The sequence below is a fragment of the Scomber scombrus genome, chromosome 21 (assembly GCF_963691925.1).
Source record: "Scomber scombrus chromosome 21, fScoSco1.1, whole genome shotgun sequence".
NCBI classification, from domain to species: domain Eukaryota; kingdom Metazoa; phylum Chordata; class Actinopteri; order Scombriformes; family Scombridae; genus Scomber; species Scomber scombrus.
The window spans coordinates 16559681-16680950 of NC_084990.1; the positions used below are offsets into that span (position 1 = coordinate 16559681).

Sequence of the window (121270 nt, forward strand, 5' to 3'; positions counted from 1 at the left end):
GCTGTTTGGAAGATTATAATCAATGATGCAACACGACCTACCACGCTGATGATAGACTATCATTACAGATTGTTCTCTATGAGTAATGGGACTGAGGCAAAAACAGATAATGTGATTCAATAATATATTTACTGAATTTGTAAGGAGAAAAAAAGGGAAGATCTGGGAGTATCTTAGAGGCCTTAATTAGAACTTGCCAGAAAGACTAGGGTGTCACAGGATGACAACAGTGCCAGCAGCTCTAAGCAGGTCTTTGTCTACTGTACGTCTAGTTCTGTCATATCTGAAACAGAGGTGGCTCTCAGCCCCCTGATGTTTGTAGACTCACATTAAGATAGATGATTTGTTTATTAGATTTCCAATCAGAATATAATGGCCTTGAAGCATTAGCTGCTGCAAGGTAGATGTGGCTGAGCATGTCTGCCGAGGAGGCCCCCTCCCTCCTTATTTCTCAGCTCTTCTTCTGTAAACAGACCAGAAAGAGAATTAAAAGAGATCATGTCGTTGTGTGCTATGTGCAATTCCCGAGAGATAAACATTAAGCAAAAGGCAGAATGGCTGTGTTTTCTTTTCTTGGAGTCATAAAAGACCCCACCCTCTGAGATTGTTATTAGCCACGATCCCATGGAATGTCATATTAACAATGAATGTCTGGTAGAGAGGGAGATTGTCCTAAGTATGAGCCTGGCAGGGAGCTCTCTTTAACTCTAATTCACATCGGAATCAGATCGCCCTGCTAAGATCTCATCAGCTTTATTACTCCTGTGCCCAGCCACCTCTTTCTCCACTGTCCATGTGTGTCCTACTGAGCAAGGCAGGCCTCCGCCATCACATTCTGTCATTATCACGGCCTTTTTTCATTTTATATGGCCTAAGCTAATGTTAATCAGTTTGGGGGTAGGGAGTGGCATAAAATAACATTGTTTTTTTCCCCATTCCTCTACTTTACACAGATAAAACACAAGAAGTGGTTAATTTCAAGGCATTCTTTTTTTTTTTTTAAGTCTCATATTTGTTGTTAACAGCCGATGTGCAGGTCCAGCTAGGATGTGATGTCTTTTCTGTTTCCAGTGGTTTGTTTGGAATAAATAGCAGCCCAAGTGGGTAGTTAGCATGGGGAGTGATATCCACCATGGCAAGAAAAAGAAAAGAGCACCACTTATACAGAATTAAACTGCATGAAACAACCATAGAAGAAGACATGACAGTACTGAACAGCAATAGCAATAGCACCAAACTCTGAACTCAGCTAACGAGCACTGAAGAAGTGCTCTGCTAAACGTGCATCATTCTCTGAATAGGTTATTTAAATAACCAAAAATGTACAGATTTTTTTAAATTCACAACTGTATCTAAGTCTGCTCAAAATACAGATAGATAATTATGCTGACAGTCTGATGGTGCACATGAATTTTGTGAATATTAAGACTATAAATGAGAGGAGTGTATAAAATCTACAGAGTCATGTTGCTGTAGCGCCACCTGTAGGCACAGTGACATAAAGATGGGAAAAAAAAATTCAGATTTGGATGTGGAGCTAATGACAACTGCTTGATCAACAATTGAAAAAAAAGATTAGCTAATTCCAGCTTCATATATATTAGGATTTGCTGGTTTTCTTATGGTGAACTGAATATCTGTGAGGTTCATGCATCACCTTGGACCATTATAATGAGAAAATTATGAGCAAATTAACCAATTATGAAAATAATGGTTAGTTGCAGCCCTAGAGCTAATTAAAGGTAGTTATAGGAAAAAATGAATCTTGCAGAAAACAACTTTAATACAACATGTCTCTGTGGGGTTGCACGTAATGCATCATGGTATTCAAATGTGTTGATGTCAGGATTGTTCAATGTAGCACGTAACACTGAAATAAGTAGTCGCCTGCTAAATGGAAGGAAAATCTTACTCCAACTTCCATCTTTAAACCAATTTACAGTTTACAGCAATTCCATGCAAAGCAGCTATATTTTTTTGCTGGAGACCATATGGAGAGGCTTCAGTGTAGAAACCAGGAGAACTCTTTTTGAGTCTAATGTGTTTGGTATTGGCTGAGAGACTGTGGGGGTCGAAGACTTCACTTGTTTTACTCAGATGAATTGGACAGGCTACTAGAAGCACCAAGGCTTCAGCATCTTGATAGCAAACGTGATAGAGCAGTGGGCCGTGGTGGCACTGAACATAGGCTTACATCGATAAAATGCAGCGTACTGTGTATACAGTATATATCCAACGAGATGTGTATTCAGTTGAAACCATTAAAATGCTGAGGGAACCCTATAGCATAAATGAAATTGTTGTACATACTCACTGGGCCCTGACCGACAAAATGGAGTGCAAATGTTAAGTACTGCAAGATGTAAAGTACAAACACATTATGGGCAGGTATTAGCGTATAAAACACCACAAACCAGAGAATGTGAACAATCCTTCCATCGCTGTAGCTTATCCCATTAAAACAAAAAAGGTCTATTATTGTTCCATGTAAAAAAAAAGAAAATGTTGATATCATGTGATGACATTTAAAAGTGGGCTTAGAGCTATGCGTCATACATTTTATTTTTTGTTATTTTTCAGCTTAAACATTGTTGAATATTTGAAGCCCCCAAGGACAGATATGGTTAAAATAGTTCAGGTTTCAGGAATATGTTAAAACATAATCTGCATGTTAAGTAAGAAATGTGTAACATATGTACATTATTGATATATATATATCCTATAATATAATCAATATTCATATATTTGAGCATATTCCAAAATGCTGAAGACCATACTTTTCACAGTTATTGCTAGTTGGTCAATCATTTGTCAGTGTTTAAAGAAATATAATCTCAGATTTCCTCATCCTTTGCATTTTATATAGTTTGTCATTCAGGCATGTATGATGACTGTTCATAACATTTACGGTATGTTTTTGGTCCGTTTGACACCCTCGATGGCATTAAAACTGAGCCACATGATGGCATTTAAAAATGTACCTCAAACTTTGCCATACTTTTTAGTCTGTAGTCTTGAAGGGGAAATGCTCACTGATTTGTTACCACTCAGCAGTACTTTTCTTCTTAATGAATTTTTAATATCCTTAATGACAGCAGAAGAATGATGTCATTAGGAGTGGATGTTTGGAAAACGCTGACTTGAACTCTTTTGGACGACCATTTTTATAATGATTTAATATAGATTAACGCCCCATAGTAATGAGCAGTTTGGCTATGAGGGGGGCAACTATTTAAAGAAAGACCCCACCATTCATTCAGTGGTGCACTTCAGAGTTTTTATGATCAATAAGTCATTCACTCAAGTTTTTTGTTCAATGACAGTGAAACGTCCTTTTGGTTAGACATCAGTCTTGTCTAAGAGTAAACAAAAGACAACAGATTACGATTAACACAAATTGTGACACATGCATTACATTTTGTGAAATAATTCCCCCTCTAAGAGATGTAGTCAGACACATTCTCAGGCTATCCAAGCCTCTTCCTACAACTATTTTACCTCTAGTTACGTTGTGATCAGCTCCGGACAGAGCAGTAATGCCATGGAGGCAGAGAATTAAGATTGTGTCCTCCTGGTAATTTACCTACTGGACCTTGTGCGCTGGTGAAGTGTGAATCAATTTGTAAAGGATAGTTAAATTTCTATAACAACCTCCCCCTTCTTCACACTTGACTATCCCACATCAGCTATTAAAAATGAAAAGAAAAAAAATCACGTGGCGTCTTGTGAAGATGATCAAGGGGAAGGCCACTCGCTGGGAATGATAAAACGACTGGCTGCACTTTCACCCCTTTTTTTTTTTTTGCTGAATGGACCGACCTCTCCGTCTGTGTACTGTATGTGTGTATGACAAGCACATGCATTAGGCCAAGAGATAAATAAACAAGGCTGGAATATAAAATGAATAAAACAAGAAAGAGGAAGCAGTGCTGGCTAGGACACTTTGCTCCTTTGGCAAAATGTTTTATCATATTCAGCAAAGGAAGAGCCTTTATTTTATTGATTTAAAAAAAAATCCCAGAGGCAATAAAAGGAACAGGCAATGATTAATGTCCCTCTCAGAAAAAGAAATTATATGGAATAAATTAAACTACTGCGGCAGCAAATTGAAAAATAAGGATGTAAATGAGGTTTGAATACTTAATATCTTATAAAGAAAAATAGTCAATGAGGCCCAAAAATGATGAGGGATTGCCAAAGAAACATAATATTAACTCTAATGACTGAGGCTAGATTTTCCTCTACTGTCAGAATTTACCTGTCACATTTGATTTTCTGGCACGGACATGAAAAATGAGGGACAGAATTTGATGCAATTGAAGGAAGTCACCCTGCTCACAATGTGAGAAATAAGAACAGAAACAGATGAAAGTGGCATTAAGGATGTAAAATGTCTTTAGCTTTAGTACTTGCTTGTGTTACATTATAGATACAGCTGAAGCTTGAAAGACTTTGAACAGAGCCTGAAAGCTACATCTGTTGTAATGCCAGCAAATGCTTCATTGTAATCACACGTCAGCCCATTACTATAGCATGCAGGTTAGTATGTGCATCATTGGAGTGCATTATGTTCATATAAGGAGCTCATGTTTATCACAGACTTCATCTCCAAGCGCCATCAAACCTAAGCACACGTCTTTATGTTAATGAAAATGATCTGCGCTTGATTTATCCAGCATTATGACGTTTATTTTTCTTTCACTATCACTGGAAAAGGTCAAGCTGCTGAAAGACAGCTCTTGCGATATTTGTCATTTGGACTCTTTTATCTCCCTCATCATATTCACGTGCTCTCAATTAAGTTGCGGCACAATCTGGAATCAGTCATTCCTCCGGCTATCGTTCACATTGTAATACTGGCTGCACAATGCCGGCTAAATGAGAAAAAAGCCAAAAGCGAGAAAGAGATCTGTGGTGTGCTATCAGTCGAAGTCGTTGTAGAGTTGGCCCCCGGTCCTCCCCATCCATCAGAGGTGGGGTAAAGATGAGAGAGTGAAACGGGGCCTGGGGAGTGGCAGTCGGGTGCTTGCATTGCACCCCATTACTTCAGATGGATAGCAGAGGGGTGCTCCACATTAAACACTGTTCCCTCAGTCGGAACCTTTAATTATAACTCCTCAGTATCACTTACAGCAGCCCAGCGCAGATGTTAAAAACCTTTCGCGGCTTGGTTACCCCACCTTACTTAATCTCAAGGAGGGGTGAAGATACAGATGGCATATCAAGAGTCTGAGGATATGCTTGATCTCTGACAACAGAAGTGGTTTTCCTGTTGGGGAGGGCGAAGGTTGCGTTGTGTGTGTGGTAAACATTTTTTGGCATATTTTGCAGCCAAGTCGCATTGTGTCAGAAGTTGCAAAGTTACCATAAAAATTGGTGAGGGGTAAAATGCACCAGGGCTCATACTGTCACTAAAGCGGCGCAACCAATTCAGCAGGGAGCAAGACTTGTGCTCTTAGGTAGGGAGGGAGCACTGTAAATCAGCGTGCCTATGAGCAGCTTTGTTTACATATTACATTCTTTACTCTAGTCTGAAGAGTTCAGCAAGCGCTTACATCCCCCTGCCTCTATATATGGCTCATAAAACTAAAGAAGGAATATAACGCTGGTGCGGTTTGCTGGTTCAACAGTGTGTTGTGGCACCATTGTCAGAGCTGTACACATGGAAACATCTTAGGACGTGTTGAATTATATTTCAGAGCACCATTCAGGAAAAAGAAGCAAAGTCAACAAGCAAAAATTGTAATTTTGAAAACAGATTGAGGAGAGTGTGCTGCTGCAGCAGATATGTAGTTTTTTCAATAGAAAGTTGTTGCTCCTCTTTAAGAAGAAATTTTACCCTGAGACACCTGAAGAAACAAGATCCACCACTTCACATTTTATTTAGAGAGGTTAATATACACTATTCCTTTTTATTGAACTTTGGTGCGTGCTGTTGTACACCAACACACTCATTAAAAAAGATCCTACAAGAATTACTTTTCACAGTCACCTGTATTAAACCAAGCAGGTAAACTCACAGGCAGAGAGCAGCAGTACATTCTACCTTTGCACTCAGATCACTGTGTTTGAATTACATTATACCACAGAGCACCACTGCATCTCAATGGGTAACCATTAAAACGCTGTTACTGGGGTGCAATTTAAAGCAGCGCCTTGGCAAATTACTACACTCAGTTGTGAAATGATGCTGCATAAAAATACAAATCAGGCTTTGTTTGTTGCTTACTACTTCACCCACTCATCAAGAGGTCGCTGCACACCTGCTTCTTGCATTTACGATCGCTTCCTTATTTCAAAATGCTGTAAATTACATCTGTGTAATTTTGTAAAATATTACTTATTGCTGTCACCTTCAAGTTTGCAATCACAAAAACTTTCCAGTGTATTCCCACTCCTTTACAACCCAAGCCAAACACTTTAAAGGTTTTACTTAATTGCACATTCATGCTTAATTGTATTTACACTACCAATGTGCAGTTATATTGGATAAGTATCAAGGTCATAAAACTTGGTTGTTAACTTAGATTTCCAGACATGTTGCTCACGGCTCTCTCATCCAGCTGATTTTATTACACAGGATCTAATTAATTGACCTCTCTTATGCTCTTTTGTTGTCACGGGTCGTCTGTAAAACACTGTCTGTTGAGGTGATTTTATATGGGCCAGAGAGTATTTGTGTCAATGTCAAGTCAGGCCTGGATACAAGGTGCCACACACTAAAGTGTGATATCCTGACATGGAATCCATTTGCCTGAATCTATAAGCCTTGCCTGAGTGACTATGTATTGTGTGAACAGATAACTCCCTCTCTCCCCCCTCTCTCTCTCTTTCCTCTATACAAACATTCATTGCTGATGGTGCATGCATGGTACCTGAGCAAACACACCAACAATGTGTTACAACAACTACATTTCAGTTTTGCCACGTTGCCGCTGTGATGCAGATGAACTGTCAAAATGTTGCACAATTTGTTCTTTTACATTAAAGAATTGCGTTATCACTCATGTAAACCCATACGGGCCTTTTGTGTTAAACTACCGGGGATTTCTGATTTGACTTTGTGCTTCAACACACACAAAATACTGTACATATATAAAATGATAATAAAGCCGTGGTGAATAGTGATCACAACTAACAAGGGAGTTGAGGAAGGGTCCCATTACGCTACCTCAATGAAGGACCAATGCAATAAAGATTTGAGCCCTCTCTTGTAGGGTGAAGGTCTGCATAAGAGTAACCTTACTCTAAAGATATCTACAATTGTAATAAAAAGGATCAATTGAAAATCATGCAGTCAATTTTTTACTTTGTAAAAGTAGTATCAGCAAAATGCAAAAGTATCAAATGTTAAGTGTTCATTGTGAGGGTTACATTCATCACATATACTGTATGTTTTATTAAAACTATTTTCACTGGCGCATTGTTATGTAAGCAACATTTTAATGTTGTCAACATGTACATTATATACAGTGAATGAATTATAAACTGTTAAAACATGTTTTACTATTAAATGTAATTAGTTACTGTAGCTGTGAAATAAATTTAATACAGTAAAAAGTAGAATATTTGTGTCTGAAATATAGTGAACTAGAAGAATAAAGTAGCATAAAATTAATATACTCAAGTAATCTAAATTTTACTTACTAAGAACATTGTTTGAGTAAAGGTACTTTGTTACTATCCACCACTGCATAATATATAGTGTAGTGTAGTGTCTTTAGGATACCGCTTTTTCAATGCAGTGGCTGTTTCCAAGTTGCCAACTAATGGGAATCCAAAAAAACAATAACCAAACGTCAGTAAAGGATACCATGAATCTCTCAGTATACAGTAATATATGGTATACAGTAGTCTATATCTACAACTAACAATGAACACTTTGACAATTCATCATTTCATCATTTCCTTTGTAGGATGTCAGAAAGAAGTAATAAAAAAAAAAAAAAAAAAAAAAAAAAAGCTTATCACAAGTTCCCAGAGCTCAAAGTGTATTTTCCAAATTACTTGTGTCAGACCAATAGTCCAAAACCTTGTGATCTGGCTGGCTTACAATTGTCTACAGTTAAAAAAAACAAAGAGAAGCAGGAAATCTAGAGGCTAGAAACAACAATTCATCTGACTTTTTGTTTTTTTGCTTGAAAAGTTGCATCTCTATTATAGTCAAAAATTGTAATCTACGTCATACTGTAACATAATAATGGTTTTGAACATTAAACCAAGTACTTTATCTTTGAATACAGTGAAGCGAATATGCATTGTTACATGAAAAACTAAAATAAATAACACAGCTTTGAATTATTTTACTATATATTGTAACTCTAGATAACATAAAACAACTACATCCTTATTATTCTCATATTCCAGTTTAAGGTCTATGTTGTGAATCCTCCATCAACTCAGATCATCCCAGTAATCTGTATCATCTGGTGGATATTTACAACAAAAAACACTAATTGCAGATATTGACTTATGTATTTGTAGTTGTGTCACTGATAGTATTGTACACTATAGAGGTGACTCCACTGCACAGCTGTGGAATAGAAAACTTAACTTAACAGACCTATGCATTAAACATATTGTAGAATACAGTGTAACATTCATCACTGTCAAGGAGAGAGTTTGTATAAATTTAAATGCACTGAAGCGTTCAGAGCATTTTTTTTTCTCCTCTTCCTTTGTCTATGTGTGGGAGTGTATCACTATCAAGCTACCTTATTTTTTGTAACACCATTAAATATGAAACTCCAATAACATGATCTTGTTGTATTTAGCATGGGTCAAATTTGAATTATTTAAAATAAGCTTAACTATTAGGACAGGAATACTTTGTTTTAATGTGTTGTGAAGTCAATTCAATAAAAAACCTAAGCAAAAAGAATTGCATTGAGATTTGTGGGAATAGCTTGTTCAAAGATGTAGCCTACTTTAAAACCAATCATGGCCCCAAGTGCAGAATATATTGGGAACCAAGACATGGCTGTGTAAGTGCCTGACAGTTTTAACATTAAAATAAATTGCCTAACCTTTCCAACATCCAGTGACAAAAACAGGAAAAATGAAAGATAATGGGTTATTATTCACTGAGGGATCCTATACATAATAATGATATCATCAATAATGGTACACATGGGCTCGTACACCAGGACTCCTGTGGCTTAAAACATCTTTTTTTAATGAAATTACTTATTTCGAATGATCAGTACTAGTCCGGTCTTTACTTATTTGAATGAACAAGGGAGAAATTAGTGTATAAAAAGAGAGATGGAAAATATTTGTTGGAATGGGGAAAAAAAGGAAAAGTGTGAAACAGAGACGGCGAGGGACAAAGAGCTGGAGAATGTAACACGTTAAAATTCTTTGAGGTCTGTTTCCAGGCTTCAGCCATGAGTCAATTTGCCAAATAACACAAGCAGAACCACACAAAAGAGGCACATCAGTACCGGCTTAAAGTACATGGCAGTAAGTGGGCAATAGACTTACAAAGTATTGCAGCGCTCGCCTGACAAATGCAATAAACAGCATTATCCTTCAGAGGCAATGCTGGTGGTGGCGGCTGTGCTCCACGGCCCTGTGCCCACCTCCTCCACACTGTGGAGGCCAGGGACAACACACAACACTTGGGAGAGTCTAGGAGCAGCAGGGGTAGCGGCGCGTGGGGTGGAAGTGAGGGAGGGAGGAAGGGGAGATCTTATGGGTGGGGGGAGAAATAGGAGTTACTGGTAGACCGAGACTGGCACCGACATGTGGGGAGGTGTGTGTGAGGCAATCTACAGAACAAATGAGGGCACTATCGCCTGTCATATTTCACATTTTCTTCGTTCTAAATAAGACAAAGACCATGTGAGTCGGGTGAGCAGAAAGCTCTTAGGAGGCATAAACAGCTGGAGAATGCTGCACCTCCACTGCACTGTGACCCACGCTGCAATAAATCTGTATAAAAGTGATTATGATGAGGCAAAGTGATCAAGCAAATGAAATATCTGGGCTTTAGCATATAACTCAGTGAGGTGAGATGAGCTTTATAGCCCCTGCTCTAGGAGAGCCATACCTTGCATGTCCTGGGCAATTTCATTTTGCGATTGCATGTTCTGCCTTTACTCTGAGTGGGTTTGGCAATGTGAGCATTTCATGTTTGATAGCTTGCTTATGTTGTTGTTTGAGTACTTGAAGAAACAAAAAATTTAGTTTAGATTCATGTGTTTATCAGTGCTGGTTACATTTTTAACTTCAATATAAAATGTTTCGTCTGTATACCTCTGCATATTTTCACAGTGGCGAGTGTGCCAACTACACAGCTCTAATTTGCTGTTTCTTTTCCTGGATCAGGGCTGGCCCGAGTTGTAAGCAAACTAAGCTTCGGCACATTAGCCACCAGTGGTTCCCCAAAACAAATTCAAAATGCAAATTCCCTGTGGTTTCCTCCATTAAGTTTTTTGGTTGTATTATATGTACTTAAAAGATATATTCTCTTATTTAGCTACAGTACCTTTAAAAACAGAATCTTGAAATGAACAATACCATCATTTTTTGGGGTCTATACAACATTTTGGGGATGCAAAAATTAATTTAGAAATTATGACAAATGTATGTCTTAATAATACATATTGTAGGTGCTAGAACAGATTTTGGATGGGGTCTATTTGAATTATTGATTTTTGGTGGAAATTTCGGGATGCAAAGAAGCATCACATTTTTGGTGAATACTACATAACATTTTTGAATTTGGGATGATATTTTACGATAAGATATATCAAATGTTGGGATTTGGGGGTTTTTATGCCAAATTTTTCAGTTGATGCCAAATTTGATCAAATAGTAGTTTTCTCCTGCTGTGCACAGTTACATGTTAGAGGATGAGGATGGGGGCTCTTTAAAAGTCTAGGACTGGCCCCAGTCTTGATGCTCCTGTTTGTCCAGAACGCAGCACAGCATCCTGGCTTTTTCCTCCATGCAGTCACTCAGTCAGTCATTGTCCCAGCTCTCTGTGCTGAGTCTATATAGTGATGATCTAGCAATGATAACTGGATCAATACCTCCAGCCATGTGGACAGCCGGCTGGGAGCTGCATCAGTACTCTCGCAGGCGACCAAGTTGCAAACACCTCAGCCCCACACCAACCTCACCCCCGCCTCCTCCCTTCACAACTCCTCTGACACACTTCATCTTATAATTTGATCAAGAAAATTGTCACATTAAGCAGATCTTAGGGTCATAAATGAGAAATATGTGGATTTTATGAACTGTAAATGAGTGCCCCTTCATGGGTGGCTATTTTAGTATCAAAATATATTAAATACATAGGAAGGAAAGGCTGTACCTGTTCATTGATTCTATAAAGTCAGCACTGCACTCTAGTTGGTTGTTCGTCATGTTACAGTTTAATTCTATATCTTTTGACATTATATTTTAGAGTGACGAGCTAAAAAATAAGCAAACATACAGTATATGAAAATTATTTTTAACAAAATTCATAAAAATATGATCCTATATGTGTGTGCTGGGAATAAGTGTGAGCCAGCAGCGTAGGTAAAACCAATGAGATGTTACTTGTAGAGGAATGAAATTGGTTAATACAAAGGCATGTCGGTAATAACAATGTCCTTTCTCCGGTGACAAAGACAAAGTGCCTGCTTTTGGAGCGTACAAGCGCAAGAGACAAGTGATGGCTGAAGGTAGACTTTGGGAGAGCATTTGAATTTCATGTCCAAGAAGAGGCAGCCCATCATTAAAAAACCCTAATTTCTGTGTCAGGTAGAGTTACAGGTAATCGATCATCTTGTCACACCGATTTATTTTTTTCTGCCCGTTCAAAGTGAATTCTACTTCTTTCCAATTAAACTTGTTGCTGAAAAAAGAAAATGTCTCTGGCTATTAAAGGCACATTTTGCCATGTTAGGTCTTTTTCCACCAAAGGTAATTTCTGAACATTTGGAAGAAAGGAACCCAAGGGAGACTGTGGCTTCCAGGCAATTCTTCATGTAGAGCTGATCTGAACAAAGCAAACCTCTTGAGGTTAGCGTTGGACGTCTATTAATGTATGTGCATAGTCTTAAATAATTTGTTTAGATCTACTTAACTTGCACTTGAACATCAGAATACCACGATTGGTTTATCATTTCCTTTGGTAGTTGCACTGATGTCACTTTCATGTCACTTTCTAGATGTCATGTTTGTAGTTATGTGGAAATACAAATACAGCATTTCATTAATTATTATTAATTATTAGTTATTAACTTAAACCCCCCCCCCCCCCCCCTTGTTAAATGATGCAGCTGCTATAAGTGCATTAAATACAAAGTGTGTATGTATATTTTATACAATTCCAGTTGATAAGTGTACACTGGATAGGGCAACATCAGGTTTTCACCAAAGGACTGATAGATACTTTCGGTCTTTTTTTGGGGAGGGTTTCCCCTCTCTGATAGCTTCACTCAACCTGACACTCCTGAACAGCAGCTGTCGGTCTGACAGTGTGTGCCACCAAGGCATTGGGATATGTTTGCATAAAAGCCATTTATTGGTACATTTCTAAATGTAAACGGTTGTCAGCTTCAATGTCTTTAAAGACCCTCAGCTCACCTGGGGGATGAAATGCGTATGTGGTTCTAGGGGAGTACTCCTCTGTTCCTGACAGGCGATGACAAAAATGCTGCTGCTTGTGGCCTCCGCCACTAGCAGTGAGGTTTCACATGGGAGCGAGTGCTCCTTTGTCCCTGGGTCTAATTTATTTATGTGGCTAATCTTCAAGGGGTGGAGCGGCCGTGCTCAGAGGTGTGTCATTTTACAGGGGGGACCCACTGGAAGGATCAGTGACCTTGCCGAGACATTGCCATAAACGTGTGATTCATTTCAATTAGCACGTATGATCTGCAACAGCAACTCGAAAAACTTCATGTTGTACTATCAACCACTTAATTCAGCTACTACCCATCATTTACTGTTTTACTCAGGAGATTCTCGGCAGAGAAGTTAATCAAAATAAGAGGGGTTATTAAACAGTTCTAAAGTTCACTCCTTCTTTGAAAGTTGTAGTCTGGTTTAACATGGCTTGAGAGCTGCATCGCAGAGCTCGCATAAGATTCAGTGTCAGAGCCGAGACTGCATTCATCCTTACCCAACAGCATTTATTTGGACAGAGGTGCTATGGCAGCAGAAAAAGAGTGGAGGAGATGGAGCCTTGATTAGCAGCAGCCTTCCCAGCATGCTCTACTATGACAAATGACTGACTTCGAACAATATCTAAGGCGATCAGGATAAAGTACCAACCATTTCAAGGCTCAGCAAAATTCTAATTCTAATTAGACTTTGCACCACACACCAAATAAAAATTGTTCCCATGGCATTTTGGCCTATCAACTGTTTCTCCGATCGCTGAAACAAAACGAATAAAGAAAATGATTAAAGTGATAACAAAGGCATAAAATTTAAATTATTGAGGCACCACATCTGGGATCTGTATGTCACTGCGCTGCCATTTTTACCCTCTCATTCAGCACTCCATTCTTTCTGCATGAGAGAAACTGCAAAACAGAGGGAAGCAAGGAAAAGGAGGGAAAGAGCAGGGAGAAATTGTAACATTAAAAGGTAGAAAGCGAGAACGCAAATAGGCCTTCAGTTTTAGCGTTATTAATGACTCTTCAAAAATCTCCGACTTTTCCAATCTCTCAGAGAAGCGCATGAAGGAGTCTGCAGATGAAGCTGACCTTCAAAATGTTCTTTGGTCTTTAGTTAAGAAATTCACTCGCCATTATGGCATCATTAAGGAAACAAGGATAAAATTACTCCATGGTTAATGGCCTATAGGATCCCCCACCAAAATTTGTTTCAGATCTAATAAAACTGTGCTTAACACACTCGAATGAATTATGAGGACTGTTATGCAGGGTATTAAAATGTGGAAAATAGATTTTCGAGAGCTTGGAGGACTGGACCTTTGAAATCAGATAGTAGAATGGGATTTTCTGGGCAATAAATTCCACCATGTCTCAATTTAATTTCTTTCAGCTCTTAAGTCTGAAGGTATGATTTATTGTATGGTTTTGATCATCTTTAAAATACACTGTTCTTCAGAGTAGCCAACTCTTCTTCCCCCAAGATGAACAAACACAACTCAGATACGTGACGTTCTCCACATACATGAACACATATAACAGCTTGCTTTTACACATTGTTTTGCTTACATTAGGAAAAAGTGTGTGTAATTAACAAGATGTGCTATTTGAGGTAATAACTTAATATTAAGACCTTTATTAAATTTAGGTTTGCTTTTACATGTGCTTAACATGCTGTTCAGAGAATGGATGCCTAGTTGGTTATTAGCATATCGCATCAGAGGGTATAGAGAAAGCAGGCAGGGAGCTGTTATGGAGAAAAATGAAGCTGCAGGCTATTGAGGCTCTTCATTGTCTCATATACAACCGCATCGCAAACCAGCAGAACTGTCTCATTTCCACCACTTATTACCTGCTATTGTAATCCAGACCTCGATGCCATCCAGAAATACAGACTTATTATAAAGAGGGGGAAAAGTTAGCCCAAGATGGTGCCACAGAGAGGTGGTTTGTGTGGTAATGGCATTTGCTCTCTTTAAACTTTAATCTTTCCTATTAATTCCCTGCAACTGGAGAATGTACGAGAGTTAATGTTCCATGAACGTGTTTCTCACTCCGCAATCTCTTCAAGCTAATTACCTTCAGGTGCTAAATGGTGGGAAATTGCCATCCATTTGGATGAGAAAAATTTCACCTCCTGCTCCCTAGTGAAACATTTTTTTGCTGGGCACATTAAGGAAAAAAGGGGAAAAGAGGCTGGCCTCCACCAAGGTAAACAGTGGTCATAAAAGTACCTCTTCCTGTTTTTTTTCTGCCCTCCTGCATGAAACAGGAAACCATACTCCCTCTCTCCCATCACATTGCTTACCGGCGGAGGTCAGGTAGAGGTCAACAGGTGCTCCTCTTGACAAGGGGAATGCAGAACAGATGTTTGATTGGCATGAATCATCTAAACTGCCCATTAGAAACTTATGATGTGAAAGGATAGGACTCTGGGTGCTAGGAAACTCTTTAATTATACATCCAAACAGAGAGGAGATCTTGAAGTTGCAGCATATTCGATTAGACTCCGATGGTGAGATGTCCATCGCTACAGCCATTGTGCAACTTCACAACGCAAGTCAAATCTCTAAGACGACAGCATGTTTTTATGTAACATTCCCACACATTTATAGGCAATTTCCTTGGCCTTAATTTACAAAGTTTCCATGTCATTCACATCTTTTATTATTCCATTTTACTGTATTGAACAGCTTAATTATTAAGATGTGGGTACATAGTAACATCGACTTAACTAAGCGGAGAGGGTAACCTCACAAGTACTTTAACATGTTACTGATCTCAAAGCCACTCATTTGAAAGTCAAAACAAGGTGACTGCACCTTAAATGTGTGTCAAACAGTAATAGTCTGTTGCATTTTAAACCTTTGTGCAACTATTAGTGCTAACTACATTAAGTCAAAGTGTAACACAGAAGTAAGTGAACAATTAAGCTGACATTTAAAGCACAAAGTTTGGATAATAATTTTAGCATTGTAACTTGGCTTATACTTTAAAGTATATAAGTACGTTTTTTATACAATATAATTAAATTTGGTACGATATCATGTGTGTAGTTACCCTATGCACACTAGTGTAGCGATGGGTGTATTGTTGCAGTAATGTTTCCGTCACCCAAGAAAAAAGTTGGTTAGCGCCAATATAAGTAGTAGCTAAAACTATGACAGTAGTTTGTAGGTGGTTAAAAAGATGTTTCTCTTTACTTTAAACTATTCAATTTCGTTTTGCTTTGTTTAATAGTTCTAGTTAATTGTTTCCATGCTGCTAATTATGAATCCAACCACTTTGGGAGCTTTAAACAGTGAGTCCGTCCAACTGTATTCAGCCCCCTGTGAACTCCATATGAAACCCTCACAGTGCAGTTCAGCGGGTTCTCAGAAAGAGTCAGGAAGATGCATCATATGAGGGGAGTAAAAAGGCCAGCTGGGATGGGTGGGCCACATTGTGATCACTCACCTTCATCCCTGATTTGTAGTCATTATCCCTACCAGCGTTTGAAGATCAAAAACAAGGACAGGGAGAGTGATGGGGGACAGAGAGAGGCAGCCGGAGAAAGAGAATGGGGGAAATGAGTGAAGGAGGGAGGGACAAAGAGACGGTTGGATGTGTGTGTGTGTGCGTCTGTCCCAGTGACTGCCATTTGCCCCTGTTTGGTGGATATTGCAGTGTAGATGGCAGCGATGTTGGGGGGGGAATGGGTGGGGTTAGGAGGAGGGTGGATAAGGGTGATAGCACCTTAAAACCAACCAAGCTGCAAAAGCAATGAATATTAAATTCACGCCTAAATAGCTGGGTCTATGTGAAGCATTACTGTATTATAATTTTAGATTTGTCACCGATGGGATGCAGGTTTGAGTTGGAACAACAAGGCACGTCAGAGCAATCTTTACTCCTCTGATAACAGCAGAGCTGCAAATTGATAATCTTATCATAAATTATTATGAATTTGGCTTTTGGTGGTTGTGCAGTAACACACATGCAAATAAAAACGTGTTGTAGTTGTGCTGGGAAGTGTGATAAGGTAAAACAGTAAAAATAGGAACATATAACAATTAGAGGGACGTATAATACTCTCTTTACCCATCCATGTCTCAGGCAGTGTGTAAATGTTGAAGGACTCCCATCAGGCCATTGTATAAATTAGCCAAACCCTTACTGTGCTGAAATCTATCCCCAACTGTTTGAGTGAGAAAGCAGAGATTTTTCCCTCCTTTTTTAGATTTAATTATCTTTTGTTGTTCTTTTTATCTACCTTCAAGGATTGTCCTCAGTGGGGGGTTAAAAGAATGGGAAGTGAAAAAGACGAGGGGGGTGTCTGATAGCGAGTGCTGGGTATGTAGGGCTAGTTTGTCCTCTGTTTGATCTGATTCCTTACAATGACACAGCAGGAAATTAAATATGAAACTGAATTTAAACCACTGCTTAATGAACAACGGGGAAACTAAGTTGACTACATTCCAAATTAAGTGAAAGTCTTTAACTTCTACGTTATCTCTTTAGCTCAGCTTAGTCTGAAGTAATTTTTGCTCCATTTAGACACCACATTTAGGGAAGTGTTTGATGATTTGTAATAAAATCCTAATTTCAAACCACTTATCTTCCAAATATAAACCGAATCAGTGCACAGAACATAAAATCTACTCTGACTTTTGTAGGTTTGATGTATAAATTCCAGCAGTTTAATTACTCATTTCATTTTATTTTTTTTGGGGTGTGATGTATTGGAGGTGAGTTATCCACAGTGGCAAGCCTTCCCACATATTGATTTAATAGACTTTCTAAAAGAGCTTAGTTTTTCTCCTCTGAGAGAAACAACACATGTAGAACATTAGCTGAATTGACGTTAAATAATTTAGTGTCAACCTATACTGTATGTGCAGTCATTCAAGTGAAGGCTGAGGTACAGTACAGAAGTAAAGCATTGTTATGGGCTGTTTCATTTGTTTCTTTTCTCTGGTTTGTTCTTCTGTTCTTCTGAATATTGTAACCATCCAAAATATTTAGATATACTATACGATGTATTTAATAGCTTTTTTACGTTATTAAACATTTACAAAAAATATATGAGAAAGACATTAGGAGTATGCAAGAGTTAAATACCATGAAAGGACAAGGCAAAATATAACAAAACCTAATCATATGAACAGTAAAATACTGTAAAGTTACATACGTCATTTTTCTTTTCCTTTCTATCAGTAACAACGTCATTCTACCTGTAAACAAATCAGCAGATTGTTTTGCCTCTGACAGGTGGAAATAAGGGGAATAATTTCAAACTGAAAGAATACTGAACGCAACAAAAACACTGCGGAGTGATGCCTTTGGCAGGTGGAACTGCTCCCCTGCCAAACTGTCACCATTTAGGCCCCGATAACGCAGGTAATTGCATTTCCAGAAGAGCAGGAGCAGATGAAACATGCTGTGGACAGATACTGCTGGCACACTGGCCCCTTCTGTTGGAAAATTTCATTTTTCCACAAGGAAGCCATGAATGCTAAGGCTGAATCCAAATCCGTTTTTCCGCACTTTATCAGTGTGTGGCCCACCAAGTGGGGAGATGGAGGTAATTCATTCAGCTGAGACTCACCACCCTAATCCAATTTCCAGCCTCCCCCAGCAAGAGATAATTACAAGTATTAAAGCTGTTAGGACAGGGGGGAAAGGGCCCTCTCTCTGAAACTCTGCTGCAGGCCCTGGAAATATCGACTGAGCGGGGGGATTTCTGCTGGGAGAACTCAAGCTAAGGTATTGTTCAAAACTAAGAAAGTGTGTTAACTAATGAGGCAAAGGGAATCTCAAGGTATAAAAGGACACCCATAGCCACATGTCATAACAGACCCCAGGACTTTTTTCCCTCTTTTTTCCTCATGCATCACTTAAGCCTGCACGAACAATTGGTCATTTCATGTGTAAAGACAAGTAGGGGTTCCTGCACAATCAGTATGCATATAATAGTCCTTGGAATGTCCCATCGCTTTTAACTCCATATGAACTTCAGGATCAGATGTACAGCACTTCAGTATCACTGTTCTTATGAAATACTCAAACATGTGACACCTAACTGGTCATTTATATCCCAACAATACTTCTCAAACTACCAATATACTCTGCATACTCTGTAGTTAATCATAATATCTTCTTCTTTGGGGAGAAAAAAATCGCACTTTACACTGTTTATCCTTGTGTCAGCCACTCCAACATTGCCGCCGCCTACACCCCAACCAGTGGTAAAGTATACCTTTTCATGTCTTTGAAGCCACAATGGAGGACTGACGTTGGAGCAGCAGCACAGAAGTTTTTTTTTTTCCACTGCTTAAACTCTGACTCCTCAAGGAGCGGAAGCGGCAAAAAGCTCTAATTAACGGAAGCAGAGACGCTCCTGCGATCTCCTATTCAGCGCTCCACAATAGACAAACCTATGAAGCAGAACCAGGAATGGAATATTGAAGGAATGAATGGGAATGCACCCAAATAAGAGACCCAACATCACCCCTGTCCACTCTCAGTCCCTGCTCTTTATTGTGCATCTTTGTTGAAGAGGGTCTGCCACAGGAGTCCCATTCTCTATCAATTATTGAAGATCAAAGAGGCATAGAGAAGTGGCATACTGATGTAAAGCAATGCATTATTTTAGAGGTTTTACATGTAATCAGAGACTACCTCTCTATGAAAATGTTTATTCACAAACAAATAATACTACCCAATTCCACCTAGAGCTTTTTAAAAAGTGATCAATAAAACCCAATGCTGTCGAAGAAAGCACTCCACGACCAAAACTGCACAATCCTCAAAATGTGTTATTTTGCTATTAGAAAGTGTTTAGAGATTTTTTATTATGCATCTTGATCCAAATCTGCATCAAAATACACATAGTGATGAAAAGCAATAAGCTTCGTCTGCAACATTTTATTTAATCAATTAGGTGCAGTAGAACACAAGAAAATAGCCAAAATGTTCAAAATGTTGCATTTCATGGTCTTGCAAAATACTTTAATCACTGCCTAGATCTGTACTGAAATCAAATCATTTCTCTTTTGGCTTTTTGCCATAACCTTCATCAGTGAAATCTTTCAGAAAGTTTTTAAGATATCCCAGTAACTGACAAAAAACCCAAACAAACAAAGACGGACAAGAAAACATACAGTAATGTCGTTGGTGATGTTAAGATGTTAAAATGTATATCCATATAACCGAAACTTACTTGATCATTTGACTGTACAATATTGCTCCGTATAGTGACAATGTAATTGATTCCAATTACTTTAGGTCAAAATATTCAACTATTCTGTAACTCACATTTTAGAGACTTCCCACAGCTCCATGCATATTCATAGCAGCCATTTCAGAGAAGTGCTAATCCACTTAATGAGACTCAAACTGCTCCTTTGCCATTACTATTTAGGTATGTTGAGGCTCCAAGATTAGTCCATTATCTCTGATTGACTGTTGTAGTAATTCAAGGAAAGAAGATCAAAGTGTTTCTGCAACAGGTACCATCAACATTTGTGAAAGGAAATAAATGTTTCTTCCAAAACGGTCTAATTCTGTTCTGGCCCGTTTTTTTAATCGAAGAAAAATCACCTTCCTCTGCAATCCAGAGTTTTAAGTCACCCCCCCCCGCCCCCCAAGAATAAACAATAAATACTTGACAGTCATTGACAAATGTTGATTCAAGAAGTTAATAACAAGTGAGTCAGAGACTGCAATAAACTGCATGTGGGATAAATGGTTGCATATTACATTCAGGTGTAATTCAGTTGAAGAATGATCTTACAGTAAACAGTACTTTCCATTTGAATAAATTGCATATTGCTAATTAGCCCTATTTATTTAAAGTAAACCTGAGGAAGGTCTAAATATGGCAAATGTATGTTGTCGCCTAAATAGCCACACTGCACATATTATTTAAAATACTGACATTCCTATTCTTTACCAAGACTGTTTACTATACTATTGTTTGCAGGCTTTATTTCCTTGAAATATTACATATCCTTGGAGCAGGGGAAAACTGCACAGAGTCTTGTGTGAAGTTTTTAATATGTCACAGGCATAGTGCTGTTTGGAAATGCAGTGTATTTTACTCAGCCCCCAATAATCTATTCTGTTCAGCCAGGCGCATACATTGACAAATGTTTCCAGCATTAGGTATTTACCTAGTGGAATGTAATGGATGTAAAGAGTTTGAAAATGCCTGGCGCACTAACAGCATGGGCAGTAGCAAGACTATCTAGACTGAGGAGGAAATACACTATTCAAAACAGAATCAATGGTTCTGAAGGATGGTACATTTGGTGTGTGTGTTTGTGTGTGTGGGTGTGGATGGTCATGAGCTTGTGTGTGTGTGTGTGTGTGTGTGTGTGTGTGTGTGTGTGTGTGTGTGTGTGTGTGTGTGTGTGTGTGTGTGTGTGTGTGTTTGTGTTTAGCTCTGTCTGTATGTTTGTGTGTGTATATCTGTTTGTGCTCTAAAGCGCTGACTGCAAACTTACCATAAGTCACTCTAGACACAGTAATAGTTTCAGCAAAATCCATGCAGTGGAAATGTAAATATTTTTCCTTATGCAAAGACAATATAGAGGCATAAAGTGTCACAAAGCGTTCTGTCTGAAAGAATAAATGTGTACCGCCACCCAGGAGTTTAATGGTGAGAAGTATAGGAAAGAATAATCTGCAGGGTGGAAGACATGTTTTTTTTTAGAGATACTGAGGTGAGACAAGAACCCACACTTTTAATCAATTTAAACATACAGGTTAGACATATTTAGAATATATTTAAGAAAAAGAATACAATCTTTGACCCCAAATAAAACCTATTGTCCCTAACTTTAATAATTTGGAGAAACAAATCCTACCTACTGGGCTTATGAAATTATTTTAAAATGCACTATATTTCTCAAAAATGTATTGTCTTTAAGCTGTATTTCATAAGCTCCAAGGCTTTCATTCAACAATGTGCAACCTTAGATTGTGAAAATTTGCAAGTAAAAATACTGCAGACATTCATTTATTATGCTAAAGACTGAATTCTTCAATACCAGAGGCACCAAATGAAACACTTCCAATACTAAAACGATATGTTTTTTAAAAAATGTTTTAATTAGAACAATTGTAAATGAGAAATGTCAGATGAAAGAATATGTAAACATGACTAAAAGTCTTACAGTGTGATGTCAACTTTTGTTACATGGTAGCTTTCAATTCACAGTGCTGAAGACACATTTGAGTCAGTGCTCAAAAAGGATTTATGTTTAATACCCAGTCTTTATCCTCTCTGTTGGAGAGATGAGAGTTTCTGCTAGGACAGAAGTCTGTTTCGGGACAATTTGAAGGGGCCGATCCCCAGTTCAGCTTGGATTCTCTTCTCCTCATTTGTTGGCTGATCTTTTTCTCCCTCTTTACTTTTCAGCCCTATAGAGGCCTACAGCAGCCATCTCATTCATTACATGCACCATGCGTCCTGTCAGACGTACAGGCGGGCAGGACACTTTCACACAAAAAAGGGGGTAAGCTAATTTAAAGTACAAACATTTTCTGTGTCTACTACAAGAAATACTAACACTGTACTTATCCAAATAGAAATAATGTACTTTGCTTTGAATGGAACAATGTGTCATTATTGTACATATAAAGGACTTTTCAGTGACTTTAGGCCAGTCTATAAAGTTGACTTTTAAATTGTTTTGGGATATAATGAGATTGCAAATGGAAAAATAAATAAATCACATGAAGAAACACCTCAACTCCATCAAATTTATGTTGGTGCTGGTAGCCTTGGAACTTTTAACTAGTTGAAAGAGGAGGACAGCACAAGTCAGTGTGCGGTCCCTCAACTAATGAAAAAAAAAATCAAACGTGGTTAGGTTAAAGAAAAGGCCGGTCTGACACGTCAAAAGTCCCATATATCTTTTAGAAATGGGATTTATAATCCAGCCTACAACAGGAGGGCTTCTGTGATGTGCAGTCAATATATGGGTGGCACTCCCCATAAAGGCCTTGGCCTTCTTTCTGTGTTTGATTTATTGTCACAGCAGTTCAGCAGACGGCCTCATGAAACCTTTGTCAGTCCACTAATGACACTGTTTTGTTATTTGAATCATCATTTTTTTTCTCTTTTGCTTATATACCTTTCTTCTTTTAACTCTTTTGCTCTATATTCCTGTACCAACAAAGTCATTATTTCTACTTCAAGACACAGCAATATAATGTTTTTTAAACTAAAGACTACAAGGCTAAGCGTTTTATTCAGTGTGCAAATTGTATATTTTATGATGATTTAAATCAAAAATTGAGTTGTTCTGTTGTAGGAGGTCTTGGCTGTCTGACTAGAAATGAATTGCCATGGAAATAATAATTAGTGGTTTTTGATGCCATTAAGCAATAGCCTCTATGAAACTGTAAATTAAGTTTAGTGTACAGGATTAAATTGTTGGTTTGACATGCTGCCGGTTATAATTTTGCCCAGAATCTTGAGGAAAATAGACAGTAATATTTCCACTCAACAATTATACAACTATTGTACTGTAGCTGGTGCATGTCTAATGTTGTGGTTTACTTTATGTGCATTCTTATTTTACGTAGATAAATCCTTCATGCTATCTTAAACGTCCTTTCTTTCTGCTTTTTAATATTTGTTTCATTACTGTACAATAAGCCTGTCAGAATAATGGGTGAAAGTTTTTTTTGCATATGTTAATGGAATTACATTACAGTGTTAGCATTTATTTAGTGACTTTTCACTATTTGTGTATTTCTTTATTTTTAAGGGACATAATTGGCCGCTATATGAAACTGACCTTTTCCAAAATCCCCTTGTAATTTGAGCACAATGTTGCTCCAGACGAATTAAGTGCAAGTTAATGATTAAGCTATGAATCTTTCAGACACTCGGTATGGGAAAGTTTTAGGGAGGAACAGCTTGTCCCGGCTCAACAATCATTAAAACGTGCTGACAGCGATGGGAGAGCAAGTTCCCACTTTGATCTGATGACAGACCTGAGCTCAGCCTAACGTCATCCTCCTGCTCTCCCTCCGCTCTTTCACCTTTATTAACTCTGTGGTTCAGCAAACAACAGCCTTCACTCAAAATCTGGTCAAAACACACTTATGATACTAATATGAAAGGTATTATGTCACATAAGGACCATAATCCACCAAGAGAGCACTTAAGAGCTGGTTCTTTGGTTTTGATTCACACTAATAGCTAAACTAGCAAAATAGAAAGTAAAAATGCTCATATATGATTTTTGCTCTCTATATATCTTAATTTTTAACAGTATCCATTTAAGATGTTTTATTTAGTGTTTGTGTTTGAAATCTAACAATCATGCTTATTAATGTCTTTATGTGCAATGAATGCCAAAAGGTCGATATTCTTTGCTATCTCACAGTGATCTCTTCTTTAGTTCTTATTATCTAATATATCAAGTGTTAACATTTGAATTAATATTCAAACTACATTTGATTAATTATTGTTATTTTGATTATAAAGGGAATATGTGAATCAAACAAGCTCTTATCAGTATTAAAACTACATTTGTAGCTCTCAAGTCTGACAGAGACAGAAAAAGAAAGAAAGAAGTTTCTTTTTTATATATGTGTTTCTTTCTTTGTAAGAGCAAACTTTATTTGTTTCTTTTGGAGGGGTTTATCAGCAGTGTGATTCTTATCTTGACTTGAGCCTCAATAGTAGTTGTCGGTGGTCTAAGTTAGCCATAAGCAGCTGCACTGGACTAGAAATGAAGGTCTTCTGCTGCCCCCCAGGGGTTTATGGAGGAGATCACAGACAGCTCCCTGCTTCATGCAAGATTCATATGAGCTGATAGCAGCTTGAATACATGTATACAGTCACACTTATGGAACAGATCTCAGGACAGTATGGTGTAAATTGTGAGCTTTTATACGATTATCATGTTCAAAACAACGTAAAAGTAATTGCCAACACTGTGCTACATTTTTTTCTTACATTATCTGTTAAAATACATGATCACTCCACTGTAGGTGTCATGTCTGCACAGTTGGTATGCAAATGTTATGTGTACATTTTTACTAATATATATTTGATGAATTATACTGATTATTACAATGTAAATATTGCACATAATGCAACAGTATCTGAGGCTGCCTTGAAACTGATTTTCAGAGGAGAGGTGTTTAAATCACAATTAGAACCTCAGTGTAATACCATAAAAACGATTATGGCCTCTATTAGTGCGTAAATATTTACTCCAGCAGCAGAAAACGAGGCCTTTACAGCAAATCATTTGTAAAGACGTCTTATGGTATGGAGCTTCAATTCATTGGAAAAAGACGAAACGCTAGAGTGCATTAGGACACGCAAATGCTCACAACATCTGTTTCCTTTGTGTTACAGAGGATATCGCTTTGTTGCAAGCAATATGTGCCATCAGTGACTGGTGGAATAATATTTGTGTTCACCCCTCAAACAGACACACTGTCACAGAAGCACTTGTCTACATTTTGTAGTTGCTCGAGGAAAATAATTGCCTTATCTGCAACTGTCAAAATGATGAATGCCCTGGAGAGCACAGAGAATTGACTGATGGAATTGGGGGAAAATCTAATCCCTGATCTGAACACTTTGTATAATACATTAACCCCTCTGGTACAATAGGCTGCACAGAAACAGATTTGTATAGACTTGTAGAAATAAATTCAACAGAGGCTGAAGGATCGATAAACATCAGGAGTTATGGCCTCGTCTGTTCTGAGTCAAACAGAGCGGCATGAAAACATTTATTGAGATGTATGCAGGAGTCGCCAGGAGTTAAGTGAAAGAATAGATGAAAAAAAAAAATGATATAATGCAAAAATACTATATATGCATTATCTGCTATATATACACCTATAATTGATATTAATAGAGAAATATAGCAATGTATTAATCCCTAAGGGAAATTGTAATGTTGGGTCACATAAATTACTAAAACGAATGAGGTAAACAGGAAAAATACAACTGAAAAGCTGAGTAACACACAATGAATAAAAAATAATAAAATGCAACGAATAAAAAGTTGAGAAAACAGAGGCGCATGAATTGACAAAATGTTTCCAGCATTAGGTATTTACGTAGTTGAATATAATGAATGTAATCAGTTTGAAATTGCCTGGTGCACTAACACTATGAGCAATGGCAAGACTATCTAGACCAGTGGTCTCCAACCCTGCTCCTGGAGAGCTACTGCCCTGCATGTTTTAGGTATCTCCTCACTCTAACTCGTTATCAAGCAGCTGAGGCTCGTCAAAGGGCTTGATAACGAGTTGATTATTAGAATCAGGTGTGTTAGAGTGAGGAGATACCTAAAACATGCAGGGCAGTAGCTCTCCAGGAGCAGGGTTGGAGACCACTGATCTAGACTGAGGAGAAAACACACTGTTCAAAACCATTTTAAGCAACCAGGTCACAGACGTTATGAAAACAAGTGAGGTATTCAGCAAAATAACTAAAAAGTCAAATAATATACACAAACTAAAATGAAATAAAATGGAACAAATAAATAGTAGTTGTTGAGAAAACTGAGAAATAATTGAAATTTCTTTGCTATCGACACTTATATATACACCAGTAATACATGTAGGGCTCTGCAATATGGTTCAAATGAATATTCCACTACAGTATTTTTTCAATATCATATATCTACCTTGGTTTAATATGCAATGCAAGTTATTGTGTTTATTACATCTTATGAAGCTCTTATTATTATTTTATCTATATGAAACAAAACGTCAATAATTCAATTTTTAAATTTTTAAGTACAGTTTGCCTGGAATAATAAATATCATGCTACAATTCTCGTCAAAATCTTGCAAAAATTAAAACCCTGGCACAAATATTTGTACATCAGAAATGATTGAACTGTCACTAATAAGCAACAAAAACGTGATATTTTACCCCACAATGCAGAACTACAGATCTTTGTTCTTTCTTACTAATATGCTTGAATGCAATCTTCTCTTCAGGAGAACATTTGACTGACAATGACAATGAAATGATGGTTAAGCTGAGAATTCACAGCTATAAATGAACAAACTGTGATATGCACAGGAGCACAGGAAATGATCTTTCCCTCTTCCTCAATCCGTCCACAAGCAGCAGGGTGGAAACCTCACCCAGATATGAAGGGATATCTCTACTAATTACAAACGATATTAACTTTTCATAACCTAATATTCGAAAATGAAGTTTTCTAAAATGAATCGCCGGCAACTACCTGTGAATGAGTTCTCCCTCTTTTTTGTCACACTTGGGTGGAATACATTATCCCCAATATTAGGAGAGAACATACCTGTAACAGGTTAATGACCTCACACTTTCCACACCATTTCACTTAGCGGGCCATAGCTAGGAGAAGCTAAATGCGTCACTCCCAGTTCACTAAATTATGAATTAGCCAAAAGGTGAGGAGATTAAAGATTCAACAATTTTTGGTTCGACCAATAGACGGTCTCGTTGCTGAGCTCGGGTTGGATATGTCCGACCATTAGCTTAAAACTGTCTTGATATCCATTACAGAGAGCATAAATATTGGAAGAGGGAACCAAATAATCCAGAAATTACCAATCAAAGTGTTTGCAACTTCAGAGAGGAATTACTATATGTAGTATAAGTAAGATTGAGAACACCATTTTCATCTGTATACATTAATGAATAAATAACATACTGGAAAACATTGAATCATGGGGCTGTTAAATTATTTGTCATGACATTGTGATTTCTATCACATTACCTGAGCCTGATTTCAATGTTACTTTCAAACCCCAAATTTAAATGGAGCCTAAGGAATATTCTTCAAACAGCCTTATTTTGACATTTTATTTTAAATTTCCAAACTGTCCAAATGGCAGCAGTGGCCTTGGCGTGTCAGACCTCTTTAGCCTTATCCGTTCTGTAATGAGCGCTGACAGGTCACATGGCACAAACTGTGATGTCTGAATAATTTGAACAAATGCTAAATCATTGCAAAGCAGCCAGAGAGATCAGCGACGTGAAAGTGAAGTGTTTGCGCTTCCCCAAGGCTCAGTGGCATCTGTTCTACATGTGTGCAGCAATAACATCCATGTTTCATTATATTAATCCCAATTAATTGTGCTTGTATTAGAGTAAATATTTGACTTTGAGGCGCTAAAACATTAATTGGGACCCTTTCTATAAAGAAATCTATACGCACAATATTCCGCAGCAAATTGGGGATTATTTAACAGGAAATCCTTTTCATGATCTGCAAACAGTTTCTAGTTAATGTCATTGATTTTGAATGTGGAGCCACAGTCTACATTTCAGAACTTGCACACTTTCCTTTTTGCCCACCCCCACCTCTGTGTCTTTTTTTCTTTTATTCTTTTTCTTTGTTGTTTTGTAAAAAAGTGTTTGTCTTGAGCACAAATCAGCAGAGTAAGACAGTCTGATGTCTCTCCTTAATTCTGCAAATTGGAAGGTTGTGAGTCAAATTACGGTCTGCTGGTTCAGCCTGAGGCCACCAGGGAGAGCTGTGCCTGTTTTTCTCAGAGTCACTGACATAAACCACTCCAGCAGCTTCAGCCCTTCCGAAAGAAAAGCTATCACTAATTACTGCCCTCTGTTTTATTGGCATTGTTGACATAGAGGTGCAGTACAAGAAGTAGTTTTTAACAATGATCCTGTCTTGGTAAGATGCTGTTTTCAAAATATCTTTTTATTTCCACAAAGGTTCCACCTATCGCTGCACTTTTGGCCATGAATTTTGTAGAATTTAATCACTAGATAAAGAGATAAAGATAAATATATTGGTCCTTATTTAGTTTTCTTCCAGCAATCATTATTACTAATGTATTTTCACAAATTGGGACTTTTTAACCTGGCAAAGGAATTATGTACACGAAACCTCTGCAGGATGTGAAGTTGTTGGGGTCTGTTGCTTCTACTGGCCATTAACTAGGGATTAGTGCTGGTGGGGCACACATCCCTTTGAAGAGGTAATTCCTCACACTTCCTTGTTATAGAAAATCAGGAAGCAATCATAGAAGAAACCATGCAGATGGTCCAGACAGGGAAGCCCGTGACCATTTATTCCTTCTCTCACAATTAAGACTTGGAGTAACTGCTGCCATTGTGCAAACTTAGCACATCAGAAAATTAAAAGGGACATCAGAATTTGCAGGAAATGCTTCGGCCTCGTCACGCAATCATGCTGAAAACTCGAGGGAAAGGGTAACAGTGTGATCAAATGTCTCTTCTTAACAAAAAAAAAAGGTAAACAGTGTTTACAAGCTCGTGGAGTCACTGTAACTCAGCACAGTCACTTCACAGCTTCTCATATATCTGTCAGCACAGCACATCCGAGCATGTGCAAGGCTGTAAATTAGACTATAAAAGTTGTTGGAGGGGAGATCATCATGATGTCACAGTGCTTTTTAACGCTGCATGGAGATGCTCAGAGAATTTAAGAATATATGTTAGTGAGATTGATGACTTGGCATGAATTATTGTGCTGCTGCTGGTAGAAAAAAAAGAGAAGAGAGCTATTAGTGCTCTATGTTGGAGCACACTGACCTCTACAGGGACAGAAGGTTAATGGACAGATTTCTCCTAGTGGAGCCTAGGTTTCTGATCTGTATAGTATATTTCAACATCCATCACAAACACAGTTAAAACACTTTTTAAAACAGTATCTGTGAAATTTACACTTTGCATTGTATTTTTAACAGAGTTTTCTCTTTGGTTTCCTCTGGTGGTCTATCTGTTAAACTGTTAGCTTGTCATTTACAGTGTTGTATATAGCACTGAGTGTTTGTTCACTTTTTCAGGTCTGTATCTGTATTTTTGTACCTAAATCACTGACTTTGTAAAACCAGGGACCACTTGGTTTTTACTTTCAATGCCAAATTGAAGGTTGGGGATTGTACTTGTATTTAAAGTTAGCACATAAACTTAGAGTTTTGAGGCTGTTTTAAGGGCTGCAGATGTGCTGTTGGGTTCACAGTGGGTGTTTACTCATTTTAGTTTGACGTGCAAAACACAAACATATGAATTATCTCTTTTATGAGGTGCAATTCTGCCTTTACAGAGTAAGCTTTGGTTTCTCCCAGTAAGGAGTCATTAAAGACGGTCACTTGCCCCATATTATTCGTTTTATGTTTGTTCTGATAATCCCATTAAAAAAAATCAAATTAAATAACCTGTAAAACGGTCTCATCAGTCTTTCTGTTTTCTGTTTCTCAGCACTGTGATACCTCAAAGTTAAAACTAAATCTTAAAACTTAACTATAAAACAGATGTAACCAAGACAACAAAATAACCAAACAGACATGAGAAAGAATGTAAAAATGTTTATAAATCAAACAAACTTCTCAGACATTTATGTATTTTCTTCTCCTCTCCTCTTTGCTTTGGCAGCAGATACAGTCTTCAATTATTTTAAACTTTTTTATGTGCACATTTTCATAATAGTTTGTTCATGATCAGACAAAAAAGCCAGAAATACTCACTATATTCTAAACTATAGATAACAATTCCCATACTTACCTTACTTTTAATATTTGGAAAATATTTCTAGTATTTTTACAACTTCTGATTATATTGTAGTTATGTGATTATATTATATACACTTCACCTCTTGAATATCACTTTTTGCTGTTGCTGTAATTTTCGGGTGGATATCACAGTTTCATTCTCATTTCTCATAGCTGCATAGGAAAACCCAGAATGAACTGATCCGGTTGATCAGACAATACCAGTTATTCAGGATCACCAGTATTAGGCTCAGTGAAGACCAAACAGATCCAGACTAAATTGAATTCTCCTCCTGGTACCGGCCCCTGTTCTCCATATACACCTAGTTATACCAAGTTTGTATATGTGAACAATTGTAAAAATTGAAAACCAAGATAACTCTCTATTACACTATTGATCTAACACTTGATTACCACATTAATTAGAGTGCATAAAACATCTGTGGCTTTGCAGATGTGTAACCATAACCACAGTCTTGGGTTAGTAAATAATTGACCTAGGGTTTGCATAGAAAACTAACAAACATTGCTTGCATCAATCCAATCACATGTGATTGTATATTGTCTCTCTTTTAGCCAAACATCAGCTATGTGATCCAGCATGAGGGCCTCAGCCACGCCCACAGCTCCCTCTGCTTCAGGCTGCTGCCAGATTATCGGCCGCAGAGGTTACACGTCAGTCCACCAGAAATTTGATTAGCAGCATCTGTGAAAGAAAGCATGGGAGCATGGGAACTGGCTTATCTGCCTGTGAGGAGCTGGTCATTTACAAGCTATGTGAGGGGCCCATGTGACTGTGGATACTGATGCTGGCACTTGAATTCTGTACTGTTTCATTTCACCACAAATTTCCCAGTCTCTGTATGAATTACATGTATTAATGTCACAGCAAATTTAATTGAAATTTTAGAGGGATATAATATTAACTGATGAAAAAGGAGTTGATAAATCGGACATGCTATGATGCTACAGTGCATTTCAAATTAATCTTGATTGTAAAACCTGCATAAAGGTGATGCTAAATAAATGCTTTTTACCTTCACTGATCAACAAATTCCCAAATACTTAATATAAGAAAGTGTTTGTATCATCTTCAAAGCTCAGTTCCTGCCCATGGAAAAGTAAAGAGAGGTGTGACTGCTCCCTTAGAGGGGCCTCTTTCCTGTGCAAACTAACAAAGTACCAAGGTGGTTGAAAGAGGGTAAAAAAGGGGGGGTGAAAGGGCTCTCAAACTTTTTCTGGCCAAGGACCAAAGATAAGAACATAGGGGCAACTGTAGCTCAGGTGTTAGAGTGGGTTAGCCATTAATTGGGTTTGTGTTTTTATCCCTGGTTCTTTCAGTCCATGTCCAAACTCAAATTGCTTCTGATTAGTACCTGAGTGGTAACAGGGAGATGTAATTAGAAATGATTTTTATTATTCTTGTTTATGAGAAAATGACCCTGGAATCTCATGAAATCAAAATGCATGTATGTATCCTTAACTGTAGCACAAAACCATACATTGTTAGTCAAGAGAAGTGAAGCATTTTCAGTCCACTCAGCTGGTGCTCATCTGTCATCAGGCATTAATGAAGGGTCTTGGCCTCGCCACCTGTTCTGTACATTCTGATGCCACACAGATGTTTGTGTAGCTGGAGGGGACATCGCTCTGCAGCCAGCGGTGATTGTCCTGTATGGTATGTGCGGCACCCGTCCAATTTGCCCTGCCTCAATATAAGTCTTCTCTGTTCTTTGTTTGAAGGTATGCACACCCGAATCTGTCCTCACCAGGATGCATGCAGGTGCTTGGTGACAAAAAACAGCTTTTTACTGTAGTAGAATTACAACAGTAATTTTGGTTGCTTTGCAATGTGAGGAATGCTAAGACGGCATCGTAATCTCTTATTTTATTTATTGTCTCTAATTGTGTAAGTATTATTACTGTAAACCAGCTTAATTTACACATAGTGAAAGACAAGGCTGTTGGGGTAGGAACAATGTTGGTACATATTAAAGGTGCCCTTTTTGGTGAGGACCTCGTTTTTCTGATAAGAATCTTGCAATGAGAGAAGGTAAATGTTAGCTTATTTGAGGCTTTGGCCTCTTTCTATACTATGTTTTTCTCCAGGGGGAATTTTACCCATACTTTTATCTGCACCCAGCAACCATATAAGACCACAGCCTTGTTCACTAGAAATAAAGCAGCTTTGTGCATGTGAAATGACCGGGGCAAAGGTATGAAAATGTTCCTTTCCTGTTGCCCCAATCAGGGACTGAGTGCCCAGTGTGGAAAGGGCTGACTTGCTTCCTGACGTGTTAACTCCTCTCTTTTGATAGATTCTTTGTCAGGCCTGAATTTGATCGGATACACGTTATACACCCCCCCAGCCCCCAAACAAAAAAAAATGGCCATCCTTATAAATGACATGCTGGCCTTCTGTGGCAGGGCACACAGGACAGGGGTGTGTTCAGTTATTTTAGCACTGTGGGTTGTGGTCAAATGTGGACATAAGCATATAATTAATACAGCACTTAGCTCTATTTTTGCTACAGGTCCGTATTGCAATTATCACAGTATAATAAATATAAGAAAATCTATTTAATGTTTGCTATGACAACTCCAAATTCGGAATCCCACAGCAGGGTGCCACAGTCTTTAATTATTGTTCGACTTATACTCAAAATAATCTGCCCCCATTCCTCAGTCAGCGATGATCTTTATGCTATAAGTATGTTTGTTTCTGTAGCGTCTCCTTTAAGAAGAAAAGACAAACATCTATGTGAAGAGAAAGGTGGGAAGGAAAGCCCACAGTTTAGATATTTGGAATGGCTGCGGTTCAGTTTCTCCACCAGCATTTTCGCCAGGTGAAAATGTACACTTAGTGTCAGCTTCTGTTGGTCATTCTGGTCCACTGTACAAACAGTTTTCAGCATCTTTATTGAATCTTTCTATCTGTAGTAACCATGCAGTTGTATCACATGGTTGGTGCTCACATGGTTGCTGTTCTCTCCAAAAGGAAAAGGCCTGTCATTTTCCTCTGTTGTGGCTGGAGAGTAATCTATAATTGGTAAATGCATCAGCGCCAAATCTTATGGGAAATAATGAGAGTCCCTGTTGATGCTTAATGCTTCTCATCAGCCACCCCTGCTCCTTCTGCTCCTTTTAGTCCTAAACTGTAATGGCTGTTTTATTGTGACTAGTGGTGGCAGTAGAAAGGCACTTGCTCTGTATTTGGAGCAGAGCCAGCAGAGTGGGACAAATGGACCGATCCATTCAGTAGATCTAAATTTTTTTTAAAGACATCCTCACTCTAGCTCGGTGCTGGCACAAAGGGAGGTATTTATGTGAGGAAAGAGAGAAGCTTTGTGTTATACTCTCCAGAACTGGCTGAAGAAACAGTTCTTTCACAAACCTTAATTCAAAATGCAAATGGTGGCACATCTTGTACTCAAGAAATCTACAGTAGGTCTTTTTTAATTTAAACTATGCAGTTCTTAAGGAACATAGTATACTGTATGTGATAACAATTTAGGCTAAGTTTGGAGTACAAAAATACACATTTTAGATATTGTTCTTCTTTTTCTTAAAGTTGTTTTTATTCTGGTTATTTCAGCAGTTTACTTTACAATATGCAGTAATGTAAATGCTTCTACACACTTCCTGAGTAAAACAGAAGTATATTGTTCGGGACCCTGATCTAGTTCTGTCGTGATGTTGGTTTAAACACAAAAACAGAGAAACAAGCACCAAAAAAGGAACTAAAACACATGAATGTAGAAAATGGTTAACATCCTGTGTTTTTATGGTATGTCAGAAATTACTTTTATGGCTTTTAAATCTGTCACAAAGGAATGTAAGTCTGGGTTTGACATATATGCATGATGACTGTATTTCCACAGAGAAAAAACAACAGTAAATAAGGGGATGACACCTATTCACTGAGAATCAGAGCAGTGCTTTGTCATCTTGTTTTCTTTGTACCACCTGCTGACCTAACCCCAAGTATTTATTTTAACTCTCCCCTCATCGACAAAGCCATTGTTTGTTTTAAAGGGGCTGACCCAAACTAAATGCCATGCTAGTTTGCGAAACCCAGGAAGCATCCATGTTATTTCAAACTAGAATAGCTATGCTTCATGTTTTCTTTAGGGACTGGGCACAGGGGTTGGCAGTAATGTGCCACTGAGCTCATAATCAAAACGATAGAGGGTGTTCCAGTTAAACATGCCAACCAAAAGAGAACCAAGTAGGGAAGTGTAAGATTTTACTGTATTTTCTAGAGAATCCCTGGTATTCTTCACATTACATGCCCCCTAGCACTCTAAAAGACCTTTTTCTGGATGAGGGTTCATTCAACAATTCGGAATCAAAATTTAAATACTTGCAAATTATCGAAACATTGACATTTTTCTTATGAAGTATGGGTTCAGATTATTTTTAATAGTTATTTTATTCAAACACCTCTGTTTGATTGCCTATACTTTATTGTGAAGGTGAAAACTAGTTACAGTTTCTTTTTCTTTTTTTTGGTAAATGACCACAGTCATCACAATTATTGTTATTTTGGTTTTTTATACATTTTGGTGGCTGTAATGGTCAGACAGTTTGAGCCTCTACCCACATCCCCTAGGCACTTTTCACATGTTTTGCTGAACCTAAATTCAAAGAAAATGGGCATCCATTTCCGTTCTGTCAAAGGCTGTTATGTTGTGGTCAGCCACAAGGCAGTGCTCAAAGAAAGGTTGAGTTATGTGTCATTTCACAATGAAATGTTACTCAATAATTAAATGAATTGTAATGTAAGTATATTGATATCATCAGTACAGAGTTTCCCAATTGCAATTTCAAAAGTGTACAGTGACACAGCATGACACAGTGGCTAACTTCTTCTGTGAAGGAGAAAAACTGGAGTTCACACTTATTTCTACGCTACTTTGAGAAACTATGTTGACAGTAGACACATTAGTGCAGCTGTGGCAGTGAAACCAAATAACATCAGATCTTTGATGTCTGTCTATGGTTTTATGTGAAGAAAAAAAAAAACAGCACCCATAAATCCCCAGGTTACCATTTCCTGTTTCAGCGCAAAATTAGAAAAATGTCTGGCTTTAATAATAGCGAGACAGGTCATTTGCCATTTGATCCAGTGTCAATAAATGCCAACGAAAAACAGGTTTTATTGCCAGCTTTTTATTTGAAGCATGAAGCAGCATGATGTTGGCCAAGAAGTGCTTCCTATGCAAAGTTTGCTACTGTTCTTAATGCAACTTCAAAAATCATGTCTGCTGATACACTGGAAAACTGCCCATATGGATTTTATGTAGAGTGTAGTTATGAAAATGAGTGAAAACTCAATAATACCGACATTTCTAATATGTCAATGTTATTGGACAGATGAAAACTGCTGCATTTGTCTCCTCATCATTCATCGTTTGCACACAGCAATTTTTGTGGATTGAGATTCTGTTCAACTCCTCACACATAGTCATTATCACATGCAACAACCTGAGTTTTATGAATTGCATTCCTCTGTACGAGATCATTTACAGTGTATTTAGATTTATGTCTCCCCCTCAACAGTCATTATCGCCTGCAACAGCACAAGTTTTATGTGTAGCTCAGAGACACGTCTGAATTACCTCAAATTCATGTCTGTTTAACACAGATCTTACAGCACAGTACCAGTCTGATCCAACACTCAGGCTGTTTTGCATATTTCTAACCCCTCATGGTTGATGTGGCAGGGCACCATATAACAGAGCAGGAGGGTGGGGCTACCTAAATACCCTCATTTTACTGCAGAGGGGGGTGAGAAGGCTTTAATTCAGTGGAAAGTGGTTATTCTATATTTGCTTCAACCATACAGTGACTCCACCCTCCACACGTCCCATATAAAGCCACTCTAATAGAAGAGTTTATGAATGCCGAACTTCTCTTCATTAGGTTTAGACTTAGACTCTACAGACCTGGCAACACTTTTTACTTAAATAGAACAACCAGCCCAAACTAACCAGATAATGATCTGTTGGTATGAGTGAACATACTTAAAGTGCACTGAAGTGGTTTAGTTTAGCAGTGTGAGAGAATGGATGGGTGAAATTATAAAAGTTTAAACAAAAAAAAAGTCACTTTTAGTGTAAAACAGAATTACCATAGCAGAAAGAAAGAGACAGTGCAAACAACAGCTGTCCTGTCTTGCTGTAAGCGGGTGGGGTCAGGTGGCCAAAAATGACTTGGACCACATTATATGTAAAGTTTGGTAATTACTAGGTTTTGAGACTTAAATAGCCGGGCCCACAGTGGTAAACATACTGGAAGTCATGGCAGCTGCCTCCACAGTATCCTGCTTCTTGCCTCCTCAGAGACAAACCAGTCAGTGAGCAAAGACAACACGAAAGCATTTGGCCTGTATAGGACAGAAAAAGGACAGAGACACTTCTGTTAACCACACAGAAGGTAAAGAGGCTTTGAAATCAACAATGATGAAATGAACCACAATTTTTTTTTACATTTTCTTGGCTTTTTTAAACTTTTGTTTTATCTATATTTTTAATGTAATAAAATATTTGTTGTTATCGGACATTCAGATCTTAAGATTTAAGTCTTCCAGTTGGAATAGCCGGAATATATTCATATTCAGAATATTCATATGGAAACTTCAGTGCATTTAATTTTATTGACCTCTATGTATATGACCATTTGATAGTGTCCTCCAGAGTGAGTAAATTAATCAATCATGGATGGTGCATTCTTGCATCTTAATGAAGACATCCCATCAAAAAACATTTGTGGCTTTTGGTAAAATATTTCAACAACTATTGGATGGCTTGCTAAGAAATTTGGTACAGACATTCATGTCCCCCTCTAGATTTAGCTTTCTGTTTAGTGCCATCATCAGGTCAAAATTTACATTTTTCCAGTAGTTTTATGACCAAATACTTACTCACTAACTACATTTCCATCAGTCACAGCTGTACTGTGCAGTGTTAATTAGCAAATGCTAGTATGCTAGCCTGCTAAACTAAGATGGTCCACATGATAAACATTATACCAATAACCATGTTAGTATTGTCACTGTGAGCATGTTAGCATGCTGACATTATCATTTTGCTCCAAGCACAGCCTCACAGAGCCACTGTAGACTCTTAATCTTGTTTAAAACTATATACAGTCAATGTTTGAAACAGTGTGGAGGCACTGATTCATTTTAGGTAATCTTTGAGGATGTACTTGATGAAGGGTCTGTCAGTGTTGGTGAGTATACTATGTTGCTCTTTGCTAATGTCTATGTAACTGCGTTGGCAAAGACAGACTAGTTATAAGCAGACCTCCACTTACACCAAGATAACTGGAATATTCCTCTTGAAGCTTTACAAAGGTACTAATTACTGCAGGGGAACTTTTACTGTGCATTGTATTTAAAGGTGTTTCTGTTTTTTCTGTGTTTCTGGTGTGTGTGTGTGTGTGTGTGTGTGTGTGTGTGTGTGTGTGTGTGTGTGTGTGTGTGTGTGTGTGTGTGTGTGTGTGTGTGTGTGTGTGTGTGTGTGTCATTGCTAAATAGGCTGGATGATGAAAAAAGATAACTGACAAAGATGACAAAATGGAGAAGTTGTGCTTATGTCCTTTAAATGTAAAATACTTTCACACAAGTAAGGACAATGACAGCGCTTAACTGCTTGCTACAGTTACAATATTTGCGAAAAAATGATTTCCTTGCTAGAATGTGATGTTTTACAGTCAATGTAAAAGCAGGTTTATTGTAACAAGCAAATTGCAAAAGAAACAGCTTAGAATGTCAGCAACCAGCCTGGCAGAACAGAGTATCAGGGCCTCTTTTTATCACTAGCCAAGAGACTTGTGTCAACAGACAGAGACCTGCTGACAAACCTCACACAATCCTGCAAACCAGCTGCAGTTGGAATGTTTGCATACAGTAATAATGTAAACATCTGTTTTTACAAAATAGGTCCTTACAGTCCTGGAGATGACTTCAAACAGCCATTGGCCAATTACAAACATGCATGTACAGCAACCTACAGAATACAGTACGTGTGCAAGGAAGGTACCCCTGCAGGGAAGGAAAGAACTAGTGGAGCACATTCAGAGCTGGAGTTATGAGGACCTTTTTAGCAAAGTATAAATAAATTAGCATGGAACATTACTTCTTAATCTCTTGCGTAGAAATAACTTGGCAAAACATTGGTATTTCCTCTTCCTGCCATGAGCATTTATATACAAAGCAATTCATTTTTTTTGGACTTTACATTTCAAGTTTCTTTGGTCTAAAAGCAGCTTATTGTGCTAACTTAGCAGTGGCAGGATGAAAATAACTAATGGAGGTTCTTGAAAGTGTTTGAAATTGCTCATTATTATACCTCATTCACCCTATTTACTAAGGAACTACAGCAAATGATACAGTTTGGGTTGTAAAGAGAAAATAGTTAGGAGTGCAATAACAAAGATAGTTTCCTATTTTCCCCATGTCATACCCACAAGTAAGGTTTCAACATTGTTTCCATCATCCTTCCTACAATGGTTAAAAGCTTTATATGTATTTTGTGCTCAACAATACATTTTCTTCATCAAACTATCTTAAATAGTAAAAAACTTTAAATAGCATGCTATCAGAAAATATATAGTTCTCTGTATCAGGATAAAAGACCCTAATAAATATCAGTCATTTCAGAGTTTTCCGAAGGATGTTTTTCATGCATCAGGGTTCAGAGTTTGTGTCCATCAAAGTCTATAAAAAGTTGAACACTTTATCTTCTATCAAACTAATTGACTTGTCTGTTAGCATTTCTTCACTGCTTACAAATTTGTATCCAAAAAGCTTAAGTGTCGGGCCGCACACTTTTTGTACAACCTGGGCTATTTTGAATGGTATATTGAACCTCCATTTCTCTACTTGTTCTGAGGAGTTTTTCTGTGTAGAGAAAACACCACTGGTCTCTTTGGAGGCCTGCGTATTCTTCAGGATCCAGGATTTCACTTGTGGAGTGAATGGGATTCCAGTAAACTTGTACATCTCGGTTGCCTTCCTCATTGGGAACCTGGCGATGTCCTCGTACCGCACCAACATGTATCGTCTGCGCAGCCATGGTGGCTGTCTGAGGCCGACCTCTGCAGACATCCTTATGTTGTCGCAGTTTCCCTTCAGCTTCCTCACCTCATCATCATCAATAGGCACATCCCCATCCATGGCCCACTGCTTCCAGTTTTTGTATTTGGCAGCAAAGGCCACCATGCGTGAGGCTAATACAGCCCGAGGATCCCGAACAAGCTGAATGAATTTAATATCTAGACGTGGGTCCTCTGCCAAAGGACGGAGGGTCTCCAGTTGGCGCACCCTCACTGACTTGATGGCCCTGTGCTCCTTATGAAGGCAGGACTGGGATGCCATCGTAAGATTCAGGGGCCCGCAGCGTCTGGTCCTACAGCGATACCGCTCAAACACCCCTTTAATGACTGGGCTGCAGACTGACTCCTCACACAGAGAGCTGCTCGACTCCCTGCGGAAGAGGGCGGTTGTGATGTGTTCCACAGGGAGGGGGTCAAGGAAGCTCTCCAACATGGAGAAGTCACACAGGAAGAGCTGCTGGAGCACGTCACGGTACGCCTTGGCTGCCGCTGTGGCGTTGGTGCCGCCAGTCTCCAACGTTAACATCTTCTCTACATGCCACAATGGCTCAAACAGGTAAAACATGTTGTCGCCCTGTTGGTTGAAGAACTCGCCCACAAACGAGGAGCCTGTCCTGGTGGTGGCTAAGAGGAGGATATGTTTCCTGCCCCTTGTCATCACCTCCTGGTGTTCGCTGTAGTTTTCCAGGCGTCGCTTCATCAGTGTGAAAGCAGAGTCCTTCTTGCTGAGTGAGGTGAAGGAACCATTGTGCTTCAGCAATATGTGGGGAAAACCACTGGGCTGTAGAGGGGTCTGGGGAGTCTGCTTTAGGGCAAGCTTATCTGACACCCTGAAAGTGTGAGAGGAATCACTGTTATGTTATTTTTCAAAGTTAAGAGAAAGAAGTCATAGCCTCAATATCAAACTTGACATTTGCAGCATTTTTATGTTGCTCAAGGAGTTTTTGTAAAATATGTTTCAAGCTTGGGAGAAATAAACTTACATAAATCTGTTGGAAATCACAAAAGCGCTCCATTGATCACTGAAATTGACTTACCTTGAGATAATGTTGTTTTCCTTCTCAATGATAACGAGTGCCACAAAAAAGACGATGGATATTGTGTATTTGATCCTCATTCTTGGATGTAGCCGTGCCTGGATGTGCTTCTTAATAGGTTCTGCCAATCTCGCAAGTCCCCAGTCGCCTTCTTAAAGAGCCTTCCAGTTATTTGTATTCCCCGTTGTAGTCAATGTTTCATCCTGTAAATGAAATGAACATCAACCTGTCATTTACACATTTTGCACATTTGAGCGCACCTGAGAGCAACTACTTGGGTCTCAATTCTTTCTGTCGGAACACTGAAAGGTATTTGTTTTAAGTAGTCAGCCAAATGGGGAAGCTGACAGTCTATTATTGCACGTATAAAACAGCACTGCAATGCCTAGTCAGTATGGTGGTTCCACAGAGAGTTTTTTTCTCCCCATGTATCTTATCTTCCTCTATTTGTAATTATGCATCATCACTGCACTGCTTTCTGCACAACCAAAGATGGAGGAATTTACTCAGACAAAAATATAACAAGGTAAGAATAGAAAATAGCTGAGTGAGTCTTTCTGAAATCTAATCCAGTCCTTCCCACGAGGAAGTCCTTGTTATCTTTAAGTGCACCAGTGCATTTCAGGAACATGCCCACCCACCAAGCAAGACTGAAGGCTGGTGCACACAGAGAAACTATTTATGAGTCTGTCTGAGTATAAGTTATTTAAAAATGAGCTGAAAAACAACTGTGAGGGCACAAATGAAATACAAGTGACAGACCGTAATCAAGCAAAGTTTTGTAATTAACTGTAATTCCAAAACTATTTGCTTGAAAACTGAGGGCTGTCTGAGTTAGAGTGATAATCCTTCTTCCCACTGGTGAAGGTAGCAGAGCAGCCTGTAGTCCAAACTGCCAGCTGCTCCTCCATGTCAACACTGGGAGGAGATCTTTTCAACACTAACATGGGCTACTGGTAAAGTAGACCATCTGGTGATAGGCTAATGGCTCACAGTTTCCTCATAATATGCCTTTGTTCCTCTAAAACAACTGACACTGAAGAGGAAGTGTCTAAATGCTAAGAGGTATAACTGCACAGAACAGAACTGAAGGGGGAAAGCCTGCCTGTCATGAAGCCATACACTGTAATACTCTGAGTCTGCAGACCATTTAGTTCTTCTGTAAGTCTGTAGAGGGCAGACAGCAGGTATTCAAATGAAGATAAGGGTGGATTTAATGATGCATATTTGGGAATATCTTGCACATTCCTGAAAGATTAGTAAGATTAGTTCACTTTTGAGATAATGGTAGCTTGGCTCAGATCCCTTACTAATCTTCGGATTTTACCATAATCCTCCTTACCTCATGTGCCAGTGAAAGAGGTCAATAACACGAGAAGAGTAAATGAGACAGTCTCCACCCTTGGGGAAACTGGCAAAGTGTAATTTTGATGTGTGCCCACAAAAATGCTTGAGTTAGAAATTTAAAAGGGATGCTTGTGATGAGCTGAACAAGTAAGCACACAGACGTCTACAGTAAGTCTTTTTTAAAATCCTGAATCATACGTCTGGGTTTGTGAAAACATTTGTTTATTGGATCTGTCAGGTGCCACAAACAGAATCCTGAGTGTGTCTGTGATTTCTTATGGATCACTGTTAAATGTTTGAAGGTCTAGCCTCAAGGCCAACACATTAGTGAAACTGCAGCTATTAATCAGCAGAGCTGTAACCAACAGAACAACCGTTTCACTCACTTCAGCAAGGTAGTCATCTGTTTGACACGAAACAAGTGGCACTGTGTAGGAAGTGAAAGCTTGCCAGCACTCGCAAATACATGACCGTCATTTTCTCATTTCTGATGAGCCTGAGTCTCTGAGTTTAACACATCTGGAGGTCCAGTTCTCACATCCTGTCGCAACATCTGTCCCAGGCCAGTTTTGAGCACAGAAGCCAGTCCAAATGACGGCAGTCTAAACACAGGGCATGGTTGGACACTGCCCGTGAAATTCTCTGAGAGGGAATGGGAAGATTACAGCTCCAATAGAGCACTGTTGACGTGGACCGGCGTGTAATGAAAAGGTGAACAGCCTGTGTACTGAGACACGTTTCCTCCAAGAGGAAAAATCAGCTCCGTCTTGCACCACCCTGCCGCATGCCACAACCACAAAGGTCTCTTTACACAGGAGTGACTCTAAACCCCCTTTGGGCTGAGATCGCAGAACATAAACTCCCAGGTCATTCACACGTCACAGGGTCAGTGACTAAGCCCCTGGATGTTACAAGTCATGTAGAACTGGTCAGATAGTTGGCTGCACCAGGGGAAATTACTGAGTCCTTAAGCCTTCAGAAATAATTTATCATTGTGCAAATACAGCCAGAGTTTGTCTAAAACCAACAGATCTGACTAGATGTACAGTTATAGTACAGCATGTTTATTCTACAGTTTATTTTCTACTGCCACTGTACCTGAACAAATTAAGACAAACTCAAAAAATGATTCAGTCTGATGAATAAGACATGAGTGAAAGATTACTCCTCTCTCCACGAAAAAGTTAATTTGACATAAATTATACAGTACTTTTTCTACGACAGAGTGGTTCAGTGGGATGTAGTATGTATTTAAGCAGTTTTAGTTCCCTCCATATACTGTATGATTAAAAATCAAGTATTTATCAAGAAAATAAGTGGTCTGGGGTTTTATCATTTATATGGTAAATTAGATCTACACCAATTATCTCAGCTTATTGCATCTGCTGTGTAAAGTTAAAAAAAGCACACACACATGAGCTGACGTTTTTGAATATTCATAAACCACTGAGGCATATGACACGTTTGATCATCTGCTCATAACAAAACCGCCACTACACCATTTATCATTTTCTTACAAATGCTTTTAATAGCTGCTTCTTATTTAATGTAAATCTTATGTGAAGACAAATTAAATACCAGTCAGCCACTATAGTGTTACAGAAGTACACTAATTACCAGTGAATATCCCATTCAAATCACATTGCTATTAGAAAGTAATACTTTCAGATGTCAGAAGTGCTCTCTGAAACAGTGTAGGCTAGGTTGCCATTACAGGATGAGGTGTCTCGATATATGAAAAATATAAGAGTACTGTTAGGCAATATGGTAATATATACTGTGAGATGAAAGAAAACTTATCAACCATCAGAAATTTTTCTGGATGAATTTTATTACCTATATTTTTGGTTGTTGTTTTGGACATGATTTTTCAAGTGGGCTATTTAATTATCAGGATTAGCCAAAAACAAATATTATCACCTTGTAATTTTATGTAAGTACTGAGATATTTTACTTAGAGTAGCAATTCCACAATGAAAAAGAAAATCTCCATTACAAGTATTCAAAATCTAAGCACATAAGTATTGACAGCAAAATCTGAAAGTATTAAAAGCAAAAGTACACTTTACTCATTTAAAGTATTATATTTACATATTCATTGTTGGAGTATCAACACTGATTCACTGACTGATACATCATTTGACTGGAGATCATTTACTGTTGGGAAGTCGATGACAGAAGTACAACACTTCCCCTTGAAATGTGGTAGAGTAGAAATGCAAAGAAGCATAAAACGGAAGTACATGAATAAAGAAAAAATTGTATGCACAGAACTTGATTAAATGTACTTTGCTATATTCCACCACTGTATAAATAGCGGGCTGTACTTAAATTTCTTCACAGTGTATTTGTTGTCAGTATAACTAATATGTTTTGCCTGTTTCAGTGAGGCTATCTGGTAATTGTTGCTATGGTTATTGGTAGTTTAATATTTCTTGTGCAATCATTTAAAACAGCAGTTAACCTGTTATAAACTGGTTCAAAATACTTTTAAGTAAGGATCTCATCTTAAATTATATAAATTAATGTGACTACATCAACATGGCATATAATTACAATTAACTATTTCATAAATGCAGTGCTGGGGATGTTTTTGGCAGGGAATGTCATTTTATCAACAGACGCACTTCAGCTGGTTCAATCAGGGTGGGGTGGAGGGGAGGGATGGAGAGCAGGCGAAAGGAGTATGGCATGCAGGCAACAGGTTTAGTCAAGATTGTAATGTGGGAGATATTCATGCTCTTTTTGATAAAATGTGTCTTGGAACATTGTGATGTGTATATAACAATGCTGATTTTGCGCTTGGACAGTAGATTGTCATGCAGCACAATTGGAAGACAAACAACATGCACGGATGTTACTTTAAAAGTACATTTGCTGTCAATTTATGAATAGAAAGGTTTAACAAACTTAAATGTGGGGCTTATTTTTTAAATCTGTAGTTAGGGTCTCTTGAGAACATGCACAGGTCAAAAGGACAAATGGCCAAAGTGAAGTCATGCCTTGTTAATAAACAGACCCTTAATGGTCACGCTCTCTCAAGTGACTGCTTTAAGTAACTTCATTGTGTATTTTTCAGTTAAGTAACAGTCCACCCATGTGATATTATTAGTTTAAGATGGTTTAGTTTCAAAGAGGCTATAATAATATCAGGAACAGCTTGTCCGCTTTCCATACCCACCATTATGATGAGCTGCGGTGTCTGAACGCGTCCAGCTTCGTTTAATCCGTGAAGTTTCCTCAAAGCGCAATTTCGGGTAGCAAATAATCCCATTACTTCCCAAGACTAATTCATTGGTGTGACGAAAAACAGTCCAATCCAAGACAAGTACCGGAACTAGTTTTAATAGGTAATACCTGCAGATCAGATGGAAACATGTTGAGGGAGACTGCGGGTCAGGCTGCCCGGTGAAGTGAATGACAAGTCAATCTAACAGTTGCGACCCAGTGGATCACATGGAAAACTTTGGACCAAAGGAGCGGAGCTTCAAGCAGGAGGCGCAATGCCATGAGCCCTCACAAACTCTCTGCTGTCATTTTGTAATAACAGATAAACTTTACACTTTATAGTATTATGGTTGACAATAAGATGTTGGCCTAATATTGTGGTAATGTTGTCTTTATTGTTATTTAGGCCTGTTTTAGTTTATATTAGGTATTAATGTAGCCACAATAAAAGACGAAGCACCCCATCTAGTGGCAAAAACCACAACGTGCATCTCAACCTGTAGGTGGAATAAAAGTAAGTACAAAACATCAACATCAACGAAATGATTTATTATATTATATTATATTATATTATATTATATTATATTATATTATATTATATGTGGTACAGTATTTATAACGTAGAACACACAACACAAAGAAATTAACAATAATTAGACTCATATCGAAGCCCATTTTGCGCCAATGCGATGACAAAAAAAGATCATCTAAGTCAATATAATGAGAAACCTTAAAATTATGACTCAGTATTTCAATGTGACTATCTCAAAATAATGACTTACTTCAAAATAATGAGATAGCGACTATCTCAAAATAATGACTTAGTATCTCAAAATAATGACATACTAAGTCATTATTTTGAGGTACTAAGTAATTATTTTTGAGTTACCAAATCATTATTTAGAGACTTTTCATCACCTTTTCATTAAATTGGCGATAATGAGCTAAGAAAAAGCCTTCTTAGTAGAAAAGGTTGTTTTTTATTATTATTATTATTATTATTATCATCATCACTATTATTGTTATTATTACACATGAGCAGCAATAATAAAACAATTATATATAATGTATAATAATATATCACTGAAGGGTGAGTAAAGAATCTGGATACTTAAAACGCGGATTACGCCGAATTGTAGGAGTATGAAGCGCCGACTGATTTAAAACTACATTCCCCATCATACCTGTCGCGTAATGATGACGCACACATTGAGAATCTTCAGGAAGGTTGCAAAACAATTGCGTCACTTGTATCCAGAAAGGTGAAAGACAGACGCTGCTCTCTCGGTAAGCTTAATTTACAGCTAAGTATCTTAAATAACGACAATATTACAGCGGGAAACTACATTTTAAGTTAACAGTTAATGCATTTAGGGAGACAAGGCACCGCAATACTGGTAGTTTAAAGACGTTGCTGCTACTGGAGTCTACGCACTTATGTCATTCAAGCTAACGTTAGCCAGCGTAGTTAACGCACGCTACATGTGATATAAAACACGTTAAATGTTATGATATAAAAGTGTATCTTCATCACACACTCTCCAGTGTCCTTGCTTGATTAGTTTAACCTTGTTGCCTAACAGGTTTGTGACGCAAATAAAAACATATAGAGAGAACCCCCTCACTCCTGTCTCGTCTCTGTGTGCTAATGTTGTGTTATCTTTCAGATAGAGGATAATATATCGTCTTGACCATGTTGGTGGCAAGGCTAACATGCCTGCGGAGCCTCCCTCTTGCCGGGCTACGTCCTGTGCTGACACCGGCCCTGAGAACACCTACCCTGAAGGCCTGTCCCCCTTTGCTCAGGCCCCAGCAGGTACTGTAGAGTTACAGCTCAGGAAGACATACAAGTCTACCTGACATGTTGTTTGAGTAGTCCATCTACTGAAACATTATCATTGTGTCACACATGAGACTGCTATCAGTAAGATTAATTTGAAGAAACTGTTATGAGTCTTGGTTCACAGCAACAGATGTGATTGCATCAGATAGTGAACAATAACAAGCTTCAAAATGCTTTTAATACCACACATCCAAATCAGAGTTTTCTTGTCTTCTAATTTCTCTATTTCTTGGCATACAAAAACCAGAAACTAAGTTGACACTTGGGCCAGAATCAGACAGAAAAATGGCCCTCTTTAAATTTTATGTGACTGGAAATTGTTTGTTTGGCAGGTTTGATGCCTAAAATTTGACCATTTCCCTTCCCCAGGGTACTGAGTGAGTTCAAAGTCATTAGAAGAAGGGCAGACAACTGTTGCCTGATAATGTAGGCTGAATGGCGACATCTTTACAAATTAAATATGTTGGCAGCAGTTCAGTGAGGCTTAAAAGAACATTTAATTTGCAAATTTGAGCCTAGTAGTAACCAGTCTTTTGTCCTGTGAGTTTTCTTTAAGAGTAATCCACTGATTAAGCATTGGACTTCTGTTACATCAGATATAATAAAAGGAGCAAATCTCAATATTGATATCAAATATATCAAAATATTTTGTATTTTATTTTTATTTTTTTGTTGTATTTTATTTTATGATGTTGTGAGGAAGTTGTGAAGAAGGCACAGGACTAAATAAGAGTTCTGCTTCCTCCTGTTCCCTCTTGAACACATTATTTTGCTCTGACATTTCATTTTGATGGCTATTTGTTGTTGTTGTTCGAGATAAAACCAAACAATAAACAATCAATACATTACCCCTCGAGACACTAGCCTCAAGCAGACATGAGTTGCAGGCTACAGAGGTCTGGTAACATCACTTCTTTCTAACTCTACATGCCCTTTTTTTCATTTTCAAACTTGTAATTTTCAGCCCCAACCAGTGCTGCTAAAATAACATCAACTAATCAGAATTAGTGCAGTTCCCCCTGGAGGCACAAAACGCTTTATAGAACTTGTTTCATGTATGCAGTTGTAAACAGACTTAATGTGTAAATATTTTAAATGTGAAATGAGTGAAGCTCTAACCTAATATTGGCCAGTTGCATGTTGCCCAAGTTGCTTTTCAGGCTAACTAAATCAACATTTGCAGTTTTGTGTAATAGTTGTTGTTCTTTCTCCAGGGTTTTTCCTCCAAGGCCAGATTTGGTTTCCGCCGTGCAAAGACAAGTAGAGACCAGCTCAAAGAAGCAGCTTTTGAGCCAGCAACAGATACCGCCATTAGAAGTAAATACTATCACATGCTATCAACACGTTTTTATTATCAGATATAACTGGATTTTTGTTACAGTGGTCAGAAATCATAGATGTCAGTATTCATTAAGCTCATAGTTTCAAGCTTTCTTTCAAAGAAAATTAAATAACTGTGATGCAACCATTTCTTATAATACAAAAATCACACATCTGACACAGTGTTTGTCTGAAACCCGTTTAAAGTAATATGATTTATTTCATAGCGCACATTTTTAAATGTGACTAAAATAACTGTTGTCCTCGCTTTAGTTGACAGCATGGGAAGAATGTTTCTGGCTGGAGGTGCAGCAGTGGGCCTTGGAGCTCTGTGTTACTACGGACTCGGCATGTCCAGTGAAATTGGTGCCATAGAAAAAGCAGTGTGAGTAACAGCAGCTCTCAAGTTTCATTTTGTGTGTGTGTGTGTGTTGTGGGCGTGGGCACTGTAGTCTACAACATAGCCTGCTTTAGGAAAATTTCAATCAAAGGAAACATTCCTATTGCAAATAAAGTACAATATCTAAGGAAGGATGTGATTGCTTCTATACTGTCAACAGCCATGTTCATATTCAGCCTGTATTTTTATTAAGTCATCATGCAATTAAGTAACAGCCTACCTATGATGAGAACAGTCATATTACCCAGCTCTAAAATATTTATTTTATCATAACCACAATATTACGGATGCACCGAAATGAAAATTCTTGGCCGAAACCAAAAACCGAAAATGAGGAAACCAAGGCCGAAAACCGAAACACTGAAATAAATTATTATGCCAATTATTAGTACCATTGCATTTATGGCTATGACTGTGTACTAACCTCACTAAAATCAAGGCATTGCAATTCAAAGAATAAATCAATTACAAAAGTATGAAAATATTTATTTAGCAATGACATTACAACAATGCACAATATAAAATTAATTTAAGTTAAAAATAACACTTAGTGTTACACTTGGTGGAGGGTTGCGATCAGTATTGGTCTAATAAGCAGCAACACAGAGCTATAAGCATGCTTTACTCTCACACGCGCTGCATTTATAGTCACACATACACACACACACCTTCTACTGTGCTGTGCGCTTCTCCGTCTCTAAGCGGGTTCTCCGCATCCATCGCGGCCCGGATCATTTCTCGTGCGCGCTGCTTTAATCCCACATCCAGGTAATGATCTTTATAACGCGGATCAAGTACAGTCGCGATGAAGTGCATAGGATCCAAATAGATCACAGTGAAACGTGTGCTCACAGACTCTGAGTGAACTACACTTTAGTGCTGCAATTAAAGGAATAACGTCTGCTACAGATGCATCAGAGGAGCTGATCTCTTTAGTTAGCTGTTTCGGCCGTGTTGTTTCGGTGATAAAAGTATTTCGGCCGAAAACCGAAAATGCGCTTTTGGGCCATTTTCGGCCGAAGATTTTCGGTGGCCGAGTTTTCGGTGCATCCCTACACAATATAATCTGCTTAGGCTGGGATAGTGTTTTACATCTACATTGTCATCATCTTTCCAAATAAGCTAAAAAATATTTTCAAAAATCAAGTTGTCTTAAAGTTTAATTATTGTGGAATTGTCAACAATATAAAGTACATAAATGCAGCAATAGTGGTAGGTTAGTGCTTAGACGTTCCTTGGCAAGCTATGTTTAGGCTGGTGAAAGACTACTGGACAAACACACAAAGGCCTTAATGACCATATCGGCATCTGCAGATATTTTTGTAAACAATCTGTAAATGGTATCAAGAATTTTCATGTCAGTGCACCCCTCACTTTTTTGTCTGTTTGCTGCATGTGTGCAAATGATGTACAATAATTCATCGTGCGAACAGCAGTGATTTGCAGTCGTACTCAAAAACTTTGTCCAGGTTTGGCAGGTCTGTCAAGCTCAGATCAGTAGAAAGTGTTTGTGTTGTACCTTTTTTTTAAATATCACGTGGCCCTTTTCCTCTCTGTGCAGGATCTGGCCTCAGTATGTGAAGGACAGGATCCACTCCACCTACATGTACTTTGCAGGCAGTGTTGGACTGACGGCTCTGTCAGCTGTAGCAGTGAGCAGGACCCCAGCACTCATGGGACTGATGATGAGAGGATCCTGGCTGGTGAGATTCATAACTCAAAGCAGACCCACCATGGACAGATGGCTGACAGATGGCTGATGGCAATATTTATTTCACATTAGAATTAAATACTGATAAATGAAGCTGGTTTAATAATATCTGTATTGAATATTATTTCAGAGGTAAAATAAGAATTTATAGATTCTTAATATGAACACTTACTGTTTGTTCTAACCCAGGCTATTGGAGCAACTTTTGCAGCCGTGATTGGTGCTGGCATGCTGGTCAGGTCCATTTCATATGAACACAGCCCAATGCCCAAACACCTCGCTTGGATGCTCCATGCAGGTTTGTATGATAATATCTGATGAAAAAGTATTATTCCGTTGTGTTGTCCCACGCAGACCTGGTATTTCTGCTTTGTAATTACCTCAATTAAACACTAGAGGGCAGTGATGTAAAGCCCCAGAGAGTAAGAGCTGCTATCATATTCGGAACCTCTACAGTGCATCTAAACATGTGACACAGACCTGTGTTGTTGTTGTTGTTTTAAATGTGGTTTGTCCTTTTGTTTTTATTTCTTGATAAGGTGTGATGGGTGCTGTCATCGCACCCCTTACTCTCCTGGGAGGGCCTCTGATGATGAGGGCCGCCTGGTACACAGCAGGCATTGTGGGAGGGCTATCTACTGTGGCCATGTGTGCCCCAAGCGAGAAGTTCCTCAATATGGGTGGTCCGTTGGCTGTTGGCTTTGGAGTCGTCTTCGCCTCCTCTCTTGGTTAGTAAATTACACTCTCAGCCCACAAACTTACATAAATACAGCATAAATATAGTTCTGTCTTTACTTAAATTAAACAATACATTAAAGAAGCATGAACATCTTGACCACTTAAAATATCACAAAGTCAAATGACAGGATACATGAATGATGTACTTGATAAATAATGATTATTCCATCAAAAACTAAATTAAATACTACAGCTAAGTATTACATGTCAGATATTCAGTGTTCTTATCGTGATTATGACCCTGCAGTGCCATATGAGAAACTTCACATCTCCATCAGTTCAAAATCCCTTACCAACAAATTTTGTTGAATAAATCACACCCTACGTGTAATTTTTCACACAAACAGTTCACCCGGTTTATGCAAATAGATTTTTCTTCATGTCACACAATAGGAAAATATCTGGGTTCCATATGAATTAATTAGCATGCACTATAGCAATTAACTTATTTTAAGGGAGATGTCACGGCACATCAGTTAGACGTTCCCATGTTCATATGGCACTTTCTTCACACAGGTTAATTTACTTTGGCATTACATTTTTAATTATAAATTATAGCTAAGTAGCTGTTAGTTCTCTCATCCAACCCCAGTTTAGTCCACATGCAGAACAATAAACAAATAGCTTGCTGAATATAAACGTCTGTTTCTGTTTTCTTAAAAATAAAACCCCATCATGTTCAGTCAGTGTAGTAGAAATCACATTTGGTGGCAGTTGTTGAAACAGGCGTATCAAAGTTGGCACATCTTCCAATTATGATGCTTTTCAATTCAGTCTCAAGATAAGGATAATAAACAAATAATAACTGAAGGTAGGTAGATGATCAATCACCTACCTAATTTATTGTAATTAGTAGTAATCCACCACTGGAAAAATATCTGTATTTATCTTGTTTCCTTTCTCCAGGATCAATGTTCCTGCCACCTACCTCAGCATTTGGAGCGGGCCTGTACTCTGTGGCCATCTATGGAGGCCTGGTCCTGTTCAGCCTGTTCCTCCTCTATGATACACAGAAGGTCATCAAGAGGGCAGAGACATACCCTATCTATGGTGTACAGAAATATGACCCCATTAATTCGTAAGTTACTCCATAAATTTCTTAAAAATGAGCTGGAAAGTGGAATAAAAATATGTTTATACCAGAAAAAATAGTTTGACTTCATATTTAGTTTTCTGCTCTATACTGCTGTACATGTATTTGCAATAAAATATGGGTCTTTTTAATCTTGCAGGTGTATGGGGATTTACATGGACACAATGAACATCTTCATGAGGCTGGTGATGATTCTGTCTGGTGGTGGTGGCAAAAGGAAGTAAAGGGAAGGATTGTGACTTTCAGCTTCAGTTTAACCTTCCACAGAACTGAACAATGTCATGTTTCATTTCTAGCAGCACACACAAGGTGTTATCTTTTAGTGACAAGTCTTATCTAACTGGTAATTTACATGAAAAACATGAATGCTTTGCAAATCTGAGGATTGCACTTTCTGCTACACATTGCCAGTCCAAGTAATGAAGACAAATTGTTCTATCTTGATAACACACTGAGACAGAGCTCTGATTGTGGAAGTATCAGGTTCAACCTGGACTTTCAGATGGGTTAAATAGACCTGTCAGCATCACCTCACCTGTCTCAGAGATCATTTGTATTGTTTGTTATAATTTCTATTTATTTCAACTTGGTATGTGTTTGGTTTATAATGAGGGTGAAAGTTCATGAAGAATCAAGTAACAGAAATGCCACATGTCAACCATAGACCGCTCCAGACTTCCAGTACCATAAAAAAGCTGTTTTATGCTGCACTTCTGTGATTGATTAGTTCATATATTTCTGATGAAAAAAATGCAATTATTTCAACGATTACATCATTCAATAAACAAGTTTTCAGTTTGAAGTCTGTTTTTTAAATAATTTTTGGCGTATTTTTAAAAAAATTAAGCAGAGCAATGACTTTTGTGGAGACCTTTTTCGCAGGATGTTTTGACGTATCAGGTTAGGAAAAGCACAGGTGTTAATATTAAGTTATTGAATATATAACATTAACATATATAATATAACTATCATAAATTTGCATTGATACTGGTTGAACACAAATATAAAGTAATGTACCTGCTTGCTGCTGTTTGAAGTATGAAGTTTGGCTTGAAAGGACTTTTTCAACAATGCATTTATCCTTTCAATCTGTTGGAAACATTTTAATGATAATGATAATTGAGTTCAGGTAAATCTAAGAAATGTATTTGTTACACCTTGTAAACAAGTTCAGTGACCTGTACTTGCAGCAGATTAACTTTGAGCAGTGTCTAAGATCAGTGTGAGGAAATGTTCTTAACCTCTCATCTCTGCCGATAAATAATCTTAAAACCTGCATATTTTTTTCATTAGTCATCCACACGCTCAGTGGTTCTACACAGGCTTTGAGGGACCAGAGGGGGTCCACCTTGTATTTGCTTATAAACAGTCAGTGTGTAGAAGCAGATGACAAAGGCTTAGCGTCGTAATCCTCTTGTCCACCATCTGGCTGCTCCTCTAAAATTAAACCTCCAAACCGGGGCCCTTGCAACAGATGCTAACATCTGTAAATATGCAGGTGCTTCATTAAAGCATGTACACGTGGAGCACGCAGCTGCCAGATAGTGTTTCAATCTCAGATCATATTCACGTTTAGGACACATGATTGATATAGGCTGTGAATTGAAAAATCCTGCAGATGGAGGGGATAAAGAGGGCAATAATGGATGAGATTGAGGAAAGCTTCAAAATGTGGAGATCTGCCATCACTGGGGATAAAAGTTGTCCTCTGTCAGTCATTTTCAGATTGATGACCAATATAGGGCTGGGGTCCAAGGTTTTTACTGCTTATAGGTTTGACATTCTGTGTGTGGGAGAGAGTGAGAGGCTTTAAATAAGTTCAGAGGACAATGATTCATGGTTCCGGTTGTAGTTATATTATACGTCCACCACATTAACCCACAATACAAAGAACTGACCTTATGAGCACTTTCTTTTGCATAATCGCACAAAACTTAAGTTGTTTTTATATCAGCCTAAACCTGTAAGATTCAGTTCATTTCTGTTCTGTGCTTCTTCAGCATGTTAACTAATATTAAGATTTTATCAACATGCATCTGTAAAGTAATTACATGAGCTCACTTCATGAATATAGGTATGTTTTAGGTACTTGTTCTTAACTAGATGATTTCTATTTAGTACTATTCCATACTTAATAAATATGCTAATGTATGAATTATGTAACTCAACCACATATCAGTTTGAAATTTTAGTTAGAAACTTTTTATTCTACTACATTTAATTAATAGCTGTTTTAATTGAATTGTCGCTATTTTCTGTTGAAGCCATAAGACCAGTTCATAAAACAATGATGCATTGTTATAAATGAATATAAAAATTGATGAATTAGTTCCACTTCAACCGGCTACAATGTTAAAAGTGTTTGTTACATGTTAAGAAAGCAGTAATAATGGATGTGGGCGTAGTTCCCCTTTAAGGGGATATTTGTTTGTATTGTAATGTTTTTTTCATTTTTGTTATGAAATGGTGGAAAAATCGAATAAAAGCAGTTGATCAAAAAAAGAAAGTAATAATAATCCAATAATATATATTACAACAAAACACATTTAATATGTAAAATGTATGTTAATGTTCAATGCATACATTTTGCTGATAATACTTAGTAACTAATAGTGTGAATGCAGTATGTTTACTTGTAATAGAGCACTTTTATACTCCAGTATTCTTACATTTTTACTTAAGTAAAAAATCTTTCAGCACTATTTTCTACCTTAAATCTTTAAAAGACTTTTTTTTCCCCCTTGGTTTGTTCATGAAACAATTTAAAAACAGATTAATTATTTCATCTCATCACTATCAACTTCCTTTGTAAACACTGAGCAGCCCATGGATTCTGCATTTATTTTAGTGAATAGAGCAGACTTTTCATTGGTTGGCTACCAGTAAGATGCACAAGTGTGTCATTGCACGTCAGATGCTATTTTTATACCTGTGAATACGGGAAGTGCACAATACTGCACCTCTAAGTGAGTAAGTCAATACAATTATCACACCTCCACCACCTGAACCTGCAGGCAAATGTGCACTCACATGATACCTACTTGCAAATCCACTTCTCTTTTTTTTTTTGAAGGGGCCAAAAATCTCCCAATACCGCAGTGGAAATCGTGTTCGAAAATTAGAAGTATGATATTTGGGCTCATGTTGGTAATCAGATCCAGTGAAGGGTGATCAAAACATCACATTCAATTTTTCCACTTTGACACCCTGAGAGTGTCACATATTTTTCCCTTTTTTCGATCAAATCAGCTGTTTATTTTTGGGCTGTTTCCTTCCTAATTTGACAGCAGTGGATGCTGAATTATAATATAAATTGCATATGAAGCTCAAAATTATAAAATCAAATAATGCTGACTGCCTATGCTGACTATTTTTAAAAGCTATGTTTTGTGTCTTGAGGCTAGTGATTAACAGGTCACTGGGGTTTCCAGGGATGTACACTGCAAAAGCCAAAGAAAGCCTCTCGCCTTAAAGTGCATCTTAGATCCACAAGTGCAGTAGAGGCACGTTTTGGTCAGGGAGTTGCCAAGGAGAGCAACCACGGTAAGCTTAGGCCCGGTATCAGTTTTTTGAAACCCTTTAAAACATCAGCAAGAGGAGCCAAGTGTGCCATGTGTACTTAAAAATAAAAAGATAAACAAATGATGCAGCACCTGACCAGAAACAAGGCTGTTTGTTTGAGGTACCCATTGTACAAGCTTTAGTACATTTATTATATAAACTGAGAGCATCACTGATTTCAAACACGTTATTGTTAGACGGAAGTCTAATGTCACCAAGTCTCTCATTTAACAGTGATAGTGATGCAGTGCCTCATGTGTAGTTCGTCAAATGTGTGCCTAGGCGATGATCACACCATATTGTGTGAAACCTGAACTCTTCCCCCCCTCCACGTGTAGTTTTCAGGAGAAATTGAAGTGAGAGCAATGTGGTAGAAGATGTCTGCGAAGGGAAGGGATGCGTCACTGGATTAGTGCCTGAGAATCTGTCCCAGCCTCTTCCCTCTGAGCTGCTGAGACGCCTCCAGAAGGGCACGACGCTGCTTGCTTTCCCTCCACCAAGCCTTCCACATGAGCCAGCCAAGCCTTAGCACCCCACCAGGATGAAGAAAGAAAAGAAAACGCATGCTTTATTGTTTCTCCTCCTGCTTCACTTCACCTTGGGTAGGGTCTTCTTTTCTCTTTTGTCTTTGTGTATGGTTAAGACTTCTTGCCTTGCTCTTATCTGGTTAATCCCCTAACAAACAGAGTGCATGTCATCTTAGCGTAGACTGTTCATGCTGCTTGTACTCCGTATTCAAATCTGTGATTGTTTGTTTGTTTGTATTGTGATAGTAGAAACTTAAATCCAAATATATTCATAATTAATATCCATCCTCCTTCTCCCTGCTTTCAATTCCTGCCATTTTTTAGCAAGTGAGTGCAACAGTTGATTACATAAACATTTCCTTTAGAGATATAGATACATGTGTAAGATTTTCCTGGTTCATACAGTATGTGGAGTAGCTTCTTTATAGGTTATGCCATCATTTTTTTAAGTGTGCTTTGCTCAAATAACTCAGAGCATGTGTTACTGTTTTTCTCATAAAGGGCAATCAGACTATGCTCCGTATTTTTATGACAATGGACCCAGCAGTACAAATGGTAATATGGCCTTGTTCAGCATCTCTGAGGATACACCAGTTGGTGAGTGTAATGATTATTTTAACTGCCACAGATCTGGTTAATCTCAGCGTGTAAATGAAGTGTAATGTAGGTGTTTATTTTAGGTGCTTGATGAAACGATGAAATAGTCACACTGGTGTTGAGGCACCAGCTAATCACTGTAATACCTTTTGGATTGTGACGTACATCAAGACTTACGAGAAGAAAACAATATGGGTGGTGGCTCATCTGACCTGCTTATCAAATGTGTTGTTTACAATAAATACTAAGCACAGAGCTACAAAAATTGGGTATTTTCACCTTCTCTGCTTTACCACAACCAACCCTAAAATGACCACTGTTAAAATTTCTCTTTCTTTTTCATTTTTCTATGTAGGAACACAGATATACATCCTAAATGGCACAGATCCAGAGATGGATCCTGTACGATATGGTCTGACTTTTGAAAAGGGTTCCCAGGAATATTTTAGGGTGGACCCCAAGACAGGAAACGTGACTCTCAATCAGGAGCTTGACAGAGAGGTGAGCCTATTCATGAGACTCCTGTTTTAAAGAAACCTGCTAGAAATCTCTTACAGTTGTGGGTCAAAGTGACAATTTAAATCTTCTTTTTGTAGAAACAAGATGAAATCTCTGTGCTCGTGAGCATAACAGATGGTCGCAATAAAGTAAGTGTTTACTGTTTATCTGATGTCTTTCTTTGATTACACTTTATTGCCTTCGATTCCCTGCTTTAATCATACAATTTCTAGTTTAATAACTTCCATCCCGTTATATTTTTATAGTTGTGGTTATAAGAGTACAATCTCTAATTGAAAGAAAAAACATTGTTTTAATCAGATGAGATGAAAATAATTCAAAGAAATTATTATTTCTAATCAGAAATGATGTAGCCTTGAAAACACTTCTTTGTGTTGTTGATTTTAGTTGTGGCTGAGATTTTCTTGTTTTTTTGCTTTCAGGTTGTTGAGACAGTAAGAGTGTTTGTCACTGACGCCAATGATGAGCCTCCTGAATTTCAAAACCTGCCCTTCGTCATTGATATCCCAGAGGTAGAGAATATCCAATAAATACACCCCAGTTCAAGACTTTCAGTGATGAAAAAAATTCCCCTGACCATAATGTTTGTCTCTTCTCCAGGACACTGCTCCAGGCAGTAGCATCTACAAGGTCCAAGCACTGGATAAAGATATAGGCTCAGGAGGCAGCGTCTCATATTTCCTACAGGTGACCCTACAACTTCATTGTTATGCAGATGATGTACAGTTGTGACCCTGCTATGTTAAATCCTTGTGCAACCAATTTAAGCTGAGGATGTTCAGTTTGGTCAGCCAAAGGCACATTTGAGTCCTGGTGATTAATTTTAAGCAAAAAAAAAATCAAATTTATTGTGACTGTATATTAGGTTTTGATGCTCAAGTGATAGAGATGTGTGTGGCTTTATTTCAAAATATATCCAGAATCAATCATTTTGTATCCTTGACAGAGCTAGAAAACGTGTTGTCTCACTCAGCTTTCTGCTTCTTTACTCTGGCATTAGGTGGGAAAATCTCCCCAAAATGCAAAAGCAAAGCTTTAAGGCGACACATAACACGTGCCTGGAATAGAGATCTAAAGTGACCTCAGCTAAAAAAAAGTTAAAGCTATTTTAGCCTCCTTGCAAAAGGCCTCCAATTGAATTTTAGGATGACTAAGATTTTACTAATCACACATAGAGCTGTTAATAGCTTGGCTCCAGCTTACATCTCTGGACCTCTTAACACCCTGGCATACACCCTGAAGTCTGCTAACATGTTTATCCTCTCATCTCCCAAAACCTCTGACTTATTTTAAACGCAACCAAGCATTTGCAGCAAGCGTTTTTCAGCAAATGTTTTCCTTTTAAAAGTAATCATTGATATCTCTTTATTTCACTCAATATTTTTACAATTATTACTTTTTTTCTTGGTGATCATCTGTTGTTTGGTTTCATTTGCAGTTTGCAAACCATTGTAGAAAAGCATTATTGGGCTTATTCCAACTGCACCATGATCATCCAGCATAGTAGCACTGTTAACTGGCTTTGTTTTGCCTGTTAACGCTTGGGGTAAAACCAGAGGTCGAGCTGACATCATGAGAGCTGTGCTGCCATGTGGATGGAGAAAAAGGGCATTCGAGTGATGGAGCGGTGCATGGAGGGAAAGATTAATCTCATACCAGAGAGCAGTCTGGAAATGGTGTTACTTGAGTGGATTAAATTTCAATTACATTTGAGCAAGGCATTGACGGCTTAATATGGGCTTACGCGTTTGTCCGGGCCAACAGCTGACAACACAGTAGTTACTGTCCATGTGTCAACTGTGAGACAAAACTATCCTGATGGAGGAAAATGTAAAAGTTGAAGTGAGACAGGTTAAGAATTAAATACTGATTGGACTTTTAGCTCTCCACTTGATTGTTAAATTTAAGTATAAATTAAACACCTGTATTCACTGTTATCTTAAACCTTGTTGACTGTGTGACCCTTTACATTACCAGACCTCACCGTTTGCAAAGTTCACCATTGATGGGCACAGCGGGATCCTCAGGGTCAAACCTGGTGAGACTTTAGACTACGAGACCACACCCACGCACTTTGTGACAGTGGTTGCAAAGGTGAGAAGTCGTTGATAAGCTTAACATTTGAGTTTGTCCAATGGTTTATCTTCTCAGATCCTCTATACATGCAAAGGACCATCCTGACCAAGCGTAACAGGTTTCCAATGCACCCATGTGCATGTTTTGCAGTTTTCATCATTAAGCATTAATCAATTCTAAGAGGGGAATATTTAAACAATCTTGACAATGGGTGCATCTTTCTCCAAGCATTGCTTATTATAATTTAATTCTGGTGGTCTTCCAAATAAAATCTGTTGGGAAATGGGAAGTTTTTAATGGGCTTGGATCTACTTTTGTGCCTTTTTGCATTTGCAGAAAACAAATGTGACACTGGCAGAAAAAAGGAAGCACAGGAACCTGACTGTTGATAGCCATGACAAGTTTAGTCACGACTAAGCTTTCTGAGCACAGCATGTTGAGTTCTCACAATCTTTCTCTATGAATTAAATAGAAGTGTGGAGAAATGTTGAAAATGTTGCTTTAGTTTGAGTAACCTGAGGTGTAGTCCCTCCATTAACATCTTTCATACTGTATACTACACTACTACTGCTACTACTACTACTACTACTGCTACACTATTACTAATTATGATTGGTTAATAACAAATACAGAGAAGTTAAATTCCAACCATATAATCAATTATTTAACTCACTAATGATCAAATTGAGAAAAGCTTCAACTGATCTAAACATGTGCAATTTTGCCTGAAGCATCGTACCAGGATTTGTATAGTTATACCAATTCAATTGTGAGATTCCAGTGTTTCCATTTATATTAAATTTGACATACTGAGTGTGGATTAACATCGTTACATCATTACATTATCAACAGACATCTAATTAATGTGCTTGATAAAATCTTATTACACCATATAACCAGTATAGTGCCCATATATGATTTGATTTTGTTTTATTTCATAACATTATTTAGCTAGTTAACAGAAGCCAAACTCATCATGCCATTTCAAGCTCGACATCTGGTTACTGTTAGCCAGTGAAAGCCTTTAATCTTAGCAGTAAGTACTTTCTAATAACATTTAGTTTCACAGGGATTTAAAAGTGCCTGCAGCAGCAGATATTCACTGAGAGATAAAAAGGGAGCAGCATGCACAATGAACACATGACTGTTCACTTCTTAATGTAAAAACAAATGTCATTAGCCAAATTTGTATTTTATTTAATAATCAATTGCTTAATAATCATGTGCTTTGTATTAAAGCATGAACCAAAGTCTAGATAAAAATTGATGACCAGAAAGTTTATAAAATGTGCTAAGTCTTCCTTCCCTTACCATTTGTTTTCTCAGGATGGAGGAGGGAAGTATAAGGGTAAACATCAGGTGTTGACTTCCACAGCCACCATAACAATCAACGTAATTGATGCCCAAGACATGCCTCCATCCTTCATAGGAACCCCTTACTTTGGCTATGTCTACGAAGTCTCAGTCCCTGTAAGTCCTTCTTCTTTTCTCCACACATCAGCAGTGCAGCTGATTCCTGTATGTCACTGCTTTTGATAGCATACGGCATTGTAAATATGTAAATATTTAATATTTTTGACTTGCAGGGCTCTGAAATATTCACCACATATGCTAAAGATGGAGATCAAGGCAATCCTAACCCCATACATTATTCCATTATTAATGGTAAGAACAGTAAATCAAGAAATCAAAATGAGTTGTTTGTTATTTCTCATTTACTTATTTCAACCTTTAAAAGATCATGATCAGTCTTCCAACACATTGCCAACATTTCTGTTATCACTTTTCAGGTAGCGATGGTGTCTTTGACATAAATAGCAGCAGTGGATGCATCACCCTGACAACTTATCCATCCATGCTGAAAAATGAATTATATGAAATTAAAGTCAAGGTAACTTTTTTTTTCTTTGGAATTACACCTTAATTTTTATAAATTATTTACATGAATCAAATGTGTTGACTGGTGTAATTTTTTTTAAAAATGCAGGCATCTGAGGTAGGACCAAATAATCAGCTACTGGACTATGATGTTACCTTGGTGACTGTACGGGTGGTGGACCTCAACAACCACCCTCCGACCTTTTACGGAGAGAACGGACCACAGAGCAAATTTGAGGTCACCATGTATGAGCATCCTCCTTCAGGGGAGATCCTGCGGGGCTTTAAGATCACCGTCAATGACTCTGATCAGGTAGATTCATTCCCAAATTTCACTCCCATCTTACTGACCTCTGCATATCCTTTTGTCAGTATGTTCCTGGTGTACATTACCTAACATTTATGCAACAAAACATTCACTTTAGACATAATGTGCTTTTACTTTCAATAATTCACAAAGAACCTGGCACTCTGATATAAAAAAAATGTGAGTGTTTTTAAATGGATTTTCTCTTTAAATGTTGAGTGTGTTCCCCTGCAGACAAATACGCTACTAATACCTCTGGGTGCAATGTTGCATAAATATCTACTAACCAGCCTCGAACATCCAGTTACGCAACACCATCAAAAAATATTCATAAAATGTGTTCATTAATTCAAGATAAAATGTTACTCATTATGCCATCTTGTCTATTCTCTCTAACTTGCCTCAATGACTCATAATCTGTAATATGATCTGCCAGATTTTCCCTTTTTTTTCAATTAATTTTTTGTTTTCTTAGCAGCTACATCCTAATTTACTTGACTTGTTTGGGTTTTCTACATTTTGCTGTTAATTTTTTTTGTAGGGAGCAAATGCTAAATTCAAACTGAGACTAGTGGGGCCGAGCCGAGTGCTGCGAGTGGTTCCCCAGACGGTCCTCAATGAAGCACAGGTGACCATCATTGTGGAAGACACATCTGGCATCGACTATGAAAAGGGACCAACACTTTCTTTCAAGGTTAGAGTTTATATATCATTAAATTACGAATTAGGAACATTGAATCAACATCCATATTTAGTCTAGGCTTTTAATTAGTTATTATTTTAACTTTTTCTTAACCTCTCAATTATGTTTTTTTCTTTGATCAACCGAGAGAGTCTTATCAATAGCAAGCCTTTAAATGAGATGCTGACCCAACACAATTAGCACATTTCCTTGATGAATTAGAGGCATTTTATCTATTATCAAAATTATTGCTGCTAAATTAAGATCGGATTGCCTTGAAATGTGTACAGTCATTCATGGTCTCCAGAGGATGAATGCTACTGACGTCAGTGGTCCCCTGATGTTTCCTGTAGAGCCATCAGCAGGTGGACATCTGTGAATCAGTATTAAATGTCTCAACAACTGTTGGTAGGATTAACATAAAATATGGTGGAGATATTTATGGTCTTTGTGAACCCTTAACTGCTTTGCATGTTGGCAAATGTTAATACACTCAACTGAAATCTTTAATTTAATGATGAATATTACATGATCAATAACAATTGTTAATTTCTCATGTACCATAAAGAATTTACTGTTGATACCAAAGAAATGTATTTTGAGGTAATGAAAACAAGTATATCTTTGAAGACTTATTCATGACCTGGGCCATGTCTATTGGCAGCAAAACCTCTACCATTAATTGCAAATTATGTATGTTTTCTTTAATAATTATTCTGACATCTCCCTCTGGCCAGTTCATATATTTAGTTACTAACCACTAAACATATTTAATAGACCTCCACTTTTTCAATCCAAGTTTGGTTTTCTTTACGATGAACATTACAGTGTCACAGAGCTGCTGGTGTGCCTCTTAATCTTGTTTGTCAATAAACAAATCAATAAATGAACTAATTTTCAGCACTAATTTAATCACACTTTGCACATGTCTTTCTGCAGCTGTTAGCAGTGGAGATTGACACTCCTGAGAGGTTCAGTGCAACAGCTGACATTGTGATCAACCTCATGGACACAAATGACAACATCCCCAAATTCACATCGGAGTATTACATCGCCAGGGTCCCTGAGAACTCTCCTGGAGGCTCCAGCGTTGTGTCTGTAACAGTGAGTCAATCACGATTAAACTCTGCTTTAACCCGACCAAAGTGATTATATAATCCATCAATCCTCCAATAAATGCATATTACTTGGTGCAGTTCATTAGGTGAAAGCAGGTTGTTGCCAGACAAAAAACAATCTCAGCGTTGCCAGCCTTTGTTTTTGTTGTTCTTGTGTCCATGTGACATTCTGGCATATGCTCTGTGTTACAGCTCACACAGGGTTATGATTAATAGAAATATTAACACATTTGTCTTGTCCATTCCTTTACACTGTATGTATCCTGGCCAGGCAATTTAGCTTAGCTAGGCCAGGCTGTGTGGAGTAAAAAGCTTAATTTTGCTTCAAGGTTAATCATGTTGACCTATGCCTTCATCCCCACCCACAGACTTATAGTGTGTCCCACTTGAGCTTAAGACCCTAGCTGGTTATCCTCAACGAGCTCCAGTAAAAAAAAATCTAAATGGACCACCTTTAGTCACCTTGGTTAAGTTTTTAGCCCCTGCCAGTATTCTATTTTAATTCTAATCTTTGTCCTGCTTTTTTCCTCCAGGCAAATGATCCAGATTCAGGGCCTTGGGGTGAAGTCAAATACATGATTTATGGATCAGGATCAGATTTGTAAGTAAAATCCCCAATTCCTGCCAGTATAGGTTCAGTCTGATCAGTCTTGCACACCCACAAAACACATTCCATGGACCAAAAAAACTTGATGTGGATATCATCGAATACTGCTCAGAGGTTCAAGGTGTTTGATAAACTCATACAACAGGACACCAGTCTTGATTAATCTTTGTATCTTTGATAGAAGAGGTAAGTAGGAAACCAGTATGATTGGCCCCTCTGCTGCACAAACAGCTCACTCTAAAATGGCTGCAAGATGCTGGCTAATCTCCTAATTGGATTGGAGGTTTAAAAATAGACAGCCTGGCCTGTCTCACATAGGGAGAGCCAATTAACATGCAATGTGACAGCTGGAGCCACAGAAACGGCAGCGTTGAACAGCAAGGCAGTGTGCAGCAAAGGGAAAGTGCAAATTTATGCTTAGACGGTAACCTGAGTTAATTGCGTGAAAGTTATCAGTTTCAAGACAACTTGTGAATTTTCACAGTGGAAAACGAGACAGAAAAGAATAAAATGGCAGTAAGCTTGATCTTGAATTAGAAAGCACTCAAAAACAAACCTCGTTTTTTAACCAGTGTATTCCTTGCCTGTCTTAACTTCTACTACTGAAATCTGTTCAGTAGTTTCTAGTTATTAGACAAAGAAAAAGTACTGCAAAGGTAAGAGAAAGAAATACACAACAGTAATTAGGAAGCTGATAATACTCCATTGGTGTAGTAACACAGACAAATCAATAATCAGACTGATTAGTCAAACAAACAAACAAATATTCAGATAAATATTGAAATTCACATGTTAGTGCAGCAGCACAAAAAACATTATACATTAAAATCTATATACATTACTATAGACAAAACATTACATGACAAAAGTGTTATGATAGCTAAAATTGTCTTCTTCCATTCTTTTAAATCATCAGGTTAAGTGGATTCATTGTCAGTTCATTTTTACAACATGTCGCTGCTAAAAAAAAATCTGCTTTTTATAGTGTAGTACAGTATGTGAGTCATCACAAGATCTGACGTTAATCTCATTTGCGCTGTAAATTGGGACGCTTGTATGAGAAAACACCTGGCTCGTTGGAACAGGGTGTTTGGGATGGACAGCTGTGCTTATGACTCATACACTGTCTCTGCAGGTTTGCCATCCACCCAACATCAGGCCTCATCTCCACGCAGCCCTGGACCACCCTGGATGCAGAGATCAGGTCTAAGTACAACTTCTATGTCAAAGCACAGGATTCGGAGGGAAAGTACGGCCTGGCAGAAGTCTTTATCACCGTCCTCGACATGAACGACCATTCTCCAGAATTTGATGACAAACTCCTGGAGAAGACCATGATTATTGGCATACCTGTCAGAGTAGAGGTATGTTATACACAATTCTCAACTCAACTTACTTCTCACACATATTTCTCTACTTCCACAGAAAATCTACTTTACATCACTAGATAGTAACAGTAGCTCTTTGTAATGTTATTGAAATCTAAAGAATAATGTATGGAAGTTCGGATCTGCCAATATTAAAATAAAATCATCCAAAGTATTAAAATTCTACTTGATGTTCACATCATATACAGTATGATAAATATTTAAATGTTCATGTTTGAAGATGAATCATTACTGCCAAAACCAAATGATTAGGATTGTGACATTCATTCATATTATTTGTATATTAGCCTTATATATAATTCTCAGCTGTTCTTCAAAAACTATTAAAAACAAATCAGTGCGCCACACTGTTACACTGGATGACATGTTCCTTCATTACAATGAACATGGGCACTTTGGTTTATTTTTTGAGTCAATCTGTACCTCATCTTGCTGCTCTAATTACTCACTAGAGCACCAAATGTGTATTAAATTCGCAGCTGAAAATAGTCCCCAGCAAATGCAGTATTTACTCCAGTTTCAAAACTACAGTGCTCTGCTTTTGTAGGAAATTATTTATAAATGTTCTCTGCTCTTAGTGCCATAGACAGACTTTCTGGTCCTGTTTTGTTGTGTTAGATGTAATGACTTTTGAATGAATTTTACACTGACATTTTGGCGAGATGTATTCATAGAAACATCCCAGCTAAATAAAGGTCACAACAAATAAATAGTGTAACAGACAGGGAGAGATGCCTCAAAGTCCTGAGATGAATTGAATGCTTAGTTTTGTCTTTTCATGGGACATGTTGAAAATAATAAAAATGTACTTTAAGGCCAACTCAATCCTTGTAAGTGCAAGGTTAAATATAGACAATGCAGACCATACACTACCCAAATTATTTTGCATTTGAATAAGGTCATAATCTTACCAAATGTGGAAAAAAACAAATAAAACAAATGGCAGTTTATCTTTTCATTTTATCATGTCAGCCTTCTACCAGGTTTCTTTTCTGATATCTGTCATTCAAAATTAGCCATTCATAAAAAATATTGAGATGAATATAACATCTATTCTATTCATCTACTCTACTGCTTTTGGGGGTTGTTGTACTGTAGTGAGGTTGTAGGTTTACCTTGCTTGTTGACCTGTTTTTACTTTCTTTGGGTTTGTTTGCCTGAACAATGGCTTACACACAGAGACATTGTCAGTCATTCCCTTTTACTGTAATGTATTGAACATAATCCCACAGCCACATGTTTCAGGATTTGTTTTGTTATTCAAATTAGGCTTCTGATTGAATGAATCAATATGATGTTTTCCATTATGAAATCATTTAAATGATCAAAACATGCAACCATTGTGTGTCACTCTACCTTTTCTTACAGGCCGTGGATGATGATGCAGAATCTCCAAACAATGTCATCGAGTACTCCATCATGAAGGCCGATCCTGACAATGCATTCGACATCAATGCTGCCACAGGTGAGATCAAGCTGAAGCCGTACATCAAGTCCATGGAGATTGTGCAGAATATCACCAAGCAGAAGGACTGCAAGTGGTCCCTGGTGGTCCAGGCCAGGGACAGGGGCTCTCCGTCCTTCAGCACAACAGCCGTGGTCAATATCGATATCACAGAGGCGGTAAGACCTTTCTCTGACTCGCACGTGCTTGCAGCGCTTTCTATTCCAAGCCTTAGCTAAAAGCTATAGATTGAAGCATTTTAACATTTAAGAGGCATTGTTTTCATGCTATGCAGCTGCTAATTCAGCATCTGTGCCTCAGCAGTCACATTCCATTGACCTCATCGTCTTTAAAGGATAACACATCATTTTTTATGCTTTATGAAAAGAACAAAACTAAAAATTGTTCCTACTAACAAGTGATGTCTCTTGTTAAAAAGTCATACTGGTTTTGGTCTCTTCAGGAGATTTGTAGATGCAAATATAAAAGATAAAATAACCTCACTGTTATCCTTTAACGCTTTTAATCATACACATTAATTCATATTTTTTTAACATATGTTTTCATCTTGTATTCATTCATTCTCTCTGCATGATGAAATGACTGTTTTTGGTTTTGTTTCTGTGTTGTGTATCATGCTTTTCAGATCAAAGGTCGAATTATTACATACTTCAAGGGACTCAGCAGGCGTCCGCTGACTGTTTTTGGGATTTGTTTCAGCATTGTCATCTCCCTCATTTTACTAACAATCTGCATATCCACAATCCTGTACTGTAACTCGGTGAAAAAGTCCAGAATCAACCCCGAGAGTAACTATATTAAAGTGATCCGCAGGGTCAAGTGAGACATATTTGAGACCTGTACTATACCTCATCATAAATTTGTTACGTTCAGAAGATGTCTATTCTTCTACTCTTTGGTTAATGTCTGTAAAAGAGTACTGGAGCACATTTGAAGGTTTTATATGTATAAGAAACAATTTTTGTATTTTCCATTTTTTATTTTATTTTTTTGATTGGACAATATTCTAAATAAAATATTTTTCTAATAACATAATTTGCATATTCCTAGATTTAACACTAACAAAACACCATCTTTGATGATCTAAAATACATTCAGATTTTTTTTCTCTAGAGCTTATGGCTGTTTTGAGTTGTCATCGTTCTTGTTCAGCCCTCATCAGTTACATGCCAAAGCGAAATCCTCATGCACCGCACTGCCAGACGCATTCCCAACAACTAGTATTGTGCATAGTTCTTAGCTTTGCATCAGCAGTCCCGTGCTGCAGGAGAGAGGACAATGGATAACTGAGTGTGTGTGTGTGTGGAAGCAATACATTGTTGGTAGACATGTTGTTTGGGCCTCCTCTGTCAGTGCTTTGCTCATTCATCTCTCATGCTTGCATGCTTTGAACAAATGCTGCATTAAGGCTTGGATTTAGTCCCTTGGACTTGATTTAAACTATTTTATTTGTGCTCTTTTCAGACTCCTCTCAAGGGGCCTATGGCGGCCTTTTTATTGAAAAGTAGGGACAATCCTATGAAAGCTCTAGGCATGGTCACTGTTATCATTACTGTGTTGGTAGGAGTGACTGCATTGATCTCTACGGCTATGTACATGCGCAACACAAAGTCAAACAGGATAATGCCAGCACGTCGCATCATTAAGAGGCGACCCAGGGATGACCAACCCTGGAACTTAAAGATGCCCGTTTTGAAACAACTAAACAACCCTGCAGATAAGTTCATTATCAGCGACCCTGAAGGCAACCGCCAGCGGAACACCAACAGCCCTCGATCAAAACCTCCTCCACCCAGTGCGCCAAGTCTGCCTCCTCCACCTCTGTCAAACACACGGCTCAGTGAGAGGCTCCAGGCAGTCCCAACAATCTCTGGTGCGTTAGCCTATAAAGGCTCAAAGAAAGCTAAATCCAGCCGCCGCAAAGATGGAAATGTCAGCTCTGCTTTAGTGTCAGAGCTTAAAATGAAACTGGAGCAGAAAATCATTGAGAACAACAAAGGTTATTATTAAGTCCATCAAACAAACGTCTTGTTTAAGGTTGTCTGGTCCATTCTTTGATGACTCACTCTATTCCTAGCTCATCTGTTGTTAGAGAGTTCTCAGCTGAACCTCTTATGATGATCATGTAGGAGTGGACCTACCTTTAAATTAATCACAAGTTGAGGCTATAAGAAGTGTAACACAAAGGTTTACAGATATTGATGTCTTAAGACAGGTTATGAAACAAGTGGGCTGCGGTTCATCCTTAGTTGACCCTGCCAAGGTAAAGAGAGGAAAGAGCTTGAGTATGTCGGTAGTGCAGTCGAGGATTATTCACCACACTGCCATCTTGAGGAAGATTATATTCTCTTAACAACAGTAATAAGCTCCACTGTAAATTGCCTGTGGAGAGGATTAGTAAGACCTAAAGTGTAAACATTAGTTGCATAACTTCCTGAAAAGTGTTATGTTCAAGACCCTGTAATGTTTTCAGCATGGAACTACTGCAAGATTTCAACCAATACGTCCTCAAAACAAAATCATTTCTCCTTGCTCATGTGGAGCATGCAGATGAATGACATGGTCATGAAAAACAACAACGCTTATAATGAAGTGCTAAAGGACCTGTGTGTTGATATTTTTATTTTACATCAGCCACTTGAAAGCTGAGAAGTTGCTCTTTTGTATGATTACAATGTGCCACTGTAGGTTTTCACAGTAACACAAGCTAACAGAGTTGCTTTTATTGATTTGAGTGTGTGTAATTCTAGAAAAATGCTTTTATATCAATTTACATGGGTCCATTTTAAATGTACAGAACTGTATTGTTTTAAATATATGAGGATACATATGACAAGATATGAACGTTTCACAGCTGTATGTTTCAGCAGCAAATTACAGAAACTACACATGAAAACCATCTAACTCCACTAGTGGAACACTGTTGGTAAAGATTATATGTATGCTTGAAATGTTCAAGCTCAGATCACTTTGTATATAACTGCTTGGACATTTCCTTTATAGATATAGTAATTAAAATATAGTCTGTGTCAAACATTTAGAGTTCACGCACAACTACTTTCCATATTCATCTTTAATGCCTTCAAATACAGGCAAAAAAGATTAGAGTAATTTCATTGCTGTTATACATATCTCGTATCTGACTGTATCTTAACTTATGACTATCTTGTTTAAGTTGAGATAAACTATATATGTTAACTATAAATTACACTTGCCTGGTCCTTCGAAGTAACATATTTGTACCGTCTTTGTACTGTCTTGATTTTGAATAAATATTTGAAAATAAATTGGTTTTTGATCCATTTTGTGCAAAAGCTGGTTAAGATAAGTTATACTTAATCAATGTAAAGTTTCAGTGAGGAGAAAAATAATCTTTTTTAAACCCATTAGCACAGTCATTGTGAAAATGTATATTTTTTGGTACTTTTTTTTTTTTAACAGGTCCCCTCATTTTATACTAATTTCCTTGGATTTTTTTTCAATTTGCAAATATTTAATTTATTTAGTAGATTACAGAGAGGGTGGTACAATTTGATACAATTTACAAGAAAAAGTAACTGTTCATTCTTAGGACATTTCTTAGAAAATGATTATGTAATAGCTAGTATGGGAAAAGCACTTATAGAGTTAAATAAAATAATCTTATATGCTATATCACACAAAACTAAACAGTGAACCATTCTTCAATCATTCCACCCTTTCTCTCAGTCAAAAAAAATGTAAAGAGCCTAATTTATTACACATATGAACCCTAATAAAATGAGTGGGTACTAACAAACTAAACAATTTTATGTTTTTCTTATAATTTGTAAAGTGCACCACCCTTCCTGTATAGTTAAATACCTGGAAATTACATATAACATTGCCATAAAATTGGTATAACATTATTTTTTCTATTTTGTAATGTTAAAATGGTAAATTCATGGCAGAAAACATGAATAAGTATTATTGTGTAATATTAAGATGACAGTGTGCTGCACTACTCTTGTGCAAATATCTAGATCTAGTCAACAGGCTGACTTTACCATCCATAGAGGCATTGAACACACCATCATAATTTGTATAGGCTAACAAAAATGATTATTACGTATTCTAATATATCTACTATAGTTTTCTAAGTAATGAATGCCACTAATAATGAATTCAAAATAACATACAATGAAGTACCTAACTGCAAATGTTACATTTGTCATGTATTTTCCCTTACAATTGATGTAAAGACACAGTGAGCTCAAAGCTGTCATTAAATGGAAATATCATGTCCTACTGACTAGGATTCAGATTGAAAATCACTTTAATCTGCTTACCAGTGTATGTATAAATGCACGGGGAAAACACCGCTTATGCAACAAATCCTCTGAGTGATTGTGCTAAAAAATCAGAGTATGTCTCAGCATTTGTCTTTGACTTCCCTTTAATCCACATCATACATCGTTTCATTCCATTACAAGACAACAAATCTGGAATCCGTAAAAAGAAAGAACATTAAAAAAGCATATTTAATAGCTTCAGTCTCCTGACCCATGAACCATAGAATGCACCCCATTATAATTTAGTTTGGTGAGGTTAACAATCACGAAATATGCAACAGTATGCAAACTTACATTTTAACATATTTCAAATTTAGGTGGGCATGACTTTGCATTCAGTATCAAAACATTAAGGAAAAAAGTGACAAGAAATATCAAATACATTTTACTGCAAACTTCTTTCTGTACATGTATAATAACAAACTCTCCTTATAATAAGGAATAAAGGCATCTCCATTGTGAGCTGATAGCTTAAAATGTATATTTACAGAATAGGTCTATACTCAAAACTGACATTATTTACATATACACATGTGCAATTCTTGAATATGATGCTAGTAAAGTTCAGCTGCACCTCCTCCTTTGGTCTTATCTTCAGGCTTCTGCCTCTTTTTGGGCTTTTCCTCTGAGTCCCTGCACAGGCCTTCATCGCTGGCTGCCTGTAAACTGTCAAAGGTGCCCTGCCTCTCTGTCCCCTGCGGGATCTCCCCGCGCAGATTGCGTTTCTTCCACAGATCGATGCAGCGATCCACACAGCTGAACCTGGCCTCTGTGGTGCAGGCGTACATGCCGGCCGGCACTGACAGAACCATGGCACACACAATAACTATAATGTGGATGAGCCTCTCCCTCTGTTCCAGCTCACTGATGTCACTTCCTGTCACAAACACGATACACTGGCCTTCCCTCGGTGGCTGGTTCTTCAAAGTCACACAAACTTCATATTTTGTAACAGGAAGCAAGTCACTGACTGAATAGCTGTTGATGCCAGGGCCGATGTAGATCATCTCCTTTTTGGGGGAATCATATTTGCCAAAGTGGATGGTAAACCAGGTTTCTGCCGGATTATCTGTAGCCGCGTACCACTCAAGGGTGATACCGTAAACTGTCTGCTTGGCAATGCGGATGTCAATGTAGGCATTCTCATCGGATGACAACATAGGGAAAGGTGGAGGAAGAGGAATGGATGTATTGGAGGAGGTGATGTTCACCGTGATGTTGACAGAGGAGTTGCCGATGAAGTTGTTGGCCGTGCAAGTGTAGAGTCCTCGGTTTGCCAGGTGAAGAGAGGGGATCACGAGCTTGGAGGTAATGGTCTCCTCATCTATGCGAGTCTCAGTTGCTGCATGGAAAAAACAGACAGTTCTGCATTTAAATGACACTTGTTTACATCTGCTTAACAGGCCTTTTGTTAGTACATAAAGCAGATGCTGCCTGAAAGTTCAACATATACCTCACTAAGTGCTTCTGCAGCAGGTTCACAACAGTTTAATGGATGATAGTAATAAAAAAAATCTTACCAGCAAATCCTCTTATAATCTTCAGACTGTACATCCAATGGATGGTCGGGTCTGGCCTGGCCTTGACTAAGCATGTGAGTGTTGCATTTGCTCCGAGAGGTAAAGTGATGTTAGTCTCTGGGGCAGAGGCCACCGGCTTCATGCACGTTTTCAACTGGATCTCGTGGAAAAACTTGTTGGCTTTGGAGGCGGGGCCCGAGCACATCATATAAGAGTTCATCAGAATGATGGGAGGGCTGACCGCCCTGATGAATTCAACGAAGCCTTTGAGGCGGCAATCGCACAACCAAGGGTTGTCATGCAGCGCCAAGACCACATTGGAGACCACCCCTTCTTTGCCCCACTCTTTCTCTGCTGTTTGGTAAAGGGGCCAATTGATGAAGACATCTTTTGATATGACACTAAGCTGATTGAAGGATAAATCTAAATAGGTCAGTGTGCGTAAGTGTCTCAGAGCATGTTCGGGCAGGACATCCAACCGATTGTGCTTCAGGTCCAGAATCTTGAGTTTTGGTGTGTCTTGAAATGCAGTCCATGGTACCGAAGTCAGCTTATTCCCTTGTAACCTCAGCTCAGTCAGGTTTGCCAGCCCCTCCAGGCTTTTGATGCTCATCAGGGTGATATCATTGAAATTCAGCCAGAGAAACTCCAAGGCACTAACTTTAGAGAAAGATCCTTGAGGTAACTCAGTCAGGGGGCAGTTTTCAATACGGATTTTTGTGAAATCATGTGGGATATCCTCCGGGATATGTCCCATGGAGGTTTCCATACATAGCAAAGATCTAGAATGGTAAAATGAGACATGGTTTAGACAAGAGGGGTTTATGGCTATATGTAACTGACATGTAAGAGTCTGTATAAACTCAGTGGTCACTCACCTTCCCAAGTTATCATCTGAGCAGGAGCAACCGATCAGACAAGTTGATGATCCAGGAGTGATGAGGTAAAATACAAAAACAATACGTAACATGACACAAAAAGCGTCCATATTCCTGGAGGAGCATGTGAAATAGGCCTCTGATGGGCAGGACATGCCATGGGCTGCATGGAAGAAAGCCTATTACCTTAATCTGCCTTGACGTAACACTTAAGACACCAGATGACATGTGAGACACACAGGAAAGGTGTATTTTTAGCAATGGGTCCACTTTGTCTAGAAAATGTTTTTCGATCTGCTCTCTCTCTCAACCAAATCATGATTCAGTGGGTTTTGATTTTGTTTGATTCTGTTTTGAAGTTCTATTTTCAGGTATGACCCTCAAACCGCTTTGGATCAGTCTAATTTAATTTATTTGTCCCCTACCAAAGCACAGGCATTGGCATGACAGGAGGCCCATCTGTATTAAGTGGGCCGGAGCCCATTGGGCTTAGTGGCACACAGAGGGAGGGTTTCAGAGATACAGAGACAGATGTCTGGAGAGGACTGTAATCTGACCTCAATAATCTGAACACTGGTCGTCTCTAAGGTTGTTAAAGGCCGAATCAGCATGTGTGAAAAGAGGTGACAGCAACAGCATTGTAGTTTCAATACTGAACAGACATTTTCCTTTTATATTTAAGATTTTTTAGAGATGTACGTTTTAGTTTGACAGGGAACTAGATTAATTCATCGCATGTAATGAAGGCAATGTCCCAGTTATAATGGATTATTGATTCCTTAATGATAGTTAATGATAGATAGCATTATAAATTAGAGACATTTGCCAAATACGTATGTCTTTAAGTATTTTTTGTTATTTTAGTGTAGTCGACTTGTAGAAACTAAACACATTATGTAGTTTCCCTTAAAAGACAAAACAATCTGTACCTGTATGAGTATTATTATTGACAGAAATATTTGATTACAAATCCGTCCACACACCTGTAGCTCAGAACTGTGTCATTAATTCTTAAATCTTTATCAGGGTAGGTGATGTTACTGATGCCTCAATTTATGTGTTAAAAACTGATGCTGTGACAGTGTTTTAGTCAGAAAATCAATGTTGTGATTTACTGTTTTAAAAAAAAGCAACTGGCATTGTGTGATTCATTTCTTCTAATCCAGCTCAGCCATCCATTACTTGAAGCAGGTTTATAAAGCATTAATAGTTAGTTGTAAATTCTACATAAACAGGCTGAGTTCAGCTGTATGTGTTATCATCGTCGTTTTTCAGTGAATTAGCAATCCAGATCTTTTACTTACATTACTTATAAGCTACTTTTTTATGAACATAACTAATTGCTGCTAAATTGATATTATGAGCAGTAAGAAACACGCTTGTAAGCTGTGTCAATATAAAAAAATATTTATTTTTATACATTCATACATACACAGACATTTCAGGTCACAAATATTTAAACATTATAAAATATCTTAGGTTTTTGACCCAACAGTAAACCTGGCACATTAACATAATACTGACATACAAAATAGACTAAAAATTGCTGGTTTATCATCTCTCTAAATACATTATGTTTTAGGTAAGGATCTTAACACATTGCTGAGGTTACATCTTGGAAATAAGAAAAAGAAATTCATTGGGTTTTAGAGTTCAGGGCAACATTTCAAAACATTTTCCCCTGCAAAACATCACCTTTCAAAGTGCATGATGAATTCCAAAAAATACATTTTTACACATTTACAACACATGTAAATATTTAAATTGTGTGTGAATTTTCCCTTTTTTCACTGTCCACCAAATCAATGGTGGTTATTATTCCAACAAGGCTGAAAAATAATCTCATACTTCCAATGCTGACAGAGCTATCAATGTCCTCTGAAGACCATTTGAAGAGGTTTGATTGAGTCCATTTAACTACTACAGTCTCTGAGCACTGAAATGTATCAGTTCCTATCAGCAGGCTGTTACAAAACAAAGTGCATCCTCTGGAGGTTGAGGCATACGTTTGGTTTTAGCAGAAGTACTCGTTAGGTGGCCCTTCAGTCCTGGCTGTGGCCTCTGAGTCAACACTGGACCTTGCAGAGAGTAGCCTGTTGGATTCATCAGGATTTAGCCTAGTCAGATACTCGCCCTCCATCCCTTTAGGTTTGGCCCCGGGTCCGAGGGTCTCAAATGTGACATAGGAGTCCTGTATTTCCTTTGACTGCCTTCCCATGAGTTTCTGGCAGCGCTTCTTTAGGGCCCCGCAACACACAATCAGTGTCAGGGGGACAGCAATCACACAGGCCACCGTTATCACCACTACATTAATAAGCTTCTGAGTTCCACTGGCACTGGCTGCCTCGTCTGTTGAGAAGATTACACACTGCTCCTTTTTTGGGATCAGGCCTTTGACGCAAACACAAGCAATGTACTTTGTCTTTGGCACCAGGCCATCAATGGTGATTCTGTTCTTTCCGGCACCTACATTTATCCGGCGCATGTCCCTCTCACCAAATACAGCATACAGGACACTGAATTCTGTGGTGTTTGTGGCTGTGGGGGCTCGCCAGTTCAGAGACACAGTATGGTCGGTGTCTCCAATTACCTTCACCGAGCGCACTATCCTTTTCTCTGGAGCTTGCTGTAAGGATGAAGCATTGGCTGCCAAGTTACTCAAAGCATCCACCTCCACTGACTTCTGAAGGTCTGACGTTTTGCCTCCTCCCTGAGATGTGTCATCAGAAATGCTGTAGCTTTCTATCTCATACTTCCCCGTGACGCCTTTGCCATTGATAGGCTCGATAATGGGCTGAGCAGCCGTGGCGGTTGGTGGAGGAACATATCTGGCAATAAGTTTCTCCTGGTATGCTGCCCTGCCAATGCCACCAGGTTTCTTCCCTCTGGTTCTTTTAGAAACACCTCCTCCTGTTTCCTCTGAACGAATGGAATCTGTGATCACCAAAGAGATGATGGCGTCTGCAGTGCCCACAAAGTTGGTTGCTTTGCACACGTACTTTCCAGAATCTCTGTAGGAGACTGCTGGCACGCTCAGAATTGACCAAATGATGCCCTCCTTTGAAATCTCTTCTTGAACTGAAAAGAAAAAGGCAAAAGTCCACAGAGTTAATTAGATTGGCACAAAAGGAAAGCTTTAATCTATTTGACATTATGACTTGCACAGAAATAGATGCTGTTCTAATCTTAGCACATTTAGAATTGGTTCGGCTAAACTCACCAGTGCCGTTCATTTTCTTGCCATCAGCACGGCTCCAGGACAGCTCGGGGATGGGGACACCAACTGTGCCACAGCGCAGCAGAACGTTGTTGCCGAGTGAGCTCCGAACACGAGCCACAGCCGTGTGGACCCGAGGGCCCTGGCACCTCTGCAGCTCTGCTTCAGTGAAAAGCACCCCCGAAAGGCTCTCTGGATCAGCGCACCTCAGCCTGGTGTCGATTAGAGCCACAGATGACGATGGGGACTTTTGAAACTGGACCAGATCATGAAGCCGGCAGTCACACAGCCATGGGTTGTCATGGAGACCTGCAAAGCAAAGCAAGTGTGACAAAGTGCTGTCAGTGAAAAGAAAAAAAAGATTTTTTTCATCACAGCATCCTCATGTGACTCACTATTAATATATCTATTCCTCACATTGTCCTTTACACATTCACCACAATTGAAATGAGCTTGTAAGTTGAATACAGTAAACAGTAGAAGTAAACAGAATCAGCTTTGTCATCTTGACACATAGCACACAGTAACTATAATTAGTCTCAGCTTTAAGTGCTGCTTAGGTCAGAGACACATAAATGGTGGTCATGCAAGGCAGCTTAAAAAAGAAAACTTTCCAGTAGCCTAAAATGTCACAGCTTGATCCTTACCGAGAATTAGTTTGGAATCTGTGTCCTGAGATGGCTTCACACTCAGCCACATTGAGAGAACATCAGCAGGAACGGTTGTCAGACTGTTGCTGGATAAATCCAGATAGGTGATATTTTTTATGTACATGGTCGACTCAGGAGGGATGCTTGAGATCTTGTTGTTGTGCAAGTCGAGGAGCCTCAGGTTTGGCATATCGGTCAGAGACTCCCAGGGAAAGGAGGTGAGACTGTTTCCGTCCAGCCTGAGCTCATCCAGGTTGTAGAGACCCCGGAAACTATCAACATTCAGTGAATTCAATGAATTGAAAGACATCCACAGAAACTCCAGACTGTTGAGGTAGTGGAAATTGTCACTAGAAATCTTTGTGATTGCTGTCTTTTCAATGCGTAGCTTGGATGTGTCAGTGGGGAAGTTTGGAGGAACTACAGTGATCTCTGGATCATTGCAAAGTACACTCCTGCAGGAAAGAAATGATAAAAAATATTATCATTATTGCTTGATATTTAAGAGGAACAATATAAAAGCATTATTACAAATATTCAAGCATGTAAAAGCAGATTTAACAATAAACAATGGATTTTTTGCCTCCATTTACATAAAAAGAATATAGTTGAGAATATTTTATAGAAAAATGTATAGTAGCAGTGAATTGTTCAGTAACAAGCAAAGGAGATTAAAGAGCAACTCCAAGTTAATCCTCTACTATACATAGTGACTGAACCTAAGAAATCTGCAGTGAAACTCAATTCTGCACGCATGAAAACACAAAACACTTGTACTACAGAATAAAACACATTAATGCACAATAATTATCACATTTACCTTGCTTTTGATCCATCGCTTAATTTGTGGAAAAAGCAGCTACATTGTCCAGGACATGCGTTGCTCATCAGAGGGAGAAAAACTAAAGCCAAACAAAAAGCAGAAGCAAAATGTCGACTCATTTTTTCCTCTTATATATCCTAAGTGCTATGCAACTAAACTACTAATTAAATAAAAACACGCTACAGCTCAGTTTAACAGGAAATCGCATGCATCTTGGTGTTGTGCAGGCTCACAGCTCCATACTGCTCTGACTGGTCTGAATCCAGAGATAAAAAGGATAGGCAGGGATTAGTGAAGGACTTGGGTTATTTGCATTCACACGATTAGTCTATTGCTTCCTGGAAGCTGATAGGCTGCATTGTTTTCTCTTTCATTGTCATGAAAATACTTTCCAATAGTTGATTGGGTGGTTAATTATGGATACATCAAACTGTACAGTGACTAAATCAAGAGGAGGCTACAGGGAGACACAACAGAAGTCCATAATCTACCCATGTTATTATGAATGTTTCAAACAGATTGTTCTTGTAGAACATTTTTTAAATGATTCATTCATTTGAAATATGTTTCCAGCATTTTCTTTTAACTCATATCCTGCTAAATGTTGAAGTAGGCCCATATTAAACACTGTGTTGTTAGTATATTACATGTGCAAGTCACTAAAAACAACTTCAGAGATGTATCAGAGATGTACTCTGATGTGGGAAAAAAGTTGTCCTACAGTTTCAGATGGTTTTAATAAAGTTCTGGTCTTGTTGCAACATTTGCCCGTTTTCAAATTATGGTTTGACATGGTCTATGTTGAATAAATAGACAAATTGTAGTCAATGTTTCATTGTCATGATAGCTACAATTTTTCACAAAAGTGACCACTAGATGGAAGCAGAGAGTTACTAAGGGTGTAACATTACTTACCTTTTTCTTAAGGCTCAAACTATCAAACTAAAGATTGGATTGGATTTTTCCCATCCCATGTATGACTCTTGACTTGAATTTGTCAAAAGAGTAAAGAAAATAATCCCAGTTTGGATTTTTGCACATGATGTAAACACTCATTAATTGCTTTCTCCTTCTCAAGTGCAAAAACCAAGAGTAGACCCCCAATTTTGAGCTAATAATTATCCTATTACTATTATATTGTGTTATAATTTACAGTAGTATCCTGCACAACTTGTTTGTTTTTTATGTGTAAGAGTGTGTCTGTGTGTGACACACTTTGTGGAGGACAGACATGCTGTCACAATTTCTGAGGGTTTTTTCCACAGGTGCGGGGGTTTAAAGCACGGCTGTCCAATGGGATTTCAAATCCTTTAATCCTGTCATCTCCCTGTCTCTTATTAATACATCTTTGTTCTATTTCTCTGTGGAGGGTTGTCCTCAAAACCCGGGAAAGACCTCCTTCTTGCCCCACATCCGCCACCTCCTTCTCCCCATCTGACCATATCTTTATCTCAGGGAGGGGGAGGACCTGCCTGTAATAAGAGATTTAGTTAGTAAAGTAATTAACACAGTATTTTAGTGCAAGTAGCTGTAGTAAAATACAGACAGTAAAAATTATAAAAGTTCAAGCTCTTCAGTGTGTTTAATTTTTGAAAATCCCTAAAATTAGATATATAACAATGGAAACCTAATCTCCTTATCTCCAGTATCTTTTAATTATGTCAACAATGTTAAGTGACGTTGTTTTTTAAGGAATTCCTGAAAATGATTTACAGCATTGTTTTACTTGCCAAGAGGCATTTTATCTCATAAAAATCGTAAAATGTGAATCTGCAATTCCAGCCATTCGATAAATGTAGTGAAGAGAACAATATTTTCCTCTAAAAACATATGTGGAAAAAATAGAAAGTCTAGTACTCGAGGAAACTAACAATGCCTCCAAATTGCATTTAAGTGCAGTACCTAATGACATTTCAGTTTGATTTCACCACTTGATACTTTCACAGAAATATTGTAGTTTACATTTTTATTGTGGCTCCTGTTCCTCAAAGTATGTCACTAGAAATGCAGTTTCAACAGTGAAACCTTTGTGTCATTGCAAAACCAGCAGATTATGATGCTGTAATTGACTGTTAGCCAAGGCATTACTATGCAATCACTGCAAGGGTGCAAGCACTTTGGACAAGATTTTGCAGACAGGGTATTCAGGGCAATTACAGCTGTGGGTTTCATTCCCAAATTTGTAGCCTGAAGATGAAGAGCCTTCACTGAGATTATATCAATCAATCCTGATTTCTTTTAATAAGTCAGGGCTGTATTATACCGACTTTTGCAAAAGATAAACTTTATGTGCAGCTTTTTTAACCTAAAAGTTCTTAAATTAAAGACAGTCTTTTTGTTACTATTTCAGCACTCACTGCACTATTTAATATTTCATTAATATTATGGCTTTGGCATATTGATAAAGCAGATTGTTAGGAGTTCATAAAAAACAGAAAACAAACCTCAGCATGTGGGAGTGCAGTTTACAATTTACACCCACTGATTAATCCACTGCATTCATGTTCTGTGTGTTGGTTAAGTCCGGCTCTTATTTCATCACACTCAGCTGTGGTAGATTATCAGATTTTTTTATTGAAACTTTCTGCATTGTGAAAGTGGCAATCTGCTGCTTTACTTTCCTGTGTGGCATCACACTGCTGTCTCAGCCTCTTGTTGGAATTTGGGGCAGCAGACAAACATGCTAACATACAAATCAGATGCTCTAAATTTGTTTGTAAGATGTCAATATCAGCACTGCAACGTTTGAGCAATGAACTGAATCACGTGTCTGATGTTTAACATGATCGGATGCCGAGCTTTCAGTCAGGGACAATATGGGCAGTTTGAGAAAAGGGTATTATAAGTCCATTGGGACAAATCATTACTTCATAGTTAATGAGTTTGTGGTAATCTGTGGGCAGATTAGTGGTGCAATCAGACTCTGCCCAAATGTTACATTTTAAAAGGTTCAGGCTGCTATGAGAGCCAAAGGTCACTTTTCCAATGTCCTCATTTAAGGGGTATAGTTATTTTTAATTTTTTAAAAAAGAGGAAATAAATGAGATCCTGATGCTTTCACTGACTTTTTAATTGACCTTTTGCACTTAATGTTGCTGGATATCATTTCTCATTTGGAGAAAATGCACTTATTTAATCCTTGAATGTGCAACTTCAACTCATGAGTTGAATATTGTGCAAAATTCACAAAAATGTTTTCACTAAATCTTTGTCATCTTTTGTCTTTTGCACAAATGTTACAATATTATAATTACCCTGTTACCCTAGCTGAAATTGTTTAACCCATGAACTTCATATCGAGAAATACTGGACATTTTTCTTTGGCACGTCTCACAAGTAAAATCCCAAAGTACACACAATTAAATAGGGTGAGCATGGCTGTAAAGGAAGTATATGTGCAGGTGTTAGAGAGCAAAGTCTTCATCTGCTTTTCCATCATGTAGATGGTAGCTTGAATTAGTGGGAAATCTGATAGTTTGGATTATGTGGTGCCTGTAATTTTACCTGCATGGTTGATGGTCTGAGACAGTTTTGGATTATTTTAACAGAGATAAAGAGATAAAAACATTCAAAGTGACTTTTGCAGCCTCTCTGTATATTTTAATGGATAAAGTGTATAAAAGTCAGTCCAACCGCAGAATACTATTTTTTTGTGGACAGTAGTCAATCCATGATTTGCGTATATGTTTAATGGACAGAAGTGGTGTAATTATTCCGTCTTTCCCTTTTTGTTTCAGAAACACAACAAACAAACAAAATTATCTGTGAAAATTAGATATTAAATGAAATTGATATTAAAATAACAACAGTAATTATTTCCTGGTTGTATTGTAATTGCCTTGATCAATATAAATTCATTAATCCAAATGACAACATCTAAAATTCAGCCTGAAACAACATTTCCCATGATCCCATTCTCTTTCCTTATCTCATACAGCAGCTGGATTAAGTCAACTGGTTGGACTCTCCACATGAGGTTTAAGTAAAGTTTGGAATAAAGTTTCTCCAATCGAGAAAAATCTCGGCTGAGCGCTGAATCCACAAACTCTGCTTTCACATCAAAGAATTGCGCAGCAAATGCGCAAACATTTTGCAACCACAAACTTGCAGAAAGTTTGAAGGAGGGCTCCTCGTTAAAGCATTCTTCGGGGGATTGCAGAAAGGGTTTACAAAGATTAGTGTCTTCATACTTTTTCACGTGAAACAGCCTTTATAAGGCGTCATTTGGTTAGAGACGGTGGTGCGCTAAACAAGTAGAAAAGGACTTTTTTGCGCAAAGTTGAATTTGTGCATTTCAACATGGCAGCGTATACATTACCGGAGGGATTCGCAGAGTTTGATATGTTTACGTTTGGCACAGCACTTCTTGTTGGGGGTAAGTTGGCCGAGACGCCGGAAGACATGTTTTATACAAGATTTAAAGGGACAGTTCACTCAGATGATGAAAGCATCCTAAAATGCTAAAATCTCAAAAATGCGCTTATTTTATTTAATTTTCTTATCATGAAGTTTGAAATTTAGCAGGTTTTTTTTGTTTTCGTATTCTAAATTAGTAGGCTAAGACAACATGTGTAGAAAACTTTACAGGCCCTAGACCCAAGTCACTCAAAGTAAGGCCCAACACTGGTAAAGCCTACTCTAAAATCCACCTGTTGAGTGTTTACAGCATAATGTTTTCAGATAGCTTGTTTTATCAAACCAACAGTCTGAAACCAAAAATATCCGATCTGCTATCATATATGAAAAAAGAAAATAATGAAAACTGAGACAATATTTGGCGTCTTTGTTGGAAAAATTACTGAAACAATTAATTGCTCATGAAAACAGCTTTTTTCTGTTGATAGACTTATCAATTCAACTATTTGATATTTGCACATTTTGTGTCCGTTTTAGGATGATGACACTGTGTTATAGTGGTAAAAGTGATTACATCTTCTTTCTGTTTTCAGGAATGCTTGGATTCTTCCTCAATGCCATCAGCATTGTGTCTTTCCTCAGAGTGAAGGAGATGCGGACTCCCAGTAACTTCTTTGTGTTCAATCTTGCTTTGGCCGACATCAGTTTGAATATTAATGGACTCACAGCTGCTTACGCCAGCTATCTCAGGTATCAAAAAAAGATACAGGCACACTTGACTTTTTGAAAGTTTAGTTATCTTCCTTCCACAGACGCTTTTTAACATGGTGTTTGTACAAAGTTTGAAGCTTTAGTCAATCAAAAAAGAAGATTTAGCATTTGAAATTAACCAATGGGAAGCTTTTGGGTTTCATAATCCAATAAACTTTATTCAGAGTTTTAATTTCACACTTTGCAAGCAAACTGGGTAATTACCAAAAAAAAAAAAAGAAATCCAGAGTGAAGAAAAATAAGGTTGTTTTTTTTTCCTTTTTAAACCTCTTTCAACCTCCGAATTCAGTAGTTCTCAACCTGAGTGTGAGCAGGCCCAGAAAATCCCACCAGGGGCCCCAGGAACAAAAGGTTTCTTTTATCTGTTCCTTCATGTATGTAGTAAGCACTAATTCATTTAGTAAAATGCACCATGTAGGCACAATATAAACTACAGTACATTTTAAGGGCCTTCGACAAAAATGGGTCCTCAAAAACAGGTGAACCTGAAGCCTTCAAGCATTGCTTACTTCAACAATCCAGCCTCAGAGTCAGGTAGATAAATCTCATGGTTGACAAGAAAAATAAAAATATTAGCAAAAGAAGAAGAAAAACATTCCTGCCATACAGAGTTATGTTCATTTTCTGCCTTTCTTGGAACTGGACTTAGACTGAAACAAACAATCACTCTTTGGTTTAATTGTTCTTAGACATTAAGCAACCTGTAATGAGCAATTGCGAGTAGGAATTGCTTGCAGACCAAAACTGTTATTTTGGGAGTACCATATTTAAAAAAAAAAAAAAAAAAAAAAAAGTCATCAATCTGCAGCCCGACAGTCTTATAATAACACAGTTTATGTTATGTAGGATATTGACAACATCTTTATGCATGCTGGAATAAGTTTCTTTGTCTTCTCCAGATATTGGCCATTTGGTCAAGATGGATGTGCCTTTCATGGCTTCCAGGGGATGATAGCAGTCCTGGCGTCCATCAGTTTCATGGCTGCCATTGCTTGGGACAGATATCACCAGTACTGCACCAGTGAGTACAAGATATCACTGTACCAGAGTACAGTGAAGTCCAACTTACTGTCCAGATGTGTGGAAATACACCAAAATATATTTTGCTTGAAGTATCATAAAATAAATCTACCCCAAAAATGAGATCACTTGTAAACACAAAGATTAGATCTACACTTATAACATAGATGTTCTATTAGTTATATGAATATTTATGGTTAAACCACAGTAAGCTCATATATTACTCAACATTTAAAAAACAAAAGAAAGGTACTGTAATGAAGGTATGAGAGCATTTGGGAGAAAACGTCTGAAAAGTGTTGTTTTTATAAATAAAGCAGCAGAGATTCTGTCACACCTGCTCTTGTTTCTGCTGAATAGCACAAAAGTTCAGCATATATATCAATATGTCAATATGTGTCGTTACCTACATCTAAACCAACAAATTCAATATTTCTTCTCTTCAAAATTAACTTTAAATCAAAATCATTACTTATATCCAAATGGCATGATACATGTTTTTAATCTGTAGGACAGAAGCTCTTCTGGAGCACGACTCTGACAATGTGCGGCCTCATCTGGATTCTCTCCATCTTCTGGGCTGCTGTTCCTCTCATGGGTTGGGGTGTCTATGACTTTGAACCTATGAGGACTTGCTGCACACTGGATTACACCAGAGGAGACAGGTAGAGTTACTGTACATAAATGAAGGAATACAACTGGAATCTTGGCATGGACGAAATGGACCGTTTTTGTTGTTTTCATCAAAGTCAATTCATATTGAAAGAGTAATTGTGACAAAACTCACCTACAACATTTATAGTAAGATTAACAAATGGTATCAGCAGCTACACTTATTTACATATTTCATACTTTCCTGTTTATTTCTTTTCAACAGGGACTACATAACCTACATGTTAACTCTGGTGCTGCTTTACCTGATGTTCCCAGCTTTCACCATGTGGTCATGTTACGATGCCATCCACAAACATTTCAAGAAGATCCATCACCACAGGGTAAATGTGCTGCAATGACCTACAAAATCCATTTAAAGGAGCACTAAACAGTTTTTGTTTCATGGATGTTAAATCAGATTTGATTGAGAAAATGCACTTTTGTTAATGAACTTTGTTTTTTAGCACAACTGGGCGGTTGTAGCTCAGGAGGTAGAGCAGGTCGTTAACTAATCAAAAGATCAGCAGTTCTAATCCAGTTCCTGAAGGCTGTTCCACTGGTGTGTGAAAGTGTGTGTGGATGCTCGTTAGACCTTCTGATGTGCAAGTTGGCACCTTGCATGGCAGCCTCAGCCATCAGTGTATGAATGTGTTTGTGAAAGGGAGAATGTTGGCATAAACTGTAAAGCGCTTTGAGCGGTTGGAAGACTAGAATAGCGCTATATCAATGCAGTCCATTTATCATTTAACTGTGGCTGCCATTTTCGCATGCTAATGTGCAAACACAGCCAGAAAGCAATCTCCCAGGTTTGTTTGTTACCTGAGTGGAAACAATTAGAGAGTTTCTTTAAAAAAAAAAAAACGACATTGCAGAGCCAATCCAAAGTCTTTAGGGCAGCCCTTCATATTGGGGCTGTGACATGAAATTCACAATGGAAGAGAAATAAGGGAGAGCATCATTTCCAGTGATGGCCATAGGTTTGTAAGCAGCTGCTCTTGCCGCATTTAGAAATCCCCAGACTTCAGAAGGTGGAGATCTCTGATTGTTTGCTATTGCGACGCTAATACCTACATTAACACATTTTTTTGGCCACTTGGGTGAATCAGAAAACAAATAGTGAACTGACATATCATAAAGATGATAAGGCAAATTACTTCAGCGAACAGTTCATACAGTATCATTCATTTGGAGTTGTGTTTCTGTCCACAATATTTACTCTCTCCTACCTCTGTTTTTGCTGTCTACCAACTTCTGAGGGAAGTATCTGGCACTCCAGCTGCTAAATGATCCACAGTGTTCACCAGCTAGTTGATCCTGTGTCAGTTAGCTGTTGGGTGCTGAGCAGGTAGTGTACAGTGCATCTGTAGACCTTTTTCTCTGAAAACAGCTGCCTGCTGCGGCCAAAAACAACACTATGAGAGTGAACCAAAACAGTAAAGTTTCAGGCAACAATGAGCTGAAATTTGATATTAAGCTCTGTAAAGCCAAATTAAGCTGCAGAGTCAGATGATCATTCTCTGTTGGTTCATCACTATGAGCAACACCTCAGCATTTTTATTATAAAAAATATTGATTATAGACGCTTTAAAAAGGCATCCACTGATAATATATGATATTAGATTCTAACTCTAATTTTATTTCCTTATTTGCAGCCGTATATCATTGATGCTATGTCATCGAAACTGTATATCCACTTTGAAGCAGGCCCAGAAACGCGACAGTAACACAATTAACTTTGTTTTTTTTCTAGTTTAACACCAGTACTCCCTTGAGGGTAATGCTGATGTGTTGGGGTCCCTACGTTCTCATGTGTATCTATGCTTGCTTTGAGAACGTGAAGATTGTGTCTCCAAAGCTACGAATGGTGAGCACTTAATTTGTTGTAACTGAATGTAACAGTTTGTGGGAAAGTTCAAAAGGTAATTATTTGTTTAATTTCTACAATGTTACGATAAAATCTATCTATCTATATATATGGGGTTTTTTTGGGGGGGGGGGTTTGTTTGTTATTTTAATCGCCAAACTGCAAAAGTAAGACCCAAGTTGTAATAAATCGGAATTATCCTTTAAACCAAGCTCTTAAAAAACATGTCTCTGCTTGCAGTTGCTTCCAGTCATTGCAAAGACAAACCCCATCTTCAATGCCCTGCTCTACACTTTTGGAAATGAGTTCTACCGAGGCGGCGTGTGGCACTTCCTCACTGGACAGAAGATTGTTGATCCGGTTATTAAGAAAAAATAAAAGGAAACTCAGTATGTTTTGGCAAAGAAATCCCAAACTGTAATTTGTTCTTCCAATAGGCTTCTCACACTTTTGATGTCACTGTGCCATTCAGTTGATCTGTGTAGATACATTTTCATAACATTTGGATACTAGATAAAACTCTGGAGAATCTGTACATTTGGAGTCGAATTGTTGCATTTTTTCCCCAGGAATTTGTCTTTAACCTGTACTGTTCCTCTGCTCGTGTGATACTGCTTACAATAAATGCATTGTGTTGCTATTCTTCTTATATGCTCCATCTACTTTAAAATGGGGTTTCAAACCTAATAACTGAGCAGCTGTGGTAAGAAACCTAATTTCTACAATTGACCAGCATTTAGAGATGCCCTTTCATGGCATGGCAGTCTCAAACACTTACTAAGGAACTTAATTGATGAGGTTACTGTAAGGAAGACCGTTTGAGGTGATGTAACTTCTATATATAGTAAAAGCAATCACTGTGTTAAGACAGTATTATGCAATTATAGTCAACACCTGAAACAAAGTGAACTCGCAATTTGGTTAGCTGCTTATCAGAGTGCAAGAACAGATAAATAAGAAGGTAAAGAGCTTTGAATATGTTTTTAGTAATCTCATATTACCGTAGTTATAACTTCAGATTATCCACACTTACATTATTGTTCATAGAAAAATTGGGGGGGGAATGAAGGAAATGAAGATGAGCATTGTCTGTATTTCTTTCCTTGCACATGATTGTAAGGACCACATATCAAACGTGGAAGGTTTCAATTACAATAATCTAAGAAAAGTAGGTAGATAGGTTGAACAACAGATAAAATATTATGCATGTAGTTTGAGGAATTTGAATAATTCCATCCCTGCTGACACAGTGTAGTCACTGTGGCCATATAAATAGTAATAATATTACCTCATTCAGTGTCATACCTGCATGCTTTTTAATCTGTTATAAATGTGAGCCCCATTTACATCAAGTGTTACAGTCTGTTGTGTCAGTGATGACACGGAGCAGAAGAGATTACAGCACTCTGATCTCTGAGCTGCTAAATACATGAACTCCAGAAATAAACCACAGTGAGACACAGTCCCTGCCACACTAACCTCCCAGGTGACGTTTTTGACAGGAAGTCGTCAACAGGTGAAATCTTCTCACCGTCAGTGGCACGGGGGGAGGAGGCGGTCATTATGAGCAACAGTCACGGAGGCTCAGAGGGACTTGAAATAGAGCTGTTGACAGCTCTGAATAGAACAATAGCACATTGTGTTTAACTCTTTGATTGTGGTGTTGAAGCATGTGGCAGCCACACTGTATCACTTAAAATGATCAGTGTACTGCTGTATCAGACAGAAGGAAGTGAAAAGAAAGTAGCTGTATGCATGAAATGTGTGAGGTTTTTTGTGGGGTCTTTTTTGACAATAACTAAAATGGAGACTGAAATCTTCAACTCACAATCTATATTTCAACATAAACACAATTTAGATAATTTCATTGACAATTTAATCGGTCTCTTGGAAATACATCAACAATGACAAAACTGTTTGATCAAGTCAGTTATTCACTTTAAATCAAAGTAACAGTGACACATTATTAACCAACCCTTCTATAAATGCAGAAAAGAGTTCTACTTTACAAAGATACCCTGTGCATTTAGTAGAAATCTTGGGATTTTGGAGACTATTTTATAGGATTTTTTCAATTTCTTATACATTCTTATACAGCAACTCAAAATGAGAATGTGTGAGAGTGAGTGTTGAAATGTTGAAAATTTGGAGAAAACAAGATCTAGTCAGACTTTGGCTTCTGAAAAAAATACTTTTATGCAAGCTGCTCTAGGTATCAGATATCTGAGCACATAAACAGGTTTTTCTCATTAGCAGGTATTAAATGTTCTTCTTCATATACTCTACTGCTACTCACTTACCTGGGCTATTTTTTTTCTCAGAATAGACGATGACGAATCTAACAGATTAGCATCAAATCCTTGGAAACAGTATTCTCTTTAACAGGCTGAGAATGAGACGATGTGAATGGACTGGTGAACTAATTCGGTCAGAGCTGTAGATAGAACAAGCATTAATAGCAACAAGCTCACAGGAAGAAATCAGAACAACTTGTCAAGAGACAGACATAGCCTCACTGAGCTTCCCCCACACTGTACAAATGACTAAATCTAAATCTGACTGTAACCCTTTTTAATTAAATAAATCAGGATTCAGATCAACATCCACCCGCAAGGTAAGGTGAAGGTGTTCCTGGCTGTGCCTGAATAGTAAAGATACATGTGTTATGTAAATCTGTCATACTCACAGACAGATGGTATAAAAAATCAAAACACATCAGTCAACGAAAACCTGACGCAGCACTAACAGCACCACACATGTGTGCACACATGTGACATTCAGAGAGATTTAGTTAATCAGAGTCAGATTTTGAACAAAGGACTGCAGCCAGGATATAGGATATACTGAGGTCATGAGTGAACATTGACACCACACAACCAAACTGTACAATTATCTGACCATTTTCCTTTTTTCTTTCATTTCTGCATATGTTATCCACCCTACATGCAGTCCAATTTATGGTAGAGATACTGAAAAAAAATTATTTTAATAAAATTGATAAATCCCTCAACCTATTTTAAATATATTTAGTTTAATCGAATTACACTAAAATTTAAAGACATCAAAATGAACCTCAAAAACTTCAGCATGTGTAATTTGAGTATTTATCAGAGGCAAGACCTACTCTTATGAACATATTATGATTTAAACTTCTCCAAATCAAGTACAAAAAAACCCCAAAACTGCTATTACAACTGCTTATGTAATCTGACATCATTCTGACGTTCCTAAATTGTGAAGTTGGAGATTTTTATAGTACATGTGCAACATAAAGCCTATTTTTTACAGCTGGATTAGATTTCCACAAAAATCAAAATGCATGACTTTTAAAAACGAGGATTATGATTGAAGAGCACTTTATCTTTCACCAACTGATGGTCTGTTTAAATGGACAAGATGAACAGCTGAGTTACAGTTTAGGGGGGGGGGGGGAGTCAAACTGTGCATGACACCCTTTACTGAGCAAAATCTCTTTTTTTTCTTTTTTCAAGTTGGAGTATGGAGATCAACTGAGGGAAACATTGTTTGCATTAAGTCCCACGTTAATGATCAACCTTGTACTGGCCGACCTGGTTGACATTTATGTTCAGCAATAATGATAGGCGTTTCTTCTCATCCTCATGTAACAGAAAAGCCAGGTCAAAGGTGAGAGCTACTTATCAAAATAGAACAAAGGCCAGTAAATCCTACATTAAACGTTACACATTAGAGTCCACAGGTCACATCAGCTGACACAGTGGAAGGAGACATGTCACATGACAGAAACAAAGACCTTACATAACACTGTTTGTGTCCATAAACCATCATGATTTCTTGTAGACAAATGTTCCTCATATTTTCAACTGTATCAAGGATATGACATACTCTATCCCTGCTCTATCATTTTTAAATGATTGGTGTGCAATCTGGATTAGATGTAATTTGCGTCACTAGACTTGAAACAGCATTTCTTTTGGTATCATTCCCTCATATCGTCTTCACATCAGAGGCCAAGTCACCATCAAATATCCCAGACAACAAAGGTGACACTCTGGATTAGATCTCTGCCTCCTGCAGACACTGCCAAATTACTAGAGTGAGTTAGCAGAGGTTATCCATGCAGTCACATCTCTGCGTGTATTAGAAAACAACAACAACAGCAACAAAACCCAACATGGCTGTGGTATAATATGAAAAGTGCTCATGTGCCAAGCCTTTCTCATTAGTGAAATTGGGCAGTTATTTCCTATGGTGTGTTAATCCTCCTGTTGGTGCATTAATGTGTTTACTCGAATTGTATTTTCTGCATCAAGTCATCCATTGAATACACATAGAAACACACATCCACTGCAGTGAGACCATTATCCGATATTCTGTTTTATAACAGTAATCATCGTAAGTGTTGAAATCAACATAAGACATGAACAAGAACAAGAACAACTAGAACATGCTCGCTCTCTCTCAGCACACACTAACACCTGTTACAGATGAACTGCAACACAAATCATATTTGGTGGAAAACATATGTAGTATAAGAAATATTGTTACAAGCACTAGGGCCACATAAAGTATGAAAAGTGTGCAAATTGCAAGTTATTATGGCTGCTATTAATGGACCTATTTGAACAGAAACTTAAAAGGCCTAAACAGCATTTTTATTTAATTTATTAATTTATTTAACTTGTTTGTTTGGTTTCAGAGGGGGGAATAACTAAAACTATAACATATTTTCTCTGTATATTATGGTATATTCTCTAATTCATCTCAAAATCAACTGATCTGTATTTTGACATCAATTATTTTAAACGTTGTCTTGTGTATCCAGGACAGATGAGAGGGTCCAGTGATGAGGAAACGTTTTAGTTTACCTCTGATTCACATGGATTGTGCTTCAAGTAAATTCTGCAAGACTTTACTGCCCTCTACTGGCACATAATAGTACATTTACTTGAAAAATTAAAACCTAGAAATATGCCTTTATTCATCATGTCACTGGAAATTTAAAATGTATATCATTTTTTTTACATGATAAATAAAAATGGCAAAACTATGGCAGATGTAAAATGAATGTAAGAATGGATGAATAGAAGAAAAAACACAAAAAAGTCAACAAATAGCAAATATAAAGTGAATAAGGGGCAACTAATCCGATTACACTGATTGCTATGATAAATAAATCACTCATTTTACAATCTCATTGGCCATATAAACACCACATTTTCATGGTTTTAATGGGTATTGTGTGTACTTGTAGATTTTTACCACAAGGTGTCGCCGGCGACTTTTTTTTAAAGGCTCCACATTCATAGTGTTTGGCACGATCCAACCTCAGGACTTTAGAGCCTGCAATAGTCATCATTACTATTGTACGGCTGCTGTTATTTAATTGTTGTTGTTATTATCATAAGCTGGCTGCTTGGTTACATTGTAATAGAGTAATGATCACTTAAATTGTTTGAGAAACTGCTGAACTGCTTTTCCTGTCTGTCTCTGGTGACTGGAGCTGTCCACAGCAACTTGGTGCTGAAACCTTATCAGCTGCAGCACTTGATCATTTATCTGATCAGGCTGGCACATTTTTGCAAATTCCATTTTTAAATAGCTCATTTGTAAAGTACAATATTTTCCTTAAGCACTCAGTGAATTAATTCACATGAATATTTTATTTCGCTTTAATGCCATGTCACCAATATTTTCATCCCCTCCACAAAAAAAACCTTATTTCAGGAGACTCACTGGCGGGTAGAGTGTTTAAAGTTATATTACTGAAGTTTGTGGTGTTTCTAATCTGTAGATGTGTATTCCTACAGTGGACTAGCACCCACTGTGCGTGTCTGTTTGGTGTAAATGTGTATGGATTTGGTATTTGTATCGTATCTTGAGTAATATCATATTGATTTTCTTTAGGAAAGAATATCACAGCAGCTACTTCAATTCGGTGTGTACGTATATGCCCAGATATGAGTGTGAAAGATTATATTTTCCCCCCTAACACCAAAGTGAAGAGTCACACACTGGACATTAGAAATAAGAAAGCTTTATATTCTTCCTCGCTTATGTGGATGGGTCGTGATGTGGTGTTACTGGCTCACTGGCTCTTATTGGTTGAAGTGATTGCTGCCATGGTTGGAAATTAACATAAAGGAGGCGAAGGGATCCACTGGTGATGCGTCACAGCTCTCGGTGAAAAGGGGAGACAAAGAAAGGGACTAAAATAGCGCCGAATCTGAGGGTTAATGTGCACCAATGGCCACGAAGTCACTTGTGGTCTCAGAGCGGAGCGCAAAAGTGCCACAGGTGACGAGGAGTATGGCCACAGAGATGGGAGACTCTGAGTGCCCTAGGTGTTGCAAATAAGTAACAAATAATTGCTCAAAACAAAGTTTGCCATGTAAAATTAGCGACCGAAACCTCTGCACGGTGCAGAAATTCTACGATTTCACCACGTCACTTCTTGGGAGATCATGAAACAACATCGGATGTGGCTGAGGCGAAGACAAGTTGACGAAGCTGAGGAAACCCATCTTCACCGATGAAGCAGCCAAGTTCCTCTGCGCCTCTCCCTTTACGCACAGGCGAGGTGAGGACGGAGAGCATCACTTCAAGGTAGAGAAAACACCAATGAATCATCCGAGCGGTTGAAAGCTCAGGAGAAGACGGAAGAAGCACAACTTCTATTTTGAATCGGAAATCATTAAAAAGCACACCATGAATGCCGAAGGGGGATCGTCCGGGCTGGCCAAATCAGCCGCTGTAAAACTGTCCGAGATGGGCGAAAGAACCAAGAAGTTAGGCACCGCGATGAGGGATCCTCACGGGCAAAGACGAATCATATTAGTGATTGTTTGCATTGCTCTCCTGCTGGACAATATGCTCTACATGGTAATCGTGCCAATTATTCCAGACTATCTTGCTGATCTGGAGAATGAGCAGTCAGAGCACGTCCACGAAATGATGCATACCAACAGTTCAGCCAACAGCACAATCCAAGACAAAAGCAACAAGGATAATTTAGATGTCCAGATAGGAGTACTTTTTGCGTCCAAAGCCATCCTGCAACTGTTAGTAAACCCGCTGTCGGGAACTTTCATAGACCGGGTTGGATATGACATCCCACTTTTAATTGGACTGACTGTAATGTTCGTTTCCACTTGCATATTTGCTTTTGGGGAGAACTATGCGACGCTCTTTGCGGCCAGAAGTTTGCAGGGTCTGGGGTCTGCTTTTGCGGACACCTCTGGAATTGCCATGATAGCCGACAAATACACAGAGGAGTCAGAGAGAAGCAAGGCGCTTGGCATCGCTCTGGCGTTTATTTCTTTCGGGAGCCTGGTGGCGCCTCCCTTCGGGGGTTTCCTGTACGAGTTTGTAGGCAAGAAAGTGCCCTTCATCGTGCTCGCTTGTATTTGCCTGGTTGACGGCTTAATGTTGCTCACCGTGATCAAGCCATTCTCTAATAGGACTAGAGAGAACATGCCAGTCGGCACTCCCATATACAGACTCATGATTGATCCGTACATAGCCGTGGTAGCCGGGGCGCTGACAGTGTGCAACATCCCGTTAGCCTTTCTTGAGCCGACCATAGCCAACTGGATGGAGACCACCATGCACTCCTCACAGTGGGAAATGGGAATCACGTGGCTCCCTGCCTTCTTTCCTCACGTCCTCGGTGTGTACATAACGGTTAAATTGGCAGCAAAACATCCACATTTGCAGTGGTTCTACGGAGCTTTGGGTATGGTTATCATAGGGGCAAGCTCCTGCACAGTCCCGGCATGCAAAACCTTTGGGCAGCTCATAGCACCGTTGTGTGGCATTTGTTTTGGCATCGCACTAGTAGACACTGCCCTATTGCCCACACTCGCTTTTCTTGTTGACGTACGTCATGTTTCTGTATATGGTAGTGTTTATGCTATAGCTGATATTTCCTATTCTGTCGCTTACGCCATGGGTCCTATAGTAGCCGGCCAGATAGTGCACAATAATGGGTTTGCACAACTTAATCTGGGTATGGGTCTCGTCAATGTGCTTTACGCACCAGCCCTGCTGCTGCTGCGCAACGTGTGCCAAATGAAACCGTCCTACTCAGAGAGAGATAACCTGTTAGAGGAAGCTCCACAGGGGCTGTACGATACTATCAAGATGGAGGAGAGGAAAGCTAAAAAGAAGAACTACAGTTCGGCAGGGAATTGCCTTCCAGTAGATGAAAATGGGTTTGACCCTTTTAGAGCACAGCGGTCCGTGTCAGAGGAGTCGTCCGGTCCGGAGTACACTTAAACCGGCCACACTCTGACCGCCCCCCTTAAACATTCCCCTGGAGGATATGAGTTAGGCAGGTTAGAGGCTAGTGATTTAAACTTTTATGTAAGTACCAATGTGCAATATAAACACCCAATCACCAAATCACGATTGCGTGACCCGTTTATCCAAAGTCTCTTTTTTTCTGTTGACTGTGATTTCATTGTGTCGAACAAGTCTATGTAGCGTTTGTTATGAACGTATAACTGGAGTTTTGTGAGAGATCTATCAGCTAATGTTGAATTTATGTGTATAACTGAGTATTGTAAAAAGGTATAAATAGATAAATGTGCGTACATGATTATATGGGACCAACTATAAACAGCACATTCCCCCCCTCCACACACACAAAAATAGCCTATATTTTTAGTCTGAAGAAACTTTTTTTACTTGCACATCAAAGGCCTGGTTTTCTTTTTTGCTCTTCGAAATTTCGTTATGTTTAATTTTCTAACAAGTGGGCCTGTTTAGTATCATTTCATTTTAGATGTTTTTGTTGTTTGAAATTAAATGTATCATAATAAATGGATTTTGTACATATGTGAATATACAATATGCACAATGTAAATTGTTCAAACATAAGTGGACCTCTGCAAACTGTGTGTGTGCTGTTTTTGTGTGTGCGCGCGAGCGTGTATGTGTGAAATATTTTGTCAAGACGTAGCTAATGAAGTCAATCTCCTTAAAATGAACAAATATGTATTCATTTATCAATTGTCGTTTTAATAAATCTCTGTTTTGGATCAGTGTAACTGTGGTGATTTCGTTCTTTATTTCGAGGTTGAAAAGAATAAAGGAATATGAGTGGAGGAATGTGACGAATTTAGATTAAAAGCTATTTAAATTGCTACTTTGCTCTTTAAGAGGCATTCAAATATCATGGTTAAAAACATAATAATTTCAATTTGATTAAAATATATACAGTATGAAAGGTGGGGGGAAATGATTAAACTTCCTCTGATCAATGAAATATAATGACTCTCCAAAAGTCTTGTTTTCATAAGCTACACGGTCACAGTGAGAACACACTGAAATGAGATAATGATAAGATCCAAGAGTGCACCAGTTTGGGGAATAAGGCTTCAGCTCCGCAAGTGTAACACATCTCAGGCTGACTTATTCTGCAAAAATGAAGGGTGTGTGGGTTCTGATGGAGGTGGAGGTGCTGTGTGTGTGTGTGTGTGTGTGTGTGTGTGTGTGTGTGTGTGTGTGTGTGTGTGTGTGTGTGTGTGTGTGTGTGTGTGTGTGTGTGTGTGTGTGTGTGTGTGTGTGTGTGTGTGTTGTTGGGGGGGGGCTCTCAGATAATATGGTCCGCGAATAGATTTCGATGGGAGGAGTTTTTTGCCTCCAGGGGGAAGGTAGATGCAAACACCTTCACCATCTTTTTCCAAGGCGCCCTTTAATGTGGAGTCACAGCCTTATGGCGAGACGCGGGGACTGGGGAACAGCGCAGCTTCCGAGCGGAGCTTTACTCTAATATGGGATATCACATCGTGGACGTGGACGGCAGAGTGATCTCCCACACACTTCTCTGACCTCCTGAAGTGTTGCACTGATCAGGTAAGGTAACTTTTTTCTTTCAAATAACGAGAAATAAGATTGTGTTTTCTTAAAACTCATCATCCTACTGGATGAGTCTCTTTGGCGCACAGAGACTAAGAATATACATCCTTACAAGCTCATTTAGTTTAGTTAAAAGTCCGCTTTGTTCTGAAAACACACTGAAAAGTTTGCAAATACTTAAACATTTCACTTCTTTTAAAGATTCTACTATTTCAAGCATTTGTCATTTTTAGTCAACAGTTTGTTTCAGGATATATTGGTCATTTTTATTTAAATATTGTTACAGTTTTTTCTTACTTTATTGTCATCATTTTCAATTTGCATGATGAAAAACTAACCTTTTAAGACTGAGAGAGATACAAATGAATGTTTAAGATGCATATCTCTTTGCAGTGGTGAGCAAAGCAGCGCAGCAGGGATTCAAGGACATGCAGCAAATTACATTAGATGAAATGATGAGGGATGGAAGCCTGCTGGTTCACTTTCAGACAGCACTTTGCGAATGCAAAGCTCAGTGGGCCCTAATTTTATTTACTGTATTTATTACTTTGCTGTTTTTTTTCTCTCTCTCTGTCTTAACGTGCCTCGTGCTGTGAAGGCTGAACTGAAGTAATCTCTAGAGGGTTTCCCACATTTCCCTTGACTGGACTGGAATGCAAAGATGCCTATTTTGGAGCAACAGACTGCCAGAGACCAGGACGGCCAAGTATGATCTCATGTCATTGTTTTCTTAGTGAAAGTGTTTTTCTTTGTATTAGGACAAATCCTGAACACTTTTACTTTTTTAAACAACATTTTAATACTGAGCGCTGCTGCTGTCCATGGTGCTGAAGTTGGAAAAAGTTCAGCAGCACGGACAGCTCCTGCTCCACTTACGTTAACTGACCGCTAGGGGCGAACCATTGATGGCAGGCCTTCGATCTCTCTGGAGTAAAAATATCAATATTTTAATTATTTTATTCTAAGAAAAAAAAAGAATACAAAAACACACCTCTCTCGTTATTCACTCTTTTAATGAAATTAGAGCTAAAGACAGATTATATTACAAGGGAATTTAGCCAGTTGTTTTCTATGGTTTAGTTGCCACCTGGTCTTCCGTTTTTCTGTTTGTTTGTTTTTTCAAATCTTAAATACCTTTGCTGAAAAACATATTTTAAAAAATGTAAATATTTTCATTACCTACAGCAAGAACTTATTTCAACTGTTCAAACACACATGTCAACAAGTGCTACAGTTACTAACAGTAATATTATGCAAATGACCAAACATCAGACACAAAAGATAATCAATTTGCATCTCCCTTCCTTAAAAAAACAGTATTTCCTAGTCTCACAAGGCTGTGGGATGTATTTTCAAATAGGCCTTGAAGCATTAAAGATTAATTATTAACTCTGGTTCTAATAATAAAAGCATAAAAAAGGATCTTACCCCTTCACTAATTAACATTGAAACATTAAAACTCTGAACAGCTGCTGTCCTTTCATTACTTGTTATCACTGTTTATACCAATCTGTTATTTTTGAGACATCAGGTGCTGCCAAAGGTCCCTGTGCCCCCACTGAAGCAAACCCTCGACATGTACCTGAAGTGTGTCCAGCACCTGGTGAAGGAGGAGCAGTTTAAGAAAACAAAGGCCATCGTGGAGAAGTTTGGGGCTCCTGGAGGTACTGGAGAGGTTCTCCAAAAGAAGCTTCTCGAGAGGAGGGACAAGACAACCAACTGGGTAAACTCTCACATATGCAAGATAAACCACACTGCTGCCTCATTTTATCAAGGTGCATGAACTGGAAAAAGACAGAAAAAAAGAATAAATCCAACTATTTTCTATCTCCTGTATCAATAAAGACATTCTGGTTTAATATATAGAATATCTGGATTTGTTTCTCCTCTCCACCTTTTTCTAATTAATCAAACATTAATTTGGGAAACTCAGTAAAGTCATTAGCTGATGTTCATCATTCAATATCTTTAATATTAAAAAATGTCTATTTTTCTTCATTTAATACACTATTTTTATTTTCAATATAGAAGATCTGATATAACAAATTTGAGGTTTAGTATGTGTAATCAGCATTTTCTTTGTTCTTGTTTGAACCTTTGCATCCCTGCTATTTTACAATGAAAGTGCCCTATGAGTTGGTCCTAATATATATATATATATATAACCCGATTATAAGAGTTGAAAAACAATGAAACACCTGGCAATGAAGATTTATTGGAGTCTCTGCTTGTCCTTTGTTGCTTCAATCTCCCTTTGAGTCTGTGTGATCTGTCAGTCCACAACTCATCCAGCTCAGTGAAATCTATCACACTCCCACTCTCACATCAGGTCTCACCCACTTTCCTTTTCATCTGATAGTGACACTGTAATAGGTTTTTTTACTCCATTGCTCACAGGTCTCAACTCAGAAGATAATAACTTGAGTCCAAATTGCTTAACGAAGCAACATTTCTCAAAAAGCGCCTGTATGTTTTTCAGGTCTATGACTACTGGCTAGAGGACATGTACTTGAACAACAGGTTGGCCCTACCGGTCAACTCCAGCCCTGTCATGGTGTTTCCTAAGCAGGCGTTCAGAGATCATAAAGATGCTCTCAGGTATGTGGTGGGATTTTTTGGTTGTGTTTTTGTTCAGACTATATAATGTATAATTTACATGTGCTGAGTTTTAAAACATTTATCCACCCTCTCTGTGATGTACCGGAGACACTGATTAAAGTATTTCAGACAAGACTCTACTGTGCATAAACAGAATTATGAATCAAGCAATTAAGAGAAAAATGTTGCCGTAAATCACGTTTGTAGTAAATAATGCAACAGAATATCAAGATTTTTCCACAATCAAGTTAGAAAGGTGAAAATAATTCAGCTATGTGAACTGCAGATCACAAACGTCAGATTTTAGATTCACTCGATCAAAGTGAAATCTGTTTTTTGTCAACTGAATGGTGATACAAGGAAAAAACATTTCAGCAGCCTCAAATAATATAATTATTTTTCATTGTCAATAAATTATTTTCATGATTAACAGATAACTCTATTTGTTCAAAAAATGTCTAAATATAGTAAGAATATCTCTCACACCATAGTCCAAAATGAAACATACAGGCTAGACAAGAAAAATAAGTAAATTGTTACAGTTGAGGAAAACTGGAAAGTTATTCATTTTTGCTTAAAAGTTCCAAAAAGATGAATTATTTATTAAAAAAGGTTGAAGATTTATTGTATGTCAACTGTTATTAGAATAATTGTTTCAGCTCTTCTGGAAACCCTGTCTCTCCCTTATCTGCATCACTCTGTGCAAACCTGCATTTAAAATTCCCTCTCTGAACACATGCAGCACATCATCTCACAAAATTCAAGTCATTGAGGAAAATGGAGTAAATAAATGCACCAAAAAGTAAATCACAAAGCTTCATATCAACTAATAACTCCTACAATATACTGAAAAATACAGATTGTTCCTTGCAGATTGCTTGAGGTTCAATCTAATGTTTCCAGGAGTTTAGATATCAATTAAATGAAAACAGCAAATATTGGATACTGCTCAGTTTACTTTTCTGTACAGTAAACAACACCATCACTAACAGTAGAAAACATACACTATATCATTCAGTTCTGCGACCGCTGAGTGGTTTATGTTCCTCTCAGCAGACATGGACTCAGATTAAGATCAAAACAGACATGGAGAGAATCACTGGCATCATCTCTTGGACAAATCTCTGCCCATTATTAAATGAGCTGTGGTCCACCAGACATTACACCAGTCCACCCGGACCTGTAACTCACCATTAGCTTTTGTCAGCTTGCTCTGCACTAACTGAATATTTCCAGAGCACCCCAAGCAGCTGGTAATCTACTGACACGGCCACTTATTAGATTGGGAGTGACAGGGCCAAACTCTCCACAGAGACTGCTAGTCAGGCCTCATTTAGGGGTGTGGTGCACTGTGGCCGCCTCCTTTGTATTGATCTGGCTTTGAACGTAATAACACCAAGACAAATGACATACAACATTAGACCTGACAGGGCTCTGTGTTTTTCCCCCCATTTGCCCACATCGCCCACTCACACATACAGACTGGCTCTCTCTCTCTCACAAACACAGATAAACACACACGCTCACCCACTGTACCCTCGTAATTTACCATAATGTGATTACTGTTAGTCCTTTGAGAGATGAGAGTACGTCTAATTATAATCACTTACCAGTCCGCTGTGGGTGTGTGTGTGTGTGTGTGTGTGTGTGTGTGTGTGTGTGTGTGTGTGTGTGTGTGTCTGTGTGTGTGTGTGTGTGTGTGTGTGTGTGTGTGTGTGTGTGTGTGTGTGTGTGTGTGTGTGTGTGTGTGTGTGTGTGTGTGTGTGTGTGTGTATGGTGTTTATACAGCAAACCCTGCACCTTTTTAATTTCATCCTTTTCACTCTTTTAAGATTTGCTGCTCGTCTCATCAGAGGGGTGTTGGAGTATAAGGCACTCATTGATGCGTAAGTACCTGTAGCCTGTAATGGATTACCTGCCACCCTGTACCTTCAGCTTCCTCCACCTCATCTGTTAACCCTACAGTCCCAGTGTGCAGTCAGTCAATTTAAGATGAAACCAGACTAATAAGTAACAAGTATAAGTGAGAGTATCAGAGGTAATATGATATGTGTAATAATGTCTATCAGGCGAGGGCTCCCTGTGGAGTTTGCCCGAGGCCAGCTGGCTGGGACCCCTATGTGCATGGAGCAGTACAACCGCCTCTTCACCTCCTACCGCTACCCGGGGCTAAAGACAGACACGCTGAAGGTCCAGATGAATGCGGCCTCCTCAGCGCCGGAGCACATCATCGTGGCATGCAAGAACCAGGTCAGGACGCTGGACTCTGAGGAGACTTTTCATACTCCATCACACATCTAAGTGAAGATACTGTCCAGTCCATGTGAGAGAAAATATAAATGAATGTAAGGATGTTTTAACATTATATTAAGTTTATCTACAGATGCAGCTGAAGATTTTTTCCCCCAAAGTGGTCCAGAGATGTGGTGGATTTACCAAAGCATGCAGCAATACTGGCCTCTAGAGCAGATAAACACTTCCTTCATCAGATTTCAAAGTATGAGACTTTTCTGAATATCTAAACTGGCTACAGAAGACATTTTATCTACTCTATTGATGCCAACTTTAAATGTAATGCATTACAGATAGCACCAGGGTATACAACTAAAAACCTCAACCACAGCACTGAATATAAGTGTTTTTTTCACAAGTAACATGTAGTTGCAATATTTAAGTCAAACACTGCATACAAATCATTCTGCACAGTGAAGCTCATTCAACATCCAACTGAAGGACCAAGACAAAAATAGATAGTTGACTAGCTGGGGGACTTCGATTTCAGGCTGAGATATTACACTTAATGCTGTATTTTAAGGTAAAATATTAGTACCTATCAGTCATTTTTCATCATACTGTATTTAAAATTAATCAAAATCTTTGTTATAGAGCTGCATTTTGTGAGTTCCCCAACTGATCATAATTCAGAATGGAAGTCTTTTACAAGCCCAAAGATAGTAGTCTAGATAACGTCTGTGAGTTTGCTCCAATATCTGCAGCCCATGACTTTTTAGAGATTCCCCTCAATGCATAAAACCTGCGCTGCCATCATCTGCAGGTCCAAGGCTACTACCGTTATGATTTAATTTAGCTTTGCCTTTGAATTAATGTGGAAAAAAGGCTGAGGGACAGCACAAGAGGAGCTCTCACCTGGAAATGGTTCTGGGAACTATCAATCTGTGGCACATAAGGGTCTGTCCCTATGGAGATACAGGCCGTTAACTTAATTACAGTTGATTAAATCTGCCACTTTGTCTGAGAGCTTCTTTGAGTCGCATGTTTAACTGAATAGAGAGGAGGAGCCATGTTTTAGGTTGCAGTTGGCCATTTTTAGTCCCTGTCATTATTACTAGTGCCCTTGTTATCTCATTGCTTCAAATACTGTAACAATACAATTTTGACATAAAGGACGCATCTCAGCATACATATTCCCTACTAAATTTGCATCCTGTGATACAGTACATCATGGAATAGTTAAGAAATGTATGGTTTCTGTAATCTATTTTTCTCACTAGTTTTTCGTATTGGATATCGTCGCAAACAGCAAGCAGCTTAATGAGACAGAGATCTTATCCCAACTGGAGAAAATCATGAAAATGGCAGAAAACGCAGAAGACAGACTCCCTCCTTTTGGTATCCTGACATCTGATGGAAGAACAGAATGGGCACAAGCCAGAGATGCACTGATTAAAGGTCTTAGCTCTAATGTCTTCAATTGTCTTAACCAACTGTAAAACAATTTTCAGAGAAATAATCCAAGACATATCTGATTTTCACAATTCAATCCAACTTCTCCTATCCAGATCAAACCAACAGGGACTCTTTGGCCCTGATAGAGAGCTGTCTCTGTGTGGTGTGTCTGGATGAGCCCAACGGCTTGCAGCCCAATGACACCAACAGGGCCCTGCTGATGCTGCATGGTGGTGGCAGCGAGAGGAATGGGGCAAACCGCTGGTATGACAAGTCAATGCAGGTAAAACCATGCTGATGGCACCTCAATCCTCCATGAATGGAGAGCTTGGCCTGATAGTTAATCCATCTTCTCTCAGTTTGTTGTAGGAATGGATGGCGTATGTGGAGTGGTGTGCGATCACTCACCTTTTGAGGGCATAGTGCTGGTGCAGTGCTCAGAATACCTGATGAAATACATGTAAGTCAGCCCACTGCAGCAGGATAAGACTGTATATCAGGTGTTGATTTCTCAATGAATGCTGCTGAGGCCCACAGCAAAGTAGATATAAATGTTGTTGTCCTCAACAGAACTGGGACCCCATCAAAGATAGCGACATCATCCAGCATCAGAGAGCTTCCCCCTCCAAGAAGACTTCTCTGGAAATGCAACCCTCACATCCAAGGACTCCTAAAGGCATCTGGAGACCGACTCCAGAGGCAAGACCCACACAAACAAACAAACACATAAACATAACTACAAACAAGTATTTCCAAAGACACCAGGTCTCATATCGTCTTTGCTATTGTCTCCTCCAGGCTGGTGAATAATCTCGACATGGACGTTTTCAAGTTTGAAGTTTATGGAAAAGAATTCATCAAAAAACAGAAGATGAGTCCAGACGCATTCATACAAGTTGCCTTACAACTTGCATTTTACAAGTAAATCACATCCAAGATCTTTAGCTTTAAAACATATTTAGTCATTCTTATTCCATTTCAAAACTGTTGGTGTTTCAATGATTGCTTCTGTCATGTCCTCAGATGCAATGGAAGGCTCGTTTCCACCTATGAGAGTGCATCCATTCGGCGTTTCCAAGAAGGTCGGGTAGATAACATTCGCTCAGCCACTGCTGAAGCCTTGGCTTTCGTCAAGTCCATGACAGATGAGAGAGGCACTTTCACCGTGAGTCATTTTTCTCACTTTGACCCCAATTACAGACTAACTCCCTTATTACTGCTCATCAAGCCTGTTTAAACAAAACAGGTGCGACTGGCTACCTCGGCACGCCAAACCTGGTCTCCCTATTAAAACAGATGATCTCTCTGAAGATTTAACGGCTCAATGAAAAATGGATTTATTTGCAGTTTTGTATTTCTTTTGTGAAAACTGCCCCATGTTTGCTTTTGTTCTCTGAATTATTTTTCACTTTTCTTGCAGGATTCAGAAAAAATGAAAAGATTGAGGGATGCAATCAATGCCCAGACAAATTATACAATTGCAGTAAGTGTTTCATACCAGCTTTTGATCAGCGTCACAGAAAAAAGCTCAACATCATGTTAAACTGATGCTGATGCCAGAAAAAAGGTCTCAGTAATACATTTTGGTTGGAGTAACACAATAAGGAGCTGGTGGATACATAGTGGGGCTATTGTTCAAAATCTGTAAAGGCACAGTTCACAAATGGTGTGCAGCTTCCTTTCTATCCCAAACACATCTACATGGTTTGTGGTACAACTGCAGCCCAGGAAGTTCAGTGAACCACCAAGCTCATACACTGAGAATACACTGATTGGGTCTGTAAATCCCATCTCTGTTCATAATAAAACTTTTGCTGAAAAAGCTTCATTAGCACTAAGTTGAAAATGTTTTTTTCAGGCTATTACAGGAATGGCAATAGACAATCATCTCCTCGGACTGATAAGGATTGCAAAGGAGCTCAACATGGAGAAACCGGAGATCTTCTGCGATGAGACATATCTGGCCAGTAACCAGTTCATCCTCTCTACCAGTCAGGTAACATGCAATCCCATTCTATCCTAAACAGAAATATGAATTGGCTTTGGAGAGATACTATTAAGGAAATATTCATGATAATCTTCTGCTGCTTTGCATATAAATCATCAGTCCTCCTCTTGTGAGCAGAGGTACAGTGATGGAAAACGCTTCCAGTCAATCCCAATTCCCAATTGGCTTTTTTTTCCAACTGCAAAAAGAAATACATTTCTTGGAGCCAATGAGCATCAAGTTCCTTTGCGTCTTTACAATTACCATGAATGACAAGAAGATGGCGACCAACCAGGTCCTGTTGAAAGTCCACACTGGCCTGAGGGAGAAAATCACCTAGAGCAGCAAAAGCACCAGAATTTTGAGCATTTGGCTTATTTCTATGCCCTGCATCCTAACAAGCAGAAGATCCTGTTTGTGGTTTATTAAAGAACTTTTAAGACATGACTGCTTTTAGCACTAAGCTGTATCGTCAATAAAAAGAAACAATTACAAATGGCTCAAGAAATCTCTTGAAAAGAGTTACTGAAGATTACTTTTTCATTGAAATGGGAACCAAGATGGCAAAAAAGTAGTGTGCTTACAACACAACACAACTTTACAAAATGTAAGAGACTAATTAGAATGGTCGGAAAATAGTCAGGTGACTGCTGGTGTTTGGGACCATCACTGAGGTCTCTATGCTTACTCTTAAAGTCTTTTTAATTGGAGACCCTGTCAGATTCATCTACTATCCTCTGCATTGGGCTTTTTTCTCTCCAGATCATCTTTGTATTTAGCTTCAGCACTTGAAACCCATACTTGAAATACATGTTTTTCCCTCCAATAAATGTTTGTTAAGGCAGCTATACACATAAACTATAAATACAAAGACTCACTACACTACAGTATACATTCACAAGAACTGACAGTTGCATTGTTATTTTATTGAGTGAGGGGTGGATGACGCTACAACAGCATGTAATGATTATGGGATGCCTCTTCAGCTTTGGTACTTTTCCATTTAAGGTAGCAAAACAAAGAGCATCTGCAGTTTACACTGAGCAGGACTCTTTTAAGTCACATTTATAATGTGCAATCATTAGTAGTCATCCATGACATTTTCAACAAATTTAATGTGTGGTTTGCTACTCATGTTTGCTAAATAATAAAGTAAAGTGATTCACACCCTGTTCATCATAACTTTGCTATTTTACCATTTTGTATCAACAAACTCTTTCCTGACGCATTTTGAATTTTGAAAGAAGAAACTACAGAAACTAAAACTGCATCTATGGAAAATATAGTATAGAGTTTTCCTGGTGGTGCATTATTGCATGTCGGGGGAAAAAACCTTCAGAGTGTTAACATTCAGACCAGGTGAATCCTGCATATGAAGTTGATCAACAAAAAATGACTTGACAACATTCATTATGCAAAAAAATACAAAGAAATTGCTAGTTTCAGATTGTCAAAGGATTTGCTGGACAAAACAAGACATCTCAGGATTTCATCCTGGGCATATTTCTCTATTTTCTAATAATGAAAATCAGCCGTATTTGCAGCCCTGATCTGATTCATCATCTCTCACAAATACAAAACTACAGCAGTCTAACTTAAGTTGTGCCCTCCTGTCTACAGGTCCCTACCACAGTGGAGATGTTCTGTTGCTACGGCCCAGTGGTGCCCAATGGCTATGGAGCCTGCTACAATCCACAGTCAAACCACATTATCTTCTGTGTGTCCAGTTTTTGGGAGAGCACACAGACAAGCTCAGCCGTTTTCGTCAAAGCACTGAACGAGGGCCTGCTGGAAATCAGGGACTTGTGCATGAGTAGCAGCGCTGCCGCTACCAAACCGACTGATAGTAGCCAGGGAGCTGGCCAGCCTCGTAAATCAGGGAAGTAAGCCATACTGAAGGAGCACTCCCACTCAACTGCTCCTCTCAACACTTTTAGACTTAGACTTTAGCTTTAGACTCACTAGTGTCTTTGTTGTCTGTGCAATAGTGTTCACTTCACCATGAAACAAGCCTTAAAATTCACATGTAACTAATATATGTAGTATATAAACGTAAAAAAAATCTGTGTAGACATCAGAATGATTTTGGGTCCATTACTGACACCCACTTGACTCAGTAGACTGAGATTAACTGGTCTGCTGCCATTAGGAAACTAAAGCCATGTCTGCTTTGAAGCACTGATGTGAGGGGCAACTCCTCAATCAGAGAGTGAATTTACTGAATGATCTCAATGTATATCTAACACACACTCATAGAGTTGTAATGTAATATACTGTACATGGAAGAAACCTGTAAAAACAAAAAACATACAGTATACTTAAGTGACTTATAACAATCATGACATCCTGTAAATGTGATTCTGCCTACCTGTTTCACTTTGCGTGTGCCATTATGTAAAAAAAAAAAAAAAAAAAACTATATTAATATTATAAAATATAATATTTTAATGAGATAAAAGTTATTTTCGTTGTTGTCCTGTTTGAGTAGTTATGTACATGTTTTGATGCCAATAATACTAAAGTTGCCAAAGAGATCATATATAATTGAAATCTGTCTGATGAGGCACATTATAAAAAATATATGTATGGATAACTGTAAACATAGAGGACAGGTTACAGATAATAGTGGCACAGTGGCACATTTGAAGTCATCTATGTACGTGTTCCACATTATAGCAATAGTTAGTTAGTTTCATGAACAGTACCTTATAAGGAAGAAATAGTCCAGTGGTGACTGAGGCAAACCACTGTGTTTATGTGTACAGTGCTTTTAATTTGCACTTAGAGGTAGAATGAGGGTAGTGATGTGTTGTTAATAGTGTAGGTACATTGTGCAATAAAAAAATAGTAAGTGCAGTGAGGGTATATGTGCAATTTACCAAATCAACTCATTAGATGCATGGAGCTCATGTAATGTTAAATAAACTATGGTTGCTATTTTTGATATTCAGAGATATTGGACTGACATTAGAATGAATTTTGGCAATGTACATGGTGCATGTTGTTTTGTCCATTGAAGGTGTAATGTGACGTAGGATTCCTGTACATTGTGGGTCTTGTTTGAATCTGTGGTGGTGCGTGTTATAAAATCAGTGGTCTTTAACAGTGAAAATGTGAGGATATTTGTTGTCCTGTGTTCAGATGACACTTATGTTTGTCATCCGTGTGTCATCAGCCAAAGTGAATGTGAACCATAAAGATGATTTTTTTTTTTTAAATGTCCATATCAAGAAAAGGCTATAAGTAACAAACAAGTTTAAATACGCATGTTTATTCTTACATACTAACTGTATTTTTATATGCTCAAAGCTTCTATGATGAAAATGATCGATAACGAGTACATAGAAATAACAAAATTGCCTTAAAATAAAGTGATGCAAACTATTCTTCAAATTTCCTCACAGATATTATATTCTATAAATGATTAGTGTTGTTTGTCCTCTGATTATTTGTGTTTCTGCCTGTGCTGTTGTTTCCTGTATGTGTCTGAGTGATAAATGCAAAATAATGTATTATTTGTCATGTGAGGTTTTACCTTTTCTCCAGAAAAAAAGTAACCAATAATCCCTGTGGTTAAATAAGGTTATTGTATTAATTGTCCTACAGCAAAGCATTAATGTAGTAATTGTTACACTCATCAATGATGGTTTTTGTCAATGGTCATTTGTAACATGTCAATAACATGGGGTATATAAGTATCAAGTCATTAATGAATGTTCAGTGAAAACTCATGTTTGTCATTCTAAAAACAGAAGAACACAAATCTAATTTATTTTTAAGCTATAACAGTATCTTGTTGATTGAAGACATCACCAAATTAAGCTGTATTAAAACTGTTGTGCAGTGAAAAAAAAACTATATACTCAATTCAAGAAATAAAATGAACTTCAAACAATTAAATGCCTGTGTTTTTCTGCCATGGGACAAGAGATACGGGCTGTCTGTGTGATGCATGCAAAAAAAATGAAACCCTAACAAATAAGCCCTCTAAGTATGTTGATGCCTTAAGCCTTAAAATATTAACAGCACGGTCAAATTTATGTGAGATACACAAGATATGATAATTTCACTCTGCTTAATTATTGTCCCAAATGCCTGGTGTTTCTCTAAAATTGGTTGATCAATCTTAGATGAATAGAAGGACAAACATATGACTACTAATGCTACAAGATTACTAATGTTTTCTGATGCTGTGAAAGGTTTGTCTGCATCAATAATGGTCATACTCACTTTTATTCATCCTTTCTAGAAATGCTATCATGGTTGAAAAGTAAACTAACCAAAAGCAGAGGGGTGATGATTAGTCTCAAGTGCAACTGTAATTCGAGGAACAACTGGACTCCTTTGCATTGGGTTGTCTGTTTGCAGCTTAGCCACTTCAATAACACAGTCCTAACAGATGGCTTAGTTCTACTGGGGTCTGATTAGGTCTTTAGGGAGAAACCCAAATGTAATTCTCCATTGGTTAAACCACTGAACCAGGTCAACCAAGTGCCCAAAAACATTAAACATTTAATCAAGCTTCCATGAACTGGTCCAATTGATTTTGGAAACCACATATATCACAATATTAATGCACAACTAAAAGAGGTTAGTTGAACTTCATTAAATGACGTTAAACTCGATAAACCTGATTTGCATTAAAGCAGGCGACAACACCAGCATTAAAACATCCTGTTAAATGCTTGAGATGGATGCAGATTCCATGTAGATTTCATTAGAGTAGATTCGTTGCCTTTTTATACATTTAACTTGCATTCATCCATTTATTTTTGTTGCTTATTCGGTGCCTGATTGCAGGACAGCAGATTTAGTAGAAGTAGACCAAATGTAGTCTCACCTCCTCCAGCTTCTCCTGTGGGATCCAAGAAGGCCTTCTAAGACCTTGTTGGATATGTAATCACTCTAGTGTGTGCTGAGTCTGACCCAGGCTTCTCTTCCACTTAAGAGTGCCCAGAACACCTCCACAGGAAAGTGTCTAGGAGGTATCTTGATCACATACCTGAACAACCTCAACCGTCTCCTTTCAATGTGAAGCAGAAAGTTCTACCCAATGTCCACTTTTATTCATTCTGTCCTTAAGAGTGAGCCCAGACATTCTACAGATATCTGCAATCTTGATCCATCTGTCACTACACAAAGCTCAGGTGATGCTGAAACACAGAATGATGAAATTTCTTAATCAAGGCAGTCTTTACAATGCTGGTGTCTCTAAGCTGCCTGTTGATCTCAAATCTTACCCTAACATATGAAAAAGAGCTTACGCAACACTCAAGAAATTTCCCAACATTTTTCAGCCTATGGCCTTTGATATGGAGGCACTGACTCATTCCAATGATCAAATGAAGCCAACAGAACTACATAATTAGCAAAAAAAACATGGAAGCAATCCTGAGGTCACGGTACAGATTACCCTAGACTCTAGAGACTCTGGAGACTTTAGAGAATGTCCATGAAAATCCCAAACCCATAAATCTAATACCTCAATAACTGGAGCACCAGGACAGGTCCCATTAATAAAAAAAGGGAACCACTGGATGCATTGTGCTCAAATGATCTTTTTATTATCTTATATTATCTTACAAAAGTACTGCTCATACAGAATACTATAAAGTAATCGTGTGTTAGAATCACAAACGTTTAGCCCATTTCACTATATAAAAAGAGACCACGTAACTAAATAATAGGGAATACAGATGTACATTCTCTAACTGAGTGATGTCATATGAACTCATTGCATTACAAATATGATGTAAGGAGATTATATCACGTCTCAGAAATCTACAGTAGGTACTTCATCCTGTTTGTTCAGGCTGAATTTAGGTATTGAAGACCACTGTGGGGAAAACATGTCACGTCACAGCTCTAATGCCGGCTGTCCAGCCACAAGTTTATTGACAAAACATTAAGCTGGGTCATCAACAGCCAGTGCTGGAGGCGACCAGTGCTTTCACTTTGTGCGGAGCAGCTAGTGACAAGCCTTGGTGTTGAGATCAATGGTGGAAGCCCACCTGGAGATGGATGATGGGAGAACATTACCACTAATAAGTGTCTGCCACGGTGCAGAGGGAGACAGAGTCCTACCTGCTGGCTGCTATCGACTAGAAAGGGGAGCAGAGGGGAGCAGAGCTGTCCATCCAGTTTCCCTCCTCCCGGCTTTGCAGCCTGCCAGAGTCCAAGAGAAATGAGGGCCACTGAGGCTTGGTCTTCAACTCCAGCTTGAAAAAACAGAGCAGGGGCTGTGCATGTTCGAATTAAGACCTTCATATATTTAAACTTTCCCCTTAATAGGTAAGATACATAGGGTGAATTACAAATAGATCCACTCTTGTACAATGAGACACTGAAAAAGATCTGAGCGGGAATGGGTGGAAAATTAATAGTTACAAGACCATTATTGTTGTTTGCATATATTCATTCAGAGATTAAAGTCAGCTCTAGATACCTTGAAATATGGAAATAGCAAACATTTCTACACAGTGACAGTATCTCTTAAAAGAGTGAACAGGGTGCCTATTAATAAAAAGCTTTCAGTCCTCACAGCTGACCATCGGGGGATGAGGGAGGATGCAATCCCCCTTGTTAGCAAAATGCAAAATGCCCTGATCATGGCTCTGAAATATCAATAGTCTAACTGTGCTGTGTATTGATAAATCTATGGCGCTGTCCGTGGTGCTGAAGTAGCTGATGGATTTTGTGCTTTTTCCTCTAAGACCCGCCCTTCTGCCTGTTTCATCTTGGATCTGTAATATTCTCTATACCATATACTATAAATACTAAATTATATTATATATTGTAACCTATATACTCTATAATGGAGTGTCACATCTATGATCAAAGTGCTTATATAAAAAATCCATCAGTTACTAACCCTAACAATCCCATTGAGCCATCCCCCCTGTTATAAATTAATAAATCACCTAATGCATGTCAACCCTCACAAATCTTGTCATGTGCTGTAATCACTAATCACCTTGTACTCATAATGAGCCTCAATAAATGAATGTTTGCACATGAATCAAAACTAACTACAACAGCTACACCATTACAATCTAACTCCATTCAACAACCAATTAGTTAAACTGAACCTGTCATCCAAATGTGCTCCCCACACTATTAATATATTAGGTAATAAAAAGTCCATGACCAATGATGCAGCCATCTTTGAAAATGAAACTGAGCCTGACTTGACATTTTCCCTCCAAAATGGAACAGGAAAACTGTCCCATCGTCTTGTGTTTCAGATATTGACATTTAAGAAGAAATTCAAAGACACCACCAATGCCATTCTTACAATCTTTCAATTAAGGCTGACTCTATATTATAGCTGTCTGTTTTCACTCACAAAGGAATTCTGATAATGGCCATTCTGGCATTTATAAGGAAACTGCTCACAGGGCCGAAGCTACATTTACACACCATCTTGAAGCCTAATTGGGCAAGAAGTGAAGCCCCATTAAATAATATGCCACAATATAGTATGTGCCAAGAGCTGAAATGAGGTACTTCCATGGAACCGGCTCCATTTAAGTTGGATTTAGATGAAAGCATTGATTCAGCTGTGACAGAATTCCTCACGGTAAAATCCAAATATTTGAGCTACATGTAGTGACTGAGGGCCTTCTATTGTGGCTTTTTAAACAGGGAATGGATGAGAATGAAGAGGTATGTGAAGAAAAAATACAGCATTAACTGTTTATATTTTTAAGAAATATGGTAGAATAATAATATCATAGGCGCTGCAATTTATTTTCTGAACATCTTGGCTGAAAATCACACATTGTTGCATATCAGCACAGTAGAATGGCCAACTTCAAGCTCTTCATTTCAACAACTGTCAACAGTTTCTTTAGTTGTTTTGATATGTTATAATGAGGCTCAGCTGGATGACAACATAACACCTATTCATCTCAAGGTAGACTGCTTCTAATTTATTTTCCTATTTAATCCCTTGTTCAGCCCAGGTACTTGTTTTTCCTGGTCTCTAAACAATAATCCATCCCTAGGCTGCATATCAGCTGTAACACAAGCCACACTACTGTAAACGTGGTACCTAAACAGTGTTGGCAACATATGATTCATTTTGTTATTGGAGGATCAATAACCAATTTGAAGATTACCTGGTGGAGAGGATCCAGATTGTGGGGCTGTGCTTCAATGTGCAGCGTAAATCTCAGTTGGTGGATGTTGCGTCTAGGCCTGCCACAGCTCCTGCTCTAGGGAATGATTTATGCCTTGGTCCTGCGACATGTCCTTTAGCGGTTGGGCTCTCATCGAACGGCTGCAGCTAATTTGAGTTGCCTCAGTGAAAGAGGTTGCTGAGTGAATAGTGGGGATGGTAAGCGAAAGGGTCAGGGTGTTACAGTTAGAGAAAGTGCAGAAAGTCGTGATTGGTGTGGAAGAAAAAAACCTCAACAATCATTAATCATTAGCTTCATCATAATCATTACCATAAGTGCACTGTACAGCTCACAGTAGTATAAATGCTTCTACTTCTCTCAAGAACTCACATTCACTTGCGAGAGCTGAGCAGAGATAAACAGACAAAGAGGGAAAAAGTGAGAGTTCAAGACTAGATGCGAGTTAAGATCCTGGAAGGTAAATGGTTGTGCCAGGCCATCATCCTAAGACCAGAGTCAATCATCCACAAAAGCACTGCAAAGAGACAATCGCATAAATGTTCTCCTAACATCAGAGTAACAACCGTTAACCCGCTTGCATGGCCTCCCAGTTCAGCATGAGAGCAGCTCTGAAAGCCAGTTGCATAAGTGCCAAATATGAATTGATCCAAGGCGACAGGAGGAAGAAAAGTTAGATGGAAGGAACTCATTAGGAGGGCTGCAATCTCCTCACAAACCCCATCTCGGTAATGCAGAGACATTTGTGAACTGGCCATGAGTTCTGAAGGATATCTCATAACGTTTGACAAGTGAAAACCGCCACCAGGCAGCTAATAGCTATACTGTCATGGGGGGCAAATAAAAAGGCATGAGTTTGCATGCATGTAGGCTTTGTGGCTCTGGTCATGTGAGACACAGAAAGCAAAAGGCAATTCCCTCACTCCCTAAGTTCCCCAGCAGATCTGTTCTGCTGCCAGACCGGATGTGAGATGGAGGGATTGTTGGTGTTAGAAATAGGGGTTGACTGAGGAAAAGCGGAGTAAAAGAGGTGTGCTTCATTAAGTGCTCAGCTCCCAGGTGCCCATTTGTCCCAGTAGCATCGTCCCTGAGGAGCAGATCCATGTGGGGTGGAGCGGAGATGAACAGAGGCCACCAGTGAGCAGCAGCTTCCTCGAGCCCACAGCTGCCAATGGCTCAATCACTCTCAGAACACCACTAACTAAACCACACGCCATGGAGCAGTGCCCGCTTCCTGACTCCGCCAATTACAGTGACCCATTAGGAAGAAGGACGCAGCTTCAACAGATGGGAGAACGGAGGTGTGCTCATTCGCTTGTTTGGTGGAAGAGGAGACAAAGTTTGTTGCGGATGTGCTTTTTTTTTTAGTCTAAAGAGAATAAATGAGAGTTTCCATAATGGCTCATTCTTATTTTTATGATGCCTTTATATGGTAATTCTGCCACAGTATGGTTTAAAGATCAGGTAGTCTGAGGTGATAGACCTAATGAGATTATTGCCATCGAGCACATATCATTTAATAAAGGATGATACATGTTGGACCTATTGTTTTTGTATTGCTTATGCTGTTATATTGCAACTAAACCTACAGTGTATAAAGGGAAGTTAAAGTGGATTACACATTCTACTGTAGTGTGCTACAAATACCTTTAAATGCTACAGCACTGTGCAAAAGTTTTAGACACTTTAGAGTTTAGATTCTTATACATTATGCAATATCATTAGTGAGGCATCTGATCAGCCAGGGTCAAAAATAATCTTTAGCGACAAAAAGAAAAAGGAGCCCCACAACAGATGGTACAGCCCCCACAGAGCCCTGATCTCAACATCATCAAGACTGTCTGGGATTACATGAAGAAACAGGAAGCAATTGAGACAGCCTAAACCCACAGAAAAACTCTAGCAAGTTATCTAAGATGCTTTGAACAATTTACCTGCAAAGTACCTTAAAAACTGTGCATCCTCACTTTTCCTAGAACTACACAGCGCTATACTTTTTTTTATTTTTATAAAACTACTATTTTGCTATGAGAAATAACTAGAAAACAACCTAAACTAGCAAACAAAGAAGTTATGTGACTGTCCTACCCTTACTAGTAAACAAACAACTCAGGTGAAATACAAACATTGTGGGTAACTGCACACACCATGATAAATAAACACATTACACTGCAAAGTTCACAGGGGAGTTTCCTCTGAAATAAACTTAAAAGTCCGACTATAAAATGTTATGAAAATATAATAAGAGGCATTAAGAACTTAATGGGCCACACAGCTGTGAAGTAATACTGTATGGACACTTTCCACAGGTTTGCCTTGTGCTTTCTGTACACAGTTGAGCTCATTTGTGTTTATTAACTTCCAGCTGGCTGTGAAGGTAGATGAAGGAGCAGCATGGAGAAGCGAGCCGGAGCTGTAAAATAACGGTTCCTTCTTTAATGAGCGGCTGGGGACCGCAATATCTGGTGACAGAGAGGGTCCCTTTGCTGAGTCTCTGTCACAGTGGAAAGGCTCATCCTAAATCTCGCTCTTATTGCGACGAGCACAGCGTGACAATATCTCACTCCGGAGACACAACTTCAGGTTTTTATGGGTACTTGGGTAATTGAACAGCTGGAGGTAAAAAGGCCTAATTCACTTATCCGTAAAGAAAATGTACCCAAACTAAACGTCTGATGAATTGATATTGGTATTCTCTCTTTAATCCCTCTCTGTTGCTTTTCACTCGTAGTAGTTAATCACTGAGATACTGTATGTTTGTGAACAAGCAGTGTTTGGCGCTGGAGTGATGGCATCATCTAGGCTACATGTGTCCTGGTGTAAATAAGCCTGTCAGATTAGACACTAGTTCATATGTAATAGAGGACAAGACTGAGGGATGGCTGCAGTGTCGTTTTATGGCCCCTCAAACCACACTTGTCAGGGGAACTGGCCCTCAAGACAGCTCGGATGGGTAAAACAAATAGGTTTTGCCTCTGTAGTTTACAATTACCCAACAGAGAGACAGACTATATAGCATTTGGCTATATAGTATAGCAACACAGGATCACTGTTGCTTTTGATAGTGCAAAGGCAAACATGACTGCAAATAGTTGAACTAATGCAAAGTCACACTTTCATGTTTTACAATTAAGCAAATTTAGTTTAAAGAGACACACATTGTTCCAATTTTAACATAAATCCCAATTTTCTCTCCTTAGACAGTGCCTTCAGGGTGTTGCGCTTATGCTCTTGAAGCTTTTCATTATCAGTTTTATTACACTGCTAGTGTGATACTATTGCACATCTTGAAATTTTGCACAGCACATAAACATGTAATTACACAACAGAATATTATAACTACATTTTCATTTCAATACAGAAAATATCCAAATTGTTTCACAAGGAGGTGCAAAAACAAATCAGTTATACTGTAAATGCAAATATTTTCAATTTGGGATTACCAGTGACCGTGTTCACACAGCCCCTGGCACTGATGTTTTTTAGTAATACGATGTTAAGCAGAGAGCAAAGATAAAAGAATCTATCTATGTACTTCTCATCTCAGTTAGAAGTCATAAATCCCCCAGAGTTACGATCATTTTAGCATGTTTTCATTTATGTTTTGATTAAAAAGGATGTCTTTGTTAGAACTGGAGGGCTTTCACAGATGAATTCCAATTAACATTCAGTAAAAAAGCCCAGCAGGGATTCACTTTCTAACCAGGAAACCCTCCCTGTACAGAATTGCTGGAAATTAACAGCATGCTTTCAAAACATTGTAATTACAGCTTTGTCATGGAAAAACAAAAAAAAATACTAATAGTTTGGTTCCTTATTTGATCCGTGAATAACAGTCAAGGAAGTGCACACAGAGGTCTGAACAGAACTCATTTGTTTGCGCCCTTTGCCTCTCTTTTATACACCAAATACATCCTGTCCGACATCCAGCAAAGGAGCCATTGCATTGTGCGCTGCCACCCTAACTGTGACAGCTCCATAACAAGCCCAGTGCACAGCAGAGCCTAGAGGCCCACTCTGCCAACGCTTCTCTAAAAAAGCACTGAAGGCACACACAGACAGCTCCCTCCTCTCTATGGACAAACACTCACATACACACACTGAGTCAACCTGCGACACGTGACAGGGCCTTGCCACAGACGCTCAGGCTCTGCTATTCCCCACAGTTCGCTGTCATGGACTCCTCACATGCATGCAGTGAACAAAATATCTGCCACTTTGAAACATTACGAAAAGTTGCGGTTGAGGTTCCCATTCTCTAAGCATTAACCACAAAATCATCTATGTAGGGATGCAACTAATTTTGCCTAACTGACTAATGAGTCATCAAAATAGTTCAATGAATCAATTAATTCTTTCACTGCTACACCGAAGAAAGTAAAATACACTCAAACTTATACACTTCACTTTGTTTTTCCCCCAGTTAATGACTGTTACCATGTGTTGGAATGTCATCACATCCTGAAAATGATCAAGGCCAAAAGCCAGTAAAATGTCTCCCTTTGAAATGTGTGGGAAACATCTGTCTCTGGCAGCCTTGGATCCCAGAGAGAGACATCTGTCATGGTGTGGTAACAAGTCAAAAGTCCCCCAAGATCAACATGTATGCATTCATCTATACATTTCGTCCTAATTAGCAAGTTATGTTATAATTGAAAATGTTTTTAAAATTAAAATAATATGTGTGTTTCATATTCCCTAATAAGCTTCCTGTAGCACTTTGAACTCTTTGCCAGGGAACAGAATATATTTTTCTCTTTTTGAAATTATGATTGGTCTTGTGTGGACACGGAACAGATGGTGTTATCTACCTCATGGGTGAAAGGAGCAACAAGTGTGCAATTAAGGGGCCTGAGAAGATCCCGTCAGTTCAAAACAGATAAACTCTGAAAAGTAAACCAATTGAGGCATATACTGCAAAAATGAATAGTTCATACCTTGAGCATATTGAGAGCAAAATTTTACATCCTGAATCCTAATATATGGTAAAATGAAATCTGCAAGCATGCATGAAAGCTAATGATCAATTCATGCAATTTTAAGTGGTCAGCAATATGTAGACTGTGTCTACATTAACAGCCTCTTCATACACAGCTAGTGGTAATCGTCTTCCAGTAAATGCCTATCCAGCAGATTTTTTTTCTTCCATACTGAGGTTAAAGACAAATGTTGTGTGTAAGAACCCAGACACTGGATCTCAAATGAGTTTAAGTGACAAATGACACATGAAGCACCTGCAGCTTTTACACCTGAAGTCGAATTGTGTTACCGTGGTGATCAGGCTACAACTTACTGTTGTGCGCGAACAGTAGCGGCCTTGCTCCATCTTTCATTCAAGCTGACTCGGTATCAATCACATGACACCCTAGTGATAGATAGGCAATCTAATAACACTAGGAGCAAAAATAACTTCACTCCCTCAATCCTTGACCTTATGGAGCGAGCAGTCAGTTTGGTTAAAAGCTACGGCTATCACATAAAAATGGATTTTTCTTTTGGATCAATTGCAGTGGAAACATTTGAACTAAAATGGCCATAGAAAGCTGTCACTAATAAATAATTGCTGTTATCATGGATTTATACCCTCTCCGCCTCCTCTACAAGCAGCTATTATTGAAGAGTGGTTTTGACTGCAGCCTATTTACACCACAAATAAAAGACAATGCAAGCAAGTTTTTTTCGCCAGTGAAGGAACTGCCTTTGGACAAGGAACCATCTCAGCATGTGCAGAGCCGGAGGAAGACACAATTACCATCAAATGTAGTGCTGAGGCGCCACACAGGACACAGAGGAAGTGGTGAAACATTTAGGTCACGCCAAGTTCAAACATGCTCACAGCTACGGCAGTGTGAGGAGAGGACATCACAGATGATGCAGGATTTCTTAATTGTGAAGGCATAAAATTGATTTAGTAATTCAAATTTAAAGAATGACAAGGCAAACATCGTGTCTGCAAAGAAATGGCTACTGGTTCATTGAGTGTATATTCAATTTGCTAATGGTTTAAGGTAATGGAGTTGGGAAGTGACTGGGAAAATTTATTGAGGATGTGTGACAGATTCTTGCTCTTTATCTCAGCAGCTCTTGTGTGGCTAACTTTGGCTTTTTTTTACAAGATATCATGATTTAATGTCTTGATTAGGAGCAATTGCAAATTAGCTGCATCCCACAAGTACTCTGACACCCCAGGTGTATGTGTGGCAACCATCTTTATTTCATAAAATGAGAATTTTATCATGGAAAGGACAAAATATGAATAAGTGAACGGGAGCTCATGACAACAAATTCTATTTTTGTCTTGTGTCTTCAGTACAAACAAATATAAGCCACAGCTCCTCGGGTTTCATCCAACATATCAATATTCAGCTGATAATGCCTTTAATCTGTGGCCAAGAGAGCCTTGCTTAACTCCTCCAAACTCCACAGGGGGTATCCACTAATGATCAAAAATGATCTGGAAATAAGAAGTAAATCGCTTATAATGAATTCAAATAGGCCTCTGCATTTATAATACAGCACCCTGCATTATCAGAGCTGACCTCCTTGGATGGTAACAATGAAAAAGTGGAAAATGATATGGCAATGTTGCGCTCTGTTCAAAAAGAAACTACTGATGAACTGTTTGATGTATTTTACTTTCCTCCAGGGCCCATTGATAATTCATACAACATACTAAAGAAAAGCTACTGTAGTGCTGTATGATCACTTCATTTAAATGAATGACTGCACCGTACCTGTTAAAGGTTGCTTAATCCCCCGATTCTCCACATCAAACCCTGACTGATACCCAAATTTGCCACTTCTGCAGCTGACTACTGCATATCATTCAATCTTAAAAAAAATACCTAAATCAGGAATTAAATCTCCTTGGATGCAGAAACAGAATTCGAAAAATGAATCAACTAGAAATTTCTCTTTGTGCAATTGGTATAAATTCGGTTTTGGAAGATCGTTTACTAATTGAGTTAAGCTGCTTTACTCTTCACCAATGACATTTGATACTGGGTAAGGATGCACCATCTCTTCCTCCCTATTTGACATTTTCAATCAAACCATTAATATATTATTTATCATTGAAAGGACAAAATATGAATAATTAGTAAACGAAGGCTCATGACGACAAATCCAATAAGTCACAAAGTTTCACTCTGCAGAGGGGTACTAACCAGGGACGCCCTGTGACTCCCTCATTATTTTAAATATTTAATCAAGCTATTAGAAGACACCATTGTCAGAAAACAGTACCAAATCATAACATAATGGAAAGTTATAAGCATAATCTAAATGTATTAACTGACAGCACACCAGACATAACAAGTTACTCTGGAGAAACAGGAATTACTGATCGGCAGAATTGAACTAACTTTTAGTCTAAAAATAAGATTTGTACAGAAGGAGATTCTCGAAGGTAAAAAGTGGTTTGGTTTGGAAAACAAAATAGAAAATCAAAAAGCATTTTTGTGCATTATTTTTGCAACCACTCGTCTGTAATGAGCTTAGCAAGTTTGAAGGCTTATCTTTAAATTTGAAAAACTTTACTGTCAACAAACTGCAGTGCAGTCATGTGTCAAAGTGTGATCATGTTTAAAAGGCTGTTCGTGTTTGTGACTTTATGACAGATGGTAGCCAAAATGTCAAAGACACACGAGGCTTACTGCAGAGGGATCAATCCAGTAGGATACCCCTGTGTGTCTGTAGTGGATCCCCTTGGGAGGGACGCCACCAAAGGCTTTTTCTGATCTCAGCAAGCTACAAAGCGAGACCCCCTACCTCAGGTCCTAATTCCATGAAGGCAAACAGCACACCAAGCTTAGAGACGCCTACACCTCATTCATTCACCTACAGGCTCTCAGGAGTCCATTCAACACTGTGCACTCTGGGGATAAAACTAATTGAACCTTCAATAAGAAAATATTTAGTCAATAGACTCCTGCTGAATGGGTAATCTGTAAATTGACAAATAACAGCTCTTTAGGCATGTAACTAGATAATCACACAAGAGAAAAAAGTCACAATACACATCAGTGAAATACTAAGTAATGTGTCAATAATTTACTATACTATACTATACTATACTATATTACTCCATGTGGCTAAAACATATTAATCAATGTCAAATAGTGTTAAAACCTTTACTCCTCTTTCATTGAATTCATATCTCAAATGTTTGTTTTGCGGTATTTGTAAACATGTCAACTTTTTACTATTGTGAACTAAGTACCTACATTATATGTCAAATTGTGTGAAGGGTCATTTTACTTGTTTACAAATACAGC

At 38.3% G+C, this 121270-nt stretch overlaps 8 protein-coding genes across 8 annotated transcripts; 5 read left to right on the plus strand and 3 right to left on the minus strand.

The window, feature by feature from the left end:
• Nucleotides 1-37856: 37856 nt before the first annotated feature.
• On the minus strand, nucleotides 37857-40356 carry LOC134003664 (carbohydrate sulfotransferase 3-like). The gene is made up of 2 exons (XM_062442926.1): nucleotides 40277-40356; nucleotides 37857-40069 (listed from the first exon to the last, which is right to left on the minus strand). Exons 1-2 carry the CDS (start codon nucleotides 40354-40356, stop codon nucleotides 38842-38844), a joined length of 1308 nt encoding a protein of 435 aa, XP_062298910.1. The 3' UTR covers nucleotides 37857-38841.
• Nucleotides 40357-46071: 5715 nt separating this feature from the next.
• ghitm (growth hormone inducible transmembrane protein) lies at nucleotides 46072-52758 on the plus strand. Its single transcript, XM_062442898.1, has 9 exons — nucleotides 46072-46138; nucleotides 46519-46667; nucleotides 47909-48011; nucleotides 48288-48399; nucleotides 49976-50117; nucleotides 50315-50423; nucleotides 50665-50853; nucleotides 51770-51941; nucleotides 52096-52758. The coding sequence occupies exons 2-9, from the start codon at nucleotides 46545-46547 to the stop codon at nucleotides 52178-52180; spliced, it is 1035 nt and encodes a 344-aa protein (XP_062298882.1). The 5' UTR covers nucleotides 46072-46138; nucleotides 46519-46544; the 3' UTR covers nucleotides 52181-52758.
• Nucleotides 52759-56058: 3300 nt separating this feature from the next.
• Nucleotides 56059-68691, plus strand: LOC134003657 (cadherin-related family member 1). Its single transcript, XM_062442918.1, has 17 exons — nucleotides 56059-56119; nucleotides 56546-56641; nucleotides 56997-57142; nucleotides 57238-57288; nucleotides 57583-57672; nucleotides 57761-57847; nucleotides 59138-59254; nucleotides 60563-60706; nucleotides 60823-60901; nucleotides 61027-61127; nucleotides 61224-61427; nucleotides 61963-62115; nucleotides 63043-63207; nucleotides 63755-63822; nucleotides 64964-65192; nucleotides 66585-66839; nucleotides 68146-68691. Exons 1-17 carry the CDS (start codon nucleotides 56059-56061, stop codon nucleotides 68689-68691), a joined length of 2592 nt encoding a protein of 863 aa, XP_062298902.1.
• A 2854-nt stretch (nucleotides 68692-71545) lies between these two features.
• Nucleotides 71546-73499, minus strand: LOC134003737 (leucine-rich repeat, immunoglobulin-like domain and transmembrane domain-containing protein 2). Its single transcript, XM_062443019.1, has 3 exons — nucleotides 73390-73499; nucleotides 72512-73293; nucleotides 71546-72333 (listed from the first exon to the last, which is right to left on the minus strand). The coding sequence occupies exons 1-3, from the start codon at nucleotides 73497-73499 to the stop codon at nucleotides 71546-71548; spliced, it is 1680 nt and encodes a 559-aa protein (XP_062299003.1).
• Nucleotides 73500-75403: 1904 nt separating this feature from the next.
• lrit1b (leucine-rich repeat, immunoglobulin-like and transmembrane domains 1b) lies at nucleotides 75404-78198 on the minus strand. Its single transcript, XM_062442964.1, has 4 exons — nucleotides 78077-78198; nucleotides 77254-77711; nucleotides 76610-76915; nucleotides 75404-76467 (listed from the first exon to the last, which is right to left on the minus strand). The coding sequence occupies exons 1-4, from the start codon at nucleotides 78196-78198 to the stop codon at nucleotides 75404-75406; spliced, it is 1950 nt and encodes a 649-aa protein (XP_062298948.1).
• A 3901-nt stretch (nucleotides 78199-82099) lies between these two features.
• On the plus strand, nucleotides 82100-87344 carry rgrb (retinal G protein coupled receptor b). Its single transcript, XM_062442836.1, has 7 exons — nucleotides 82100-82454; nucleotides 83029-83185; nucleotides 84106-84227; nucleotides 84738-84891; nucleotides 85104-85221; nucleotides 86631-86744; nucleotides 86985-87344. The coding sequence occupies exons 1-7, from the start codon at nucleotides 82379-82381 to the stop codon at nucleotides 87120-87122; spliced, it is 879 nt and encodes a 292-aa protein (XP_062298820.1). The 5' UTR covers nucleotides 82100-82378; the 3' UTR covers nucleotides 87123-87344.
• Nucleotides 87345-93431: 6087 nt separating this feature from the next.
• On the plus strand, nucleotides 93432-95000 carry slc18a3b (solute carrier family 18 member 3b). The gene has a single exon (XM_062443016.1). The coding sequence runs from the start codon at nucleotides 93432-93434 to the stop codon at nucleotides 94998-95000; it is 1569 nt and encodes a 522-aa protein (XP_062299000.1).
• A 2245-nt stretch (nucleotides 95001-97245) lies between these two features.
• LOC134003580 (choline O-acetyltransferase-like) lies at nucleotides 97246-106743 on the plus strand. The gene is made up of 14 exons (XM_062442820.1): nucleotides 97246-97290; nucleotides 98116-98307; nucleotides 99064-99182; nucleotides 101015-101068; nucleotides 101252-101432; nucleotides 102695-102872; nucleotides 102983-103152; nucleotides 103229-103329; nucleotides 103440-103568; nucleotides 103668-103790; nucleotides 103893-104034; nucleotides 104290-104352; nucleotides 104728-104865; nucleotides 106477-106743. The coding sequence occupies exons 1-14, from the start codon at nucleotides 97246-97248 to the stop codon at nucleotides 106741-106743; spliced, it is 1902 nt and encodes a 633-aa protein (XP_062298804.1).
• The last annotated feature ends 14527 nt before the right edge of the window (nucleotides 106744-121270 follow it).

Coding starts and splice junctions, on each gene's coding strand:
- ghitm (XM_062442898.1), top strand. CDS start 46,545: ATGTTGGTGGCAAGGCTAACATGCCTGCGGAGCCTCCCTCTTGCCGGG. Junction 48,012..48,287: donor AACAGATACCGCCATTAGAA/GTAAATACTATC, acceptor TCCTCGCTTTAG/TTGACAGCATGGGAAGAATG. Junction 51,942..52,095: donor AAATATGACCCCATTAATTC/GTAAGTTACTCC, acceptor TTAATCTTGCAG/GTGTATGGGGATTTACATGG.
- rgrb (XM_062442836.1), top strand. CDS start 82,379: ATGGCAGCGTATACATTACCGGAGGGATTCGCAGAGTTTGATATGTTT. Junction 85,222..86,630: donor AGAAGATCCATCACCACAGG/GTAAATGTGCTG, acceptor TTTTTTTTCTAG/TTTAACACCAGTACTCCCTT. Junction 86,745..86,984: donor TGTCTCCAAAGCTACGAATG/GTGAGCACTTAA, acceptor CTCTGCTTGCAG/TTGCTTCCAGTCATTGCAAA.
- LOC134003657 (XM_062442918.1), top strand. CDS start 56,059: ATGAAGAAAGAAAAGAAAACGCATGCTTTATTGTTTCTCCTCCTGCTT. Junction 57,673..57,760: donor TCGTCATTGATATCCCAGAG/GTAGAGAATATC, acceptor TCTCTTCTCCAG/GACACTGCTCCAGGCAGTAG. Junction 60,707..60,822: donor TCTACGAAGTCTCAGTCCCT/GTAAGTCCTTCT, acceptor TTTGACTTGCAG/GGCTCTGAAATATTCACCAC.
- LOC134003664 (XM_062442926.1), bottom strand. CDS start 40,356: ATGAGGATCAAATACACAATATCCATCGTCTTTTTTGTGGCACTCGTT. Junction 40,070..40,276: donor GAAAACAACATTATCTCAAG/GTAAGTCAATTT, acceptor TCACACTTTCAG/GGTGTCAGATAAGCTTGCCC.
- lrit1b (XM_062442964.1), bottom strand. CDS start 78,198: ATGAGTCGACATTTTGCTTCTGCTTTTTGTTTGGCTTTAGTTTTTCTC. Junction 77,712..78,076: donor AGCGATGGATCAAAAGCAAG/GTAAATGTGATA, acceptor TCTTTCCTGCAG/GAGTGTACTTTGCAATGATC. Junction 76,468..76,609: donor CAAGAAAATGAACGGCACTG/GTGAGTTTAGCC, acceptor TTTTCTTTTCAG/TTCAAGAAGAGATTTCAAAG.
- LOC134003580 (XM_062442820.1), top strand. CDS start 97,246: ATGCCTATTTTGGAGCAACAGACTGCCAGAGACCAGGACGGCCAA. Junction 103,153..103,228: donor GGTATGACAAGTCAATGCAG/GTAAAACCATGC, acceptor ATCTTCTCTCAG/TTTGTTGTAGGAATGGATGG. Junction 103,791..103,892: donor TTACAACTTGCATTTTACAA/GTAAATCACATC, acceptor TCATGTCCTCAG/ATGCAATGGAAGGCTCGTTT.
- LOC134003737 (XM_062443019.1), bottom strand. CDS start 73,499: ATGGACGCTTTTTGTGTCATGTTACGTATTGTTTTTGTATTTTACCTC. Junction 73,294..73,389: donor TCAGATGATAACTTGGGAAG/GTGAGTGACCAC, acceptor TTACCATTCTAG/ATCTTTGCTATGTATGGAAA. Junction 72,334..72,511: donor GATTATAAGAGGATTTGCTG/GTAAGATTTTTT, acceptor TTTTCCATGCAG/CAACTGAGACTCGCATAGAT.
- slc18a3b (XM_062443016.1), top strand. CDS start 93,432: ATGAATGCCGAAGGGGGATCGTCCGGGCTGGCCAAATCAGCCGCTGTA.